The sequence below is a fragment of the Urocampus carinirostris genome, chromosome 16 (assembly GCF_059441175.1).
Source record: "Urocampus carinirostris isolate Australia breed hairy pipefish chromosome 16, RoL_Ucar_1.0, whole genome shotgun sequence".
Classification (NCBI taxonomy): Eukaryota; Metazoa; Chordata; class Actinopteri; order Syngnathiformes; family Syngnathidae; genus Urocampus; species Urocampus carinirostris.
Genome location: NC_142364.1, coordinates 35,691,735 through 35,804,364, shown reverse-complemented (window position 1 = coordinate 35,804,364; position 112,630 = coordinate 35,691,735). Strand labels below are relative to the sequence as shown.

The window sequence follows — 112,630 nt, the reverse complement described above, 5'->3', positions numbered from 1 at the left end:
ACAACTATCGAACTTTTAGTGATGAATCTTTTTGTTTTGATTTGAAATAGGCTTGTATAAGGCTTTTTTTTTTTTTTTTTTTTTTTTTTGCAACTCCAAACTTTTTTTTAGTTAGTGATGGTGATGGTTTTGCATTCCTTGCCTTGGGTCACTGGTCACTTAAACTGTGCAGGTCAGATGTATCGCCATTTCGTTCTGTATACATGTGTACAAGAATGAAAACAAAGTATATCTGGTCAGCAACCCAAGGGTCTTTAGTTCTGACGTGTGGCTCCTTAACACTTTTCTAAAAATGTTTACAAACCGAAAAATATGGGGTAGGAAAATAAGTTTTTGTTTAATATGGTTTTCTGTAGGATGACAAACATGACAACACGTGTATGTATACATATGGAAGATCAGCTGGTGTTCACGATAAGTTGACTGGTATTGGGTTGTAAAACACAGGATGCAGGTTGTTGCGTTGAATGCAGCAAATATGTTGCATCATATTTTGTGGCGTGAAGTCGTGGTTCTCAGGATTGATCTCCATCTGTAAAGCTGCAATGCAAAACTGCAGGGCTGCTTTCCAATGCTCCTTTTCCTCTCCTGCCCCGTGGATAATATAATCAAGGTGGGTGCAGGCAAAGAGGAGTCAATTAATCTCAAGTTTAACTTGTGTGAGAACCTAGCTACTGTAAATATCAGTGCTGCAACTAACAATTTCAACTACTCCAGCTGTGCCAGCCCAATTGTACTGAATTTAAACGTAACACGGTCCCCTACAAGTCATGTGGTGTATCATTCTCCACAGAATGCGGTGCATTAAACTTAGTCATTTTGATAGTAGGCTGATATAGCTAATATAGCTACATACAACATGTGTTATATTCATTACAAGGCTTATATAAGGCTTTTGTTTTTTTTTTGCGGCTCCAGACACATTTGTTTTTTGGTCCAATACGGTTCATTCACCATTTTGGGTTGCCAACCCATGCCTTAGTGTCGTGATAGGGTTTTGTCACTTTTATTGATCGATAAAACAGGGCACTACCAATCATCATTGTCAAATGTCATGAATGAGTTGATTTATTTCGGTAATTCCGTTCAAAAATTAAAACATGCATTTTTTTATTAATTACACACAAAGTTAAAATGTAATTCACTGCACACAGAGACTATAATTTTCACAATAAAGAAAACAATTTCCAGCTGTATACCAACATTTATTGAAGCACTCTGCAGTTAAGATGATTCACACCATTATGCCTTGAAAAAACAAACTAAGTTAGATTTAGGGACAATTAGAACTACGACAAACTACAACAAATTCAGTGGGCATTCAGGAAAAAGATACGGACACTGTGGTCACCTATTGTCAGCCATGCGCTTTTATCAATATGGAAGTGTTGACCTAAATCGTGTACTATATAGTTGGTGATACGGCATAGGATTAGTTGACAAAAAGAGAGCGGGTGAATTCAACAAAGTCAAATGATAACGGCAGCTCCCGGCCCTTATTATCAAGGTAGGGCTTCATATGCGAGAGGCAATAGTCAGCTTGTTCCTTGGTCAGGTTCTGAAAATATAGAAATAAAGGTACATTCAAGCTGGAGGCTGTAGAAATAAAGACTTCCAAGAGAGCAATTAACACATCCGACCTGGTAGAGCTCTTCTTTAGTCACGTAGGGTTTGTTCTCGCTACTTAGAGCCCGGAAGGCGCTCTCTATCTCTTCACTGGATTTGACATTTTCCGTCTCACGGCTGATCATGAAGGCCATGTATTCCTGAAGTGAAACGTTGCCATCCCTAAAATGAGGATTAACAATGAGACGGCCGACGAACTCATATCAGACCCCTTTCCAGCCTAAGTCATCACCAGATCAATACAGGATGCGTGTGCATTGTTAACCAGCCAGATAAGCAGTACCAGTTTGAATGGAGCAAGAAGATTTTATTGTCATTTATTGATTTTTTTTCTCGTTGTGTGGTTTTTACTCTTGTTTCACTGTTATGACTTTAAAGCAGTTGGGTACACCAAAAGGATTGTTGTGAAGGGCTGTATAGATAAAGTACATTTATGTTTGGTTAGGTTGAGTTGCATTTTCAGAGTCGCAATTCATAAAAAATAACACGCCGAGCTGCAAAATTCAAAATTTTAACGAACAGAATTTTGATGCAACTCCTAAAGGAAACAGGACTGGACTGATTGGACCGAAGACATAATTAGGAACGCCTACGTGTTTGTTTGTTTCATATCTGGGAAGTTATCGTTTAAACTAACTTGATTACAGAATGCCTAATTAAGTCTAAGTAGGATAAGGTCAATGGTATGTATTTTGCTACCTATACCAACAACTGTAAGTTTGGTGATATTGGTGCTAACCGATATATATCTTTTGTAATAAGAATAATTATAAACAACAATATTACCACTGATTTTTAAGTATATTTGATATAATATATATTTAATATTAATAAATGATCATATTGTTAATAATAATTATTATTGTAATTATTATTATAATGGATCCACCAATAATATATTTATGGTGGGTGCAAGCAAAGAGGAGTCAATTATTCTTAAGTTTAACTTGTGCGAAAACCTAGCTACTGTAAATATCAGGGCTGCAACTAACGATTTACAAAATTGATGAATTGGTTAATTTTTCTTTTTCCAATTAAGGAGTTAGATATTTGAAAAACATGTTTTAAATTTCCTGCACTTTATTCAAATATTGAGGTTTCGGAGAGGTTAATTCTTGCAATAAATATCAGAATTATTTGTCAAATACCTTAACAATAAACAAAAATACATACCATATGCTATGAACCTCCAAATATGTAAGATACTTTATTTATCAAGTGCAAAAAAGAGAGGCAACAACATTAGAGGAGAATGCTAGTTCTTTGTTGAATCAAGAGGCTGTGCTCTTGCACATGTTTACCTTTTTAATATGTTCTACTTGCACCGAAGGGAGAAGCCCTCAAAATTCATTATACTTGTATAATGACAATTAACACCATTCATTCATTTATTTATTTGTGCATCAAAATATGGTCTTGAGCCGCCATTTGCAAAATCAAAGTGGTACGACAAGCATGTCCCCTTATCACAACGAAATTCAATGCACTGTTATTTGCATTGACTTAACGTGCAGAGTGGCACATAAATCACGCAATACAGAAAAATTGTTCATGAATTAATTTGCCAATTCTATTAATAATCGATTTTAATTAATTTCATCAATTTGTTTTTGCAGCCCTAGCTAATTTGATCTGGTCATCTGAGCCACTATTTTCGGCCATTGAAAGTGCTGTCGTAAAAAAGTATCTTACTTGTAACGTATCCAATATGGACCGGCGTTTGAAATTACAGCATTATAAATAACACCATTACATAACAAATTATTTGATCAGTAACAGGGTAATTTATTTTTTCCGCCGTCTCAACGCCGTAACCTTTACTGACGGTCAAAAACCGTGCTTTACATACGTTTTAGTGCATGTCTACGTATGTTTTTTTGGATGCTTTTACATATGTATTTGTGCGAGCTTAGTTGTGTTTTTGTGCGCGCTTACATACATTACATGCGTTAACACATGATTCATGTATTTCCCCGTTTGAGTATGTTTTAGTGCGTTTTACATATGATTTATGTGTTTACGTACATCTTTGTGCGCGCGCTTACGTACGTCTTTGTGCGTGCGCTTACGTACGTCTTTGTGTGTGTGTTTTAGCGCACGTCTAGGTATGTTTTAGTGCGCTTGCGAACACTTTCGTGAGCACACTTGCGTACGTTTTAGTGCGCATTTTAAATACATGCTGATTGTTATTTAAAAATATTGTTTGCTGTTTATTTTTGTTGCACTTTTTGTAAAGTAAGGGAAATAGTTACTTTGCCTGGTTACTAGTAACGTTTTTTTTTTATATAGTAATTCAATTGCTAACTCAGTTATTTTTTGGAAGAAGAGGTTTTTGACTATAATAAATTACTTTTCTTAGTAATATGGCCAAAATAGTGTATAAAAGCCTTTTAAAGTGGCCTTCACAATCTAAGTAATGTGCCGATCTAAATAACTTTTTTTAACCCTAAAATCAAGTGGTTATCATGCTGCTTGCACATACTTTTCAGTCAATGGGCTGAAATAAATTCTGCCGTTCTGCCTCAACAATGCACGTGCGGCTTGTCTACGTCACACTTGTTTTTAAACACAGAAAGGGCTCTATTGTCTCAAATTAGTGACTGACCTGTTTGGATCCACAGTGTCTAGGATCGACTCAAATTCAGGATCTGGTTCACCCTCTTCGACCATTGGTAGGTCATAACCGAGTGAGCGTAGGCACGACTTGAATTCCTGATGGTTCAGACGTCCGGACTTTTCCTTGTCAAAGTGTCTTCAGAACAAAAAGGTGTGAGCTTTGCAAGAAAATCAACATTACTTGAGTTTAAAGCTACGTACTTGAACATCATGCTGAACTCCTTCAGAGCTTCCTCAGTCACCCCAGTGGTGTTCCTAATATATGCAAACAAGAAAAAGTGCAAGTTAATTTTAAAACAGATCCATCAGGATTGACAAATAGTACAATAATCCATTTCTGTACTGCAGTTAACTTTTCGTGGTTTTGATGCGTCGCGGAATTTCATCGTGCATTTGGTTTTCAGACTCTATGGTGGTCCAAAATCCTATCCAATTATTGTATTTTCTGGACTTTGTTGCACACCTAAAAACCCCAAATATGCCAAAAATATGGAGGTGCGCCTTACATATGCTGGATAAGATGGGAAAATGCATACAGCATTTATATGTTAAAGTTTTATGGTGCCATAAATTACATCGCTGACCAAAAATGCAAAATACTGTATGCCACCCGGAACCAACCTAATAGCGACGACACTTAACCACCAGATGACAAACGAAAAGGCTTTTTTTTTTCACTATCAGACTTTTTCTTTCTACCCACGGGAAAACAGAATGTTGTCCTGAAACATATAAAATGCAAAGTCTGATTCATCATTTAGGGCGGCAGTAGCTCAGGAGGTAGAGCGATTGTTTTAGGATTAAGGGATCCCAGTTCGAATCCCGGCTTGTCCGTGTTACATGCCGCAGGGTAAGACACTTTACCCCCAATACTCCCAATAAGCAGATTAGCACCTTACATGGCTGCACAGATCACGGCCGCTATTAGGAAATGTGAAGCACAATGTAAAGCGCTTTGGGAAGTCATTGACTTGAAAAGCGCTACATAAATGCAGATCATTTCATTTCATTTCACAATCCGATGGTGGTGCGTCTATACGCTGCGGCTTCACGTGTCTCTCCAGTAAATCTTTTTACTTTAAGTGTTCTTTTATCTCTCATCTTTTCTTTGATAAATACCTGCTCGGAAACTATCACCTTAAGTCGCCAGGAACTTATTAACCTGGGTCTAAGATTAGATTTCGACTCATTTCACGATTACAACACCAACAACAACATCCCAAAGGACATACGAAGACCACCGGGATCTCCCTGGGTGATCTGCCCGCCCAACAAGCGACAGAGACGGCGGAGGGAACGTAAACAAAAACGAAGCTCTCGGGAGGCTTAGCGGAGAAGCTAAAAAGGCGACCACACCGACAAGTGCTTCCGAGTATCTTCCTGACCAACGCCAGATCCATCGTACACAAAATCAGTGAACTTGAGCTGCGGATAGCTACCAACAGCTTCGTACGGAATAGCAATATTTATGTGATCACCGAGTCTTGGCTTGACCCGCGGATCCCTGACGCTGCAGTCCAGCTAGCAGGACGCACGCTACACTGATACGACCGCAACGAAAACTCTGGCAAAAAAAGAGGTGGGGGACTATGCATTTACGTACATAATGCGTGGTGCAATAACAGCAGAATTATTGATACACACTGCTCGCCCGATATAGTTTCTGGCCGTATCGTGTAGAGCATTCTATATACCGCGAGAGCTAACTGTGCTCATTGTGATAGCTGTTTACATTCCTCCGGATGCTAACGCTAGCACAGCGCTAAACCTCCTGCTTGCTGCCATCAACAAACAACAACTTGCACACCCCGACAGAGCTTTCATTATCGCTGGCGACTTTAATAAGGCATGTTTAAGGACTGTTCTTCCAAAATTCTTTCAACATGTGAACTGTGCAACAAGGGGTGAAAAAACTTTGGACCGCGTTTACAGCAACATCAAAAACGCATACAAAGCTTCCCCCCTCCCCCACCTAGTAAATTCCGATCACCTATGCCTATCCCTCACCCCCTCATACACTCCCATCCGAAGAAAAACAAAACCTGTAACGACGACAATACAAACGTGGCCTGAGGGCATTTTCTCTAAACTGCAGGACTGTTTTGATCAAACTTGCTGGGAGGTATTTGAACACCATGACCTCCAGAAATTCACTGACACTGTTTTATCCTACATCCGATACTTCACGGATGAAGTCACAGTAAATAAAAAAATCAAGGTCTACCCAAATCAAAAACCCTGGATGTCCAGCGAGGTGCGCACCCTCCTCAAACACCGCAACACCGCCTTCAGGTCTGGAGACAAGGCTCTTTACGGGGTGGCCAGGGCTGACCTGAAAAGAGGCATCAAGAAAGCAAAAGCAGCCTAAACAAGGAGGATCGAGCACCTCTTCGCTGGAAATGACCCGAGGAGGATGTGGCAGGGCCTTCAACACATCACCAACTTCAGAGGCCACAACCTGGCAACTGTTGAGGCTTCACTAGCTGCGGACCTTAATTGGTTCTTCGCTCGCTATGAAGCTGGAAGGCCACAAACAGCCACGTCACACCCACCAACAACCAGCAGCAACTCACTCACATTTCAGGAGCACGAAGTTAGGCGTGCGCTGAAAACCATAAACCCCAGGAAGGCAACTGGCCTGGATGGAGTACCAGGGAGGGTACTCAGGGACTGTTCCGATCCGCTGGCTGGGGTCTTCACCACCATCTTCAACTGGTCCCTGTCACAGGCGACCGGCCCACCTTGCCTCAAAACCGCCACCATTATTCCCATCCCCAAAAAGTCAGCAGTTAGAAAGCCTCAACGACTACAGGCCTGTCGCTCTTACGCCTGTGGTCATGAAGTGCTTCGAGAGGTGAGCACATCAAAAACTCCCTGTCACTCACACTTGAACCCCACCAGATTGCCTACAGAGCAAACCGCTCAACCGACGACGCCATAAACACAGCACTTCACACCGTGCTGAAACACCTGGACCACCGGGGGAGCTACGTCAGAATGCTCTTTCTGGACTTCAGCTCAGCCTTTAACACCATTATCTCGGAGATCCTGGTGGAGAAACTTGCACACCTAGGACTCTCTCCCTCCATCTGCCACTGGATAATGGACCTCCTCTCCAACCGCCCACAGTCCGTGAAACTCGGTACCCACACCTCTCTCCCACCCTAACACTGAACACTGGCTCCCCCCCAAGGTTGTGCACTGAGCCCCCTGCTTTTCACCCTCTACAGCTCCGACTGCTCACCGACCCACCCCACAAACACTATAATTAAGTTCGCTGACGATACCGCCTTGATCGGCCTCATCTCTGAAGGGGACGAGGCGGCGTACAAGGATGAGGTGGAGTCACTGTCAACGTGGTGTTCGGAAAACCACCTCATACTGAACACCACAAAAACAAAAGAACTGATTCTGGATTTCAGAAGGAATTGCAGGAATGTAGAACCACTCATCATAAAAGGAGACTGTGTAGAGAGAGTCCACTCATTCAAATTTCTGGGTGTGCACATCTCCGACGACCTCTCCTGGTCTGCAAACACTAGAGCGGTGGTAGGGAAGGCCCAGCAGCGACTGCACTTCCTGAGATTGCTAAGGAAAAATAATCTAAAACAGCAGCTGCAGGTGTCCTTTTACAAAGCCACAGTGGAGATCATTTTACATACTGCATTACGGTGTGGTATGCTGTGTGCACAGCAGCAGACAGGAAAAAGCTCCAGAGGATCATCAGAACAGACCAGAAAATCGTTGGTTGCTCTCTGCCCAGTCTGGAGGACATTGCCTGCTCTCGCTACCTCAGCAGAGCAGAAAACATCATCAAGGACTTTTCTCACCCTGGCCACCGCCTCTTCAACCTGCTGCCTTCCGGCAAGCACTACAGGTCACACAAAGCAAAAACAAACAGACTCAGAGACAGTTTCCTCCCCACAGCCATTACCACCCTAAACAGACACCGCACAAAAAACTGAAAAACTGAGAACTCTTGCAAAAAAAAAAAAAACTACCTCACACGAATGTAAAATAGTACTCACGTACATGCTGACTGCACTATGTTTGTTCACTGTAAACTCAACACTGCCAACACTACCTTATACGAATAAATGGTACTCATGTCTATGTTCTTGCACACGTCGACTGCACTATGTTTACTGCTCACCTTGCACAATGTCTGACCATTTATTTTTTCTGCACTATGATGACTATGTTTGCACCAATGCATATGCTGACTATTTTTTTGCACTATGATGACTTCTGCACCAAATGCAATATTGCACACCCCTTACGATACCAACGTTACCACGATAACAACTGTATGTAACATCCCACATGCCGACATTTCTTGTGTAAATACCATGTAAATTATAACTATAGCCTTATCCCCCTTGTTTTATAATCTTATCTTCTCTGTTCCTTTATCTTCTTGGCTCATACCTCACTGTTAATGTGTAAAACTGGAGTGTCATGCCCAATTTTGTTGTCACAATATGTTAACCCATTTTGTAACATTGACAATAAAGGTATATTCTATTCTATATTCTATTCTATTCTATCATCTGATAGACCAAAGAGTTGTTTCCCTCATCGTGCTTTTCTTGCGTTTATTAATATCTTTCAGGTTGACTTTCTGTTTTCTCCTTTCTCTAACTTTCGTTTATGGCACTCTGAGTTAAAACAGTGTGATAATGAGGTACAATTGAATGCTTTTTCATAGGTCGCAAGTATCATTATGGTCTAGTGCAAGGATCTCCAATGTTAGGTCGCCCCCTAAGGACAGCTAAGGTCTACGCGGACCAGAACTAAAAACTCACTGGGCATTGTGATCCATCCATATCTTGCGCCAAAAATGTGGCCAGAGGCCCGGGCTTGGAGACCAATCCAATTTTGTGCATTTGCATTTTTGTAGTACTACTGTGGTTATCTTTTTGTAGTATTTTTCCAATATTTCTGAATTGTAATTTTTGCTCTATTATTGTAATAGTAATTTTGTTGTATTTGTGTGGTATTGTTCTTTTCAGAATTATAGCAAAATGTGATATAATATTTTATGTAGTTTGGTAGTAATTTTGTAGTAGACACACAAAGCAACAATGGGAACCTCATAATTGGCTGCGCCTAATATTGTAAAAAAAAAAATCGCAAATTGATAAACAGTTTATTGTACCTGGCTTGTATCTGCTGCTCCAAGTTATGCTGCATCCTCATTCCCAGCTGGTCAAGTTGATCCCATTGCTGAGCCAGACCGACTGTGCTGTGCTCGGTATATTTGTTGTCCAAAATCAGTGCTTCTTCCATTGCAGCACCCAAGTCTTCAATCTTCTTCAGCTGGCTGCGCATGGCTCGGATCTCCTGATGTTTTCGCTAAACAGATGAGCACGCACATTGGTTCAACATGTCTTTAAGGTAAGGTTTGTGGCGTATTCTGCTACAAACTGAGTGATCACAAGTACTTTAAAGCAGTAAAAATGCATTAGACAATAAAACGTTAACTACCGTAAATTCCGGACTGTAAGCCGCTACTTTTTCCCCTAACTTTCAACCCTGCGGCTTATTCAGTGATGCGGCCAATTTATGTAATTTTCCTAACGGCCGCTTCGAGTGTAATTACTGTATTGTCATGTTTACCTTTGTGGCTTCCAGCTGGGATTCAAGTGTACCAGATTCTTCCACCATGCATGACCTGAGAAAAGCACAGATTTGAAAATACAAAATTCAATCAGTACACATTTTTATCTTAATCTGGAGAGTGAACATTTTTTAAATTAGTATTTTTATTTTGACATAAAAGTTTGGTGTGAATGCTTGGACAAAGTTGATAACATTTCTTTTTAATACAATTGGATATCAACCACTTAATGCATAGTGTCTAGATTTATTAAGATAAAAGAGAAATCGATTAAAAAAAACCTCAGGCGAATAAATCACCCAGGGTTGTATAAAAAGGGGCCAGAGGATAAAATATTGCAGAAGTTTTGTTGAGACATGAAAAACCTAATAGCTGGAGTATAAATACCCTAGGAAATCATAATTTTAAACTTGTATTGTTAACCCGTGTAAACGTGTTTGGGGAACATTACAAATAAGAATCAAATTACATTCCACATGTGTGCATATTAAAACGGAAAAAGGAGATCCCCGTATGGCCACCCCTATTTTTTTTTTACGCTCGGAGCACTTAACCTCTAAAAAATACCTATACCCGCCACTTTAGATTAAGAGATGCTTCTGATGCGTAAAATTTGTTTGAAAAAATACAACATAACAAGGGTAATGAGCTAGGTTTGATTCAGGGCTCTCTGACATGGTTTCATCAGGCACAAAGTAGCCACCCTAAGACACTTGGAAGCCCGCGGACTGATCTTAACATTATCATGGGTCATGTGTGATTTTCAAAAAAAATTAATTTTCACTGGCATGTCGTTTAGTGGATGACTGGCCCTTTTTAAACCATTAATAATTAAAACCTGGTGATAACAGTAATTACATTGCAACAATATAGTAATAACATGTTTCGGAATGCATATGAAACTTGTAAGACTTTGCACTAAACAGAAACAAAAATGTAGCTCTTAGTTTGAGAACGGTTGTCAACCCGATTTAAATACTATTGGAAGAAGGGATGTGATTTGACCAAAGTGAAATTATCTGAAAATTTTCAATGCATTTTGAACTATCCCATATAAAATTACAGTTTAAGTCAACTCAAAATCAGTCACATTAAAAAACATTGGACTGCCTTTGCTTTTAAAAACTCACTGAGAATATCATCATATCTAACTAATGTGATTACTAAGTTAACACATAAATCATGTTGAAGAGTTCAAATTTCATGAACAAATAATTGTATCATGACCAAATGAAAAGTAACTCATATTAGAACATACCACAAATGTCTTTGTTATAGCAGAAGATGTTATCTATAAATGAAAGTACAATAATTATAGGCCCTACAGTAAAGTGTTGGTGTAATGTACACATGAAAATCTATTGTTGTAATTGTTAATTATTTATGGCCATTTTTATTACGTTATAATATTTTCGAAAAAAAGGGGAAAACTGTCAAATAAATTTGAAAAGTTTACCACCTACCTCAAAATTCACGACTATCAGCAACTGGTACAGGTTTTTGGGGTGGATCACGTCTCTCTATTACCGCTTCCGTTTGTGGTGTCAATAAGGGATGGAGGCCTCAAAGTTTTGGAGTTTTCGTTTGGGCACCGAAACTACCAGCGATGGAATAATTTGTTGTTCTTGACTGGAGTTCTTTCATGTGTTTTTTGCTCTTTGCGTGACTTTCAAGAGCTTTGAAACCTCTCCCACCATAGACAATGGTATCATGGCATCAAATGCAAAGCGCTTTCCCGATCGATCTTCCGAATAAAGTCACTGAACAAATTTGTCACAGTCTTCTTTCCAACATTTGTAGATAATTCCTTCTCTAACCAGTCCGATCGAAACTTGTTTTTTACGATCTTATCAATTTCTTTAACTCGCGGAGCATCTTTGCGTTCGATCTCGGACATCTTTCTTTAAACACTCGGCAAAAACGTGTGAGAAATGAACAATGACATACTCCTACGCCTTTATAACAAGCGCGTTTATTGGTAAACACGGAGACTTCAACCAATCGCAAGTACGTTTCATTTCAGTTACGGAAACACTAAAATGGAATGCTGTAGAGACGAAATCGTTTTTCTTACCAATTAAAAAAATCGGAAATTTTAAAATTTTATTTTTGGAGATAAAAAAAGCGGAATTCCGCGAATTAGCGGAAAAATCACATCCCTGTGGAAGGTCATCTATCTCTTGAAAATGAAGATACTTTTGTAAATAGAAATATTTGAAAATAAAGCTTGCATGCTTATCAATGTTAATTTTATCTTCAGGGGTTCCAGAATTTCTTGAAGATAGGGGAAGTCCCTGCTTTTTGCAGATGATTTGGTGCTGTTGGCCTCCTCAGGCCGTTAGCTCTCTCTGGAGCGATTCACAGCCGAGTGTAAGGGGCCAGGATGAAGATCAGCCAAGTCCGAGACCATAGTACTCAGCCAGAAAAGGGTGGCATGCTCCTTCTAAGTTGGGGATGAAATGCTGCCCCAAGTGGAGGAGTTTAAGTACCCTGGGTCTTGTTCACATGTGAGGGTAAGATGGTGCGGGAGATCGTCAGACGGGTCGGTGCAGCGTCTACCTTCATGCGGACCATGTACCTGTCCGTCGTGGTGAAAAGGGAGCTGAGCCGAATGGCAATGATCGCGATTTACCGGTCGATCTACGTTCCTACCCTCACTATGGTCATGAATTGTGGGTCATGACCGAAAGAACACGATCCCAGATACAAGTGGCTGAAATTAGTTTCGTCCGCAGGGTGGCTGGGCTTTCACAGATAAGGTGAGAAGGTCAGTCATCTAGAAGGACTCTGTAGAGCCACTGCTCCTCCCCATTGAGAGGAGTCAGTTAAGGTGGCTTGGACATCTGATAAGGATGCCTCCCTCGGGAGGTGATCCAGCCATGTCCCACCGGTGGGAGGTCCTGAGGACGACCCAATACTCACTGGAAGGACTACTTTTTTCTAGGCTGGCCTGGGAACGCCTCAGGATACCGCCGGATGAGCTGGGAGAAGTGGCTGTAGATAGGGAGGTCTAGGCTTCCCTGCCGAGGTTGCTGCCACGCGACCGTACACCGGGTAAGCGGAAGATAATGGATAGATGGTTCCCAACTTTTTTTAAGCTAAGAGCTACTCTTTTTTGTCACTGATTAGTTAAAATAACATGTTATTACTATCTTGTTACTGTTTTATGTTATATCCAGGTCGTAATTATAGAGGTTAAAAAAGAATCAGTCAACCATTAAACATGATGCCAACCACCAATAGACTTTATATCACCACTTTGTTCTTTGCCAATGTTAGTTTTTAAAGTACCACATTGAAACAAAAATGATAGATAGATAGATAGATACTTTATTCATGCCCGCAGGGAAATTCACAAAAAATATATTTTTTTAACTCATCCGTAGGATAGAAAGTAATCCAAAGTGCTGCAAGGCAAACACTGAAGATATAAGCAAAAACAAAACAATAAATCACAAAAGTAGCGAAAATAACACGGGAGCTGCTGTGGAGTGGCTGCCATTCGCGACAGCGCCGGAAGTTTTATTTTATATGGTGAAGCAAGTTGTTCTATTCCTACAAGAAGTTTAAATAGAAGAATAAAAAAACATATTTACCCATCCAGGAGATAAGTCCTGTTTTGCACGGCAATCCCAATTTCGTCGAGCAGTAAAGGTGGTTAGGTGGGCCGTTGGTTGGTTGGTTTGTGGTGGAGACAAAACATGTTATCCATTTGAGTTATAATTCTGCACTTGTGATTACAACATGTGTATCTTAAGAAACCTTTTCCTATAGTGGTACACTTGATGAGGATTAAAATTGTATATCTGTAATGTCGTCTGATACCTCCAAGTAATTTTATGGAAAATGTGAATTTCATACTAAACTGGCATAGCAAATTAGGGAAGATTTGTAGTTTTCGTAAGTACTGTAAATGTATAAAGCAGTTTAATGGCTCAAATAATTTGTCTTTAGTTTGGCCAAAATTAAATTAAATTAATTCTTTGTTCATGTTTATGAAAATCGGGGTTGGGTAGCACGTGGCGCTGTTGCCTTTTTGGGTGAGTGTGGAAAGATATTGGCTCAGCAAAAGAACAGAGTACACTTTGTGTTTTTATCTGTGCATCCCAGCTGTTTTTTTTTTCTGGAGAAGATGAGGTTGGGGTCGGGGGGCTTAGCCAGGTGCAGGGCTGATGGACAAAAGCATGGCGGGGCAGCGGCCATTTAAACGGATGCTAATAAGGTCTTTTGTAACCATTTAAAATAACCAATAGTGGGTTTTCCACACTCCAAACAGTCCCTGGAAATCTTCCACAAAAAAGGTTTGCCAATTGAAGAAGGGGATTACTGACCATATAGAAATCACAAAAAGGCCCAAACGAAAATTGCAAAAATAAGCGTTTTAATTTAAACAGAGAGGAGGGCTCTCTGAGATTCTGAACTGGAAGGCATTCCAAAAATTCAAAATTACTTGAACACACTCGAAAATTTTCAAATTTGTTTTTTTGTTGTTGTTTTGCCATGGCAACCTCATATAGTATTTTGTCAAACCAATATTTATGGGAACTTGTTAGTTTGCGGATGTTCCATACAGAACAAGGTCAACTGCCGTAAAAATATCTAAACTGAATAAATTTCTCTAAGATTTGCTCTACCTGGTCTCTTGGAGCCATTGGTGGAAAGCGTTGGCATGCTGCGCAAACTCCTGTCGTAACTTGTCATTTTCCTCTTGTCTTCTCTGCTCTTTCTGTAGTTCCAGTTCACGTTCCTGATTTAATAAAATCACAAAGAAGCTAACCCAATCAACACTTTGCAAATCAAAATAAGCTAAAAGTCAGGGTTGGGGATATAGCAAAAATATAGTATCCCTATTTTCAAATAATTTATTGTAAATTCCATATTACGGATTAATTTAAAGATGAATGCTCAAAGTTAGGCTTAAGCAGCCAGAAAAATGAACCAATTTGTGTCTTTTACATTCGACACTTGGAGCCAACCGCTTGGGGAATTTGGCTGCCCATTATGTCATTTTCAGGTCTGCAGTTGTTTACGACACGTAGTTTCAGATCATGGGACCAACCAAGATGGCGAGGTCAAAGACTAGCACATAATTACCACTACGCCAGAAGAAAACGCGAATGAGGGAGGAGTCACGTCAAATGTAAGCAGTACATTTCTTGACAAGAGCACCTAAGTAACCTTACTGTGGATAATAATACCAGATTTCAACAGAGAGATGTATTTTTGTGTTATCATCGGAGGTTGGCAATGAAAGACCACATTTCATCAGGTTTTTATTGTTCCTTGAAAATTAAAGGAAACTTCAGCGACTTGACATTGATGTTATTGCCGTTTTATTCAGATGAATAAATTGAGGACTTAGGATTTACAGCGGAAAAATTTGAAATCTTGTAAGTACATTTTAAATGTTAAATAAAGTACTGCCATATCTCCTGTTTGTTCCTGTTATTTATCATACAAAAAGTGTTGGCAAAAACAGACTAATTTCTCGTCTAGAAGAACATCATAAATGTTTTCCAAAGTCGCCTTGGTGTTTTGTATAAAGAACGTACGTGTTATGGAAAAGAGCAGCTTCGCGTTTTCCTCAGACCCCCGCACACTTACGGAATTTGATGAACGAGCGGCAAATTGTTTGATACTCAACGTCTACAAAAAGTGCCCCTGCACACCTGATGCTAAAAGCAAAATCCGCCAATGGCATTATGCACGGTTGGCGACATGTGCGCACGGGGGGTAAAATAATCATTGTAAAAAATTAAGAATACCTTGATTATCTTCTGGAGGTTCTTCCATGTGTCTTCTAAAGCTTCCATTGTAAACCAAGTGTAGGGGTTGGACACCACTTGGTAATTCTTGATCTGCAGGTCCAGTTCAGCCAGCTGGTTGAAATCTGCTTGGGCGGAGGTCAGAGAGGAGCGGAAGGCCTCGTGGGCTTCACGCAGTGCGCAAATCTCTTCCAGAGAATTGCACCTCACTGGGTCTGTCAGATCTTCCTCTGCATTCTCAAACCAACTGTTAAAAGCGGAGGCTTTTTTGGCAAACGTGAGAAATAAATCCTCAACCTAGGTGGGAACAAACAAAACAACAAATATCTTGTAAATACTTACATATAAGCCGATAGATATTTAAAATACAATACTGAAATCTTCCTTTTTCCATGTTTCTGGAGGTTTGGGTGGGCGTCGACTACTTGAACAAAGCCTTTTCTAACTTTCACCATATTGAGGCTACACTAACAAAAAAGCAAAACAAAAAAAAAATCCATGCGGACAAGCATGTCGTACTCTCGAGCCCCCAGAGACATTGCAGTGCCATTGAGTAGTGAACGATTACACAATGTATCTTAAAAGAGATTAATTTTCAACTTTTTTAATGACACCTCAAGTAATGCACCTCACCTTTAGAAAGGTACAGTAAATGGTTTATAATTCTTTTATTTTTTATCATTATTACCAATATATTAATCTGTATTATCAACAAATTTAGAGTATTATGGTAGAATGGTTAAATTTTATTCATATTTTGGGTACATATTTCTTTTAGTATGTCGCTGTGTCAAAGCAGTTTTAATATGATGCACGATGTGGGCTAGTATGACGGAATATAAAGTAGATGAAAAGAAAATGGTGACTCCCACATTAATTTCCAATAACCCCACTTGGCCTCTGCCCTTTTCACCTTTCGAAAATGCTCTTGAGCTTCCAGCAGCTTCATCTCTCGAGCTTGCGAGTTGGAAAGCAGTTGGTTCCAGCGCTTAATTAAGGCAGCATGACGAGCTTCAATGGCTTTAGATTGGACATGCTTAGTAGCCAACAGTTGGTCTTTGAGAGCAGTGATACTGGTAATGCCTTCCTGCTGAAAGGCTTGAAGTCCGGCATCAAAGGTTTCCTACACATCAACACAGAACATATCAGTGAAAAGACAAAGGAATGGAACATCGTTCAAAACCTATTTAAGCAAATCCATACAGAAAATCTATTACAACCACCCACTTAGGGTGCCATCACCACCATAAACAAACACACAAAACTGTAGAAACACATCTTGCGACAATTTTTTCTCTTTTTGTTGTTGAATAAAACCGTGAAAATATATACAAATACACACACACACACACACACATATATATACACACACACATATATATACATACACATATATATATATATATATATATATATATATACATATACACACACACATATATACTATATTTTCCGCACTATAAGGCGCACCGGGTTATAGGGCGCACCCCGAAAAAATAGTTTTTGGTCCTATTTTTGACATACATAAGACGCACCGGATTATAAGGCGCTACAATGGGAACGTCGACAAAACAGTCAGATAGTTCAGTCAAACTTATTACCCCCTTAACATTCCGAAAGCTTGCAAAGATGCAAATATGCGTCGAGAACACGTGCGGATGCGGTGTCCGTACGATGTCACTCAAATTCATCGTTCCATCATTCGGAAGGTTAAAGTCTTGGGATTCAAGAAATGCCAACCATTCCTTAGTTTCTATTTTCTTTTTCGCTCGCAACTTTACTGTATATATGACAATAAACACTTGGAATTTAATTTAATTTAAAAATAGACACTCCATTCCATCCATTATCTGCACCGCTTATCCCAGAAACATCGAGTTCAGTCTGAAACAAGATACAGGGCTAATATATATAACCAGAGTAGCTCACCGAAGTCGTTGTGTTCATAATAATGTGCAGCCGTGGTCCTCTTATATCCGTTAGTTTAGTAAATCCAGGAGAATAAAATATTTACAAATACAAAATAGTAAAAAAATGCTTTCTGTATGCCGTCAGCCAAGTGCTATAACCATTCATCTTTTTCGGCCAATGGCAGGCTTTGTTTTGCCGTTTAAGCCAATGCCAGCCTGTAAATGATAAAAAGGATCCGCCCCTTGACCTCCGAATAACTTTAGCCAATAGTAATCGATTCAACTGATGATTGACGCGTCTTTTTTGGCCAATTGCAGGCTTTGTTTTGCCGTTCAAGCCAATGCCAGCCTGTAAATGATAAAAATGATCCTCCCCTTTACCTCCGAATAACTTTAGCTAATAGTGATCCATTCAAATGATGATTGACACATTGGTTATCCAATGAAACGCCGGTAAATAAATCCTAGCATACACCGCGGACTACTTGGCGTTCGGGGGAAAATCTAGTCGGCGGCTGCAAGTTAGTTGCAAGACTTGGCGAATTAATTTTGTCCCATAAATAAGGCGCACTGTATTATAAGGCACATGGTCAGCTTTTGAAAAAAATAAAGGCTTTTAGGTGCGCCTTATAGTGCGGGGAATACGGTATATATACACACACACATTATATATATATATATATATATATATATATATATATATATATATATATATATGCGCATACGCACACGCAAACACACGCATGCGCATACGCATATATACACACTGTATACATACATACATACATATACGCATATATTCCTTTATCTTCTTTGTTTTCTTTATCCTCACAGTAAAATCTGGACTGGAGTGCCACGTCCAATTTCGTTTTCACAATATATTCAACTCATGTTGTAACAATGACAATAAAGGTATATTCTCTTCTATTCTATATACACATGTATATGTATACATACATATACACACATATACACACTGTCTGTTTACATACATATACACTCGTATACACACTGTCTGTCTACATACATATACACACGTATACACACCGTCTGTCTACATACATATACACACGTATACACACCGTCAATCTACATACATATACACACGTATACACACCGTCTATCTACATACATATACACACAAATACACACCGTATATCTACATACATATACACACATATACACACTGTATATCTACATACATACACACTGTATACATACATACATATACACATACATACACACTGTATACATACATACATATATACACATACATACACACTGTATACATACATACATACATATACACATTCATACACACTGTATACATACAGTGCATCCCGGAAAGTATTCACAGCGCTTCACTTTTTCCATTTTGTTATGTTACAGCCTCATTCCATATAGTAATAATTTAATCTCTTGTCTCAAAATTCTACACAAAAAACTCCAATGTGACAATGTGAAAAAGTTTTTTTTTTTTTTTTTTAACTTTTTTTGAATTTATTAAAAATAGAAAACTAAGAAATCACATTTACATAAGTATTCGGAGCCTTTGCCATGAAGCTCAAAATTGAGCTCAGGTGCATCTTTTTTCCACTGATCATCCTTGAGATCTTTCTACAGCTTAATTGGAGTCCACCTGCAGTAAATTCAGTTGATTGGACATGATTTGGAAAGAAACACACCTGTCTATATAAGGTCCCACAGTTGAGTGTGCATGTCAGAGCACAAACACCAAGCATGAAGTCAAAAGAACTGTCTGTAGACCTGCGAGACAGGATTGTCTTGAGGCACAAATCTGGGGAAGGATACAGAAGAATTTCTGCTGCTTTGAAGGTCCCAATGAGCATAGTGGCCTCCATTATTCGTAAATGGAAGACATTTGGAACCACCAGGACTCTTCCTAGAGCTGGCCGGCCTTCTAAACCGAGCAATCGGGGAAGAAGGGCCTGAGTCAGGGAGGTGACCAAGAACCCGATGGTCACTCTGTCAGAGCTCCAGCGTTCCTCTGTGGAGAGAGGAGAGCCTTCCAGAAGGACAACCATCTCTGCAGCAATCCACCAATAAGGCCTGTATGGTAGAGTGGCCAGACGAAAGCCACTCCTCAGTAAAAGGAAAATGGAAGCTCGTCTGGAATTTGCCAATAAGCACCTGAATGACTCTCAGACCATGAGAAACAAAATTCTCTGGTCTGATGAGACGGAGATTGAACTCTTTGGTGTGAATGCCAGGCGCCATGTTTGGAGGAAACCAGGCAACGCTTATCACCAGGCCAATACCATCCCTACAGTGAAGCATGGTGGTGGCAGCATCATGCTGTGGGGATGTTTTTCAGCAGCAGGAACTGGCAGACTAGTCAGGATAGAAGGAAAAACGAATGCAGCAATATATAGAGATATCCTGGATGAAAACTTGCTCCAGACCGCTCTTGACCTCAGGCTGGGGCGAAGGTTCATTTTTCAGCAGGACAATGACCCAAAGCACACAGCCAAGATCTCAAAAGATTGGCTTCAGAACCACTCCGTGAATGTCTTGGAGTGGCCCAGCCAGAGTCCAGACTTGAATCCGATCTCTGGAGAGATCTGAAAATGGCTGTGCACAAACGTCTCCCATCCAACCTGATTGAGCTTGAGACTTATTGCAAAGAAGAATGGGCAAAACTGCCTAAAGATAGGTGTGCTAAACTTGTGGGATCATATTCAAAAAGACTATTTGCTGCCAAAGGTGGATCAACAAAGTATTAAGCAAAGGCTGTGAATGTGATTTCTTAGTTTTCTATTTTTAATAAATTCAAAAAAAGTTAAAAAAAACAAAACCTTTTTAATGGAGTATTTTATGTAGAATTTTGAGATAAGAGATTAAATTAATACAATTTGGAATGAGGCTGTAACATAACAAAATATGGAAACAGTGAAGCGCTGTGAATACTTTCCGGATGCACTGTACTTCCCATTGCTGCGTCCAAAGTGCTGCACAGGGCCGCCGCTCAGACGTGTAACACATCATGCCTGTTTTTGTGACAAAATTTAAGTTAAACAGGACTGTATAAAAATTAAAATCTCATCTCTGTGTCTACAGAGGTTCCATAGACTGACAATTGTCCATCTTTGACAGATTTTTTTTTTAAGAGTTGACGGGAAAATTTTAAAGCTGTCCGTCATTTTGGCGCGTTGAAACATGTTCCATGAACCACAGCAGCAGTCTTTAAGACACCTGGCACATAGAGAGGCAGGGAGACCGATAAAAACAGTGACGGGTGGATAATAATAATAACTTTTTGAAATTCAAATGAAACACAGTGGACCAACACCAGCAGCTGACATGGCTCCCAAACCATTGCTGACTGTGGGAACTTCTACCAGCTCAGTAGCCTAGATGGTAACGCGCCCGCTTTGAGACTGGGAGGTCGGTGGTTCGCGCCCCGGCCGAGTCATTCCTAAGACTTAAAAAGTGGTCGGCGGCGCCCTCTGTTGGCTGCGGCTGCATCGGCTCGCTACAACGGGTCAGGTGCAATCGACATTTCGTTCTGTGTACATTGTTACACAGAATGACAATACAAGGAAATTATTATTATTATTATTATTATTATTCACACTGGATTTCAAGCAACTTGGATTTTGCTCCTCTCCAGCCTTTCTCCAGACTCTGGCGCCTTGACTTCCAAATGAAATGCAAAACTTGCTTTTATCTGAAAAGAGGACTTTGGACCACTCTGCAACTGTCCAGTGCTTCTTCTCCATAGCCCAAGTCAGATGCTTCTTCCGTTGTCTTGAGTTCAGAAGTGGCTTGACCATGGGAATACGGCTATTGTAGCCCATTTCCCGGACACGTCTGTGAACTGTGGCTTTTGATACCCTGACTCCAGCTTCAGCCCACTGTCTTTGAAGCTCCCCCAAATTCTGGAAGCAGCTCTTCTTCACAATTTTGTTAAGGCTGCGGCCATCTCTGTTGGTTGTGCAGCGTTTCCGGCCACATTTTTCCCTTTCAAAAGACTTTTTGTGGATATGCTTTGAAACTGGACTTTTTGTGTCTTACCCTCCTGATGGAGGGTATCAATGATGGTCCTCTGGACAGCAGTCAGATCAGCAGTCTTCCCCATACTTGTGATTTAGTTTACTGAACCAAGCTGAGTGTTTTTAAGGCTCAGGAAACCCTCACAAGGTGTTTCGAGTTAATTAGATGATTCAGGTGATTAGTTGAATAGTCTACTTGTATACTTTTTCATGATATTCTAATATTTTGAGATAGAATTTTTGAGTTTTCTTAAGCTGTAAGCCAAATTCAGCAATATTATAATAATAAAAGGCTTGAAATAGTTCAGTTGATGTGTAATGAATCCAGAATGTATGACATTTTTGTTTTTTAATTGCATTACAGAAAATAAAGAACTTTATCACAATATTCTAATTTTCTGAGACAGTCCTGTATAAGTGATCTGGCAATTCAAAAGGATACAGTGAGTTAGATAAATATTGGAAGTCACAAATACCTGCTTGGTGAGTAGAGTCTGTACAGAAGACAGGTCTCTTCCATAGTCATCATTCTTAAGGCAGTTCTCTTTCTCTCCTGGAGGAATTAGAAAAACAAAAAACTCATTAGTTCATGAAGCCATTCAATGCCTACTCCTACAACAAAATAACAGCAGTTTAAAACAAAAAGAATGATTGAGGTTTTCCAGTCTACATAGCAAAAACAGTATTTAAAACGTTTTAGATCACAGATCTATATTAAACTTTCATAGATGATTGTCACAATTAATATAACCATTCTGTAAAATACACTACAGTCATATTTAATTCCAACACACCCCCCCGAAAAATAAGCATAAAAAGGTACAGAAATCTGCTTGTGTTTAATATTGGATAGAGGTCATTCTAAATATTAGCATATTGTAATCCACTCCATTCTTTTCTGTATTGCAGTGACAAACATTAGATTTCTATATATTATATATTAGGTGATGGAGTGGGCATGGCGTTAGAAATAAGGTTGCATGGACAGGTGCTGGAAGAAGTTAAAAACTTTAGGTACTTGGGTTGTGTTGTGGCTGTAGTTTTCGGAATGGTTTGTGGGGTATTGCACATAGTGAAGCAAGGTTTTGGGTGCTCTGAGGAGAGTGATGAGCAACAAGAGTATGAGTGTGGATGTTAAAAGGGGACTACAGTGGGACCTCGCTACTTTGCGGTTTGACGTTCGCGGCTTCAGAGCTTTGCGATCTGTAATGGTTAAACAAAAATAATACTTAAAAAAAATTTTTTTTTTTTTGAAGGGGCGTCGCTACTTTGCAGATTTTCACTTTTTGTGGGAATCCCCCTCGGCCGACGACCCTAGCACGGCGCGCCGTTCTCGTTTCCCAGCGCGCGGTTTCGGTGCGGCTTCCGCTTCACCGCCCCCCGCCCAACCCCACAGGTCCCCCCAGCTAGCCCTTTCCCCCGCGGCCGTCCATCCGTCGGCCGGAGCCATCGAGGGCCGTGTAGCGCCATGTAGAGCCATCGCGGCCCAGGCGGGAAACGCCGTGCGCCGGCCTCCGCGCCTAGCGCCCAATCTGCACTGCGGGTTAGGGGCTCGCTCGCGGGAGCGACCGAACGGCACCCGCGGTGCGGCGCAAGTATAAACACTGTCGTGAATTTGTCTCCGATCGTCCCGGGCGGACGTAAAATCGCCCAGCTGTACGACTCTTAGCGGTGGATCACTCGGCTCGTGCGTCGATGAAGAACGCAGCTACCTGCGATAACTAATGTGATTTGCAGCTGCAATTGGCTGGCAACCAGTTCAGGGTGTCCCCTGCCCACTGCCTGAGATGGCTGGGATGGGCTGTAGGAAAGAGGTCTAAATATAGTGGCAGCTAGAGCTTTTGTTGGTGATGGGAATGAGTGGCGAGGTGATGAAAAAGGACAGTGGGATGCTTAGGAGCGTTTTAAGGGATGGGCAGGGAACCTGTATGATGCGGCGGGCGTAAACCAAGGAAAGCTGTCGGGCCCTGCTGTTGAACAGAAGAGTGTGTTGTGTCACCCTGACCCGAGTGACATGGCCGCTTTTTCGTGTCCCGTTTCATCTGGAGGGACGAAAGCATGACCAACTTGGGTGCCGAGGTGCTTAACTTGTTTGGGTGTTTGGGCATTTGGGTTAGCCATAGTCCAAAAATTTTTGTGTGTTTTTTTGCTTTTCCCTTTTGTTATTTTCTTTATTTTTGTATGTGTTTGACTTACTGTCGGTCACCCCTCTTCAAGGGATACGACCAGGGTAGATTTTTTTTTTTAGTAGACGCACAACTGAAGTAGTTCAAGCTTATTGACCTGTCTCACTTCTTAGTTTCTTCTCCTGGTCCTACTGTACCTCAGGCTTTTGATGACATAAGAATGACGTTCGTACTGTTGCAAACCATTGGAATTGTACTTTTCACACCCCAGGATAATATCAGTAACATGTCGCTATGGGAAGCTTAGGGGGATTTTACCACAGTGAAGATAACAGCCATTCCAAATTTAGTGCTGGGAATTAACTCAAAAAAATAAAAGGTTTTTTCTCTGTGTTAATTGTTTGAAAGAGAATGCTTTTGCAAGCCCCTCTACGCACCAATCCAAGACTCCACCACATCAGCTTTCCAATTGAACTGTAGGAAGGCAGAGTTCTCGTCCAGCTTTGCTTTCCTCTGGGCAGCTGCACGGTCAAGCTCGGATACTTTGCCTTGCAATTCTGACATCTTGGTGGTGATACTTTCCACATGATGGTTGTTCTATTGAAAAATATCACATACAGTATAAATCAAAAAAGGTTTAAAACGCATCCCCCTTAACCGCACATTTTTAAAAATACTACCTTCCTAATGAGATCTTTTCCATTAGCACAAACATCGTTGACTCTGTCTCTGTGCACTGTGAAGTCAGTCTCAAATGCTTCATGTTTTTTGAGCAAACCCTAAAAATAACATGTTGACATTTAGGAAACAAAAACAGTCACAATCATATATTTTGAATAAATGAAGCTAGTACAAAAAAACACCTGCACAGCAGCCAGTGTATCACCATAATCTTCACCCCCCACTAAATTTAGTTTCTCATTAATCCATGCTTCCTCTTCTTCCACATTTGCCACAAACTGCTGGTAGTCCAACGATTCCTCTAGCCTCTGTCCCCTGGGATGTATAATGGAGAAAAGTTGTTTGTTTGCCAAAAAGCAGTTCAGCCTACATTTAATTTTAGATTTATAATATTTTTCTATTACCTTGCTCCAGAGAGATCTTTAAGTTCCTTCCAGTGGTCAACAAACTGAGACAATCTTTGCTGTATCTCTTCCTGACCAATCGTGTTGTCATCAGACAGCTTCTTTCCAGTATTTAGGACGGACTGGAGGATAAGTGAAAAATAGTTTCAAGACGCAACGTTCCATACTTTTGTTAGATACAATCATAAGCCCCATCACACAAATTAGATGGGAAAATTAAAACATTTGAAAAATAAATGTAGGACTTCCAGACAAAATTTAAGACCTTTTTAAAGCCTCAATTTGCAGTTATCAAATTTAAATGAAATGATCTGCGCTTTTCAAGTCAAGACATGCCAAAGCGCTTTACAGTGTGCTTCACATTTCCCAATAGCGGCTGTGCAGCCATGTAAGTTGCTAACCTGCATATTGGGGGTATTAGGGGTTCAGTGTCTTACCCAAGGACACTTCGGCATGTAACACGGAGGAGCCGGGATTCGAACTGGGATCTCTTGATCCCAAGACGAGCGCTCTACCTCCTGAGACTGTCATTGTAATTACCCTTAATTCCAGACTACAAATTTAAGACTTTTTTAAGTTTCTTAAGACACCTTGGGAACCCTTGTGTAAAAGCATTATCCATTGCTTTCGCAGCAACATGTGCTGTTATCTAAAGCAACCACTTTTTATGGATGTCTTAAATCTTTTCTGGTAGATAATCACTGAGGTGACCACGAACTGCAAAAAATGATGTCATATAGCAAAAAAAGGACAATGGCAAAAAATGGCCACCTGACAATTGGTCACTAAGGGCCATAATTTAGGTTCACTCTTAATCCACTGGGACTTGTTAAAAAGGCTAAAGTAGCAGGATCGTATCAGTTATGAAAAAAGTAAGCATGCATATATAGTTTGGATGTTGTTCTCTAATTAAAATCAATAAATGAAGGTTGTACTGTGTTTCTATGTAGTGTAATTTAATGTACATATTTTGTGTTGCATTGCTTTTTATAACAAATCCTGTACTAAATTGGAATTGGGGATAGTAGATACAATAAAAATAGGTGACTTACCTTGATGGCTGGCTCATGGGCTCCCAATTCAGCCTCAAGCCTCTTGTGTTTCTTCCTCAGATTCTGCACTCCAGTTAAGTCACGCCCATAGTCTTCTGAACTTACAAGCAACTTCTTCTCTCTAAGATTTTGATATCAATGCAATAACCCAATGCATTATTTTGAAATACAAAAAGAAAATAATATAATACGACTTAAAATATTTTCATTAGTGCCGCCATGATATTAAAAATATTGAATAACATATTTTAAAAGCTAACTGTTATTTGTATAGGTAAAAATGGAAATAAAATCCCTTGAATTTTTTCGGGGCCCAATAATTGTATTACTTAATATAGTATTATAACTTAAGATACAGTATTTTTTCAAACAATCAAAAAGAGATGCGATTTCACTGTTACATTTGATTCATTGAAATGGGGAAACCACTAGAAATAAAGACAGAAACCAAGTAGTTGATTAGGTATTGTATAAAAATTTAGTCACAGGACTGTCATTGTAATTACCCTAAATTCCAGACTACAAGCTTCTTTATTTTTGCTTCATTTTAAACAATGGGGCTTTAAATACAGTGTAGTTTCTCTTTTTTCTTGATGGCATGGAAGAAAACGGCAAGCTGCTTTTTTCCACAACGCCGCCGCTTTAAACACAACAGACCGCAGTGATATCTAGAAACATTCATTATGCCCTCTGACAGTAATTAGTCCATGTTTTTGCCAACATTAATCAAATAATACATAACTGGAGCAAACTGATGGTTTACATAGTTTGATCCAATATTTAAAACATAATCACGCAAGCTCAACTTTGTCACCCTCAAATCAAGTCCTCAATTTAAGTATCTTAATTGAACATTAGGGGGAGTTATTGTTTGAATACACTATTGTTTGTTACGTATCATCAGAGTCAATGTCAGGTTGCTGAAGTTTCTTGCAATCCTAGAGGAACAATAACAAGCAGATGCAATTTGGTCTATTACCACGGCTACCACCGGGGACAACACAAAAAAGACACCTCTGGATTGTAATGGTTGCCCTGAAACTTGAGTCTAGGAATATAGGGTTCATATTTAACAAGATACAGCCCTCATTTGCAATTTGTTTTGGTGCAGTAGTAAAAATGTGCTCATCTTTGTAATCCACATCTTGAAAGGTCACATGATCCAAAAACACGTGATGGTAATATAATGGAGCAGAATTGAAAACGACGCAGCTGTCAGATACATGGGGGCAGGAGGCCATTGGCGCTCTGCAGCCAAAGGCATAGATGACAAATTCCTAAGTCAGTTGGTGCCAGGTATGCACAGAGCTTAAAAAGTTAAAAATGTATGTGATTTTGTTTACTTCTTTGGCTGTCTAAGCCTGCGGATTTAATACCGGTGCGGGTGGTACAAAGACAAAATTGAGTTTCGTTTATGAAATTTAACATGCAGCTTTTAAATCAGGTGAGCTCCGTAGTCTAGAATTTACAGTAAATTGAGAAAATGAAACATAACAGCTGAATCTGCTCACTCCACAAAAGCTAATCCTTCAGTCCATTTTATTTCCAAGTGTAAAGTTTGATTTGATACTTAATATCAAATAATATTGATGTCTTAGCATGATCCCCATTTCAATAAAATATCCCACTTACATACACTTTTGTTATCAACCAATATTTGTTGTCAAATACCTCAAGCGCGTCATTGATCACTTATTATTTTTTCCTAGCTAGTGTAAATTCATTGCTTGAAAATATAGCCAGTAAATGCTAGGAGCAGGGTCTTACTCGCGTCTGTATCCTGATCCATTGCATTGGGTCTGACAGAATGGTACAAGAAACCTGCATAGAAATGACAAATGGGCACTCTTACTTAATCCAAGACTCTTCATCATCCAGGTCCCTGAAGAACTGATGCAGGCGATGAGACTCGTTGAGCTTTGCGTGGCGACTGGCTGCCATGCTCTTTACTTTGACGAAACGCCCATTGACTACGTCACGTTTGTCCTTCACTTGAGAAGTATCAAAGGCGCTGCTGACCATCAGACTATCAGCCTGGCAATTGAGATCTTTAAGACGATCCTAGAGACAGAAAAACAACTTGTATTATCATACATGTTGAAATCAATGCTGTAAACAAAGATGCACATAAAGATGTTGATGTGGCTTTCCTATGATCAATACAGGTTATTTTGGTGCTTTTTTTTTCGGGTGGTGTTTGATACTTGAGACTTATTTTAATAAATCACAAATGATCACTAATCAAATCACACTTGCCTCACAATATCACAAAAGTAAGGTTTTATCATGATAATTTAGTGAGATATTGAGTATAATTTTTTTTTGTTAAAAAAAAATCCAACATATTTAAGCGTTGCATTTAACATGAACTGCAATACAATGTCATTTTCTTTTCCCTTATATTTTACTGGCAGAGATTATCTCCTTTGCAACAAATAGGTATTTAGTTGCTATAGTGAACAGTGGTTGCTGTCTGCACAAGAGCTAAGTAAAAACCTTATTTCAGTTTTAACACAAGAGTTTCTGTTGAGGAAAAAAAGAAAATGAATTTGCGCTTTTTTTCCCTAGCCCTAAGTACTCAGGGACGCGCATTTTTCAGCAGCTTTTTTTTGTCAAGTCAAGTCATGTTTATTTGTATAGCCATTAATCACAAGGTGCCTCAAAGGGCTGCAGAATGGAAGAAAGCGAAAAGGAGGAAAAGAGAACAAAAGGAAGACAGGATTGAAGGGAGGAAGCGAGAAAAAAGAGGACGAAGGGAAGAGAAAGAAATCATTCTCTTGCAAGTATTTTTACTTTCACCATTTTCATTTTAGAATGAAATAAAACTGTGGTCGGAATATAGAGGCTATCAGTTGGGCATTGCTGACACAAATATTTAATGTTCAACATTTAAGGACACCTAAAACTATGCACCCCACCTTTAAAAAGGATTCAGTGTTATGCAGATTTTAATACTAATTTCATAAAAAGCTATTTGGGTTTCTGTTTAAAAATAAATACATGGATTTCAGTGTTCTTGGTAAATTACAGTTAAAAATATAAATGACAATCAAAGTCATCTAAAATATGAGCAATTTGAGAGACAAAAACATCTGTCAAGGTTGTGTGTTGACCTTAATAATACATTCAACTTTATTAAATCAAAAGATGCCTGGAAGGCTACCTAACAACCTACTTCATGTGCATTAATATCAGCCTCAAGCAACTGGTGTTTTTTCAGCAGGTTGTTGACTGAGGCAAGATCTTTCCCATAGTCCTCCGAAGCAAGAAGAGCTTCCACCTAAAAAAACCATAACACATCAGTCATTTTAAGTCTGCAAATTTGCCAGGCCGTCGTACAGAAGAACTCACCTCAGACAGCCAGAAGTCAAAGTCTTTGATGCCCGTGTTAAAGTTCTGTTGTTTATTTGCTTCTTTGAGTTTTTGGCTCTTTTCAGCAGATTTGTCAACAAGGAACTGCCATTGCTCACCTAGAGCCTCAAGGCGTACCTGAAAAGGAAGAGTCAACTAAACACAATGTGCAAACATAAATGCAAACATAAATCATTCAACTCATGCTAAGAAATAATATACAATAATATACACATAAATATACACACACACACACACACACACACACACACACACACACACACACATATATATATATATATATATATATATATATATATATATATATACACAACAGATTATGGGTGATACCTTAACTGCATCCTCACTGCCGGCACAGGCACCCCTTTGGATGAGTGTGTTACCAGTATCAATGACACCACGGATTCTGTCAGCATTAGCATGGAGCTCTGCTTCGAATGCTTGGTGCTTCTGATGCTTACTCTGCAGTAATTGAAGCAAGGACAAAAAAAAATAATCAATCCATGCTTAACAATAACACACTAAGCTTACTTTTCCTGCATTTTACACCCATTATGAAAGGCTGTGAAAAAGTATTTTACTAAATTCCCACCAGCAGGAACATTTTCAGCCATTCCTCACACCCATTATTTGTTATTGAGCATGAAAACTATGTACAGTGCACTAAGGTATTTTTCAGCCTTTTACAGTAAAGTAATCTTCATAAATTACATGTATAGGTACAAAATAAATATGACATTGGATTAAATTGGAAAAGATAGTAGGAACAGGATAGCAGTTTTACTATTTTTCTAATTTAATGTAATTTGCATGCTACATTGCATTTCCTTTTATATTTTTGTGGGAACTATATCAATCCTAAAAAAACAAATTTTTTTAATATGACACAATGAGTAGAAAAAAAATACTGAGCAATTCCTGGATAGACAATTATTCGTTCGAACCTTGGCGGTTTCTTAATTTATAATTAGAAAAATGAATTGAAATTGATTTTAATTGTTATATTTCCCACAAAAATTGTTGCATGTGTGTATTTGCATTTACATTGCACTTCAGGACAAACATGTATTAAGACTTAAAAGAGAAAAATTCAATAAAGGCGCCCGCTTTGAGACTGGGAGGTTGCTGGTTCGCGCCTCGGCCGAGTCATACCTAAGACTTATAACATGGGTAAATGGCGGCGCCCTCTGTTGGCTGCGGCTGCATCGGCTCGCTACAACGGGTCAGGTGTAATCGACATTTCGTTCTGTGTAAATTGTTACACAGAATGACAATACAAGGAAATTATTATTATAATATTATTATTATTACGATAAAAAGGCAGAAATATTTACAATGTAATGCTTGTAAATGGTGTAGGTTGTAAAAATAGTCAAATCAAACAGTGCAATGAAAATTGCAATAACATACCGCAGCAACAAAAATTTGGCGCATACATTGTCGATTTTAATAAAAGAGTAACAAAATAAAAAGACAATTTTTAGTTAATGATAAGCATGGTAAGCAAAGTCACTGTTGTGGTTCCGATTGTCTCATTAATCAACCCTTCTCTAACCAGGTAAAAATGTCAAGACAAGTCATGTTTATTTTTTACCTTGTCTGGTGTTCCACTGGAATTTGCAGTATTCTATCTTTCCAAAATAATCAGGCCAATATTTTAGTATTTTATCTTCAGACGAGGAACTGTAATAGACATTCAAGTGGCAGTAGATTTTTCAGTACATTTAATAACTTAATTTGTTTAACAAAGTGGTTTAAGATTGCACTGTAAAAAATAATAACATAAATAAAGCACATCTTTCTTTTTTAAGTATTATTTTCTTCTTTTTATATACTAATTATCTGCTTATGAGGCAGTACAGTGAAATATTTGACATAACTTCATTTTCAACGGACAGTGTGCCTCGGAACTTTTTTTCATAAATAAAAGTGTACCTTGATTCAAAAAGGGTTGAAAAACACTGCTCTACGTTTATTTCCAGAGCAATCATGTGTTGCACTATAAAATTATACGCGCATGTGTTAAGAAATTAGTGACTTTTTTTTACAGTATTTACAAAATTGTTCTAAAAAAGAGGATACCTACCCTCCAAATTATATTACAGCCACCAGGTCTCACAAAAGGCATTAAAATGTTATCAGCGATAACTATTAAAACAACTCAAAATTGTATAGGCTCCTTTTGAACAAAAAAACAATGCTTTTACCCATTCCAAACAAGGAAATTGACAGCTATATCCCTGGAACAAAATTCTTTGATCCAAATATGCGATAATTCGTTCAGAATGACAAACACCACTAAATTGCAACTCATGCAGAATAAAATACTACATAGTATACATTACACTTGATATAAGTTGAAGAAAATGGAATTCACGAATTCGGATAGCAGTCACCAATGTTTTCAAAATACAGTAGACACATATCACCCCGCTTATGGCTGTGTACACTAGTACAGGACTTCTAAGCAGAAGTTATGAGAAATATCTCGAGTATCTTGGATTGCAGGATCCCTTGCTGCCCTAAACTCTGTTTACTAGGTTTTTTATCGGCAACTAATACACTACATGAACAGACTCAAATTGTGGTAGCCTCGCTATTGCCATTGCGGATGGGGGTGTGGCGCGGGATGAGGTGAGAGGGGGCTGGGGCCACTGGGGCGCTCGGAGGGTCGCCTGGGCTTGTGCAGCGTCGCTGGGCTGGTTGTTCTGGTAGCATTGCTTTGGGCCCTGGGGCCGGCTCTCGGGCGGGTGCTGTTGCTCAAGCGCTAGGGGCCTCTGGGGATTTGGTTGGGTGGGGGGATGGGAGGGGATACTGACACATTAGGCCCTACACACTTTTTAATTATGATGTGGGGTTTCTTTTGCATGTTCAGACCTACCATCGCTGACTGTGTTTCAGGAGAATAATGCCCTTTTAAGATTATTCAGATGATACTGGTATTTGTGGCTAACAATCTGCCTATGCTAATTTCATTTGCATTCCTCTTTTAGTTTTCCTCTGAGGATAGGTACTGGTCTGGGTTAACTACAATTTGTGAAGGAAATTAAGCTGGCAAATAAGGGGAAGACCGTGTGCTTTGTCAGACCCACCGAAAGACAATAAATAAATAAATAAAACTCAAATTTTTCACTTTGTTTCAGAATGCTGAGTTGATGAAGATAAAATCAAGTATAACAATGAAACATCTAATATTCACCTCTGTGGGTTTCATTCTGCTTGAACCAGTTAGAAGTCAAATATTTGGGGGAATGGTCGGAATAATATAAAGAGATATTACATGAGAGCTCAAATACATGCGCACACAAACCTAAAAAAGTATATTTCTTTAATGTATGATCTCAGATTAGATACGCTGAGCCCCGCCCCAGGAAAAAAAAGGAAAAAAAAAAAAAAAGAAATGAACGACTGTTGACAACACTATTTCTAACTATAACGTAGTCTTTAATCTGCAATAAAATACACACGTGGCACAAAGTTTTTGTATTCAATCACATCCACAAACAAATAACAACTAATGGTTAGCAAACTAGCAACACTCAAACTTACCAGAAGCTTGGATAGCTACGAAAAAGCAAAAGACAATAGAAGAGGATTTAGTTTTATCTCAGGTAGTAAAGTAGGGTCTGACAATTAATAGACATATGACAGATAAATTCTAATAAAATACAGTTTAATAGCAAAAGAAAAACACATTCAGGAAATTACTTTGTTTTAATTAAACACAAAATGAGAATGACAGAATTATTAGACTCAAACCTCAGATATTGCAAAGCGCATTGGATTGTGCGCGGTAATATTTAGTTATTACTTCACATAATCACTTGACAAACGTAAATGCTATATTGTACTATTAGTTATTATGGTCTAAGCCTAAGAAGATTCAAAATATTCTAAATATGTATAAGTCTTAAACAAAGCCGGAAAATTATTACCTGAAGTGTTGGATTTGAATGTTTGTTGTAGAATTGACACTTTGGATTTACACAACAATATCAACGTTTTAGCTTAGTTATATCTTTTTTACAATAACAATTACAAAATTAAGAATTCCGAAAGACATTTTTTAACTGATTTTTTTTCCAACATCCAAAAATACTGTACATTCAGAAATTCTACAGGACTGTTGTCTGCAAACATTTAAAATTAAAACCCCGGACAAAGAAATAACATTTACATGTGTATTCTCAACCTTAATCGTTTACCAGAGCACATTTGGTAGAAATTGGGTTATTTTCACCTTCCTCTTAAGCACATCTCAAAGTTGATCATTATTGAAAACTCTATTTGAATAGGTGGGTCAGCTTTGAAAAAAGGTCCTGGTTGTACTGTGTTCCCATTACCTAGCCTGAGAGACTTTCACTGATTAGTGTGTGCATTTAACGTCTGTATAAACTATATGTGAAAAAACCTGCTCACACATCTCAGTGATAACTATTAGAAAGCCTCTCAAAAGAAAAAAATTGAGCATCCTAGAAAAGTGTCTAAATACTTATGTAGGTCTGATGCTTTTTTTGGTTAGAACAAAACATGACAAAACGGAACTAGAAAATTGTAAAACTGGGTGGTGTGTTGAAGAATTTGGGGTAATTAATTAAATAATTTTAGAATAAAATGTGGACGATGGCGTTCTGAAAGTTTTTTAACCGAATTATTATTGTCTAGCATTGAGGATCGATGAATAGATAAGACATACCTGAATGTTGGTAGGGTCCTTGTAAGACTCATCAGTAGCAGTCTGCAGTTTCTCGCTGATCCAGGCCTCAATTTCATCCACATCTCGGCTAAATTGCTGCAAAGTTTGTGATTCACCAAGCTTGGAACGTTTTTCGATCATTTGGGCCTTCAGCCGACGCCACCTTTTAAAGTATAAGATGTATGGAGTTTTGAATTGGGTTTTAATTCATCAACCTATCATGTCTAAGGGTATTATAAAAATATTTATAATGGATGATGACAATCTATAAAAGATATATGTTGGAAAGGCCTCTTTAATGTTTTTTTGCTGACAAATCAATGACTATAATCAGTGATGGGAGTCTAGTATTTATTAGATAATTGCAGTTTTTAATACTGGACACAAGCAAGGGCGATTTCATAGGTCACCAGTTAATTATTTATTTTATTAGGAGTAGTTCACTGGTTCAAATCTGGCTTGAAGAACCAAAACAAAAATTTTACAATTTAGCTGACACTCAAAATAAGGAAAAGACATCGATGGGTTTTGAACTTGAAAAGAGGTCAGTGAGAGAAGCCTTCTGATAAGAAAGTCGAATGTGTTCTAAAGGCCTTCCCTGAGCCCTTTTTTTTCGTTTCATCTGCAATTACACCAGAAACAATACATTACATAAATGCATGCGAGTGCTAGCACCTGCTTCAACATTAGTGGAATGCGCTCTCTCCACTTTTGCCAAATAATTTCAATTGAAATTTTTAAAAACATGACAGTGTTAAAAGAAAGTTGTGTACAGTGGTACCTCCACAAACAATTGTCTCTACATACGAAAGTTCCATGTTACAAAGTACCTAAACTGGAAAATATTCCCTCTAATTACGTAGATTGCCTCTGTTTAAGAACTCAAAAATACAGTACAGTATGCGCTGCTGCTCACTGCTCCCAGAGTTTCCAGAACAATACAGTGAAAGCACACCCCCTAGTGATACTTTTCAAAAACTGCCCTACATCAACAAACTGGCTATCATTTGAAATCTGCCTGGCAATCAGTGCTCATGCGTACTTCCAGCATGCGCTTCATGTAACCGACACAGTTCACAGTCAGAGTAGAGAAGGGCTTCCGGCAACACGTAGCCATCAATCAATCAGCCCAAATTAATGACATTTTAATCGCAGAGTTTGTGGAAAGGAATTATCTGAAAAAAGTGTCGACTAGTCATGGTTTTTGCTCCGTCTGCCTCGGGCACTTCCGACTGACATTCAAAAGCCGGTAAAAGCAGCCTTCATTAGATCAGTTGATCAATAAACGCAAGGCAAAAGGGTAAATTGTATTTTTATTATTTCCTTTCATTTTTTTACATTATGTGCCTCTTGTGTTATGTTTATTGTGCGGTAGGCTAATTTTAACATGCATTTGTTTCATGTTTTGAAGCTCTTTTATGATTTTTTTTTTTAAATAATACCATACTGTACTTTAGCGAGGCTTAGAGCGGATTAGCTTATTTACAGACAAAATGAGTCTCTACTTACAAAGTTTTCAGGTTACACAGCTACTCCAAGAACAGATTAAATCATTAAGTAGTGATTCCACTGTAATTGTAAATTTAACATTTTTCACAGTCATCATTACCAAAAACAAAAAAATATGGGTAAGCTTCATATACTGTCTGTTAAATAAATATGTTCTTGGGTGGAAGCCATTAAACTAACTGTCCCACTAAATTTTGTCATATTACAGAAAACAATTGACATATTAATAAATTCAACATTTGTATCTGTGAAACATCAAAACTGTCCTAAAAATGTTTCCAACCTATCAAGGACTTCATTGCGTCGACTCAAGATATCAGGTTTAGCATAATGGTCAGCTCCAATTAGCTGATTGGCAAAGGATTGCAGAGCAGCAATTTTCTCTTCCTGTAAATTCAGAAAAAGAAAAGTTTGAAGAGCAAAAAGCACCAATCAAAAAATATATAAAAAGGTGTGTTAACATTCACCTGCACATTAATGGCTTTATCAAAGTCTTCATGCTTTTTGATTAATGCCTCAACACTATCAAGGGAGTCTCCCTTGTCATCACTTGCAAGGAAGGCTTCACGAGCTGCCATCCAATTTTCAGCTTGCTCACAGTCCCTGCTGAAGAGCTGTGGAATAAACACAGAACATTGGCTTTGCGTTACAAAGGAAAGCATCCCTAAAACGCAAACACTATACTCTGTAACGAGTACTCTGACACGTTATTGATAGCATTTTGTAACTAATGTTGGTAATAATTTCTATAATTGTATTACCTGACAAAGCAACAATTGCAATCAGGGATGAAAGACTAGTAGTTTATTATGTGATACACTTCTCTTTTTGATACTGGAGACATGCAAAGTTACACATAACAGTCAACTGAATACTCTTGAATCACTCGAGTGTCACATAGAACCTCCGATCGAACAGTGCTCTTTGGGGTGGTTGTTTTTATGTATACAAACAAGGTACGATTGATATGGCAGTGCCTGCTCAAGCACAGAGAACAGGCACGCTGAATTCTTCTAATTGAGATGTTCTCACTCCTGTATCAACTTGCAAATAAACCTAATTTAGAACTACAACACCTAGCAAAAAGTATGGAATCACCCGTCTTGGGCAAGCCCTTACTTTAACATTTTATTCTGTAGAAAAAAACGGAGATCACAAACATGAAACAATCGCAAGCTAATTCCAAAGTGCAACACATTGGAATTCAGAAACACAAAAATAAATTAAGAAAAAACTTTGTAATAGTCAGTAAATGTTACTGTTATAGAGCAAGTGCAGGGAAATGAATACAGAATCATGAAAAACCGACAAAGAAATAATCAAAACATATCATTAGTATTTAGTTTCATCACCTTTGGCTTTTATGATAGCTAGCAGTCTTTGAGGCATGGACTTGATGAGTGACAAACAGTATTCTTCTTCAATCTGGTGCAAACTCTCTTCGATTGCAGTAGCTTGATCATCTTTGCAAGTTGGAGCCTTGCTGTGGACAATTTGTTTCAATTTCCACCACAGGTTTTCAATTGGGTTGAGATCTGGGCTATTGCAGGCCATGGCATTGACTGGATGCGTCTTTCTCCAAGGAATGCTTTCACGGTTTTTGCTCTCTGGCATGATGCATTGTCATCTTGGAAGTGGAGTTAATCATCCCAAAACATTTTTTCAATTGAAGGAATAAGAAAGCTGTCCAAAATGTCAATGTAAACTTGTGTATTTATTGCAGATTTGACCACAGCCATCTTCCCAGTGCCTCTGCCTGACATGCAGCCCCAAATTATTAAAGACATTGGGATTTTTTGTTTTTGTTTTTTTATGCAGTCCTCCTTGTAAATCTCACCGGAACAGCACCAAAACCAAAGTTCCAGCATCATCACCTTTGTGCAATGCAGATTCGTGACTCTTCCAGTCAAACTTAATCCAGTCATCCACTGTCCATGATTGCTTCTACTGAGCCCATTGCACTCTTGTTCTTTTGTGTTTAAGTGTCAAGATGGTTTCCTTTTGGCTTTCCTATATGAAAATCCCATTTTCTTTAGGTGATTTTGCGCAGGTCTGACACATACATTGACTCCAACTTCCTTCCATTTCCTCTTCATTTGTTTTGTTGTGCATTTTCTGTTTTCAAGACATATGACCTGCAGCTGTTTGTCTTGAAGCCTACATGTCTTCCTTGACCTACCAGTATGCTTGACTTGAAAAAAACCTTCCCATGCTGTTTGTACTTGGTCCAAATCTTCAATACAGCTGACTGTGAACAGCCCACATTTTTCGCAATATACGAGTAGAGTTACCTTCTTCAAGAAGTTTGACGATCCTTTCTTTGGTCTCAAGAGACATCTCTCTTGTTGGAGCCATGATTTTTGTCAATACACTTAGTCCAGTAGCCCTTGAAAGTGTGATAGCTGCGCCGTTTTTAACTGTTCACTAATGAGCAGACTTAATCTAAACCAGATGCCCATTTAAGGAAAGGAAATTGACCTGGTGTGTCCTTATTTTCTACTCAAAATAGACTGATTCCATATTTTTTTTTCCTTAAAATTGAGAGATTCCATTATAAAAGTAACATTTCCTGCCCATTGCAATGTTTTGTCTTAATTTCTTTTAGTGTTTCTGAATGCCAATATGTTGCACTTTGGAATGACCTAACGATTGTTTCATGTTTGTGATCTGAGTTTTTGCTACATATTAAAATGTCTGAGTGAGGGCTTGCCCAAGACTGGTGATTACAGTGGGACCTCGCTACTTTGCGGTTCGACGTTCGCGGATTCAGAGCTTCGCGTTCTGTAATGGTAAAAAAAAAAGGGCCGGCTTGCCGCGGTGTCGTGCGTATCGCGCCTGAAAGTACTCAAGGGCTCGCTCGCGAATAATAAGGATAAGCGGTGCAGATAATAAGATGAGATGAGATTTTTTATTTATTTTTGAAGGGGCGTAGCTACCACGCAGATTTTAAATTTTTGCGGGTGTTTTTTCTCCCCATTAAACGGGTCAAACAAAATAATAATGACAATCTTTTTTCCTTTTTCTTTTTGAAGGTGCGCTGCTACTTAGCGTATTTTACTTATCGCGGATGGTTTTGGTCCCCATTAACCGCGATAACTGAGGTCTTACTGTACATTCTTTTTGCTAGGGGTTGTATAGCATATTATATATATATATATATATATATATATATATATATATATATATATATATATATATATATATATATATATATACCACAGCCATATCCCCCTAGTGGGAGGTGGCTAGAGTCATTTCTGACTCTTTTTGGGAGATTGATTCAGAGGTGGGGATTCCCAGCCCCCTCGCTCAACCCAACTGAGGTGTTGGGAGTCATTAAGTGACCAAACCCCCCAATTCCAACCCCTAATGCTGTGAACGCCAAGCAGGGAGGAAACGGGTACCAATGTTTAAGTCTTAGGTATAACTCGGCCGAGGATTGAACCACAACCTCCCAGTCTCGGGGCGGGCGCCATACCCCTAAGGCCACCGAGCTGGTTAGACATTTTATAAATGTCTAGCATAAAAGTATAGTATAGTATAATACAATATAGTATAGTATTGTATAGCATAAAAGACTAAAATCGTGGGGTCAGTTTATGTGCGCATATTTGGTTGAGTGTTAGCAGTAGCGAAGAGAAGGACAAGTGTGAGAGGTGGAGGCATGGCCTATAGAGGAACAACAAACCAACAGGAAACCACTTGGGCAAAAGCAAGCAAGCTCCCACAAAATTTACTGGAGTGTGCTGAATATTGATTTTATTTGCAACATTATTTTTACAATACAACATAACTGAAGAAAAAAGAAAATATTTGCCCTATACTGCTGAGTTAAAAGCGATAAAGGCCGTTGAAACAAGCAACCTTAAAGCAGCAAGAAAGTTTAGTGTGGATGAAAATGATAGACGAGCAAAAAAAGGATACATATTTAAAAAATGCACCTTGCATCACCAGTATTACTTGGTAATACATTTATTCAAGTGATGTTTATTATTGAGGTGCAATTTGAAAATATTTTGTACACAAAATACAACATGAACCTGCTTATTTTAAGCCTTGTGTCATGATACACAGTTTGGAGTAGATCAAATATTTTGTTTCTCAACATTTACCTGAAACTCCAAGCACTGGTCGAGCATCATGCGGCGCTGTATCCAGGCCTTTTCCAGCCCAGCTCTTTCCAAGTCTAAAGCCTCAAGTCTTTGCTTGATCTCAGGACTTGCATAATGACCTTGGAGCAACAGCTGCTGTCCAAATTGCTCAAAGGCCTGAAATGTACCAACACGAGCATCTATCTCGGTGCGATGTTCCTGCAGAAATTTAAAAAAAAAAGCAGCAAAGGGAATAAACTTAACCTTAAATAAAAGTTATGGGAATTATTTTCCAATCATATATCATAAGAAAATTATAAGATTATTAACCTGATGTCTTTCAAGGAGAGCTTCTGCTCCAGTCACGTCCTTTGCAAGCTCCTCAGAGGACACCAATCCACGGATACCATTAACCCAGGACATGAGGTCCCTGCATAAAAAAGTCAGAAAGAAAAATGTAAAAGGAGAACACTTATAGATCAATGTGAACATTACTTGCATACAGATGAAAAAAAAGTATCAGCTTCTTCAAAGAGGGAGGAGTATAATGAAACACCATATGCTGTCTTAGACTTTTCGGACAACTATACATATTACCTATGTTTTTTATTGATGTTTGATATGTTTTGTGTATTGTTACCCAATACAAAATCTATTGCAGCCTGGGATTTCCACTTGTGTGGCCCCTTCAAGGTTTCTTATCTTACTTATGTTGAGGTTTAGAGTTTTTCCTTGCCCGCATGTCGATTTCACATCAGATCAGGGGATGGTGTAATTGTGGCCTGCGCAGGCCTTTGAGACATTTTATGGGTTAGGGTGTACAAACAAATGCGACTTGACTTGATCATAGCTTTTATAACAATGATGGTGATCGCTGTTTAACTGGTGGAAGCACCTGGCATGTATCTTTCGTAAAGTTTCTGTCTTTGCGCAAAGTGTGTTAAACATCTTTCTCTCTGGGTAATCTTGGCTATGAAACACAATGACAGTTTTTGTTTCTGTCGCGTCAAAAACTAGTTGTTTTAGCCATTATAAGATGAATGTTAATACAATTCATATAATGCAACAAATATTAAGTTTTTCTTGGGTTCTAGGTCTAAGGAAAAATCCACAATGGATTCAACAGATTAAAACTATGTTTTCAACTGATTTTTTGTAGGATGAAACTGTATGATATTTCCAGACAAAAAATTCTGTATTGTGCCATGCATAACCATGCCGTCAACATAATGAACTTTAACAATTTTGTTGACATTTCAGCAGAAGTGGAGTAAAGTAGATTTGTTAAAAACGGGATCAGCATAGATAGTGGTGCTTTAGCCGCAACCACGAAAAAAGTTTTGCACTGAATTAGCGTTGTTAGTCACTAAGTTTAGCGGACTCTTCAGTAACGCTAATCCCATTATCCACATGTGCATCCTTCATTATTGCTTCATAAGTGGTGGGATGAAAAATGTAACTGCGTTAATGAAGGGAATTGTAAACGTTATTTATAAACCTATTAATTGACACAGAAAGTTAAAAGATTAAAGAAATTTAAACAACTGTTATTTTAACCTGAAATCAGATAAAAAGCGCTGCAGGTCATGTGAATTTCCCAGTTTGCCTTTACGCTGGTCAGCACGTCCTACTAGGCTGCTCCAAGCACTGTTGAGCTCAGTACATTTTTCTTTTATGTCATCCACAGCTTCTGGGTGAGACTGTATTAGGCGTTGTGCTGTCTCTCCAAGTGAATTCACCTGTAATACAAAAGAGCAAAATTGAAAACCTTAAAAAAAATCCGTGATTCATTATATTTTTCATCTGAGCTAATCATTCAATCAATATTAAGGGTAGGTCCCAACATTTGTCAACTACAGACACTAATAAATTATTGCATGTCCCGGATTATGGACCATTTTACAAAACTATTGCAAGATTCGATTCAGGGAGATTAACGTCAGCACATGCCCGTTTGACAGATGAAGCTAAGAATGCATTTGTAACGCTCAAAACTTAATGAACAGCCTATGTAATAATGACAAGGAATGTATTCAGGCATGTCATGCTAAAGACAATGTTTGAAGAAGAAACCCTATCTACATAAGGATTCACAGCCTTCTCTGTGAAGCTCAAAAACTGAGCTCAGGTGCATCCTGTATTCCATTGATGGGTTTCCACAGCATAATTGGAGTCTACTCTTGGTAAATACAGTTGATTTGACATGATTTGAAAAGGCACACAGCTGTCAATATAATGTACTGGAGTTGAGAGTTCACATTGAGAAAAATGCAATTAAATCAGTTTTGGAACAAGAATGTAAAATAACTATGTGGAAAAAGTGAAGAGCTGTGAATACTTTCGAGATGCGGTTTATGAAAATAATCCCAGCCGACTGACAGGAGACGGTTGAGACCCTTTCTAAATTAAGCATGAAAAAAAACCTGATATATAAAAAGACTAATGGGGCGGTATACAGGATGATAGTTCTTTTAGGTTGAATTTCACTTTAAAAATTCAACAAAGCAAACAACGAACCTTGTCGCCCAAAGCTGCCAGGTCTCTCTCAAAGCCTTCGTGCTTACGCTGCAGAGCCTGAACACTTGCCAAATCATGGCCGTAGTTGTCTGTGTTGAGCGCCTGTTTTTTTTCTTCAATCCATTCTTTTGTTTCGTCTGCATCTCTGGAATAAAAACAGCAGAACTTTAGTGGCTCATTCATAGTACACCATGACAGGAACAACGAATCTTGGTCTTCGAGAGATTTGTCCTTTCTGCTTTTGAAATACTGTGAGAGATTCCTGATCCAAAAAAACATGTTTTTTATTAGCCCCTACATAGTTTGCTGAAAAACTAAACATTTATGTCGGCTAAGTAGTTGTCAATCTAGAAGTGCTGTTTGCATGGTCAAAAATGGATACAAGTTAAATTAAGAAAGGGACCATATTATATAAAAAGCGTCTTCTGAGCAAAGCCCAACTGCCATATATGCAGAAAGTTACTTTCCCCCATTAACAGCTATATTTGTATGTAAATAATGTCTACTAAAAATCAGTCTGTAAATAATAGGATAAACCGTACTTACCTATGGAAACGCTGCACTTCATGGGCACTGCCCAGCAAGTTGCTCCTTTCTTCAGCCAACTGCTGCAGTGATTTCCACTGGTTATTCAATTCCTGTATTTAAAAAAATAACATACATCATACACCAAAGGGGGGGAGAACTTTTCAAATTGCAGGCCAGGTTTAGTAAGCTGAAAATGTGTGAGGGCCAATTACTTGGCCTGGCATTCTTTAAACAGTCTTTTTTTCAATTAAACCACTGTGAAAGGTTTGCAGTGCTTGGCGATTAACATCGCAACCTCGTAGCTCGCCTTTGTAGCATCTGCATTTTCCTTGCAGGATCTAGTACTGCTGTGCCAACCAAACAGCTTCTAGTTGCTTCACTTTATCACATTTTTTCTTCCAGTTAGCTTTTTGTAGTCAGCATGTTTTGTCTGACAGTGCCTCTCTATATTATATTCTTTTCAAACAGCGAAAGTCTCTTGGCAAATTAGGCAGATGCAGTCGTTACCGATTTTGGAAAATGAATACTCCAATTCCACTTGTCCTGGAAGCGAAGCAGTCACTGTGTTGTAAATAGGGTGGGCTAAAATTCTTACAGATAGCCATGGGCAAAGTGGGCAAAGAGCTAATGCCATCATTTGGTAAAGTGGTGAATTATTTTGTCCACTCAAATTAAGTCTATTCTGACGGGCCACATATTAGTAATTTTAATACAGAGGCAGCAGGCCAGTAAAAATTGGATCACAGGCCGTAACTGGTCCCCAGGCCAGACTTGGTACATGCCTTTTATAGATACTTGCCTTTACATCAAAAGCTAAGAGGAACTTTTTTTTATAAAAAAAATTACGTTTAATCACAGTAAGCCACTCTTTAAAGCTCATAATACCGGCTTTTGTAGGAATAGACCGAAAGCAAATGTAAGTTTTGAAAAATCTACGTGGCTGCATGTATACCTTGGTTAATAGGTGGCTAATTTAAAGTTAATTGCCTTATTTGTGTGCATACTACAGGGGTTATAACCGGCTAAAGTTGCAGAAGGCGTCCTTAAATGGGCTATTAGCCACTTATGATTTAACTTTGTTCCAATCGGAACGCATTTTGCACTAATTGAAAGTAAATAATTATGTGGAACCCGAAGTTCAATCTTGCCACCTTTGTGAAAAGACCTTTAGAATTGCGTTTTATTCTAAAAAAACTTTCCAAGATGCGGAAGCAGCGTGAAGGCGGAGTGTAGTTGTACCTGGATCTGTATTATGGTAGCTAACAAAATAATGCTTTGATTATGCCGTGGTGTTTGTGTTCAGAATGCTCATCTTTGCGCTGCTCAGTGATGTGTGGACAGACTTTTACCCATGAAGACATGATACATTTGAGGCAAAGCAACTCAGCATTAGGCACATGTCACAAGCTGGTGAGATGTGGGGAGGGGCTTTTTAATACTTATATCTAATGTTGTTATAAATACTGTAATTTATATGCAAACAATCCCCCAAAGAATTACTGACTATGATTTATTTGATTTTTAAAAAATTATGTTTTCCCTTTTTAAGGGACAGTGTATTTAGAACTTATTGTTGTAAAAAAAATGCCATTCATAAATAAAACAATATTTTATCAGTAAGCAAAAATACATGATCATATAAACATGCATTTTATAAAATATTCGTACATGAAGAAATTTGCATTTATTTTACATAACGTGGCTCTCCAAAGGTGGGCTGACAAAATTGTGCTCCATATTTCTGCAACTCGTACCCAAAAACCTCAAAAAAAGCTGTGCACAAAAAATAAGACTTTGTAGCTTGTATTCTTCCTTGTGCAATCATTTTTATTGCACTACACTGTACCGCAAAACATCTGGTGTCATACAATATGCAATGTCCATTTAAATGGAAAAAATATACACTCCTCGGAACCATACTAATAAGGATTTTTTTGCACTGCAATAGCCCTGGTGATTGACAACAAATGAGTGAATGTGTGACACGCCGATACATTTTAGGAGAAAACTTACAACACTTTCTTTTCAAAAATCATTAATAATTCAAAATAAGTATATGAGTGAAGAGAAAACTGTATTTCTGGGCACTTTTTCATTCAAAACTGATGGTATAAAGAATTTTTAAAACATGGCCTGAGCAGTAGGCGACATGGTGGGAACTCCTTACTTTTTAAAATAATATTTGAATTTAGATACCGAGTCTTACCTTGATTGTGTTAAAGTTAGCAGTTGTTTGCACAGCCAAGCGAATGTTCTACGGAAAAAATGAACACAATTAGAGAACATATTTGATAGCAAGTGAATTCGAATACCTTTCTAAATAACAGACGAGGTATCGGTATCGATAATGGACCTATATGATTTGATATAAGTGAAGATGATCACCCAAAAGAGGGTATAACAAAAACACCTAAAAACAATAAATCAGACAGGTCCATTATATTAAAATGTCCTCGAGCTAAAAGTCCGCTGGCCAAACTAGCGTGCCCCCCATATGCTTGTATGCATGCCTGACAGTGTTGGCCAAGGGATGGTGTGGTGGTAGATAATCTTACCTGCACAGCACTGTTGGCTCTTTTGGGAATATGCTTCCCGAGACCATCAGTGACACACTACCAGGCCAACCATGCAGAATATGTTTAGGGCAGCAAAATATTATCCAAGGCACAAAGAGTTGCATGCGACTCTTTAGCCCAGGCAAGTGGCTCGCGGGCACTTTTCCAAAAAATGTTTACAGAATGAAAAGGATGGGGAAGGTAAATATATATTGCGTTTCTGTATTTCTGTTTAATGGTTTAAGGAAGTCACAAGTTATACTGCCGCTCTCTCGGTTTCTAAAAACGCAGGATACATGGTGTCACCTAGAGTCCACACTGGAGTCACATAAATTGGGTAATCGTTTTATTGCACTCTCTTTGTTTGCCCAGACAAGGGGCATATTATGCATGTTTCTTTTTTTTTTTTTTTTTTTTTGGCTCAAAATAAAAATTACTAACAAAAATTGGATTTTGAGATGCAATTTCAAGAAAGCATACCATATTTCATTAACAATGTAATGCAGTTAAACACTATTCAACTTCATATTCATAGTAGGTTTATACAGATACATACTGCATGTGTTGCATTTATTGTAAGGCTATAAAAAAGGTTATTTTTTCCAGCTCGAAATAAAAAAATGTTGGGTCGATTGTGGCTCTTTAAGCATTATGGGTTGTCAACCCCTGGTCTAGGAGCTCAGCGAATCACTTGTCCAGATCTAGAAAGACAACTTCCATGATATAATCTGTCACATTAGGGCAATTGGCCACATAAGAACTCTGAATAATTTTGAGTTTTTACAGTGACATTTTAAGAAAAATAGACCAGTCAGTTGCATCATTTTTTTTCTTTTGTTTTTTGGTTCTGTGATTTTACCTATTTATATTAATCATTTTAATTTCCATTTATGTCTGATTTCTATAGACGTTGTTTTATAGCAGTATATGATTACAGTACATGCAAACATACAAAACAGGTGATGCAACCTCAATGGTAAATATTTACCTTCCATGGGGATGCCGTTTTGAGGTCAGTTTCATCCTATTAAAATGTGACACAAGGATGTGTTAGCAATATTGCCAATGCAGTTTGTTTTCAAATATCAAGGGCATTTCATATTCGAAACATTATTTTGCTTACAGCCTTGCAAGGAATTTCACCAAGTAGTTCTTGTTGCTGCAAACCAAACAAAAAAAATCCCAAAATATTGAGATACACTCAAGGAGCAATAACTGAGAAGGGAACCTGCACCTACCTGAATTTGAACAAGAGGTATTTCTTCTGCCATCAAGCCCTCAGATTCCAGCTCAGAGGCCACTTTGTTGATGTCCCTCAGCCGTGACTCATTGGCCTTGAGGTCCTGAAAACACAGCGAGAAAATGTCTGAAATTTCATGCAAGAATTGTCGAATTGGTTTAAAACAGCATGTCAATCATAAGACCTGCGATCTGGTCGTTAGGATTATTTACTCTGCCTACTCAGTAAGTTTCTGAAATATATATATAAAAAGCAAGTTTCTAGTTTATTTTCATCAGGACTGATGTTTTTTTTTTTTTTAAAGATGTGGATATTATACATACATACACACATATATATATATATATATATATATATATATCCATACATATGTATACATATAAATATATATATACATACATATATACACACATGCATATATATACATACATATACACACATGCATATATATACATACATATACACACATACATATATATACATACATATACACACATACATATACATACATACATATACACACATACATACATACATATACACATATATATATATATATATATATATTATATATATATATATATCTCATAAGCGATGCAGCTAATGAGATATATATATATACACACATATATATACATATACACACATACATATATATATCTCATAAGCAATGCAGCTAATGAGATATATATATATATATATATATATATATATATACACACATATATATACATATACATGTATACAAATATATATACATATACCGTATTTTCCGCACTATAAGGCGCACCGGGGTAGAGGGCGCACCCCGAAAAAATAGTTTTTGGTCCTATATTTGACATACATAAGACGCACCGGATTATAAGGCGCTACAATGGGAACATCGACAAAACAGTCAGATAGTTCAGTCAAACTTATTACCCCCTTAACATTCCCAAAGCTTGCAAAGACGCAAATAGGTGTCGAGAACACGTGCGGATGCGGTGTCCGACGATGTCACTCAAATGCATCGTTCCATCATTCGCAAGGTTAAAGTCTTGGGATTCAAGAAATGCCAATCATTCCGTAGTTTCTATTTTCGCTCGCAACTTTACTGTGCATATGACAATAAACACTTGGAATTGAGTTTAATTTAAAAATAGACACTCCATTCCATCCATTATCTGCACCGCTTATCACAGAAACATCGGGTTCAGTCTGAAACAAGATACAGGGAAAATATACAGGACTGTCTCAGAAAATTAGAAAATTGTGATAAAGTTCTTTATTTTCTGTAATGCAATTAAAAAAACAAAAATGTCATACATTCTGGATTCATTACACATCAACTGAACTATTTCAAGCCTTTTATTATTTTAATATTGGTGAATTTAGCTTACAACTTAAGAAAACTCAAAAAATAATTGCATTACAGAAAATAAAGAACTTTATCACAATATTCTAATTTTCTGAGACAGTCCTGTATATATACATACACATATATATATAGATATACATATACATACATATACATATATATACATATACATATAGATACATATATATAGATATACATTTACATATATTGGGGGTTGTCCATCGATTCGATGATGACCATCTTTTTTTAATTAGTGAGTCTGCTGATGTTTGAACAGTCCGATCCTGGATCCACAGATGCGGTTACAGACAGAACATGTGAAGGGGGTGCTGGGGGGAGCAGGGGTGGCCTGGCGAGCATGTCTCTTTGCACGCTTTGCTGCACGGTGTTGCATGCGCTGTTCCTCCATGTAATCCACTCCCTGTGAGCAGTGGAAGCGCCAGAGGTCTCGGCAGGAAGCAAGTTCCTCCAGTGAGGAGGGGTTTATCCGACATCTCTTCAGGATGTTCTTCATTTGGTCTTTGAACCGCTTATTCTGCCCACCAGCACTGCGTTGGCCTAGATGTAACTGACCATAGAGGATACGGCGTGGCAGTCTGTGGCTGGGCATTCGAACAACATGCCCCAGCCACCTGAGTTGGCGTTGGGCCATAATGGATTCCATGCTGCAGCTGCCTGCCCTCTCCAACACCTCTGTGTGCGGCACTCTGTCCCTCCATGTGATGCCAAGGATCTTCTGAAGACATCTTACATGGAAGGTCTCGGGGCTCTTAAGATGGCAGCTGTAGATAGTCCATGCTAGAGGTAAGATCGGGCCCAAAAAAAGCACCCGAGCCCGACGCAGGCCCGAGGGGTATTAAACCCGACCCGGACCGAGCCCGACTAATTAACTGGATTTGCTGGCCCGGCCCGAGGGGGCCCGAAATTACATATTTTATTTATAAGGAGGGGTGATTTATGATAACAAATTAAACTCTGCCTTTTGTTACAACATCTAGGCCTAAGTTAAATAAAACTGTATAAACATTTACATCATTTTTTGAGGTAGCGAAAACATTTAAGGGCGTCCGTCATTTTGACGACTTGATCATTGGGCCATAATCCACAGCAGCAGTAGTAGTACGTCCTTAAGATTTTAGTGCGGCACTATCATTGAGGGGGTGTTGACGTGTTGTGCCCTTTTCCGACTCCTATGCAAATCCCCCCCCCCCCCTGATCGTATTCTATATAAAACGCTTATTAAAACAATAAAGCGAGCTAATTATAATAATTGGGAGATCCTAGTCTATATAACGCGTTTATTTAAACAATAAAGCATGATTTTATTCTGCAAATTGCGTTTTTTAACGCGGATGAAAATGTCACCAACGTCAATGTACACTTCCGACAAAAGCGATCGTATTCTATATAAAACGCTTATTAAAACTCTTACCAGAGTGCGTTTTCCTCGTCAGTTCTCCTCTCTTGAGTTTATCCTTAACTTCTTGTTGGTCCGACTCCATATCGGGGATACCAGGCCAAAATCACGCGAATTAGCGGAGGGGAAGATTATTAAGAGGACAGCATTCACGTCACGTCACGTGCACAGAGCATGCTCTGGCTCCGTTAAAAGCAATTACAGCTCCTTCTCCGTTTTATCCAAATTATTTATTTTATAACAAGTATTCCTTGGTCTAGTATCCAAACATAGTTTAAGTATATATTTTTAATGAACATATATTTATAATTATTAATTAATTTAAAAAAAAAAAAAAAAAAAGCAGGACCGAACCCGACCCGACCGTATGACTGACATTTCAGGCCCGACCCGGCCCGAAATTGCCTCGGGTTCGGGTTCGGGCTCGGGCCATGAATCTTAGCTCTAGTCCATGCCTCACATCCATACAGTAATGTAGTGATGCATACAGCTCTGTAGACCAGCATTTTGGTGTGGAGTCTAAGGTTGTTGTTTTGAAAGACCCTTTTCCTTAGTCGACCGAAAGATGCTGATACTTGCTTGAGACGGCTCTGGATCTTATCATCCAATGAGCAGGTGTCAAGACACTATGCTCTCCAGATATTTGGAGGTGGGCACCATGAGCAGGTGTTGCCCTGCTGCAGTGAGGATTATTGGGTTTGGTAAGAGGTCAGCACTGGACTGACAGAGTACCTCTGTCTTCTGGGTGTTGATCGTCAGTCCCATTCTGGTGTATGCAGTTACAGCTGCCGAGAGAATGTTTTGCAGAGCCTCCGGTGTATGGGCAACCAGGGCACAGTCATCAGCATACTGTAGCTCAATGATGGTCTCTCAAGTCAGTTTGGTAGTTGCCTGTAGCCTCCTGATGTTAAACAGGTTACCATCAACCCTGAAGTTGATGGTAACTCCAGCCTGCTTCTCCATCCTTCTACGTAGCAGTGTTGTAACACAGAAAAGGAAGATGTAGAAGAGAACTGGAGCCAGCACACAGCCTTGCCTCACTCCAGTTTCGCCGCCAAAGGGCTCTGAGCTGTGTCTTCCAACTACCACTCTAGCCGTCATCCCTGAATGGAACTGTGCAAGAATGGTGAGAAACTCTTCAGGACATGCCACAGTAAGTCCCTGTTCACTGTGTCAAATGCCTTTGAGAGATCGACAAAGGCGATGAACAAGTCCTTGTGCTGCTCCCGGCATTTCTCTTGGAGCTGACGTGTCAAAGATCATGTTGACTGTTCACCTGTCCTTTCGAAAACCACACTGTGACTCTGGGATGACGCGTTTCGATATTTTGGAGATGAGTCTGCGGAGCATGACCTTGGCAAGGACCTTTCCAGCAGTCGCCAACAAAGAGATACCCCTACTTTTGGAGCAGATGGATTTATCTCCTTTATTCTTGAAGATGGTCACAATGTTCGCATCTTTCCACAGTTGCGGGACACGCTCTTGTCTTCACACCTCTGAAATGTATTGAAACAGTGTCCGTGTACAGAGGTAGCCTCCTACCTTGAAAAGTTCAGCTGGGATGCTGTCAGGTCCAGGGGATTTATTGTTTTTCAGGGTTTTGACTGCATGCAGGATTTCATTGAAAGTTGGCGGGAGGTCGAGATCTGGCAATGTAGGATGTTCAGGGAGTTCTGAAAGGACAGTTGGGTCCACTGGGGTGGGCTGGTTGAGCAGGGTGTTGAAATGCTCAGCCCACCGCTCCACTATCATAGCCTGATCCTTGATTAGAGATGTTCCATCAGCAGATCTAACAGGTGCCAGGGAGCAGTTTCTGGGGCCATAGATGGTTTTTACTGCATCTATCAGCGTGAGACTGGATTTCATTGGCTTTTGAGATCCACCACTCATCTTGCAGTTTTCTGAGAGTTCTCTGGGCCTCGGAACGAAGGGCTTGCCATAACTTTTTATGGAATTGAGATTGTGGGTTGTTCAGGGTGCCTCTGTGCGTTGAGATCTCTCCGGCATTCTGGTCAAACCAGTCCTGGTGTTTTTTAGTTTTAAAACCAACGGTTTGGGCTGCAGTGTCAAAGAGGGTGGTAGATATAAAGGTCCACTTCTCATCCATCCCAGCCTCTGACATGACCAGCTGCTCAATGTTTGCCAGCCTCTCAGCTAGAGAGCAACAGAAGTTGTCAAGGGTGTCGCTACTGGAGAGTTTGGCACAGTTGAGTGTCTTCCTTCTTGAACCACCCTGACGTGCTAGGGGCCGGACATGCATTCTGACCTTTGTCAGAATCATGCGGTGGTCGGTCCAACAGTTTGCCCCACGCATAGCTCTTGTAATGAGCACGTCCTTCAGGTCAGCCCTCCTCACGATCGCGTAGTCGATCAGGTGCCAGTGTTTGGACCTGGGATGCATCCAGGATGCCTTATATTTATTCTTTTGTTGGAAGATGGTATTTGTGATGGTAAGGTTATGTTCCACGGACAGACTAAGGAAGTCTAATGCCATTGGAATTAACTTGTCCAATGCCATGGGCACCAATCACACCATTCCAGTTTTGCAAGTTCTTTCCGACACTTGCATTGAAATCACCAAGCAGCATGATTTTGTCATTCCTCGGGATGTGACTGAGGATGTCATCGAGTGCTTGGTAGAAGCGATCCTTCTCTTCATCATTTGATGGCAGTGTTGGTGCATAGGCACTAACTAATGTGACATGTCTCCATTTTGCAAGTGGGAAGCGAAGAGTCATTAGTCTTTCACTGACGCTCACTGGTGACTCTGTGAGCTTCAGCAGTAGGGTGTTCTTAATTGCAAAACCAACTCCGTGAAGATGGTGTCCGCCCATGGGGTATCCCTTCCAAAGGAATGTATAACCCTCCCCCTCTTCATTGAGTGAGCCTTCCTCAGGGAGTCTGGTATCGCTGAGCGCTGCCCCATCCACATTATATCGCTTCAGCTTGTTGGCAATGAGTGCTGTTCTGCGCTGTGGTCTGTCCAGACTGGTATCCAGGAGTGTCCTTATGTTCCATGCTGCAATTCTGAATGCTGTTGTTTTTCGACCGCATAGTGGAATGTCCCGTCAGGCGCGGTTTCCTGTCCGGGTACTGTGCTGAGTGGGCAATCTTTAGGCCACCTTTTCTAGGCCTTTCCCCAATTGGGGTGAGCAGTGCGGCCACTAAATAGTGCTGCTCAGACGCACAGGGGTCTGCCGGAAACAGCTGCCACTCAATCCCAGCTGCTAACGACCCTTGCCCTGAGCCGCTGACGTGCAGAGGTCCAGCTAAGAGCTTCCAGCTCATTCAAACCTGCTCCCGTCACTGGATACTCCATCGCCGCCAGACTTTTGTGGTCGGAGACTCAGGTAAAAGAGGATACCTGCGCAATAATAGTTTTTAAAGTGGCGTAAGGGATGCGCTTTCCCCAACGCCACTATCTTGATTGTAAAGAAGATGGTTCCAGTGGCAAGTGAGACCCTAGACGACCGGCATCTTCCTACAACTGCAGGCGGCTGCCGGGATACACACATATATACTGGACTGTCTCAGAAAATTAGAATATTGTGAAAAAGTTCTTTATTTTCTGTAATGCAATTAAAAAAACAAAAATGTCATACATTCTGGATTCATTACACATCAACTGAACTATTTCAAGCCTTTTATTATTTGAATATTGCTGATTTTGGCTTACAGCTGAAAAAAACTCAAAAATCCTATCTCAAAATATTAGAATACTTCCTCAGACCAAGTAAAAAAAATAATTTTATAACAGCAAAACTAAATCAAACATTTGAAAATGTCCATTGATGCACTCAGTACTTGGTTGGGAATCCTTTTGCACGGATTACTGCATCAATCCGGCGAGGCATGGAGGCAATCAGCCTGTGGCATTGCTGAGGTGTTATTGATGCCCAGGATGCTTCGATAGCGGCCTTCAGCTCATTTGCATTTGTAGGTCTGGTGTCTTTCATCTTCTTCTTAACTATACCCCACAAATTCTCGATGGGGTTCAGGTCAGGGGAATTAGCAGGCCAATCAAGGACAGTGATGCCATGGTCAGTGCACCAGTTACTGGTGGTTTTGGCACTGTGGGCAGGTGCCAGATCATGCTGGAAAATGAAATACTCATCTCCATAGAGCTTTTCAGCAGATGGAAGCATGTAGTGCTCTAAAATCTCTTGGTACACAGTTGCATTTACTCTGGACTTGATGAAACACAGTGGACCAACACCAGCAGCTGACATGGCTCCCCAAACCATTGCTGACTGTGGGAACTTCACACTGGATTTCAAGCAACTTGGATTTTGCTCTTCTCCAGTCTTTCTCCAGACTCTGGCGCCTTGACTTCCAAATGAAATGCAAAACTTGCTTTCGTCTGAAAAGAGGACTTTGGACCACTCTGCAACTGTCCAGTGCTTCTTCTCCATAGCCCAAGTCAGACGCTTCTTCCGTTGTCTTGAGTTCAGAAGTGGCTTGACCATGGGAATACGGCTATTGTAGCCCATTTCCCGGACACGTCTGTGAACTGTGGCTTTTGATACCTGGACTCCAGCTTCAGCCCACTGTCTTTGAAGCTCCCTCAAATTCTGGAAGCGGCTCTTCTTCACAATTTTGTCAAGGCTGCGGTCATCTCTCTTGGTTGTGCAGCGTTTCCGGCCACATTTTTCCCTTCCAACAGACTTTTTGTGGATATGCTTTGAAACTGCACTCTGTGAACACGCATAAATACACGTTTCGGAATGACCCAACAGGAAAAGGCGGAGCACATGTGACTTCATGGCGTGATAATACATATATGTATTAGGGCTGCATGATTACGCGAAATCGAATTGTTATCGCGATGACGTAGTGCAATAGTGTTACCGCAAACCACTGCGTTTTTTTCCAGGATTCATAGTTCCACTTCATTAATTGATTGACTGAGTGTTTGGCCAATAAGGATTGTCACATATCGGCGTTTAACATCTCAAGCTAATCAAAAACAGGTGGCACCAACCAATAAAGGCGAGGCAAAGATTGCGGATGGCTAACAACTCTTAAGCCACCTCTGCAGAACGTGGCCATTCCCACTTGGAGCTACCACTCGTGGAAAAACAATTTGTGAGTCTTGTATTTTAATCATCACAATGACATTGCAGAAGTATACCCATATATACATATATATATATACATAGAGTGTAACCTGGGTTCTCGACCATAATCCGTTCCATTTCTTTGTACGAAAACCGATTTGTACGATCACCTAAGCTGTTTTTTCCCATTAAAAGTAATGTAAAATTGTTTTGATCCGTTCAAACACCGTGAATATTTATCTTGAATATTCAACGTAAAGCTAACCCAGGCTAATCTTACGTTCGTGTTAGCGTAATCTTCCGTACGAAAGATTACGCTAACATGAACGTGTAAAAATAAAAAAATCAGGTTTACACGTCATTTAGCACCCGGGTTCCCACAACAAGTGGTGAGCGATTAAAGGATAAAGAAAAGAATTATGAATAGGATTTCTTACCGGTCGGCAGAAGCCATGCTGTATTCCTGAAAGAAGGGAAACTCGCACACCTTCTTCATATTTTGCTATTATTTCTTTCTTAAATGCAATAGTTGAAAGCACTACTCCTCTTTTTTCACTTGTAGCAACTTTGCTGCTTGCAACGACCTTCTTCCGAGTCATAATTAGGGGTTAAAACACTCCTTTCACCGCTTTTGAAAAACGAAAACAGAAAAGGAGTGCGCGTTGCCGTGACAACAGTTCTTCACGAGGGGTGGGGGCAATCTACACTCGTACGCCGCTCAGCGTCGCCCCTAGCGTACCGGCGTTCGAACTCCGATTTTTTGAACGAAAAGCAAAGCAAGAATTTCTCGAAATTTTTGGTCGAGAACCGATTCGTTCGAACTGAGAGGCGTTCGAAAACCGAGGTTCCGATGTATATATATATATATGTATATGTATGTACAGTGCATCCGGAAAGTATTCTCCTTTTCCACATTTTGTTATGTTACAGCCTCATTCCAAATTGTATTCATTTAATCTCTTATCTCAAAATTCTACACAAAATACTCCATTATGACAATGTGAGAACGTTTTTTTTTTTACTTTTTTAATTAATTAAAAATAGAAAACTAAGAAATCACATTTACATAAGTATTCACAGCCTTTGCCATGAAGCTCAAAATTGAGCTCAGGTGCATCTTTTTTCCACTGATCAGCCTTGAGATCTTTCTACAGCTTAATTAGAGTCCACCTGCAGTAAATTCAGTTGATTGGACATGATTTGGAAAGGCACACACCTGTCTGTATAAGGTCCCACAGTTGAATGTGCATGTCAGAGCACAAACACAAAGCATGAAGTCAAAAGAACTGTCTGTAGACCTGCGAGACAGGATTGTCTTGAGGCACAAATCTGGGGAAGGATACAGAAAAATTTCTGCTGCTTTGAAGGTCCCAATGAACACAGTGGCCTCCATTATTCGTAAATGGAAGACATTTGGAACCACCAGGACTCTTCCTAGAGCTGGCCGGCCTTCTAAACTGAGCAATCTGGGAAGAAGGGCCTGAGTCAGGGAGGTGACCAAGAACCCGATGGTCACTCTGTCAGAGCTCCAGCGTTCCTCTGTGGAGAGAGGAGAGCCTTCCAGAAGGACAACCATCTCTGCAGCAATCCACCAATCAGGCCTGTATGGTAGAGTGGCCAGACAAAAGCCACTCCTTCGTAAAAGGAACATGGAAGCCCGTCTGGAATATGCCAAAAAGCACCTGAATGACTCTCAGACCATGAGAAACAAAATTCTCTGGTCTGATGAGACAAAGATTGAATTCTTTGTTGTAAATGCCAGGCGCCATGTTTGGAGGAAACCAGGCACTGCTCATCACCAGGCCAATACCATCCCTACAGTGAAGCATGGTGGTGGTAGCATCACTCAATGAACCCAGGATACATCACTGATGATGCGTCCCAGTTGTATCCAGGAGATGTTTTATATGTGTGTGTATATATATATATATATATATATATATATATATATATATATATATATACACACACATGTATTATCACTCCATGACCTCACATGTGCTCCACCTTTCCCAGTTTTCCAAGTGGTCAACTTGACAAAGCTCTTTTTTAACTTGTTGGTTTTTTTTTTAGACAAATGCTAATATAAAGCAGGTTTAAGTAACAATACCTTTTGGAAATCATCAAACTTCTTCTGCAGGACTTCCACCTGCTCCAGATCTGAGCCCACCTCCTCATTTGTGAGGGCACTTTCCTTTTCATTTATCCACTGCTGAAGTTCATTTGCTTCACGGAACAACATGAACTTCTTGCAGCTCTTCTCCAGCATGTCCTTGCGTTTCTCCCCAAGATCCAATAGTGTTCCATACCTGAAAGAAAGCATTAGATGAAGGGAGGACCACAGATGCAGAAATGGAGTAAAAATGATTGAACAAATAATAAATGTAGAAGACATAAAAATGTAATTCAAAACTAAAATCTCCATATATAGTGTAAATTGAAAGAAATCCAAAAATTAAAACATATAGAAATATAAATACTGGTTGTTCTCTTTATGAAAAAGTATCAATATACAGTCATTTGTGGCAAGTTTTCAAATGTCTTCAAACAAACAAGCACAAATGGTGGTGCTCTATTTATAAAGGAATATTCTCATATAAATGCCTTGTTTGTCAACTTTAATGTGAGGTTTGGGATGCGTGTATATACAATGATACCTCGTCATCAAATTATTTGTTCCCAGATTTAGAGGTGCTTGTATCTCGAACGATAAGTACCGTAAATTACGGACTATAAGCCGCTACTTTTTTCCCTAATATTCAACCCTGCGGCTTATTCAGTGATGCGGCCAATTTATGTAATTAATGTAAGCGGGGCTCGAGTACAAAAAGTAAGATTTAGACCGGTGGAATATATGCGCCGAGGAAGACTGCAACTCTTTGGCTTGACTAGCAGCGAGAAATCTTTCACTAAAACTGCCCGCATGCGAAAGGCAGCTTTTTCGCAAGTCTGCCAGTGGATCCTCACAGCGTGGAGCAGCATCAAAAAATCCACCATTACCAACGGGTTCCGAAGAGCCAGTCTGCTGCGTGACGGAGAGGAGGGCACAGAATCAGGAGTGGATGAAAGTTCCAGCGACAGTGACAGTGCGAGTACGGCTGCGGGAGCGTGGGACTAAGTCTATACGACAAAGTTTCTTTCCGACACTAAGGAAGACGACTTTGATGGCTTCAGTTCTAAGGAAGAAGATGAGAACGGTTTACCGTGATTTTTACAAGTACGGTATGTTTTTTTTACCAGACCCGTTGAAAGTGTTGCGAGCGTGTTGCTAGAGTGTTTTGGAATAAGGGAGCGTTGGACGACATCTATATGACAAAGTTTCTTTCCGACACTGAGGAAGACGACTTTAATGGCTTCAGTTCTAAGGGGGAAAATGAGGTTGGTTTATCGTGATTTTTACAAGTACGGTATGTTTTTTAACAGACCAGTTTACTGTGTTGCGAGCGTTTTGCTACCTGTCACAGGCACCGTTTGGGATGAAAGTTATATTATTATTGTCAAAGCTTTGAAAACTCGGTGTACTGTCTTTCTTAGTAAATATGTATAACCATGTATAATATGTATTTGCAACTGTATATTTTTCTAATGTATTTATTTTAGAGACTTATTCTGATATGTTTTGCGTGGGCGAATCAAAAAGAAGGGGTGAAAACTAAAGGGGGCTGACGGGAAGTGGAGTAAACGTGAGATGTGGTTGTGGACGCGGTGGACAATAGTAGATATATATTTTTCCCACCCTTACCTTTGGAAATATACACTTTTTTCCTTGGATTACTTTCAACGGAACCCGGACTCTGCAGGTCTGCATCAAACCTTAAGTACCGGTATCATTTTCCGTTCATTTTGCCGGCTTTGAATTTTGGACTGTGTCCTTTAATGAAGGACATTCAGTTTCAATCGCGGAACTTAAAGTCGGGTTTGGGTTAATTTTGTGTTTGTGTTACATTTTTTAATGGGGGCGCATGCGGCTTATATACAGGTGAGGCTTGTGTGCGTACAAAATCGGTTTTCCTCTTAAAATGTGGTGGGTGCAGCTTATAATCAGGTGCGCTCTATAGTCCGGAATTTACGGTATTAACTGAAAACTAATTGAATTGTAACTCTTGAATCCTGATCGAAGCATAAGGTACCTAAAGATTTTCTTCCCTAATATACTTATGTGATAAACCAAACTTAAAGAAATCAAATGTATGCCTCACTAACAAAAAAGACAGCATGGAGTGTATTAGTGTTAGGGATGGGCAATTTAAGTTGAACGGTTCACTTAATTTCACCAAAATGTTAAAGGTACTGCAATAAAATAATCAAAATAATATTAATAATAAAAATAATAATAATAGATCATAAAAAATGAACAGTGCAAGCAATTTTGAAAGCTTAGCCAATTATTTAGCTCGCCAGTGCCCAATACATTTCAGTGACAATGTATATAAGGAGTCAAAGAAAAAAAAGAAATAAAAGAGGCCATACCACCTAGCCCCATTCTCAGAGTTTGCTGCCTTGTTTTCCTTTCCTATACATCTGTCTTGTTTAAACAAGAAGCATAGTCATTTTAGAACTACCAATCACAATCCTAATACCTTAATTGTAATACCTTAATTGTACGAAACAAATGTATTCTGGAAAAAGATAAACTGAAAAGTCATATACTCCTGAAGAAATTTTGTTTAAATGCCCATCTCTAACATGTATGATAACATGTGTAGCACTGCGTGAAAACAGTAAGCAATAAATATTCAACCATTTCTTACTCACAGCTCTTCAACCTGCTTCATGCGCATAGAAACGCTGCAGGCTTCTTTGGTGGTAAGCCTGAGCAGTACCAGTGAAACGATTTTGTTATTATAGGAAGAAAATAAAAGGTCTGACAATTACATGTTAATGAGGGGGAAAAAACTAGGTTAGTTCATTCTTACTGATTCTCAATTTGTTCTTGGCGAAGTCCAATGCTTCCGTGTTCATCCAGATTTTCCCGAGACGAGGACTGATTAGGATCCAGCTTCTTTACGTAGGCAGCAGGAACAAATCCCTGTCGGTCATTCACTTCCACTTTCCACCAATCCTGTCGAACACAAAATGTAATGAGATTTAGTGTCATTTTAAAAGTTGCAATACTAGAAGAAAGCAGATTGAACACTTTTGGCTCTGTTTATGTTGCATTTAAAGGTATGTTTATTTTTTAGTTTTTATCAAGACGGGCTAAAAACATCTCTGAGGTTACTTGTTTGAATTGAAATTAATCATAGAAGCCACTAATCATTTTTAACATAGAAAACAGTGGTGATCTGCTATTCCCTGTGGGAAATGACCCGGTAGTTAGATTCAACAGGTGACTGAAAATTCATGAAATCTATGAATACATCAGCACAAGCTAAAAATCAGTCGGTGTGGCCAGGCAGCACCCAATAAAAGTGACACACATTAATAGAAAGTTAAATTAAAGTTAAGTTAAAAAAAAATTTGTTCATTAATATCATACATATCAGTATATTTTACCTTATTAGTGCTGTTGAGAAGGGTAAGAATATCACCCTTCTTCATGGTTACTTCACGTGGACTCTTTTCTTGGTAATCATATAATGCCAAGACAAGTTCCTTCCCAGTCTCGTCATCAGTTGGTGCCACTTGTTGCTGGTCATTAAAATATCAACAACAAAAATCAGTAAAAATTTCAAAAATACTATTTGAATGAGAACTTCAAGACACAGGTAAATTCCTCGGATTACCCTGCAAGACAAAGCTTGTTCATTTAGGGCCTTGATGCTGCTTCCATAAGCACTTAGGTCTGACATCAGAGCTTCGTGTTTCTTTAAAAGGGCCTATAAAGCAATAAGGGCAAACAATATGAGAAGAGAAAAAAAATCTTGCATTGAGCACTCTACCCTGGCATTTACAAACATACCTCAGCAGAGTCCTCATCTTTGCCATAGTCTGTACTTCCAACAATGGGTTCTTTCTCCCACATCCAGGACTCTGCTTCATTGGCATCAGCAAAATATTGCTGTGCCTGAAGAGAGTCCTCAAGATCTTGTCTTCTTTGAGAGGCCTTAGCCTTAAGAACGTCCCAGCGTCCATGTAACTCAGACTGTCTAGCTTTCACATCTTCACCTGCAAAGTGTCCTAGGTACCAGCATGAACATAAATAAGTACGACTGTAATTTACAGACAACTCTTTATAGCAGGGATTGGGAACCTAAGGCTCGCAAACCAAATATGGCTCTTGATGATTACATCAGACTAAGAGGAAAAAAAGAAATGTTCACCATTTGACAAAATTCAGGCACCAAGTGTAATACTGGATTTTCACCACGAGCTAAAAAGGTTTTCTACATTTAGGGCCAACTGCATACTTTTTCAAGCTTTTAGTATGAACAAGTTAGTAAAAAATGATCAATGATCAATGACGTGCTAGACGAATTTGACGACGAATATTGGTTGAAAGAAATCTCGGTAAACGAGATCTCGTTGCTACGAGATTACGTCATTGTTGTGGTGGTTGTCGTCGATTTAAGGTGAAAATCAACACAAAAGTGGTCATTTCTTCAGTGTCAGTAATAAGTCGAAACATAATGCCAAAAGTGATAACAACGGCAATAATTCCGGCACGAAAAAACGGCGGAGAAATTTTCCGGAAGATCGCTAGGAAAACACGAGAGGCTAGGAAAACACGTGTGTTGAAGCGAACGACACGACAAAAGAAAATAAACAAAATAATACTCCTAAGCAAGATAAGGACTTGTCTGCAGAAATGGATTTAATTTTATTCCTGGTTACGCTATGAGGATGATAATGGATTGGACCTTGAGAAGGCATTACAACTGTGGCGTGACAGCAAACCACGAAGAATATATGAACTGAAAAATAAATGATAACTGCTTTGTATTACCAATTAACTGTGATGATTAAAACTGAATTAAAATATACATTAACATAATTATTTCAGCAATATTATTTTGTATAATGTACAATATTGTTGTGAACTGAAAAATCTTGAAGTGATAACTGATTTGTATTACCAATAAAATGTGATGATTAAAACTGAATTATATATTTGTCACCGATTTACAATTTCAACCTCGATAACCCTAAATTTTGGGGACCCATAGATCTCTGTTGGTACCAGTAGATTTTTGAGCATGCGTGTCCCCGGGACCCATCACTTTTCAGAGGTAAAATTAACACTGATACATATATAGATAAATATATAAAGGAAAACATTTCAAAGTCAAAAACGTTCCCAACCTCTGCTGTATAAAATTAAGCAAAATCTAGAGGTTTAGTTACTTACCTTCTTCAACCATGGCCTCTCCTTTAGAGGTGACTGCTTTTATACGAGACTCATGACCAATAATCTCAGCCTGGAGGGCCTGATGCTTCTTCAGTAGGTTCTGGACACCAATTAAATCTTTGCCTGTTAAAATATAAGTTGATTTGATCTTGATTCAAGTTAGCTGATGTCTGTGTGTGTGTCTATTAAATATGAGGCATCATGGGTGCTACGGGGTATAAAGATTTCACAGTGGAGCAGCATATAGTTAAGGTATTCATGCCTTCACTACTAGTAAAAGCACAGCCTGTCATTTTCAACAAATGTGAAGCTCAAACATGTATTAGCACATGCATTGAATATATTTGTGACCAAAATAAAATCAAAACCCTGAAAAACTACCATTCTAACAGTATAGTGGGTAAAATCAAAGGCTAAGCCGATAACGATTAGTTTTACCTCTGTTTGAAGAGGCAGCAATTGGCTCTTTCTCACGTATCCAAGTTTCCTCGTCTTCTATGTCTCTAAAAAGTTGTTGTAGACGAAGAGAGTCTGCCAGTTTCTGTTTGCGTGAAGCCATTGGCTCACGAAGGGATTCGTAACGAACTACCACGGTATCCTGTTTCTTCTGAATGCTGTCAGCATCAAAGTGTCCAGCCTCTTGGAACTGACGCGCCTGGATTATTATTCCATCAATTCGATCCTGAGAAATAAGCAGTATGCATAAAAAATATAACGTGTCCTGACGGAAGACACTGCAGCGCAACGTGAAAGCAGATAAAAAGGTCATTCACATCCCCCACTCGCCCCTCCTGGACTTCTAACAACTCAGGTTTACTGAAGGTAAACCCCAATCACCCATGTCACAGCTTATTTAACTTACTGCCGTCAGGGAAAAAATCTCTGAGCCATAACTAGGAGGCTCAAGGACACCTTCCTTCCATCAGGTTGTCAGGACTCTGAACTCTCTTACTGCCTTACCCCCTCCCAACCCTATGCCTTCTGCCAAATCAATTAAAAACTGCTCTATTTAGATTTTGACTATACTTTGTAAAACATTTTATTCAAAACCCTTAGTATGATTTTTCTTGGCGTTGTTGCCAATTGATATCTGTATTGTGCCTTATTTATTGCATGTTTACATGCGGGGAAGAGGAAGTAATTTTATCTCTGCAGTATGTTGTGCATATACAGGACTGTCTCAGAAAATTAGAATATTGTGATAAAGTTCTTTATTTTCTGTAATGCAATTAAAAAAACAAAAATGTCATACATTCTGGATTCATTACTCATCAACTGAACTATTTCAAGCCTTTTATTATTTTAATATTGCTGAATTTGGCTTACAGCTTAAGAAAACTCAAAAATCCTATCTCAAAATATTAGAATATCATGAAAAAGTATACAAGTAGGCTATTCAACTAATCACCCGAATCATCTAATTAACTCGAAACACCTTGCAAGGGTTTCCTGAGCCTTAAAAACACTGAGCTTGGTTCAGTAAACTAAATCGCAAGTATGGGGAAGACTGCTGATCTGACTGCTGTCCAGAGGACCATCATTGATACCCTCCATCAGGATTGTAAGACACAAAAAGAAATTTCTCAAAGAGCAGGCTGTTCACAGAGTGCAGTTTCAAAGCATATCCACAAAAAGTCTGTTGGAAGGGAAAAAATGTGGCCGGAAACGCTGCACAACCAAGAGAGATGACCGCAGCCTTAACAAAATTGTGAAGAAGAGCCGCTTCCAGAATTTGGGGTAGCTTCAAAGACAGTGGGTTGAAGCTGGAGTCCAGGTATCAAAAGCCACAGTTCACAGACGTGTCCGGGAAATGGGCTACAATAGCCGTATTCCCATGGTCAAGCCACTTCTGAACTCGGGTTATCGAGTGGCGGGAATTTTCTGTTGCTCACGTCGTCGCGTCAACGAGATTGTTTCAGATTCCTACTAAAGCAGAATTTGGATTGAGACTTTTTATCTTGAAAAGTTTCGGGTAAGTATCTCGGACGATTGGTGCAAGGTAAGTGCCGAGCACAATTGTTTTACAGTCGGAAGCTGCTGCCGATCGTTGTTGAAGGATATCCCCTCCCACGGCTGCTAGGACGCTCTTTGGCATCCGACGCTTACAAGTGAGTATGGGTTGCTGTAAAGGTTGCTCCCGTGTCCGTAGGCAGGTTGCCCTTCTAGAGGGACGTGTCCGTGAGCTAGAGCAGTTTAAACGGAAAATGTTAGGTGCCTCGGACACCACTGTTAGCGTGGGTTGTAGCGAACCTGCTAGTCCGGTTAGCACTAGCCCTAAACGGCATGCTAATCGCGGTGAGCCAATTCAGACGCATAGCAAGTTCAGCCCCCTAGCTAGTCCCACTCCACCCCGGTCTACTGGCTCCCGCACCCTAGTTATAGGTGACTCCATCACCCGTAACATAAAGCTTAGCACCCCAGCCACGGTTATGTGTATTTCTGGGGCCAGAGCACCCGACATTGAGACTAATTTGAGGGAGCTGACGAGCAAACCTAGACACCAGGACAGGACTAGCTACACTGATATAGTCATTTACGTCGGCTCCAATGATACTAGAATGAGACAATCTGAGATTACAAAGAAAAATATTGCTAGGACCTGTAATCTCGCCAGAAAGATGAGTCGGCATCGAGTAATTGTCTCTGGCCCCTTGCCTGCGAGAGGCAATGATGAGAGGTTTAGCAGACTAGTCTCGCTAAACCGATGGCTGGCAAGTTTTTGCAATCAGAAGGGATTTAGGTTTGTGGATAACTGGCCTGCTTTCTGGGGCCGACCTGACCTGCTGAGGAGAGACGGCCTTCACCCTAACCATGGGTGTGGAGTCTGTAACGCTAGAGCTAACTAGCGCTATGCTAGATTCATGCAATTCACATAGTTTTTGTAGTTTAGAGCGTTCTACTGACTGCACCATACACCCTGATTTATACTCTTCTATAGCATCTTCTTCTGTGCCTCTTACCTCTGTTTCTCCCTTGTAATGTGAGGAGGGAGAAGAAATAACATTAATTTCTACAAATAGTCATCCTGCTACTCCACCTGTCAACAATATTCCTGTGGTATGGAATTCGGGCCGCATCTGCCGTCATGCAAGGCACAAGATCCGGGACCGGCAGTCGAATCCTGTGGTGGTTACCACTAAGGTGCAAAACTCGCGAAAGGTTTCAGCTCAGTCCACAGTGCTGAAGCTTGGCCTTCTTAATATTAGATCACTAGCCTCCAAAGCTCTACTTGTCAATGACCTTATTAATGAACACAATCTTAACCTTATTGGCCTTTGTGAGACCTGGTTGAAACCAAATGAGTTTGTAGTGTTAAATGAGGCTTCTCCCCCTAACTTTGTGAGTGCGCACTTGGCACGACCATGCAAAAAAGGTGGAGGTGTTGCTCTTATATCGGAAGATAGGTTGAAATTTACTTCTAATACCCCTACTAGTTTTAAAACGTTTGAAGCACTTGTTATGAGGTCCTTAATGTCAACACCAATTTATGTAGTTGTTGTGTATCGCCCACCTGGACCATACTCAAATTTTTTGGAAGAGTTTTCGGATTTGTTAACAGATTTAGTTACTTATGCGGACAATGTTGTAATTATTGGTGATTTTAATGTTCACATAAACTCCCCATCAAATTCACTTGCAATTGCATTTAAGTCACTGATGGATACATTTGGTTTCAATCAAATAGTTGATGTGCCCACTCATAAAGATGGGAACACTCTGGATCTTGTCCTGACCCGTGGCGTAGTAGCCTCAAATGTTACAGTGTTACCGTATCCTAATGCCATCTCTGATCACTATTTTGTTAAATGTGAGGTGCTGTTTAATGTTTACTCTGATAAGGAAAATATAGGCTTTAGCAGTCGCAATATCCGCCCTAAAACGGTGTTAGCCTTAAAAGAATTATTACCTACGGTAACTGCAGCCTTCCCTTCGTACACTGAGTCTGTTGAATCACTTACAAACAACTTCAATACTGCTTTGGTAAATGTTCTTGATTCTGTGGTAAGTATAAAGTATAAATTCCGACCCAAGAAGAATACACCTTGGTTTACTGAAGAAACTAGGTTACTCAAACAAAGTTGCAGAAAAATTGAACGAAAATGGCGCACTACTAAGCTGGAGGTTTTTCGACTGGCCTGGTGTGACAGTTTGCTGAAATATAAAGTAGCTCTTGCCTCAGCTAAAGCAGATTATTGTTGAACATAAGAATAATCCAAAATTTTTATTTGACACAGTGGCAAAACTTACCAGACAACTTAACCCAAATGGTTGCACTCATTCTGCTAATGACATTATGGAATTTTTTAATAAAAATATTTAATTAATCAGGAATGAAATTTTAAACGAACGCTCTGTTTCCTCCTCCCATATCAAAGGTGTGCAGGTGCTAGGTATGTTGTTCAGAAACATTCTCCAGTCTCAATGATTTGTCCCTTGATAATCTAACACAGATGGTCAGTAGGGCCAAACAAACTATGTGCCTGCTTGATCCGTTTCCAGCTTCACTGGTGAAGGATCTGTTTGGGATCTTAGGACCATCAGTTTTAAATATTATTAATATATCGCTATCCTCGGGTATTGTTCCTGTAGCCTTCAAGTCTGCCGTCATTAAACCCACGCTTAAGCGACCTAACCTTGACCCAGAAAGCCTAGGTAATTATAGGCCAGTGTCAAATCTGCCATTTCTTGCGAAATTACTTGAAAAGGTCGTTGCACAGCAGCTAAATGACTTCATGTCAGAAAACAACCTTTTTGAAACTGTCCAGTCAGCATTTAGGGCAAATCTACTGAGACAGCCCTTGCAAAAGTAACCAATGATCTCCTTTTAACAATAGATTCTGGTGCCTCATCAATGTTACTGCTGCTGGATCTCAGCGCTGCTTTTGATACGGTCGACCACAACATATTATTGATTCGTCTAGAACGCATTGGTATCTCAGGAACTGTACTCTCGTGGTTTAGGTCCTACCTGTCAGACAGGATGCAATGTGTTAACTATGGCAATCTGACCTCTAAACAATCTAATGTCCCTCGTGGTGTTCCTCAAGGCTCTGTACTTGGCCCCCTTCTTTTTAGTATTTATATGATCCCGCTTGGTGACATTATCCGCAAGTATAATATTAGTTTCCATTGCTATGCAGATGACACTCAACTGTATGTGCCACTGGAAAAAACTGGACATTTAAGTTTTAAAAATCTGGAGGATTGCCTTACTGAGATTCAAAGATGGATGTCAAATAATTTTTTACGCCTTAACCCAGAAAAAACTGAAATGTTGATTATTGGTCCAGCTCACTGTCGTCATTTGTTTTCAAACACTACCCTGAACCTAGACAAATGTAATATCACCCATAGGGACTCGGTCAAAAATCTAGGTGTTATATTTGATCCTAATCTGTCGTTTCAGTTACATGTGAAAAATATTACTAGAATAGCTTTCTACCACCTCCGTAATATTGCGAAGATTCGTTCAATGCTGTCCCAATCAGATGCAGAGATTTTAATTCATGCGTTTATTACTTCTCGGCTTGATTACTGTAATGTATTGCTTTCTGGTCTCCCGATGTCTAGCATTAAAAGTTTGCAGCTGGTTCAGAATGCGGCAGCTAGACTTTTGACTAAGACTAAAAAGTTTGAGCATATTACTCCTGTATTGGCCAACTTGCACTGGCTCCCAGTCCACTTACGATGTGACTTTAAGGTTCTCTTATTAACATATAAATGTTTGCATGGGCTTGCACCCTCTTATCTCTCCGATTTGATTTCCCCCTATGTTCCTGCACGGAGTCTGCGCTCGGAAAATGCCGGTCTACTTGTGACTCCGAGAGCTAAGAAGTCTGCGGGCTCGAGAGCGTTCTCCATCCGGGCCCCGGTGTTGTGGAACGCCCTGCCTCTGGAGATAAGATCTGCAACCTCAACAGAAGTTTTTAAATTGAAGCTTAAGACACACTTCTATTCCAAAGCATATGATTGATCCCCACCTTGTATTCTGTTTTGTCCGGTCTTTTTCTGAGGCCTGCCTGGCTGATACGAAGGAGAAGGATGATTTGGGATGGGTCTGACCTGCAGCATGTCAACCCCTGCATTTACCAGCTGGCGTCGTCGTTGATGTCATGCACTTTCCGGACATTTTCAACATCTTACCTAATGTCCACTATTATGTGTACAGTAATGCTAATTGTAATTCACCCTGATCAATCCTGGAAGGGGGATTACCACATGTGAGGTCCTTTCTCAAGGTTTCTCTTTTCTCCTCACACTGAGGTTTTTGAGTCATTCCTTGCCCGCATGCTGGTTTAAGATCAGGTCATTGTGTAATTTTGTAATTGTAATCGTGTGCAGTCCTTTGAGACATTTTTGTGATTAAGGGCTATATAAATACATTTGACTTGACTTGACTTGACAAGACAACGGAAGAAGCGTCTGACTTGGGCTATGGAGAAGAAGCACTGGACAGTTGCAGAGTGGTCCAAAGTCCTCTTTTCAGACGAAAGCAAGTTTTGCATTTTATTTGGAAGTCAAGGCGCCAGAGTCTGGAGAAAGGCTGGAAAGGAGCAAAATCCAAGTTGCTTGAAATCCAGTGTGAAGTTCCCACAGTCAGCAATGGTTTGGGGAGTCATGTCAGCTGCTGGTGTTGGTCCACTGTGTTTCATCAAGTCCAGAGTAAATGCAACTGTGTACCAAGAGATTTTAGAGCACTACATGCTTCCATTTGCTGAAAACCTCTATGGAGATGAGGATTTCATTTTTCAGCATGATCTGGCACCTGCCTACAGTGCCAAAACCACCAGTAACTGGTGCACTGACCATGGCATCACTGTCCTTGATTGGCCTGCCAATTCCCCTGACCTGAACCCCATTGAGAATTTGTGGGGTATAGTTAAGAAGAAGATGAAAGACACCAGACCTACAAATGCAAATGAGCTGAAGGCCGCTATCGAAGCATCCTGGGCATCAATAACACCTCAGCAATGCCACAGGCTGATTGCCTCCATGCCACGCCGGATTGATGCAGTAATCCGTGCAAAAGGATTCCCAACCAAGTACTGAGTGCATCAATGGACATTTTCAAATGTTTGATTTAGTTTTGCTGTTATAAAATTATTTTTTTACTTGGTCGGAGGAAGTATTCTAATATTTTGAGATAGGATTTTTGAGTTTTCTTAAGCTGTAAGCCAAAATCAGCAATATTCAAATAATAAAAGGCTTGAAATAGTTCAGTTGATGTGTAATGAATCCAGAATGTATGACATTTTTGTTTTTTTAATTGCATTACAGAAAAAAAAGAACTTTATCACAATATTCTAATTTTCTGAGACAGTCCTGTAGCATAGTTGACAATAGAGTTGAAGTTGAGGTGGGGTTGTTGGAATTTCATTTTAGTTTCAAATGTATTTTTTATTGTACAGATACTAAAAACAAAAATTCTTATTAAATGCATTGCAATTGTAACCTGTACATGTTGGAAGAGATGCATAGAGGTATTAATTTTCATTATTAAAACGTCCCAAAAAAATATTGGACAGTTATAAGTAAGGAAACACTAAGAAGATTCTGTTTCCGACACATTAGGCAGGTAAGTGTGCCTGTGCAGGACTTTATGAACAGAAAGCTTCTCATTAAAACACAAATGTGTGAAAGCAGTTTATCTTTCTAAATATCAACTTTGGAACCAGACGGCACAAAGGCGACATCATATGCTAAACTCTGTCGCACTTAAGTATTAGCCCAAAAAGGCGTTCAAGTAATCTCTGGCCACACTGTACTCGCCGCCTTGCTGTTAACCATTAGTCAACCAGAAACCTGACGGCTTTGTCAGAAAAACTGCGAGCTCAGGTAAGAGATAGCACCCCGTGTTATTTGGATATCCTATAAATGGCAACTATGATCACACTCACGGGGATGCGGTGCATAGATGTCTGTCTGTCTTGACTGAATAATTTATTCTATACCTTCACTTTTTCTCACTGGCTCTTGAGACTGGGCCGAACAAACTACATGCCTGCTCGATCCGTTTCCAGCTTCACTGGTGAAGGATCTGTTTGGGATCTTAGGACCATCAGTTTTAAATATTATTAATATATCGCTATCCTCGGGTATTGTTCCTGTAGCCTTCAAGTCTGCCGTCATTAAACCCATGCTTAAGTGACCTAACCTTTACCCAGAAAGCCTAAGTAATTATAGGCCAGTGTCAAATCTGGAATTTTTTGCAAAATTACTTGAAAAGGTTGTTGCACAGCAGCTAAATGACTTCATGTCAGAAAATAACCTCTTTGAAACTGTCCAGTCAGCATTTAGGGCAAATCACTCTACTGAGACAGCCCTGGCTAAAGTAACCAATGATCTCCTTTTAGCAATAGATTCCGGTGCCTCATCAATGTTACTTCTGCTGGATCTCAGCGCTGCTTTTGATACTGTCGACCACAACATATTACTGGTTCGTCTAGAATGCATCGGTATCTCAGGAACTGTACTCTCGTCGTTTAGGTCCTATCTGTCAGACAGAATGCAATAAGTTAACTATGGCAATCTGACCTCTAAACAATCTAATGTCCCCTGTGGTGTTTCTCAAGGCTCTGTACTTGGCCCCCTTCTTTTTTAGTATTTATATGATCCTGCTTGGTGACATTATCCGCAAGTATAATATTAGTCTCCATTGCTATGCAGATGACACTCAACTGTAAGTGCCACTGGAAAAAACTGGACATTTAAGTTGTAGAAATCTGGAGGCTTGCCTTACTGAGATTCAAAGACGGATGTCACTTAATTATTTACGCCTTAACCCAGAAAAAACTGAAATGTTGATTATTGGTCCAGCTCACTGTCATCAGTTGTTTTCAAACACTACCCTGAACCTAGACAAATGTAATATCACCCATAGTGACTCGGTCAAAAATCTAGGTGTTATATTTGATCCTAATCTGTCGTTTCAGTTACATATGAAAAATATTACTAGAATAGCTTTCTACCACCTCCGTAATATTGCGAAGATTCGTTCAATGCTGTCCCTAGGTGTTCTCCATCCGGGCCCCGGTGTTATGGAACGTCCTGCCTACAGAGATAAGATCTGCAACCTCAACGGAAGTTTTTAAATCAAGGCTTAAGACACACTTCTATTCCAAAGCTTATAATTGATGCCCACCTCATATTCTGTATTGTCCTGTCTTTTTCCGACTGCCTGCCTGACTGATACGAGGGAAAAGGACGATTTAAGATGAGTCAGCGGACCAGCGTCTGACCTGAAGCATGTCAACCCCTGCCTTTCCGAGCTGGCAGAGATGGGAGGCAGCGTTGTGGAAGTCATAAACTTTCTGGACTAGTTTACAGGCTGTGGGCGTCGTTGGTGTCATGCTCTTTCCGGACATTTTCAACATCTTACCTAGTGTTTACTATTCTGTGTACAGTAATGCTAATTGTGATTCACCCTGGTCAATCCTGGAAGGGGGATTACCACATATGAGGTCCTTTCTCAAGGTTTCTCTTTTCTCCTCGTGCTGAAGTTTTTGAGTTGTTCCTTGTCTGCATGCTGGTCTTAGATCAGGTCATTGTGTAATTTTGTAATTGTAATCGTGTGCAGTCCTTTGAGACATTTTTGTGATTAAGGGCTATATAAAAACATTTGACTTGACTTGACTGAATGTTTGTACACGGACACAAATTTATAAACAAATAAATAAGTCCCAGCTGTGTTTGCAAAAGCTTGAACATGCTTCAGCTTCATTCTATGATACAGACATTTAAAAGTTCATATTTTATGAACTTGGGGACACTTTTTGAAAAAAATGGAAATAAAAACAACAACACATTGTAAGCTTTAGACAGTGAGTTAGTTATTTGAACTTAAATTACTGTTTGTATGATTTTCTGAGGGCAGCACGGCGGCGCAGTGGTTAGCGCTTGTGCGGCACAGTTCATGTCATGGGAACCTGTCGTGGGTTCAAATCCAGCTCCAGACTTTCTGTGCGGAGTTTGTATGTTCTCCCCGTGCTTGCGTGGGTTTCCTCCGGGCACTCCGGTTTCCTCCCACATTCCAAAAACATGAATTTCAGGTGAATTGGCCGGTCCAAATTGTCCCTAGGTGTGAGTGAGCGAGTGAGTTGTCTGTCCCCGTGTGCCCTGCGATTGGGTGGCAACCAGTTCAGGGTGTCCCCTGCCCACTGCCCGATGATTGCTGGGATGGGCTCCAGCACCCCCGCGACCCTAATGAGGATAAGCGGTACAGCTAATGAGATGAGATGATTTTCTGAATTTGCAGTTTGTATCAACCATAGTGGAAAATAATTCCATTCTTCTATTGATTTTACCAGTTGATAAACTAACAAGTGTTAAAATTTTAATGAGGGGAAAAAACGTTTCAACAATAATTTGATAATTTTTTTTCTTATCGTTTCATAATCGGACCTCCTAAATCGTTGTTGCATAGTGAGGTTCCCAAGTATTCCCACACGTAGTAATATCATTAAATACAATACCACAATGAACAATTATTTCTTATATAGTAATTCGATACCTGGTGGGCTGTTACGTCAGCCTCTAGAAGTGCATGTTTCTTTTGTAGGTTCTGGACACTTGTAAGGTCTTTCCCATAGTCCTCAGAGCTCAAATGGCCTTCAACCTCATATAGCCACAGCTCAATATCCTCTACGTTCCTGTTAAATTGTTGCTGTTGGTTGGCCTCACGGAGTTTGATACCTAAGACAATTAAAATTAGGTCGTTTTTGAACAATAAAAACACTGTTGCAAGTCGTAGCAAAAAGAGACACCTTTTAACTCGGTGGCTTCCAGCAACTTCTTCCATTGACAGCTGACCTCTTCCATACGACATGCAACCTCAGCGGATGCAAAATGTTTTCCGTCAAGCAACTCTTGGCCAGACATTTGCAGAGCATCAATGCGGCTTTGGTTCGCTGATAGCTCCGCTTCAAAAGCCTGGTGTTTTTGCACTTTGCCTTGCAGGTTTGAGGGATCCTGTTAAGACAAAACATGATCACAATTAAAAGAACTATACAAAATGTTTTAGAATTCTTTCCAAGATGTTATCAAATAAGAATAATAGATTTTCTGTGATTAACCGTTTTATAGACATATTAAGTGAGAAAAAATAATACAATAGACATTTATACAACTATACATTTAGGCCCAAATATATTGGGATAGACACAATGTTTACAAGTTGAGCTCTACGTGCAACAACATTGGACTTGAAATAAAATATCTTAACCAAAAGTTTAGTTCAAGTGGTGAACTGACTGAAAATGAAGGAATTGTATACATTTTTTACAAAAACATCACATTTTAGGGGCTCAAAAGTAGCGTAATATAATCAAAAAGGTTTGTTGTCAATATTTTATTGCGTATTGTGGGTAGACCTAAGACAAGTATCAGCTCTGACAGGCCCAAGTGAAACCATGTAATTGTTCTGATAGTTACTGTGGTCACGTGATATTGCCACAAAAGTAAAACTGTGAAATACTGATAAATGTTACTTGAATATTTTAGTTGAAAACACACACACACACACACACACACGCACACACACACAGTCAAATTCAGACTATAAAGCCGCAACTTTTTTCCTAAACATTCAACCATGTGGCCTATGAAATGATGCAGCTAATTTATGCTTTCTTTTTCTAATGGGGCACCCGAGCAGTAAGAGTGAGACAGGTTGAATATATGTGTCAAGGGTGAGAAAGGTTTAATGCACTTTGCACTTTGTGCATGAATAAAATTAGCATGAACAGGTGTCATTCGAAAGCTGAACGCTAACTACCATATTGGGAATAATTCTACGAGTCTGTTTAAAACGAACGGATTACACTTTGAATTTAAATAGCTTTTGAGCTAGTTGAAAATATTTACTTTGGCGAAAATGACACCACCTTTTTTCGCAATGAAAACGCGAAATTGAGACCAACATTACAGAGACGAAGGTGAATAGGACCAGACAATCATTTCAATGTAATAGCGGTAGAGTGGCTCAAACAGCGTGAAAACAAAATCACAACATGGTCAAAACAAGCGATAAAGAGACAAAGGATAACACCCAGCATACCCACTCAAAGCATGCTAAAAGAGTCGTGGACAGGGGAGGACCCTCATCTTCATTTTTTGGAGGTAATTTCACCCGGATGAGTATTTAGCACTAAATTATGCTTCTCCCCCAGATTACGAGAGTAGCCATATAGCACACGCACGCTGAAAAAGGGTGGCGGTGTCGCGCTCATTTCTGAAAAAACGCTCAAATTTACTCCTCGTACCACCAATATACACAAGTCGTTCGAGGCTCTTGTTATGAGGTCCTCTCCATTGTCAATCTATGTGATAACTATCTATCGCGCACCAGGACCATACACAACTTTCTTAGACGAATTTACTGAACTTTTGTCTGAACTAGTAACCTATGCAGACAAAATTATAATCATGGGGGACTTTAACATTCATATGAACTCCCCACTCAGTTCACTCACTGTTGCGTTTCAGTCTATAATTGATGCTTTTTGGTTTTAATCAACTGGTTGATTTGCCAACCCATAAATATGGAAACACGCTCGACTTGGTTCTGACTCGAGGAGTTTCAACCTCAAACATGACGGTGCTATCGTGTACTAGTTATCTCGGATCATTATTTAGTTACATTTGAGGTGCTAGCTAAATGTAGTACCAAAAAAAACTGAAGGATTCACTGGACGCAATATAAGCACGGGCACAGTTTCTGAGCTCTCCGATATTCTTCCAGGAGCAGTTGCGTCCTTTCCTTCCTACATAGGCTCCATCGAACCACTCCTAAATGAATTCAACGCTACCCTGGCCAATGCCCTGGATTCAGTAGCGCCCATCCGGCATAAATCACGACCTAAAAGACGCACACCTTGGTTTAATGACGAAACTAGATCCCTTAAACGAGAATGCAGGAAATCTGAAAGAAAATGGCGCACTACCAAGCTTGAAGTTTTCCATCAAATCTGGTGTGATAGTTTGTTGAAGTATAAAGCGGCCCTGGCCTCTGCAAAATCAGCCTACCTTTCGAAGGGGATTGCGTCACAAAAGAACAATCCCAAGGTCCTTTTTGACACTGTAGCATCGCTCACAAGGCAACAGACTATCCCAGATAGCTCCAATCATTCTGCCCACGACATAATGGTCTTCTTTACTAAGAAGATCCAAAGCATACAGGAAGAAATTGCTAAAGACAGTATTAACTAAACACATACTAAAGCACTCAAATCTATAGATGCACGACATGGTGGCTGTCCAGGGATTTTGTCCCATTTTAGTGAACTGTCACTCGATAATCTTAAGCAGATGGTGAATACGGCCAAACCGACGACTTGCCAGTTCGACCCGCTTCCAGGTTCACTTATTAAAGGTCTCTTTGACGTTCTTGCACCTTCAGTTCTAAATATTTTGAACATATCACTCTCCTCAGGTGTAGTTAAGTCCGCTGTCATTTAACCCACACTGAAACGACCCAACCTTGATCCAGAAAACTTATGTAATTATAGACCTGTGTCAAACCTACCGTTTCTTTCTAAAATACTTGAAAAAGTAGTGGCACAGCAGCTGAATGATTTCATGTCCGAGAACAATCTCTTTGAATCAATGCAATTAGGATTCAGGGCTAACCACTCTACTGAGACAGCTCTGATTAAGGTAACCAATAATCTCCTACGGGCAATGGACTCGGGCGCATCATCACTTTTGCTGCTGCTGGACCTTAGTGCTGCATTTGACACAGTGGACCATAATATCTTGCTAGAACGGTTGGAAAAATGGATTGGTCTCTCAGGAAACGTCCTATTAAGGTTCAGATCCTACCTCTCAGATAGGACACACTGAGTTAAATATGGCGAATTGACATCTGAGCCATTTAGTGTTACTTGTGGTGTTCCGCAGGGTTCAGTGCTTGGCCCCCTTCTCTTCAGCATTTATATGCTTCCACTGGGTGATATTATTCGCAAGTACAATATCAGCTTCCATTGCTACGCAGATGACACTCAACTTTATCTCCCGATGGAGGAATCTCCCACACTAAACTGTGGAAATTTGGAGGCCTGCCTCACTGAGATAAAAGAGTGGATGTCACTCAATTTCCTGCGTCTCAACTCTGAAAAGACTGAAATGTTAGTTATTGGTCCATTTAAGTCCTGTGACTTGTTCTCTAAAACCGCTGTGAACATAGACAACGGCCACATCACACAGAGTGACTCACTTAAAAATTTAGGTGTCATTTTCAACCCCGATCTGTCCTTTCAAACACATGTGAAGAAAATTACTAGAACCGCTTTCTTCCATCTCCGTAACATTGATAAAATGTGTCATACACTTTCTCAGTCAGATGCAGGGATAATTCACGCGTTTTTCGCGAGTACTGTAATGCACTACTTTCCGGTCTTCCGATGACCAGACTCAAGAGTCTTCAGCTGGTACAAAATGCTGCAGCGAGGCTTTTAAAAAGGACAAGAAAGTACCCAATTTTGGCTAACCTGCATTGGCTCCCTGTTAGCCTAAGATGCGATTTTAAGGTTCTCCTCCTACTATACAAAATCATACATGGACTTTCCCCTTCAAATGTTTCAGATCTGATCTCCCCCTATGTCCCGGCCCGAAGCCTTTGTTCCGAGAGCGCCGGTCTCCTGGTGATCCCAAGAGCCAAGAAGTGTTCCGCTGGTTTGAGAGCGTTCTCCATCCGGGCACCGGTGTTGTGTAATGCCCTTCCCCCTGAGATCCGATCTGCGACCTCGGTGGAAATGTTTAAATCTAGGCTTAAAACTCACTTCTACTCTATAGCATATGAATAACCTAAACTTGTTATATGTAATACCTTGTGAAGCCCTTAGAGACTAATTGTGATTAAGGGCTATACAAATAAAAATGACTTGACTTGAATTGAATATTGAAAAAAAATAAAAAACAGAGCGGCAATGTGCACAGCAAACTTTAAAAAACATGTGTTTAACAATATGGGCAACACGACAATCCTATTCCACCATTTAGCCCACTAGAAGACGCTACAGGTAAAGAAATATTTCAATTTATGAAACGAAATGATCTGCATTTATATAGCGCTTTTCAAGTCAATGACTTCCCAAAGCGCTTTACAATGTGCTCCACATTTCCCAATAGCGGCCTTGCAGCCATGTAAGGCGCTAACCTGCTTATTGGGGGTATTAGGGTTTCAGTGTTTTACCCAAGGACACTTCGACATGTTATCGATTCGAACTGGGATCCCTTGATCCCAAGACGAGCGCTCTACCTCCTGAGCTACTGCCGCCCCCTTTAGCATTGTAGATTCTCTGGTAAATTGTTTCTTGCCAATATGTACATCACCTGTGCAGTTTTATATTTAATCAAGACAAACAGACACTCTCCAACATACGGACATTCGACTTACGCAAAATGGTAGGACATTTTTTTCGGGATGTCGAAAAATATCCGGACATTGCTGAGAGTTAGATTTTGTATTGTGTGCATCCTTTTCTGAGTAGAGGACAGTACTGTAGTGCTTCTTTCCGCCGCATGCCGGTGTGAGAGGTTACCCAGCAACCACCCCAAAGAAGAATTCCGGCTACTACTTCCTAGTTCATGTGTAAACACAATGCACTGTATCTCTAGCGCGCTAAGAACTTTGACATTTTTATAGTTTAAAATCTCGTGAATCCATTCGATGAGGTGTAAAGTGTAAAGAAGAGGCGAGCTGTTTCTTTTGAAATTAAAGTGGAATAAGAAAGCTTGATGCGGTTGAGAAAATGGTTGGATCACTTTTTTTCATCCACTTTTTACCATGGAGTAGGAAGTCGCTTAACTATTCTAAAAGTAAGTTCAACTTAACTTTATCTTTATAGCCCTTAATCACAAGGAATCTCAAATGACTTCACAGACCACAGAATGTCAACACCTAATGAGTAGCTTTGTTTTTCAGTACTATGCTTTATCATTCAGCCTGCTTTGTAAAGTTAGAGAGCATATTCATTTATTAAACTACGGATTGCGAAAACGGTCGGTCATCAATCATCAATGCCCACCTCATATTCTGTATTGTCCTGTCTTTTTCCTACCGCCTGCCTAGTGGTGATATGAAGAAGGACGATTTGAGATGCGTCAGCGGACCAGCGTTTGACCTAAAGCATGTGAACGCCTGCATGGACCAGCTGGCAGAGATGGGATGCTGCGTCATGGCAGTCGTAGACTTTCTAGACTAGTTTACAGGCTGGGGGCGTCGCTGCTGTCATGCACTTTCCGGACAAATTTTCAACATGTTACCTAGTGTTTACAATGTTTGTGTACTGTAATGCTAAATGTAATTCACCCTGGTCATCCTGAAAGGGGGATACCACTTGTGAGGTCCCTTCTCAAGGTTTCTCGTTTTCTTCACGGTGAGGTTTTGAGTTGTTCCTTGCCCTCATGTTGGTTTAAGATCAGGTAATTGTGCCATTGTAATCCTGTGCAGTCCTTTGAGACATTTTTGTGATTAAGGCCTATATAAATACATTTGACTTGACTTGAATCAAAGAACGACTTCATTGTTAAAAGTAGCTCTCGAGTGTGTAGCCGACGTTTTCAAAGCTCAGACCTAATAGCTAATTCCCACAGATGTGTATAGATATTTGACTCCTGACAACTTACCTGCAATATGCTTTAGGGTTGAATTTTGTATTATGTTTTTACTTTCTTTAATATTACAAAAATGGCTCTCGTAGCAGCTTGTTGACTTTTTCTTTAATAAAAGTACCGTATTTTCCGCACTATAAGGCGCACCTAAAAGTCTTGTTTTTTTTCAAAAGCTGACCATGCGCCTTATAACACAGTGCGCCTTATATATGGCTCAATATTAAATTCGCAAGGTCTCGCAACTACGAGAAACAGCCGCCGACTCCATTTTTCGCGCTGTGCATACTGGGAAATATTAAACGATTGGTAGTTGCCGGGGCTCGTGTTGTATTTGTTTACTAAGTGGCAAAATGGCTACCCCATTAAACTGCTTAATTCATATTCAACAAATACAGTATTTGTCTGAATCCAGGGTTATGACTGGTGAAGATGTAAAGCACAATTTACCTTAAACAAACGCAGAATTATTCAGAATGTCACGTTTGAGAGAGAGAAAGAGCGAGAGAGAGAGAGAGAGCGAGATTCTCTTTCATACGTGCATTTGTATAAGAAAATGGCTCCTGTTAAGAGACACGCGTACAACGCCGAGTTTAAACTCAAAGCGATCAGTCACGCAGCACAACACGGCAATAGAGCGGCAGCGAGAGAGTTAAACTTAAATTAATCGATGGTACGGAAGTGGAGAAAGGATGAAGATAAGCTCCGCCAAGTAAGGAAAACTCAACAAAGTTTCCGTGGCAATAAAGCAAGATGGCCAGAGTTAGAGGAGACACTTGAACAGTGGGTTGTTCAACAAAGAGCGGCAAGCAGAAGTGTCAGTACGATAACTATACGTATGAAGGCAACAGCGCTGGCACAAAAACACCGGACGTGTTGGATGGCCCATTCACTGAGATATGGTCAATTCGAACACAGCAGAAGAAGAATTCGAGGGATTCGTCGATGAGGAGCTTATAGAGTGATCTTTGTTTTTCTTTTGTGTGTTTACGTTTTACATTTTACAGTTATTATGTTATTGCTTTGCACTCGTTGTTTTTGCACATTACGAGTGTCACTTTATTGCGATTGCACTAACGTTTCATTTAAAATAACAGTATCAGACGTTTTTTTCTTTGCGTGTTGACTAAATGGACAAAAAATAAAATGATATGTCGATGTTGTTCAAAGATGTCAAAGATGTGTCACGAAAATGCTTTACCTCAGAGAAAATAATAAAACGGCTGTTTATTTATTTTGGGAGTGAATGGAGTTGTGGAAAGCTTGTTTGTTAATAAAGTTTGACCTTTTTGAATATTTTGTTGACATTCCCTTGAGCGTGGCAACATCTAGAGGTTGCATAAAGTAACTACATTCTCTACTGTAGTCAAGTCGTCACATTTATTTACCGTAAATAGCCCTTAATCCCAAAAATGTCTCGAAGGACTGCACAGGATTACAATTACAAAATTGCACAATTACCTGATCTTAAACCAGCATGCACTTATAGCGCCTTATAATGGGGTGCGTCTTATGTATGGCATAAGTTTTAAAATATATCATTCATTGAAGGTGCGCCTTATAACATGGTGCGCCATATAGTGCGGAAAATACGGTACTGCATTGAAATTTGTTCAATGTCAACTTATTTGCACATTGAAAGGTATTTTGAATTATATGTGTATAAGAAAAACAAATCAACTTTTTGTTTCATACAATGCAACACAGCATTGTCTCTGTGAATGCGCTGCTCAAGAATTTCTTCATTGGCAAAGATAACAAAGTCACACCATACAAGTCATACAAGTCCTGTAATCAGCAACTGCCCCTGGACTTGCCAATAATGGCAATGGCTTTCTTTCAGCTTATGCACACAATGTTTAATTTTGAGGTACTTGCAATCTAAGTAACTTTGTATATTTGGGCATTTCATTTCAACGAGCCCAAATGATGGTCTATTGATAGGGTCATATACCATGCCCATCAGGTGATGCACCCGACCACGGTGCATCTGGATGAACTACTACCCCACACGTGTCCAAGTTCACATTTATTAAAACGGCATAATCCTTTAAGGCACTTGATTCTATTTGCAAACCCCTCTTCATGTGTTAAGTTTGTTGTGTTCCTCGGATGAGTCTTTCTGCCAAGATTTCTGCTTTGCTTGGAGCAACATGACTGACCTCCCTGAAATGTGACTCAGTTACTCTTGCTTTTTAAAGTTTGGTCCGTGATACTACGCTCGGACAATTCTCCGGACATCATTTACCGTGTTCTTCGGCAACTCCAACAAACAGCGTGTATAAGTTAACTCCGCCATCACGTTATTTCGCGCTTTGTTTGTGCCGTTTACGAGAGACCGGAAATGACTAACCATTCTTACTCAAACACGGAAGTAAGTCGTGGATAGAGCCCATTTGCATACTCGGCAGCTGATCAGAAGCCTGCATCGAATAACTTCGTGCTTCCGGACTTTCCCAAGCGTTATAGGGTCGTGTATTTGCATATAATTTTCTAAAGTAGACGCACAGAGAACAGATAAGTGGTTAGGAATCAAGCAAAAACCTCAGCCCCAGAAGAAAGATTCAAAAGAATCTAACAAATTTTATGACGCTACAAAACGTAAATGTACACTAAAAGGATCGTGGAAAGAGGTGTTCACGTGACTTGCAGCAGACGACACAACGCAAACATTGCATGAATGAAGATGAGTAAATACAGGTACATACTGATGACAGATGGAAAACAGCGATGTCGTATACATGCAATGAATGTTATAAGTAGATTAATAATAAACTTAAATTTAAAGTGTTGTTCTGTTATATATTCTGATTATCAATCCTAAATACTTTGCAACAATGTTGGGTTTTTTTTGCGATTAGTCATCTTATTGTGTTTTAAGATGTGAAAAATGGGGCAGGCAACTTTCTGGCTGGGCAGGCAACTTTTCAGAGTTGTCTGGTGTCCGGTAACTTTTTGTCATGAGTTTGAGACACTATTCATACACTTTTTTCATCTCCATTTTTAAGCAATTTTAAAGCACTGTGTATAAAACTTTCTGGTTTACAGTGGGACCTCGCTACTTCGCGGTTCGAGCCTTCAGAGCTTCGCGGTCTGTAATGGTTAATTTTTTTTTTTTGAAGGTGCGCCGCTGCTTCGCAGATTTTCACTTTTTGCCGCGCGACGGAGCGAGTTCGGCGGACGCGGCGTCACACGGCGCGACGCGAGAAAAGGCGGCGGGCGTGATCGGGCTACCCCCGTAACCGGCGGGAGCCCGCTCGTCCGACGACCCCAGTAGCGCGGAGCGATGACAGGTGGCGGACAAGCGCGGGACCTCGTAACTGTGCCGTTGTCGTGCGCGGAGCGAGGTCGGCGGACGCTGCGTCATACAGCGCGACGCGAGAAAAGGCGGCGGGCGTGATCAGGCTAACCCAGTAGCAACCCCAATAGCGCAGCGCGACGACAGGCGGCCGCGTGTGGCAGGCAAAAGGCGGCGGACGTGCGCGGGACCCCCGTAACTGTGTTGGTGTCGTGCGTATCTCGCCCGAAAGTACCCGCGCCACGAGTTAGGGGCTCGCTCGCGGGAGCGACCGACTGGCACCCGCGGTGCGGCGCAAATAGAAACCCTGTCGTGAATTTGTCTCCGATCGTCCCGAGCGGACGGAAAATCGCCCAGCTGTACGACTCTTAGCGGTGGATCACTCGGCTCGTGCGTCGATGAAGAACACAGCTAGATGCGAGAACTAATGTAATTTGCAGCTGCGATTGGCTGGCAACCAGTTCAGGGTGTCCCCTGCCCACTGCCCGGAGATGGCTGGGATGAGCTCCAGCTCCCCCGCGACCCTAATAAGGATAAGCGGTGCAGATAATGAGATGAGATTTTTTTTTTCCAAAGGGGCGTCGCTACTTCACAGATTTTAACTTTCAGCAGGTGGTTTTGGTCCCCATTAACCGGGTCTAAAAAATAATACTTTGCGGATTTTCACTTATCGCGGGTGGTTTTGGTCCCCATTAACCGTGATAACCGAGGTCTTACTGTAATTTGTTTTTGAGCGTGTTGTACAGTATAATAGAAATATTTCTGGAAGTCTTTGTTGGGTTTTTCTTCAAGCTTTGACATCCACTTTTTTATCAAGTATTAATCTGAACTACTGTATAGGATTTCAGCTTCTACATGTTAAAATTACAGTAATACCTTGTTTGTTGAATATTGCTTGGTCTTATTAGATTGCATGAGGATTGCTTATTTAATTATATACGAAATAAAAATGTTTAATAGCAGTAAAAACCCATATTAAAATTGGCATAACTTCTCCAGTCCAAATAAGTGACAAACATTGCTTTTGTGTTTGTGGCTGTTTGGTTTGACCACAGCATAGATGGTGAGTGTGTTCTCTGCAGAAAAAAAAACTGTTGAATATTTGATGTGAGTTGATGCTTACTTGCTTTGTATAAGGTGCACCCAGACTACTTAAATAGAGCCATGAAAAAATATTCAAACTGCGAGAATATTTACCTTCATCCTTTAGGCAAAGATATTTTATAACTTTGAGAATCAAGTGGTAATTCTTAATCAAATTAATTTCAAAGCCATCAGATCATGCTTAAAAGCCCTGTTGAAGTATTTTATGTCAAAGTGCAATATTTACCTTGTAAGCTTCATCACTAGCAGTCTTCATCTTCTCGTTGATCCAGCTCTTCAGCTCATCAGAATCTCTAAAGAATTGCTGTAGATGGAAAGAATCTTCCAAGGCGGAACGTCGAGATTGAGCACGCTCATGTAGGGCATTTCGACGACTGAGAAGCTAAAAAAAAAAGGTTAAATAAAGCTATAGAAAATGTTCATTATAATAACGTTGCTTTGCTGCAATTGTCTTAAATAAAGACTACATAAAAATAAATAAATAACACTCACTGCATCTCTCCGGGCTGCCACATCTTCAAAGGCATAATGGTTGTTCTGGATAAGTTTGGTTGCAAATTCATCTAAAGCCTAACAAGTAGGAAGAATATATAGTTTATTTAAGAAACGTTAAAAGAGTGGTGTCACTATCAATTAGGGGTGGAAGACCTTGCAAAAAAAATCATATGAAAATTTGAAAAAAATAATCATCTTCGTTGAATCAAGATTCTTTTAACAACATTGCTTGATTTTATCACAGTCCTTTTAAAAATGATCACATTTTTGGGAACTTGCCTCATAAAATAATTAAAGTGGTATTTAAGGTATGAAATGTTTAAAATAAATTCATTAAATCAAGCGGTTTATGAAGAATTTTATTTAAATGTGCAAATTGTTGTTATAATAGGGTAGTATGAACAAAAATGAACATAGCACGTTTGTGTATGAAACACGGCATAAAAGCGAAAGAAAGCGAAGGCAAATTTTCCTAAAAATTTGAAGGAAGTGTAAGGTGGAGATGTACGAAATTTGAGTCATGTATTCATTATTGCATACACATTAACGTGGTACAACGTGGGTGAAAAACAGATGGTGGTGCGAGTCAGCCTTTGTATAAAAGCAAGTTGCGTGCCATTTATTTGTCAATTACGGTCAGGAAACTAACGCACCTATGGTGTGAATTCTCGAGTTTGTGCTCTGCCGCTATTCATATGTTGGGTTTTGGATAATGCAACAATATTTAAAGTTGTAGGTAGCTGTGCTGCAATCTAATTGTTTGCCACACTACACAAGGTTTATTTTTTAGAATATATGTATTTTTGAGATAAGTCTTTTGGAAATAGCAGTGACAATATACATAGAGAGGGAAAGACACACAAACATTTTTGTAATATGCCATCATATATTATAGTCACACACAGACGAACTTACGCGCACACTTTTTGCACCAGTGCCCTGAATGGATCATACAAACGTATAGTTTGGATTCGCGATACAGCAGGGGTTAGACACCTTTTTCATTTGGCGTGCCACTTTCAAATTTCCTTGAAAACTAAGTGTGCCGAACCAAGATCACATTTTCAGTTGTAGGCCTTTAAACAACACGGCCTGCAACTGAAAATGTCCAAATTTCAGGTAAAAATGTGCATTTAAAAAAAAAAACATTACTATTTTGCCGTGCACTCGTGTGCCTGTGGTTAACCCCTCGAGTGCCACTGCTGGCATGCAAGTTATAGGTTGCCGAGCCCTGCAATAAAGTATGTGTTTCATGACGCCAGTCCTGTAACTTTTATGTCATGTAAAGTGCTTTTATCTATACTTTTTAGAAAATGTTAAGCTTACGGTGATCTTTTCCTCTTGAGCGCTGAGAGATTTTTCAAAGTCTTCATGCTTCTTGAGCAGAGCCTCAACACTATCCAGGGAATCACCGAGGTCTTCGTTCAAAAGGAAAGCCTAAATATACACAATGGAAGTCTTGCATGGATTTCTTTCATTGTCAACCAAAAAGCATAAATGCATTATAAGGCATCTTGGGCTGACGTCAAATAATTGTAGAAATTCCATCAACCACTAAATTTTTACCAAAATGCAGTCCTAGTGATGGAACAGATTGTCTTTTTTGTCATTTATATCAATGGAGTAAAACATTGTATGTAAAGAGATTAGACATGGTTTCATGGTAAATATGTAAGACTTAGAACCATAGACACATATAGTGGAATCAGCCTTTTTAAGTACAATTCCAGAAACTTCTTTCATTTTTTACAACTAGTTTTAGATTTTTTTAGAGTGTAATGTATGTAGGAATGGCTCAGATCTATGAAGATTTATTATATACTGAAGAGGACGATTGCACTTACCCATATAAGCACAGGCACAAAAACAAACAGTTTTAACAGTTACTTAAAGCTAAAGTTGTTTTAATTTTGGACTGTAGCATGCTTAAAATATAAAAGTTAAACAATTAAAAAACATTTTACCACTATGGAAAAAGACAGGCATGTCTTGGGTAATGAATAGATGTGAATGGCTACAACAGATTTGACTATTGTCAATTACAGGGAGTTTTTTTTTGAGGATTGCAAAAAATTATTTAATTGGAATAGTCTTGATACATCATAGGACAAGAAATTTTGAGGATAGGTCAAAAACCCTTGAGGAGCATTCAGATTACCTCTTGTTTGCTCATCCAATTGTCTACTTGCTCAGTATCCCTGTAGAAAAGTTGTAGGTCCATACACTGCTCATACTGCTGCCTTCGGAGCTCCCATAACTCCAACAGAGACTCTTTTTCTTCACTAAGGATGGCAAGCTGCAGACATTCAAAATAAAGAAAATAGGTTAAGCCCACTTTTCTTTAAAATTAATGAAGAAAACAAAAATAATAAAGGTATCAATAAGAATGCAATTAATTTATATAGAAGATTCTTGGACACCCAAATACGCTTTACATAGGATGCATTAATAATTTACACACAAATCCTGGTGGTACACCTACATGGGTAGGGCAAAGTTTCCCTGGGGGCAGACTGACGGGATTTTTAACACCAAATTCTACACACACCACTCCAAAATGACGATGTGAACACATGTTTTGCCAATCGAGATTGATGATGATATTGATAATGATAATTCTGATGAATTACTGCAAAACAAATGCCAACTCAAAATGTTTTCTGACTGCACTTTAGCTTCAAGTGCTTTGTCAGGTTGAGGCACTATTAAAGGGAATCAACAACCTCTTTGTACCACTAGGCAAAACATTTCTGGAATTTCTCAAACCATCCCTTTCTGGCGATGCACCATATAATCCTAGCTTGTGGTTGCTCTTGTCCTTTGTCCTCATCACCAAGATTCTGCTCAGCATGATTACTGCAAGGCTTCTTGGTCTTAGTTTAGATAAAGTTGTTATCCAAAGGCACACACTTCTATAGTTATCAGCAATCCAGATACACAAGCAGATTCCTTATTACAAATGTCTTGTTACGGGGAGTCATAACCCTCTTCACTTTTGACATTTATTGTTGCCAATAACCCCATTTCTTTCTACTTGTTTCTTGTTGTGGTTGTTTTTGTCGTTTTTCATCGTTGCCGGGATTCAGCTCGGCAAAAATCATTGCAGAGCCTTTTTGCCTTTGTCTAAATCATGTTGGTATCCAAAGGCATACATTTCCTACAGCAGTCGGCAATACAGACAGACAAAGCACATTCCTTTCTTACAAACTTCTTATTATGCGATAGTGCATCGGCTCATTACAGTTTAACTGTACGGGTCAGGTGTATCGACATTTCGTTCTGTGTGCATTGTTACAAAGAATGACAATAAAAGTAAATTCCATTCTCTATTCTATTCTATTGCCCTCTTTGCTTCCTTGTTGACACTTATTGTTGCTGTTGTAAGACAGCAATATCAACTATTGAATGTTTACTTTCTTTTTCTTGATATAACAAACAGAAGATTTGTTGATGCTTTAATGGTGGACTACGATCGCGAAGCTTTTTCTTTTGTTCAACATGTCGAATAGTTTATACATTCACTACTTTTGTAGATATCTATGTTTGACGCTGAGGTGAAGGGTTAGGGTTAGGGTTATAAGTTATTTAAAAACACTGTATGCAGTATAAAGCACAGGATCACAATCTAACAACTTCACAGTACAACGTGTATCTACAGTCGTAAATAACTTCAAGCAAGTATTCATTACCATACTTTAGTTTAAGTAAATATTGAACACTTTATTCAAATCCTATGAACTTTATTTCACTTCTTAAATTTCAGTGTTTGTCGGATGTATGATATATTTAACCAAAACTACTGATCTGATTTAGAAAACGAAAATCTTGCAAACAATCAGGGGTACCCCAACTTTTTCATATGACTGTATTAAGTTTTTAAGTATATCAAAATGAAAATAATGATGTACAAGTGTTACATTTATCAATGTGGTTGTGCAAAAAGCCTCTTTAGTTTAACCTCAAAAGCAATTATTTTACATTCGCTAATATTTGTGTTAAGCCTTTTGCAACAAGTAAAATTGGGCAAACAAATGCCAAAATAATCTAACATACCGTTTTGGCAAAAAAAAGTACCACCACACAATAACCCCCAAAGGCAAAATGCCCATCCCTTGTGGATGGTTGCTTGTGTGCGCAAAGCTTTAAATCCACTGACAAGGAATCCATGGGTGCTTATGCAAACTACTAGGGGGAATAAGATATTTGATTTAGCACACTGAAGGAAAAAAAAAAATTAAAGACATCCAAATGTATATATGTTTGGATTGTGAGTCCAAATAGTGACTTAAAAGAACAAAAATATTTGAAACACTCCTTACCTTTTCCTTGACTTCCTCAGATGCGTAATGTCCTGTATTAAGTAAAATCTGACCAGCTTCGTTATTTGCCTTAAAAGTGTCTTCATGGGCATCGATCTCTCCCTGTGAAATAAGAAAAATTACATCAGCATTGGTTAAATGTTTCTTAATTAAAGTCAATGTATTAGGAGGTGCTTTACTTTATGTTCCTGATGGCGATCTAGTAAGGCCTCAGCTCCAGCAACGTCATTAGCAAGTTCATCAGCATTAATCAGAGCCTTCATCTCAGTTACCCAACTTGTAAGATCTCTGAAATCTGCAGTGAAACGCTGCAACCTAAAGATAAAGAGTGATGATTCATGTAAAATTGTTTATGTGGTCAGCCACTCATTAATGTCAGAAAAGCAACAAAGTTAAATATAACAACCCCGTTTGAGCGTCTAACGCAAGATGTGGCGGCTAAAAACCACATCAGAGATAATTCTACACTGTGGTAACAATAGAAAGCAACATCCGGGTCCTGGAATCGGGCTCTGTGGTTCAGAACTAGTATTGTAAAAAAAAATTGCAATTGCCTAATTGTGACAAAAACAAATAATGTATGTCTTTTTTTAACATAACAGGAGTGAATACAAAAGGCTGTACCATTATTGTTTTGCTACCATTACCATAGGAATGCCAATCATTACGCATAATGTAAGTTATATTGCAGTCTTTAACGTAAGCGTTACAAAAGGTGTTTTGAAAGGGTATGATGAAAACATTGGTATGATTATTATATGGAGTCATAACTGTCAGGTTCAAAACGATGTCAGGATGAAGTAAGTGACTCTTTTTGGGTTACAAACTTATTTATTAAAGAAAAGTAAGCACTACGGACAAGGCGACCGCACTCTTAGATTGCCATGAAATAAATCCATCAGATTGAAGCGTGCGCTCCTTTCTTATGCCGTTACATGGATTCTGATTGGAGGATAAAATAAATCACGTGCAAGTAAGAGTATTGTGATTGGTTTAGACAAGAAACACATATTTAAACGCGATGTATAATGTTGGTCGCTAGATGGCGTGCGAGTACAAAAAATGAGCACTTGGGAAAACTTTGTAAACACAATGCGTCTCTGTAAGAAGGAAGGCAAGCTCTCGAGCGGCTTGTAGTGTGGGGAGTCAACGCCATCTTGATTAATCAGCTAGCAGGCCTCTTAGTGGCCTTCAAGTTGTAGCTTTTAAATCAGAGGCACATTTTTTGGTGCCTGAGAACTTATTCTTTTGACCTTGAAGGTGTTCGCAAAATCGTAAAACCACATACTTAATAATTATACGCTAAAAATAAAGATATACGAGTACAAAAGTAAAAGAGTATGAGAGTATATAAAAATAGAGGAGGATAAAAGGCACATTTAAACCATAGTCTCCCTTACAATAACCACCACAGAGGTTAGGTTTTCCATTTTCAAGTAAAATCCTGATGTACCGGTTAGCATCATTTAGGTGGGCATGACGTTCAGCCGCCAGGCTGCGAATGCGCTCCCAATTTGTGACAAGTTCCTCTTTCTTCAGAAAAACCTGCGAGGCATTTTGGGAATGTGTTTGCTGCAAATGTTCTGCATCGGCACCTAATATGTTGACCTGAAAAACATTAAAAAAGATGTGAAGTCATAAATTAGTTATGTTTGTTTGACCCATAGTTATGTATATTATATTGAATTCTGAAAAATCCAGTAAAGCATTAAAAGAAAATGGTGCCATACAAGTTTTACATTTTTTAAAAAACTATTTTAATGATTATTTGGGTTTTTTAATTTCAGTTATCCATTTTAATTTTAACTTATTAATTGTATTTTACAATATTAATTTTTATTTTCTTTAGATTTAAACCATTTTTTCACTTTCAGATTTTTTTTGGGGGCCATTTCAATTTTTCTTTTATTCTCTGATCCTCTAACAGTTTCAAATATTTTTTTTTAGCTTCTGACTCATTTGAGCAAAGCATGGAACTAAGCGAGGCAGCTCAACTAAATTGCTATAGGACCTCCTCCAGCGACAGTCATTTCAGAATAAAAAGGAAGGCGGCTTGTGTTACACGGAACAAAGAAATAAAGCATGTAATTTCCGCTCTTAGGTTGACAGCATGCTAAAAAAAAAGATAATAATTTTGAGGCACCTGGTCTCTGTAATATATAAACACTAACATCGTGCACACGCACGCATGCGTGCGCACACACTTGCACACACATACATACACACTCTTTAAAGAAGGCTGATACCTTTCTGAAACTCTAGGAGAACTGGATTGAATACCTTTTACCAAATTCAAAGATGAATAAATACATTCTATATAGTCTGGACATAAATTGATGTTTTTCAATTACATATATTACTGTAGACAAATTTTTTGCACCATGATGTATTAAAGATGTTTGAATTAATTAAAAATGTAACAAAAGCTGTGGTTAATAAATTATTATTTATGAAGTAACACAACATTAAACTGTTGTTGAATATCATCAAATGGTCATCAAGTGTTATTATTCAACTTTGTGGTATACTTCCATAATCCCCAACCCTAATGTAACAATGGAGGTAGGTTCTCGCCTTATCTTCAAGAGCAGCCAAGTCTCTTTCCAGACCCTCGTGTTTACGCAGGAGAGCCTGCACACTAGCCAAGTCACGTCCAAAGTCATCAGAGGCCATAAGTTGTTCTTTCTCCTTGATCCAGCTGATGGTCTCGTCCACATCCCTATTAAGAACAATTGAACAGGTTCATTTGATCAAAATGTAATTAAGCCTTAATAAGACATTTTAAATATGAACCTACGTGAACACTCTTTACCTGTTAAATCGCTGCACCTCAGCAGCTCCAAACAGCTTCCCCTGTCTCTGCTGAGCTAAGCCTTTCAGACGCTGCCAGGCAGCATTTACCTCATCTTGCTTGGAAACAATCAGTTGAACCTCTGGATGGTCTTCTTGTTTCAACTTAGCTGCGAGCTGGTTCACTTCATTCACTCGCTCTTCATGCGCCGCCAAGTCCGTCTGAAATTCCTCAAACTTCTTTTGCAGTAGCTCCACATGTTCAAGGTCCTGGCCAAGCTCCTCAGATGTTGCTATAGCCTCCTAAGAGACAAACATATTTTATTTGCGTAGTATAGCAATGAGTGTGAAGTTAAAAGTTCATTGTTTTGTGCAAACACAATTACGACAAGGCAGAAATACATAACTATTTGAAATGAATTCTGGAAAAACGTGGCATAACTTTGCTTTGTAAGGAAACTTTGTAAGGAACAATGTTCCCAGAACTCCTTCACTTTAAATTGTATATGCCTGCCTTTCCAGGAAATGCATTAATTGTTGCATCAAATGACAAAAGACAAAAAGACAGAGAGAGACCGAGAACAGGTGGAATATATATATATCTTTATATATTTGCTAATTTAGTTCCTGGTTTGGTCCATGGCATACATGCAAAATTACGCATTAATTAAAAGCATGTGTACGTGCTACACATGCCTATAATTATTCACTTAATTAACCAATTCATTATTTACAAATGTCATTGCAAAATATTTTTTTCAAATTGAAACGAGAAACGAGGAGCAGCAGGGGGTTGGCGGTTGAGGAGAATGCTCTTAAACTCTGCAGCTTAAAGGACAGTGGATGCATCTTGCTTGTAAAATTTGGCAAGTTTCTACTTTTGAGCTAAGTGTGGTAAACATGTTTTATCTGCTTAACCTTGTTTATAAAACAAAACTTGACTTCATTTGCTTTTGTCATGTCGTCGAATGTCCCAGTAATTTGACTTCAGTGGCGGATGCCGCTCTCAGCTACTTAGCTAAAAATTAAAATGATTGTTACAATAAATGATCCTGCAAAAGGCCATGTTATTAGGATTACATAATAAAAAAATCATTCTAGTTCAGAAAATTATAGATTCAATATAAATTCATATTTTGTTAAAAACCCAGTAATGTTAGGCAGGAATGTACTTGAATATAAAAACTTCAACAAAATCATGCTTTGACACATTGATGCAGGTATACTTTTCAGAGATCAGTCTTTTTGTTTTTTTATTTTGTTTTACATATATCGCTTTATACCAGTGAATGAAGCAGAATAATTGTCCTCTCACCTTTTTTTTTTTTTTTTACAAGAGTCACAAATTTAGCAATTTTCACAAATAGTAGCTCCAAGTCGTCCGTTTCATGAGTAATGGATTAAGCATTGGTGACTAGGCACGTTTGACAGTGGTGGCTTAAGAAATGTTAGGCTAGCTGTCAGCTTTCCCTTCTGACGCCGCCTCGGTCAATTCCCGGACATGATAAAAATCCGGGCAGCTCCCGCTGGTGATCGGCTTTTCTATGCACTTTTCTGACTTTCCTCAGAAACCAATGTATTAATAACTTCGTTTCAATGAAACAAGCCACTGAAGCTACGAGCTGTGGCGTTTGTTTTGTTGGGCATTTGTGCAAAGGCTGTTTTTGACTGAAGCTAACCAGCTTACACCAGCCTGTCAAAGTCGTGCACACACATCTTGTTAACTTTGCTTGCCCTTATTGGTTGGTGCCATTACAACCTGCTTCTGATTGGCCGGCGTTCTTAAACCTCAAAATGTGACAATTCTCGTTGGCCAAACACCCCATCACTCAAATAACAAACTGTAAATATAAATCCTTGAAAAAAAACACACTGTTTTGCGGTGACACTATCACACTACTTCACATTGCGTTATCGATTTGATTTTGGTTAATCGCGCACCTCTTAACACAAACTCATCATGCTGTTTTTTAAAAATCACATGCTCAGTCACTCGTGAAAAAAAAACACCTAGTAAAACCTTACCTTATCACTAATCCAGCCCAGGGTATCCTCACACTCACGAATATATTGGACTAGTTTTTGAGCCTGCTGTAGATGTAATCCCTTCTCCTTGGTTCTCAACAGAAGCAAATCCCACAGGCGTCGTAGTTCGTCAAGACGAGTCTATTCCGTAGTTAAAAGAGATGACAAACACAAACATCAAGCAATCGCAAAAAAGGTATATAACAGCGGTGTCCATACATGGCTCAAGGGCTACTTACAGGCCATCACCCATTGTATACAGCGTTAGGTATTCAGACCCCTTGAAATTTTTCACTTTGTGCCATTGCAGCCATTTTGCAAATATCAACCTATAACCCTAACCTTAATAATAGTTAATTTCACATTAATGTAACTTCAGCATCTCATCTTGATAGAAAAAAATAGAAATTAGGGATGGGCCAAATTTTTAACACTGAATTATGAATAAAAACAAAAATTATATATAATTCTAATTAGGTCACCTCAAATGTGAGGAGAGCATTTTTGGTTATTGACCCAAAAAAATTCATTTCTGTCCACCCATCATTAAAATGTTTGCAAATGTATTAACAAAGAGCAAATGAGATTCATGAAGTTGAAGGAAATGACAAAGACGTCAGAGACTATTGTTGCAAGACACAGATCTGAACAAGGTTACAAAAAGATTTCTGCAGCTCTCAAACTGCCTAAGAGCACAAAACCCTCCGTAACCCTCAAATGGAAGGTCAGGACAAGCAAAACCCTGCCAAGAGCTGGACGTGCAGACAAACTGACTAATAATTTGGAGAAAAATCTTGGTGAAAGTTGTGAAAACCCCAAAACACACTGTGGCTGAGCTCCAGAGATGTAGTACGAAGACGGGAAAATGTTCCATAGAGCCAATTAACACTGCAACCTGCCACCAGTCAGGTCTTAAAGGCAGAGTGACCTGACAGAAGCCTTTCTACTGTACATGTGAAAGTTTGCATTAGATCAAAAAAACACATATACAGCCGCTCCCCTACTTACGACCATTGGACTTACGTAAAACGGTAGATACGAACATTTTTTTCGGGATGTTGAAAAATATCTGGACATTGCTGTAAGTTAGATTTTGTATTGTGTGCATCTTTTTCCAAGTATAGGACAGTACTGTAGTGCTTCCTTCTGACGCTACCGGTGTGTAGTGCGATGAGAGGTCACCCAGCATACACCTCAAAGAAGAAATTCGACCTCTACATCCTAGTTTGTGTGTAAACATTAAGTACCATCTCCAACAGGCTAAGAACTGTGACATTTTTATTGTTTAATATCTCGTGCATCCATTCATTTTGGTTGTGTTAAGTGTAAAGAAGAAGTGAGCCGTTTCTTTTGAAGTGAAAGTGGAATAAGAAAGATTGATGCGGTTTAGAAAATGGTTGGATCGCTTTTTTTTTGGTCACTCCACGGAGGAGGAAGGTGCCCAATTCTTAAATTTCATCTTCCAAAAGTAAGTTGGACTTAACTTTATTTATCTTAATAGAGCATATCATTTTAAGAAATGTTCACTTTTTAGTAAAAAAACACAGGTTACTTATACTAGCCTTAAACATACTTATATAAACCGTAACATACATCCCATACAAAATATAGAACTGAAGCAACTTACGAACAAATTCAACTTACGAACAATCTCATTCGTAAGTAGGGCAGCGTCTGTACACAGTTCCCGAATGATGTCAAAACATCCAGGGCATTTTCTCACCCCGCGCCATTACTGATGACATGTTATGGGCACTGGGTAGCAGCAAAGAGTCAACCCAAGATAATAAAATAAAAATAGTCGTCTCTTGTTGGATCAACGCTTGTTTGAATCGGATTTTACCAAATACCGGTAACAAAACTTCTCAAGTGTTGTTACCGAGTGTTAACAACGGATGAGGCTAGCAAAGATTAACAGGAAATAAGCACCTTTATGGAAGGATTTGCTCAGAGCACTTCATGACAGGTAATTATCTTAAAATTTGATGACATACGATGTATATTTAGTGTTGTGTGTAGTGGATCTGCGGTCAAATGCATAAATAAGGATGTGGAGGTGTTAGGTATGGACCGTGTCGGCGGTTGTTCAGAAAAATTCTCCAGTTTCAATGATTTGTCCCTTGATAATCTAGCCCAGATGTTCAGTAGGGCCAAACAAACTACATGCCTACTTGATCAGTTTCCAGCTTCACTGGTGAAGGATCTGTTTGGGATCTTAAGACCATCAGTTTTAAATATTATTAATATATCACTATCCTCGGGTATTGTTCCTGTAGCCCTCAAGCCTGCCGTCATTAAACCCACGCTTAAGCAACCTAACCTTGACCCAGAAAGCCTAAGTAATTATAGGCCACAGTCAAATCTGCCATTTTTTGCACAGCAGCTAAATGACTTCACGTCAGAAAATAACCTCTTTGAAACTGTCCAGTCAGCATTTAGGGCAAAACACTCTACTGAGACAGCCCTGGCTAAAGTAATAAATTCCGGTGCCTCATCAAGTTACTGCAGCTGGATCTCAGCGCTGCTTTTGATACTGTCGACCACAACATATTATTGGTTCGTCTAGAGCGCATTGGTATCTCAGGAACTGTACTCTTGTGGTTTAGGTCCCACCTGTCAGACAGGATGCAATGTGTTAACTATGCCAATCCTCTAAACAATCTAATGTGCCCTGTGGTGTTCCTAAAGGCTCTGTACTTGGCCCCCTTCTTTTTTAGTATTTATATGATTCCGCTTGGTGGCATTATCCGCTAGTATAATATTAGTTTCCATTGCTATGCAGATGACACTCAACTGTATGTGCCACTGGAAAAAACTGGACATTTAAGTTGTAGAAATCTGGAGGCTTCCCTTACTGAGATTCAAAGATGGATTTCACTTAATTATTTACGCCTTAACCCAGAAAAAACTGAAATGTTGATTATTGGTCCAGCTCACTGTCATCAGTTGTTTTCAAACACTACCCTGAACCTAGACAAATGTAATATCACCCATAGTGACTCGGTCAAAAATCTAGGTGTTATATTTGATCCTAATCTGTCGTTTCAGTCACACGTGAAAGATATTACTAGAATAACTTTCTACCACCTCCATAAAATTGCGAAGATTCGTTCGATGCTGTCCCAATCAGATGCAGAGGTTTTAATTCATGCGTTTATTACTTCTCGGCTTGATTACTGTAATGTATTGCTTTCTGGTCTCCCGATGTCTGGCATTAAAAGTTTGCAGCTGGTTCAGAATGCGGCAGCTAGACTTTTGACTAAGACCAAAAAGTTTAAGCATATTACTCCTGTATTGGCCAACTTGCACTGTCTCCCAGTCCACTTAAGATGTGACTTTAAGGTTCTCTTATAAACATATAAATGTTTGCATGGGCTTGCACCCTCTTATCTCTCTGATTTGATTCCCCCCTATGTTCCTGCACGGAGTCTGCGCTCGGAAAATGCCGGTCTACTTTTGACTCCGAGAGCCAAGAAGTCTGCAGGCTCGAGAGCGTTCTCCATCCGGGCCACTGTGTTATGGAACGCCCTGCCTCCGGAGATAAGATGTGCAACCTCAACGGAAGTTTTTAAATCGAGGCTTAAGACACACTTCTATTCCAAAGCTTATGATTGATGCCCACCTCATATTCTGTATTGTCCTGTCTTTTTCCGACTGCCTGCCTGGCTGATACGAAGGAGAAGGACGATTTGAGATGAGTCAGCGGACCAGCGTCTGACCTGAAGCATGTCAAACCCTACATTTACAAGCTGGCAGAGATGGGAAGCTGCATCATGCCCGTCATAGACTTTCTGGACTAGTTTACAGGCTAGGGCGTCGTTGGTGTCATGTTTTTTCCGGACATCTTCAACATCTTACCTAATATTTACTATTCTGTGTACAGTAATGGTAATTGTAATTCACCCTGGTCAATCCTGAAAGGGGGATTACCACGTGTGAGGTCCTTTCTCACACTGAGATTTTTGAGTTGTTCCTTGCCCGCATGCGGGTTTAGAATCAGGTAATTATGCAATTTTGAATTGTAGTCCTGTGCAGTCCTTAGAGACATTTTTTTGATTAAGGGCTATATAAATAAATGTGACTTGACTTGACTTGATTTATTGGAGTTAAGCAAACGTCACTAACCCAGCCCTTGGTAAACTAACTGTACCCCTTCAGCGATTTTTAGGCTCGAAACTGCTCAGATGTGTAAAATATTCTGGCCAGTACGAGATAATGATACACATGACAGTACTGTGTCGGAGGCAAATTTGCATAATCTGTGCTGACCGTTTCTTTCCTTAATTCACAAGGGTCCACCGCATTAATAACTGAAATGTTCGCGTCATATCTGTCTCTGTCTGTTTTTATGAGAGTATCTTTATAATATGGGTCACCTTGTCCTCTTATGGTGGCTTTAAAAGTATTAGACAGTGGTCATCCACTTTTCCAGTAAGGTGGTGTAAACATAGTTCTTTGCCATAGAAGATGGCCACCCCGGAGGAGGGGTCACATGGTCTGTGGGAACTATGTATAGTCTCATAAACTATGAAAAATAAAATTTTCTGGTCCAATGAGACCAATGTGTTAATTATTATCAGTGTGTGGATAAAACCGGACACTGCTGCTGAATATAATCCCTACACTGAAACCTGATAGTCGGGGGGGGGGCTTTATATTGTGGGGATTCTTTTCAGCTGCAGGGGCAATTGAAGGAAAGATAAATGCAGCCACACACAGAGCCATTTTTCAGAAAAAAAACTTTTCTAGGGCAAAGGTCTCCAACATGGTGCCCCCATGCACCAGGGTGCCCCTTAAGGACAGCCGGCAGTCCTGTTCTGAAAATAGCTGGGTTATTGTGATTTTCTAGTCAAACAATTATTTTGGGTGGTCGACTGAGTCTGTTTACCACTACTTTCAAACATTAACCTGGTAATAATATTGTCACAAAATAGTAATAGCATGATAAGATTTTATTTTAGTAATGCATATCAACGCAGGTGCCCTTTGCGCTATTTATTAACTAAAAGAACCCCCCAGCTTAAAAAAAGGTTAGAGACCCCTGCTCTAGAGTGCTCAAAACCTTAAGAGTGGGCTGAAGATTTAACTAATAACAGGACAATGGCCCTAAGAACATTGCTAAAATAAATTGGATGCTTTAAAACAACTCTCTGCAGAGACCTGGAAATTGCTCACAATCCAAACTGACAAGACGAGAGAAGACCTTCAAAAAAGAATGGCAGAGGATCCCCAAATCCAAAACTTGCATCATTGGACTCATGGCTGCAGCGTACTGATTCAAAAGGGTGTTTTTTACGCAATACAAAGTCTGAATACTTAAAACCATGTGCAGGGATGTGATTTGACCAAAGTGAAATTATCTGAAAATTAGGCGGGGGTCTGGGGGCCGCGGGCACCCAGCTAGGTCCAGGGCAGTGCCCTGGTGGGGGGACAAGTGGGGCGAAGCCCCCCGGAGCTCATGGGTTTTCCGTGTTTTTAAGTACTTTCAATGCACTCAGATGACAAATAATAAAAAAAAAAACAACAGCATCAATTTTCAATGTATTTTGAACTATCCCATATAAATTTACAGTTTAAGTCAACTCAAAATCAGTCACATTAAAAAACATTGGACTGCCTTTGCTTTTAAAAACTATCATTGAGAATATTATCATATCTAACTCATGTGATTACTAAGTTAACACATAAATCATGTTGAAGAGTTCAAATTTCATGAACAAATAATTGTATCATGACCAAATGAAAAGTAACTCATATTAGAACATCTTATCTATAAATGAAAGTACTGTAGTGGGTTGTACATAATTCACCCACGGAACCATTGTTTAGATAGCGAGTTCCTAGGGGGACTCTTAATTCGGCCGGTTCTAGCCACTCTCGTGTTTGTTTTGTTATTGCCAGTTTAAATGTCATTAAAGCAGCTTTCGTTGGCACCTTTGTTTGACACTCCGCCTACGACTCCCGTCTCTGCTCGCTACATTGGATCACGTCGGGGTCACCAACATTTGTAGATAATTCCTTCTCTAACCAGTCCGATCGAAACTTGTTTTTTACGATCTTAGCAATTTCTTTAACTCGCGGAGCATCTTTGCGTTCATTCTCGGACATCCTTCTTTAAACACTCGGCAAAAACGTGTGAGAAATGAACAATGGCATACTCCTACGCCTTTATAACAAGCGCGTTTATTGGTCAACACGGAGACTTCAACCAATCGCAAGTACGTTTCATTTCAGTTACGGAAACACTAAAATGGAATGCTGTCGAGACGAAATCGTTTTTTTACCAATTAAAAAATCGGAAATTTTAAAATTTTATTTTTGGAGACAAAAAAGCGGAATTCCGCGAATTAGCGGAAAAATCACATCCCTGCATGTGATATTTATTTCACAGTGCAGAGGTTCAGAGTTCAAGTCCCGCTACCGCAGCCTCCCCATGTAGAGTTTGCAGGTTGTAACCATGCCTGCATGGTTTTCCTCCAGGCACTCCGGTTTCTTCCCACATTCCAAAATCATGCAGGCAAGTGAAAAAATCTAGCTTTCTGGGTGTTTTTCCTGTCAAGATGGGGTTCTGAGTAAAAACTAAAAATAAAATGAACGTTTTTGGTCTTGGCAAATGGCTACGACAGTAAAATGTCAAGGTTTCTGAAGACTGTTGATGCCCATTTAATACAGAAGATTATATTTTCTCCTATACAAGTTTTATGTGATGTATATTTCAAGATTAATTTTTTTTTAAAATGGAAGGTTTATTTTACAGTTATGAAAGAAAAATTGTTAAAAAAAAGTGTATTTAGGAAAATTTTAAACCAACCTTACAGAAAGCTATTCTAATTACCGTATTTTCCGCACTATAAGGCGCACCTAAAAGTCTTGATTTTTTTCAAAAGCTGACCATGCGCCTTATAATACAGTGCGCCTTATATATGGCTCAATATTAAATCGCAAGGTCTCGCAACTTACGCAAGAGCCGCCGACTCGATTTTCCCCCGAACGTGGAGTAGTCCGCGGTGTATGCTGGGATTTATATACCGGCGTTTCATTGGCTAACCAATGTGTCAATCATCATTTGAATCGATCGCTATTGGCTGAAGTTATTCGGAGCCTCGGATAGGCTAGAGGGCCGAAACAAACCCTGCAATTGGCCGAAAAAGATGACTGAATAGCAAGCTTGCTAAACTACGCAATAAAGAAACATGTTTCATTAGTCTGTATTTGTAAACATTTTACTCTGGATTTACTACACTCACAGTTGTAAGAAGACCATGATTGCGTATCATTATAGAACGTGAGAACTTAGGTGAGCTATGCGGCTTTATATTTTCCCGGTATCTTGTTTTAGAACGATCTTGATGTAGCTGTGATGAGTTGAGTGAATTAAACTCAATTCCAAGTGTTTATTGTCATATACACAGTAAAGTTGCGAGCGAAAAAGAAAATAGAAACTAAGGAATCGTTGGCATTTCCTGAATCCCAAGACTTTAACCTTTCGAATGATATTTGAAATGATGCATTTGAGTGACATCGTACGGACACCGCATCCGCACGTGTCTACGACACGTATTTGCTTCTTTGCAAGCTTTGGGAATGGCAAGGGGGTAATCAGTTTGACTGAATCATCTGAATGTTTTGTCGACGTTCACATTGTAGCGCCTTATAATCCGGTGCGCCTTATCTATGGAATATATAGGACCAAAAACTATTTTTTGGGGTGCGCCCTATAACCCGGTGCTCCCTATAGTGCGGAAAATACGGTACACAGAAAACAAAAGAAGCACATGCATTTTGGTTTGGTTGGTAAAATAAAAGGTCTGTGTGAACAGTGTGTCCTTCAATTGTCTGGCCTCAAAGAAGAAAAGGTTTTGACATATCTGGTCGTTCATAAAAGAAGAGCAAATGTAGTTAGTTTATATCCATCTACCAACATTTTCACCACCAATAAATGAAAGGTTTAAAGATCCACAGCATAAAGAGGAAATTCTGTATTCACACCAATTCAACACACACCAGTAGATACTCAGCCATAATAATACTTGAAAATATTGGTCTCTGCTGTGTCCGGTAAGGCGTGTAGGACTAAGTAAGATTAAAGTGTTGAGGAAAAAAAAAACACAATAAAAAATAAATATTTGTGTTTCAACAAATATACAAACTTATACAGTGAGGCACTAATGAAACGAAGACACGCATGCATCCACACACACACAATGTTGTCAACAATACTTATGGGCCACTAAATAATAAAAACTTACTCTAATGGTTTCAGTGGCAAAATGGCCTTCGTTGATCATTAGATTTCCCGTGTCATTTAGTTTGATTATGGCCCCAGCGTTGGCTTGAACTTCAGCTTCAAAGGCTTGATGTTTCTGCAGCTTACCCTAGAAAAAGGTTGAAAAAACGTTGCATTAATAGAGCTTTATGAGTATGGAAAATAACCCAATACATGATGTATATTATTATTTTTCTAAATAATTACCATAAATTCCAGACCACAAGCCGCTACTTCTTTGCTACAACTTAAACACTGCAGCTTTAAATACAGTGTGGTTTATTGTTTTTTTTAATTCATGTTGGCATGAGGAAAACGACGAGGTATTCTTTTGCACAAGCATGCACTCGAAATAGAAAACTCCACCGTGAGGTCTGGATATGTTCATGACACACGTTGAGAGAAATGAGTCAGTGTTTTTACCACCATTAATACATACCAGTAACAAAACGGGAGGTTTAACAGTACTTCAGTGTTCATTTTACCTCTAAAAGTGATAGGTCCTGGGGACTCGCATGCTCAAAAATCTATGGGTCCCAACAGAGATCTATGGGTCCCCAAAATTTAGTGTGCTCCATGCCCTTACAAACTGTCGTACTTTCCCTTACAAAATACAAAAAAATGTTGTTTTTTTTTCAAATATGTTTATTCATGTAGTTTAACATGTTATATTGTACGTGTGTTTCCTTACATCATATATATTGTTAATGAACATTTTGTTGTGAGACACCGAGTTGCTCGACATGAATGAGGTTTGTTATAGGAAAAAAAAAGTTCAAAAATGAAGTCGCTTGGACGGTCACTTAGAAGGAAAAAATACATGCAAATATAATTAAGTAGAATAATACATTTTCTTATTCAAATTATTAATTCATTTTCTGCATTTAATTATTGTTGGTAATATACTGATTAAAAGGGATCACTACAAACCTGTCTTTTTTCATTTTCTCCTTTTATACTTCCTTTTTTCTTGACTTTTTAATACAACATAATAATTTGTAATATATTTGAGAGCGGCTCTCTTTAATTAGTTTAGTCGAAAAAGCCAGTTCTTTAAAAAGAAACGGACTTTCACTACACAACTCGAACTGGAGATCGGCGTGCAGACGAACACTCGAACCGCGAGACCAAAGCAAGAATGGCGGATCTGCCTCACGAAAAGTTTGGAGTGCGGCAAATCTTTGTTAAAAAATTATAATGACAATTTTGTGTCAAAAAAGCTGCGTCCCCAGCAAAAATAATGCGTCTAGGATGCAGGGGCGCGGGCAAACAAGAACACTGGTACTTTATTCAATATTTACACCGTGCTCATGATATTTCAACTTTTTCAGACAAATACCAAGTCCTCAATTTATACATCAGTATTGAAGAGCACCGGAAGTTGCTACACTTCTTTTTCCGCACCATCGAAGTCAATGTCAAGTCACTGAAGTTTCCTTTAATCCTCGAGGAACAATAACAAGCAAATGCAATTTGGTCCATTACCACAGCAACCACAATTAAAAAAAGACATGTCTGTGTTGCAATCTGACACTATTCTCATAGCTCATTATATTCTCATAGCTCCTTATAAAAGGCAGGTTTATCATTATTAAATGAGCTACATGAATAAACCTGCTTTGCTTCAATCAAATCCTAAATGGTCTTAAAAGGGTCAAAATAATTTCATTTGAAAAACAACTAAAATCTGATAAGCATACCTGAAGGTTGGAGGGCTCCTTGTAATTTTCATCAGAGGCAATTTGCAACTTCTCCTGTATCCACTTCTCGAGCTCATCTGCATCACGGCGAAAGAATTGGAAGCGGTAGGAATCTTCCAACTTCTGACGCCGCATAATAGACAAGTCCTTGAAACGCCTGTAGCGATCCAGTACTTGCTGTCGACGCTCTTGGATGTCTTCAGCAGTCTCCAGAACCTTAACTCCAGTCGTTTCCATTTTTTTCCTGAAAGGATATGAGAAATTAGTGCATGAATGGTTCATGTTTTTACTGCAAAAACTACACAGATCAATATTTTAGTCTTTGAGACAGAGTTGACCTAATTTACTTTTAGTCCACAGAAGGTTATCGACATTTCAATTTAGTTTTGGATGGTATTTCTTTTTTTCAATTTTACATGACTGAAGATCATGTTCAACAAGTCTATTCAAGCTGAAGTGAGATCAGAAAAGAACTAACATATTTTTGAGGAAATAAAATTCATGAATACATCCAGTAATGGGCGGTTCCTCGCTTTAGCCGATTCAAAGACATACAAAATCATGCTATTCTTTTCTTATGAATATATCAGTCAATTTTACTTTGCACAGTCGGATGCATGCATTCACACTCTTACAGGGATTTTTTTCTAATTTTATGTTTAACAATGAATCTGAAAAAACTGAAATGAAATCTAGATCAAAATGAATCGATTTTAACTCGTTGAAAATGTATTCATTACCAAAAATAAGTTCAATTCTTTCGTTCAATTTCAACTTTGCTTCCACTGTATTGTATGTGTTAAATAGCATAGTGTATTAATGTATTTGTATCGTTTTTAACTACTTATTTTTATTTTATGTTTTGACTTGTGTGTTTAGCAGCAGGACATGTGGTGAAAGAACACTGCCAACAGACTCCGCACAAATCCATTCCTCAGCTTTTCTTTTGTTTGACAACTTCCATAGTCATCACATGTACTTTAAATGTTAAAGCTTGGCTGTCATTAGAATTTGATGAGTTTGCGGTACGCAGTCAGGCAAAGATTTGATGACAGGTATTTTTAAGACCAATTAGCTTATAATCAGAATTCTTTACTGGCAAAGAAGGGGGAATTGGATAATGGTGCGATGCAATGTATACAATATTTTCTAAGGTTAGTTTTTAACTAGGTTGGTCAAAAGTATACTGTGGTGAAATGTGTAAAAAAAAAATCTAAAACTCTATAAACCCATGAACCTTGGTTGAGCGCTGTATTTAAAGTTGTGACGATTGCAATGGTCAATCACCCGCGTAAATAAAGCTTTCTGTCTTTTGTTGTCACTTCCCTTGAAACAAACTTCAAATGAAAACCACTATAATTGCTATTAGACCAAAATACATACACCCCATTTGTAATGTTAAGACTATGATACTAAGTGATATACATAAGTGTATGAAAATTCAATGTGAGATAACTCGCTGATAATTATTCCTACGCTGAGGTCCAAGATTCAGAGTCAAGCCGCTGGTTTGATCATGTGGGCTTTTACTGGCATTTTTAGTAGAATATTTTACTAGCCACTGGGTCAATTCATTTTATATCAATATGACACCGTTTTTGATTTTCATGAAACTTGATCTCAGGAAATATCGGTTCGAATTTCGGAGAACACACATCATAACGAAATGAACAAGAATTCCAAATGTGCAATAATTTCCAAAATCAGTGAATGTTTCAGGACTATGACCTTTTGACGAATATTTCAAAAGTCAGCTTGTGGATCACGTAATCCAGTGTTCTCGTTTGCCCGCGTCCCTGCGTCCTTGACGCATCATTTTTGCTTGTGACGCATAGTGTCAAATCAACGTGCGTCCCCGGGACGCAACTTTTTTTGACACAAAATTGTCATTATTACCCGATTACTTTTTTTTTTTTACAAAGATTTACCACACTCCAAACTTTTCGTGAGGCAGATCCGCCATTGTTGTTTTGGTCTTGCGGTTCGAGTTTTCGTCTGAACGCCGATCTCTGCAAACGAGATCTCGTTGCTTCGAGATCACGTCATTGTTGTGGTGGGTGTTGTCGAAGGAAGGTGAAAATCAACACAAAATTGGTAATTTCTTTAGTGTCAGTAATAAGTCAAAACATAATTCAGAAAGTGATAACAACGGCAATAATTCCGGCACGGAAAAACGGCGGAGAAATTCATACATGTCAACCTGTATGTTTTTGACATACAAAGTATGTTTATTATGTATTTTAAAACGTGTACGGCGTACAAGAAAATACGTACGGAAAAACGCAAATTTGTCAATTATGGGTACCATCCGGTATACACAGACTATCACGAAACAGCAAATCAATCGTGTAAAACGAGTTCGAGTTGTGTAGTGAAAGGAAGTCAAGTCTTTTTTTTTTTAGAGAACCGGCTTTTTTGGCTCAACTCATTAAAGAGAGCCGGCTCTCAAACGGCTCACTTGCTTTGATGATTGATATTACGAATTATGTTGTGTAAAGAAGTTAAGAAAAAAAGGAAGTATAAAAATAGAAAATGAAAAAAAGACAGGTTTGTGGTTACCGCCTCCAGTCGCTTAGCCGATCAGAAGGTGAAGGATGGTTAACGAGGGAAGAGGAGTATCATGTTAAAGCACATCCTCATCGATTGCTCATGCTTTTTATTCAATGTTTTAAGTTTTAGAAATGTTTCTAATACCCACTATCTCATTCCAATTCATTCACTGAAAATATGTTTGATCATGTAATAAGGTCGTTAAATAAAAATCATACCAAATAATAGATTGATCCAAAATCAACTGTTAAACGGCAGCAAGCAGTAAAAACATACGGGGAACAATCAACACAGCCCAGAAAGTCATTGGCTTCTCTCTACCCAGTCTGCAGTCTGGAGAATATTGCCGGCTTGCACACAGCAGAGCAGAGCCATCAACATTATGAAGGACTCTTCCTACTCCAGCCACTATCTCTTTGACCTGTTGCCCTCTGGTAGGCACTCCAGCTCCTTTTAAATAAGGACTAATGAGCTCAGAGACATTTTTTTTCACCAAGGCTATCACCATTTTTGAGTGTAAAACTAAAAAAAACATATACTGGACTGTCTCAGAAAATTAGAATATTGTGATTAAGTTTTTTATTTTCTGTAATGCAATTAAAAAAACAAAAATGTCATACATTCTGGATTTATTACACATCAACTGAACTATTTCAAGCCTTTTATTATTTTAATATTGCTGAATTTGGCTTACAGCTTAAGAAAACTCAAAAATCCTATCTCAAAATATTAGAATACTTCCTCAGATCAAGTAAAAAAATAATTTTATAACAGCAAAACTAAATCAAACATTTGAAAATGTCCATTGATGCACTCAGTACTTGGTTGGGAATCCTTTTGCACGGATTACTGCATCAATCCGGCGTGGCATGGAGGCAATCAGCCTGTGGCATTGCTGAGGTGTTATTGATGCCCAGGATGCTTCGATAGCGGCCTTCAGCTCATTTGCATTTGTAGGTCTGGTGTCTTTCATCTTCTTCTTAACTATACCCCACAAATTCTCGATGGGGTTCAGGTCAGGGGAATTAGCAGGCCAATCAAGGACAGTGATGCCATGGTCAGTGCACCAGTTACTGGTGGTTTTGGCACTGTGGGCAGGTGCCAGATCATGCTGGAAAATGAAATCCTCATCTCCATAGAGCTTTTCAGCAGATGGAAGCATGTAGTGCTCTAAAATCTCTTGGTACACAGTTGCATTTACTCTGGACTTGATGAAACACAGTGGACCAACACCAGCAGCTGACTTGGCTCCCCAAACCATTGCTGACTGTGGGAACTTCACACTGGATTTCAAGCAACTTGGATTTTGCTCCTCTCCAGCCTTTCTCCAGACTCTGGCGCCTTGACTTCCAAATGAAATGCAAAACTTGCTTTCGTCTGAAAAGAGGACTTTGGACCACTCTGCAACTGTCCAGTGTTTCTTCTCCATAGCCCAAGTCAGACGCTTATTCCGTTGTCTTGAGTTCAGAAGTGGCTTGACCATGGGAATACGGCTATTGTTGCCCATTTCCCGGACACGTCTGTAAACTGTGGCTTTTGATACCTGGACTCCAGCTTCAGCCCACTGTCTTTGAAGCTCCCCCAAATTCTGGAAGCGGCTCTTCTTCACAATTTTGTTAAGGCTGCGGTTATCTCTCTTGGTTGTGCAGCGTTTCCGGCCACATTTTTCCCTTCCAAAAGACTTTTTGTGGATATGCTTTGAAACTGCACTCTGTGAACAGCCTCGTCTTTGAGAAATTTCTCTTTGTGTCTTACCCTCCTGATGGAGGGTATCAATGATGGTCCTCTGGACAGCAGTCTTCCCCATACTTGTGATTTAGTTTACTGAACCAAGCTGAGTGTTTTTAAGGCTCAGGAAACCCTCGCAAGGTGTTTCGAGTTAATTAGATGATTCAGGTGATTAGTTGAATAGCCTACTTGTATACTTTTTCATGATATTCTAATATTTTGAGATAGGATTTTTGAGTTTTCTTAAGCTGTAAGCCAAATTCAGCAATATTCAAATAATAAAAGGCTTGAAATAGTTCAGTTGATGTGTAATGAATCCAGAATGTATGACATTTTTGTTTTTTTAATTGCATTACAGAAAATAAAGAACTTTATCACAATATTCTAATTTTCTGAGACAGTCCAGTATGTTGTGACATTTTTGGGGATTTATGTTGCTTATAAAATGTGATTTCAATTTCATTACACAATTACAACTTGGCCGAGTCTCAAAGTCTAACCAGTTGTGTGTATATATATATATATATATATATATATATATATATATATCTTGCCAGGCCTTTAGCATACTTTTCTCTTTATACAAATTCTACTACTAAGAGAAGACCGCACCAACTACAATATATGTTCTACAATACATATGACAGAGGGAAATAAGCACCCCTAGTGGAAAAAAACGCCATTTGTCAATAAATAAAATGTATAGATTTGAATGGGCAAAAATACATCAACATTCATATAAGTTTGCTTTTTTTAAATACGTGTAGGTCAAAAAAATATTTTCTTTCACATAACACAATTCTCAACACCATAGCATGGAATAAACAGATCATCGTGTGTCTAATATTGTCACAGCAACGGTGTCATTGACGTGTGCGAGCGAAAGGGGATACACTTCTCGGCGGGGATACAATTCTCTGACCAGTGCTGGGTCATTGTCATTTTCTAGTAAAACATTTTTATTGGTCGACTAAGTCCATTTAGCCCTACTTCCAATAATTAACCTGGTAATAACATATTGAAAATAAATTAATAACATGAGTTGTTATTTTCCAAGTGCAATATCAAACTGGATGCCCTTTGCGCTAATTACAAAGAAAAAAAGATTTTGAGATAAATGTCTGGCACTGAAAGGGTTGCTGCAGAACGTCAGCCATGTCGATCTGTAGCAATGCACCTCCACTGGGCGGTTCCCAACTGATAATGGCCGACAAGATCATAGTATTCGAATGTCATCATTTCATTTGTCACGATACTTACTTAAAATGCTCACTATGGTATAAAATGCAACATCTGTATCGTCAGATTGTCATACGTATCAGTGGAACTATCCTGGATCGAAAAGATAAACATTGCAGTGACACAGCCAAATTCAAATCCCTCATACGACAGATGCAAACGTATTTGCTTTGCAAATGTTTCCTACGTGAATAATAGTAAATTATCGCTCAATCGCGAATATCGCTAAATTGAGTCGAATGGCATAATTTATTTCTCCAAAAATGGAAAAATCGTCATAAAATACCCCATCATCTGCCCGATTTAAATAGAGTTATTTTTAAGACAAGCTAGATGCGTAGCTAGCGCCCGACGGCTGCAAAGATTAAGAAAGATATAACGCATTCAGACAACGGTTAAAAAACTAGAATAATTTGAGAAAAAAAACGTTCGATAAAACTCCTACCTATTTGTTGTCAAAAGAACGCAAAAATATGTCCAGTTGTGGATGCCCGATACTGTATATCGTCAAAGAATGACCAGCAGCTGTTTTCGTTCTCTCGCTCTCTATCTAGTGATTGACGTCACTACTGCAGCACAACCATTGACCGGAAGTGGTGGAAATGTACCCCGACTTCAATCTGACGTCAATCGACAAAATGGCGATGTCCGCGGACAAACACTCTGTGAATGGTAAAACACAATTCACACCACATTTTTTCAGATCCTTAAAGTAATTACATGTAAAAATCAATTAGCTATCTATCTGCAATCTACCCTGGTCATATCCTTCGAGAGGGATGACCGACAGCAAGACAAACGCATCCATAAAAACAAAGAAAATAAAATAGGGGGAAAAGTAGCAAAAAAAATTACACACAAAATGTTTTGGGACCATGGCCAACCCAAATGCCCAAACGCCCACAAGTTAAGCACAAGGCAGCGGCCATGCTACTCAGGTCAGGGTGACACAACGCACTCTTCTTCTCAACAGCAGGGCCTGACAGCTTTCACTGGTTTACCCCTGCCGCATCATACATGTGCCCTGCCCCTTCCTTAGAACGCATCCAAACATCCTACTATCCTTTCACAACACCTCTCCACTCATTCCTATCACCAACAAGAGCTCTAGTTTCCACCAGATTTAAACCTCTTTCCTGCAGCGCACTCATAACACTATCCAATCACGGCCTTCCTCTTGGTCTCCTTCCATTTATTTCTGCACCGCTTAATCTCAGTCGGGTCGTGGGTTTGCTGGAGCCCATCCCAGCTATCTTTAGGCAGTGAGCAGGGTTCACCCTGAAATGGTTGCCAGCCAGTCGCAGGGCACACAGAGACAGACAACTCACTCGCTCATTCACACCTACGGACAATTTGGACCAGCATATTGACCTGCACTGCATGTTTTTTGGAATGTGGGAGGGAACCGGACTGCTCGGAGGAAGCCCGCGCAAGCACGGGGAGAACATGTAAATTCCACATTGGAAGGTGCGATCTGATATCCTCAGAACTGTGCCACACACGCGCTAACCACCGTACTGCCCATATTATACACACACATATATATATATATATATATATATATATATATATATATATATATATATATATATATATATACATATATATATATATATATATATACATATATATATATATATATATATATATATATATATATATATATATATATATGTAACAGGTGTAATAATAACTTTTGTTTTATTGAAATTCCTGCTGAAATATGTTGTATAGTTTTTGGCAAGTGTCCTACAATGAAGAGTCCAACAGTGCTACCTGCTGGTATGGGGTAATGTTTGGTTTTGGCTTTTGACGTGTGACCGGAAGGCGGGATTGGTGGCAGTCTAAAAGCGAGCTGTCAACGGTAAGACACGACTTTTGGTGCTCCGCAAAAAGTTAATTTTAAACATTAAAACCACAGCTGACAAATCTCTCAACATGCACAGTAATCTGATTGATGTTGGCAAGCTGTTTGGATTTATTTTCGTTTTGTTTCTGTCGCCTTTTAGGTTAGTTTTGCCGGACGTTGCATGTTAAAATGCTAATTCCCCTTACAGAGATCAAAGAGATCAAAGCCAGCAGAGAAGCCTACAACGTGTTGTGACTCCTTCATTCAGGTAAATTGTACCCGTTTCTATACTCATTATTGTTATTATTTCTATTTTCTCATATATATAAAAAGGATGATGTTGGTTAAAGTTCAGACTAAAGAAAAATATGTTGAATTCATTGTAAATGTTAAAAAAAACACTACGATCTCTTGTAAAAAGTATCTTGTTAAAATGGATGTAAAAATGTATTGTAATGGTTGATATTCTAAAATGTATTTTATGTAAACTGAAAAGAAAGCGCTTTGATATGTTGTTGGGCAGTCTAACAGCGAGCTGTCAACGAGATCAAAGAGATCAAAGCCAGCAGAGAAGCTTACCACGTGTTGTGACTTATTCATTTGCAGCAACTGTAATAAAAACCTCATCATCCAGTCCAGCGTGAATGTGGATCTTTGGTGGGACAGGTACACCAATTATATGTATGTATATATATATATATATATATATATAGTCAAGTCATGTTTATTCGTATAGCCCTTTATCACAAAGAGTCAAGAAAGGGTCCGAAATTTTAATCGTAGATTCATGTCCACTATGATAGAGATAAACTAAAAAGAAAAATCCAGAAATCACAATGCATGATTTTTTTTAACGATTTATTTGTGTGATATAGCTGCAAATAAATGTTTGAACACTTGTGTATCATTTAGAATTCTGACCCCGAAAGACCTATTAGTACGCCCATTAGAAGTATTTGAACACCTGACAAAAATGAATGTTAATATTTGGTACAGTAGTATTTGTTTACCACACGTTTCCTCTAGTCTTTCACAAGGTTTGCACACACTGTGCAGGAGGGCTTTTGGCCCACTCCTCCACAGAGGATGAGTGAGGTTTCTGGGCTGTCGCTGAGAAACACTGAGTTGAAGAAGAAGAAGAAGAATTTATTTTTATTGTCATTCTTTGTAACAATGCACACAGAACGAAATGTCGATACACCTGACCTGTACAGTTAAACTGTAGCGAGCGGATGCAGCCGCAGCCATTTCAGTCATTAGGTGTCCAAACCCCCCAATTCTAACCCTTAATTCTGAGCGCCAAGCAGGGAGGCAATGAGTTCTAATGTTGTAAGTCTTAGGTATGACTCGGCCGAGGCTTGAACCAGCGACCTCCCAGTCTCAGAGAGGCTACCGAGCTGGTTTTCCAATTTATGTTGGCATAACTGTGGGAGGGTCAGAGATTTCCCGCATATTTTCTGGAATTGCCCCGTGATATTAAATTTCTGGAGAAGTATTCAGACGGAGACAAAATTAATTATTGTTTGGGATTTGCGGTCGGAGCCAGTGACCTATGTTTTAGGAATTTTGCCAGAAGAATTATTGACTGGTCAACTTAAATATGTACTAAGGGTAAAATGATCACAGTTTCCTGTCTGAAACCACAAACTCCTGACATAAAACAACAGAGAGCCAAATTAAAGCAAATGTACATTATGGAAAAAATCACCGAGTACTTCAACTGAAACTAGATTAATTCGAGAAAAGATTACTTGATGTTTAAACATCTCACCTTTTATTTTATTTCTTCTATTGACATTTTTTGTTGTTGTTTCTTGTATATATTTTTTGTTTGTGTTGCTGTATGATGGGTGACCCAACCCTCTGTCAAATTGTGTGTGAGAAATAAAAAGTAAAAAAAAAAACACTACACCTTACACCTTACCTAGACCCTTACAATTTGCATTTATATAGGATGTCACAGTCTGGACCTGTATCTCAAAGAGATAACACCTAAAGTCTTGGAATCCTTTTCTGACAATAAATAAATAATAAATATTTTTCACAACATAAATGCCAGAAGAAATTATAAATTAGAAGAATTATGTTATGAGTTGGTAAGGGTTAATTCAAATTGACATCAATCATGCATGTAAACAAAGATTCCAAAACTTAAAATATGCTGCATTGAAGCACATTTCAACACTACTGTATAGTAACTAATAATAATATCTCGTATCAGACAACACAGTGCCATATAGTGGTAAAATATTTCAAATTGGGACTTTAAGCATTCACTAAATATTAGCCTCAGAACTGGGGTATATATATATATATATATATATATATATATATATATATATATATATAGAATTACATTATTTTTAATTCTGTAATGTTGGCTTTGTTAAAGGACCTTGAAAGAATAAGGGGAAATACATACTATTTTATGTATTTAGATAAGAAATAAACCACTGTGTCTTTTATTTCAAATTTAATTTCTCATGTGTTCATGTGAGTGGTTCTGAAGCCAATCTTTTGAGATCTTGGCTGTGTGCTTTGGGTCGTTGTCCTGCTGAAAAATGAACCTTCGCCCCAGCCTGAGGTCAAGAGCGCTCTGGAGCAGGTTTTCATCCAGGATATCTCTATATATTGCTGCCTTCATTTTTCCTTCTATCCTGACTAGTCTGCCAGTTCCTGCTGCTGAAAAACATCCCCACAGCATGATGCTGCCACCACCATGCTTCACTGTAGGGATGGTATTGGCCTGGTGATAAGCGTTGCCTGGTTTCCTCCAAACATGGCGCCTGGCATTCACACCAAAGAGTTCAATCTTTGTCTCATCAGACCAGAGAATTTTGTTTCTCGTGGCCTGAGAGTCATTCAGGCGCTTTTTGGCAAATTCCAGACGGGCTTCCATGTTCCTTTTACTAAGGAGTGGCTTTCATCTGGCCACTCTACCATACAGGCCTTATTGGTGGATTGCTGCAGAGATGGTTGTCCTTCTGGAAGGCTCTCCTCTCTCCACGGAGGAACGCTGGAGTTCTGACAGAGTGACCATCGGGTTCTTGATCACCTCCCTGACTAAGGCCCTTCTTCCCCGATCGCTCAGTTTAGAAGGCCGGCCAGCTCTAGGAAGAGTCCTGGTGGTTCCAAATGTCTTCCATTTACGAATAATGGAGGCCACTGTGCTCATTGGGACCTTCAAAGCAGCAGAAATTTTTCTGTATCCTTCCCCAG

At 39.3% G+C, this 112,630-nt stretch overlaps 1 protein-coding gene and 1 pseudogene across 4 annotated transcripts; one reads left to right on the top strand and one right to left on the bottom strand.

The window, feature by feature from the left end:
- Positions 1-1,184: 1,184 nt before the first annotated feature.
- On the bottom strand, positions 1,185-108,150 carry sptan1 (spectrin alpha, non-erythrocytic 1). 4 transcript variants are annotated; one of them, XM_088355544.1, is made up of 56 exons: positions 108,008-108,150; positions 102,046-102,289; positions 100,329-100,454; positions 92,080-92,220; positions 90,077-90,357; positions 89,839-89,983; positions 88,718-88,872; positions 87,444-87,579; positions 87,265-87,366; positions 85,104-85,241; positions 84,272-84,382; positions 82,943-83,020; positions 82,677-82,832; positions 72,204-72,408; positions 71,951-72,132; positions 61,879-62,122; positions 61,441-61,563; positions 60,055-60,272; positions 59,879-59,971; positions 59,649-59,783; positions 59,069-59,214; positions 58,908-58,964; positions 56,263-56,461; positions 46,320-46,424; positions 46,205-46,240; positions 46,070-46,105; positions 44,733-44,780; positions 42,545-42,636; positions 41,999-42,143; positions 41,039-41,220; positions 39,812-39,911; positions 39,503-39,700; positions 35,858-36,004; positions 35,674-35,777; positions 33,882-34,044; positions 32,735-32,749; positions 29,516-29,647; positions 29,165-29,302; positions 28,989-29,093; positions 27,666-27,874; positions 25,814-25,934; positions 24,762-24,883; positions 24,540-24,672; positions 24,357-24,455; positions 24,114-24,273; positions 22,027-22,103; positions 16,541-16,750; positions 15,628-15,924; positions 14,497-14,609; positions 13,459-13,476; positions 9,862-9,916; positions 9,401-9,597; positions 4,444-4,497; positions 4,232-4,378; positions 1,641-1,788; positions 1,185-1,558 (listed from the first exon to the last, which is right to left on the bottom strand). In XM_088355544.1, the coding sequence occupies exons 2-56, from the start codon at positions 102,280-102,282 to the stop codon at positions 1,433-1,435; spliced, it is 7,440 nt and encodes a 2,479-aa protein (XP_088211670.1). In that variant the 5' UTR covers positions 102,283-102,289; positions 108,008-108,150; the 3' UTR covers positions 1,185-1,432. The 4 variants fall into 4 exon arrangements, with proteins under 4 accessions (XP_088211670.1, XP_088211671.1, XP_088211672.1 ...); XM_088355545.1 differs by lacking the exon at positions 32,735-32,749; XM_088355546.1 differs by lacking the exon at positions 58,908-58,964.
- Positions 23,211-23,342, top strand: LOC148351208 (5.8S ribosomal RNA; annotated as a pseudogene).
- Positions 108,151-112,630: the final 4,480 nt, after the last annotated feature.

What these genes read in the sequence shown, in the direction of transcription:
- sptan1 (XM_088355544.1), bottom strand. Translation starts at nt 102,282, where the DNA reads ATGGAAACGACTGGAGTTAAGGTTCTGGAGACTGCTGAAGACATCCAA. An exon ending in CACCTAAATGATGCTAACCG is followed by an intron (nt 87,580 to 88,717) that starts GTACATCAGGAT and finishes CTTTATCTTTAG; the next exon opens with GTTGCAGCGTTTCACTGCAG. An exon ending in GTGAAATTCCTTGCAAGGCT is followed by an intron (nt 46,106 to 46,204) that starts GTAAGCAAAATA and finishes ACATTTTAATAG; the next exon opens with GATGAAACTGACCTCAAAAC.